At 37.5% G+C, this 142,774-nt stretch overlaps 11 protein-coding genes across 15 annotated transcripts; 6 read left to right on the forward strand and 5 right to left on the reverse strand.

The window, feature by feature from the left end:
• Positions 1–1,257: 1,257 nt before the first annotated feature.
• Positions 1,258–15,918, forward strand: LOC115629030 (cyclin-dependent kinase-like 1). 3 transcript variants are annotated; one of them, XM_030525330.1, is made up of 4 exons: positions 1,258–1,325; positions 12,739–12,925; positions 14,832–15,704; positions 15,784–15,918. In XM_030525330.1, exons 1-4 carry the CDS (start codon positions 1,258–1,260, stop codon positions 15,916–15,918), a joined length of 1,263 nt encoding a protein of 420 aa, XP_030381190.1. The 3 variants fall into 3 exon arrangements, with proteins under 3 accessions (XP_030381190.1, XP_030381192.1, XP_030381189.1); XM_030525332.1 differs by lacking the exon at positions 1,258–1,325 and adding an exon at positions 8,401–8,526; XM_030525329.1 differs by lacking the exon at positions 1,258–1,325 and adding an exon at positions 12,545–12,654.
• A 1,806-nt stretch (positions 15,919–17,724) lies between these two features.
• LOC115629059 lies at positions 17,725–18,940 on the forward strand. The gene is made up of 2 exons (XM_030525375.1): positions 17,725–17,770; positions 17,844–18,940. The coding sequence occupies exons 1-2, from the start codon at positions 17,725–17,727 to the stop codon at positions 18,176–18,178; spliced, it is 381 nt and encodes a 126-aa protein (XP_030381235.1). The 3' UTR covers positions 18,179–18,940.
• A 2,223-nt stretch (positions 18,941–21,163) lies between these two features.
• Positions 21,164–22,938, reverse strand: LOC115629060. Its single transcript, XM_030525376.1, has 5 exons — positions 22,864–22,938; positions 22,658–22,796; positions 21,922–22,007; positions 21,690–21,843; positions 21,164–21,630 (listed from the first exon to the last, which is right to left on the reverse strand). Exons 1-5 carry the CDS (start codon positions 22,936–22,938, stop codon positions 21,164–21,166), a joined length of 921 nt encoding a protein of 306 aa, XP_030381236.1.
• Positions 22,939–23,260: 322 nt separating this feature from the next.
• Positions 23,261–26,539, forward strand: LOC115629061. The gene is made up of 6 exons (XM_030525377.1): positions 23,261–23,335; positions 23,928–24,066; positions 24,126–24,211; positions 25,080–25,233; positions 25,288–25,572; positions 26,523–26,539. The coding sequence occupies exons 1-6, from the start codon at positions 23,261–23,263 to the stop codon at positions 26,537–26,539; spliced, it is 756 nt and encodes a 251-aa protein (XP_030381237.1).
• Positions 26,540–27,459: 920 nt separating this feature from the next.
• LOC115629062 (beta-1,4-glucuronyltransferase 1-like) lies at positions 27,460–28,588 on the reverse strand. Its single transcript, XM_030525378.1, has 3 exons — positions 28,317–28,588; positions 27,710–28,246; positions 27,460–27,652 (listed from the first exon to the last, which is right to left on the reverse strand). Exons 1-3 carry the CDS (start codon positions 28,586–28,588, stop codon positions 27,460–27,462), a joined length of 1,002 nt encoding a protein of 333 aa, XP_030381238.1.
• Positions 28,589–29,361: 773 nt separating this feature from the next.
• On the reverse strand, positions 29,362–34,630 carry LOC115629014 (beta-1,4-glucuronyltransferase 1-like). 2 transcript variants are annotated; one of them, XM_030525310.1, is made up of 4 exons: positions 34,584–34,630; positions 31,201–31,616; positions 29,826–30,600; positions 29,362–29,765 (listed from the first exon to the last, which is right to left on the reverse strand). In XM_030525310.1, the coding sequence occupies exons 2-4, from the start codon at positions 31,569–31,571 to the stop codon at positions 29,565–29,567; spliced, it is 1,347 nt and encodes a 448-aa protein (XP_030381170.1). In that variant the 5' UTR covers positions 31,572–31,616; positions 34,584–34,630; the 3' UTR covers positions 29,362–29,564. The 2 variants fall into 2 exon arrangements, with proteins under 2 accessions (XP_030381170.1, XP_030381169.1); XM_030525309.1 differs by lacking the exon at positions 34,584–34,630 and adding an exon at positions 32,632–32,682.
• A 4,263-nt stretch (positions 34,631–38,893) lies between these two features.
• On the forward strand, positions 38,894–42,235 carry LOC115629063 (beta-1,4-glucuronyltransferase 1-like). The gene is made up of 5 exons (XM_030525379.1): positions 38,894–39,165; positions 39,225–39,668; positions 39,726–40,017; positions 41,901–42,070; positions 42,128–42,235. The coding sequence occupies exons 1-5, from the start codon at positions 38,894–38,896 to the stop codon at positions 42,189–42,191; spliced, it is 1,242 nt and encodes a 413-aa protein (XP_030381239.1). The 3' UTR covers positions 42,192–42,235.
• Positions 42,236–43,122: 887 nt separating this feature from the next.
• On the reverse strand, positions 43,123–46,050 carry LOC115628994 (septin-interacting protein 1). The gene is made up of 4 exons (XM_030525275.1): positions 45,881–46,050; positions 43,893–45,761; positions 43,378–43,829; positions 43,123–43,320 (listed from the first exon to the last, which is right to left on the reverse strand). Exons 1-4 carry the CDS (start codon positions 45,993–45,995, stop codon positions 43,189–43,191), a joined length of 2,568 nt encoding a protein of 855 aa, XP_030381135.1. The 5' UTR covers positions 45,996–46,050; the 3' UTR covers positions 43,123–43,188.
• A 1,453-nt stretch (positions 46,051–47,503) lies between these two features.
• Positions 47,504–112,426, forward strand: LOC115628988 (neuroguidin). The gene is made up of 4 exons (XM_030525269.1): positions 47,504–47,949; positions 110,782–111,464; positions 111,602–111,789; positions 111,850–112,426. Exons 1-4 carry the CDS (start codon positions 47,941–47,943, stop codon positions 111,987–111,989), a joined length of 1,020 nt encoding a protein of 339 aa, XP_030381129.1. The 5' UTR covers positions 47,504–47,940; the 3' UTR covers positions 111,990–112,426.
• LOC115628987 (ABC transporter G family member 20) lies at positions 62,028–74,443 on the reverse strand. 2 transcript variants are annotated; one of them, XM_030525267.1, is made up of 10 exons: positions 74,269–74,443; positions 65,754–65,972; positions 65,244–65,666; positions 64,720–64,813; positions 64,315–64,664; positions 63,832–64,241; positions 63,373–63,559; positions 63,038–63,303; positions 62,886–62,972; positions 62,028–62,819 (listed from the first exon to the last, which is right to left on the reverse strand). In XM_030525267.1, the coding sequence occupies exons 2-10, from the start codon at positions 65,855–65,857 to the stop codon at positions 62,608–62,610; spliced, it is 2,133 nt and encodes a 710-aa protein (XP_030381127.1). In that variant the 5' UTR covers positions 65,858–65,972; positions 74,269–74,443; the 3' UTR covers positions 62,028–62,607. The 2 variants fall into 2 exon arrangements, with proteins under 2 accessions (XP_030381127.1, XP_030381128.1); XM_030525268.1 differs by lacking the exon at positions 74,269–74,443 and adding an exon at positions 66,301–66,381.
• On the forward strand, positions 87,049–88,520 carry LOC115629040 (phospholipase B1, membrane-associated). Its single transcript, XM_030525343.1, has one exon. The coding sequence runs from the start codon at positions 87,049–87,051 to the stop codon at positions 88,399–88,401; it is 1,353 nt and encodes a 450-aa protein (XP_030381203.1). The 3' UTR covers positions 88,402–88,520.
• Positions 112,427–142,774: the final 30,348 nt, after the last annotated feature.

The following is a 142,774-nucleotide window of genomic DNA, read 5'->3' on the forward strand; positions in this document are numbered from 1 at the left end:
CTAAAAAATATAAAATATTATATTGAATTTTATGAAAAAGAGTCTAAAAGCAATCTAAAAAAATTTCTTAAGCTACAGTCAGATATGCAAATAATTTTTAGACAAATTCATGTTATTCTACCTTCAGGTAGGCTTTAAAATGCAAGTCCCAAAGAAGTTTTTTGTGGCGGATATCTTAACTTTAGTAGAGAACGTCTTTGAAGGTCACTGTAGCAATACTTTTAGAAATAACTATTTCAGGTTAATAATTTTTTGGAGTGTAGACAAAAAAAAAAACAATAAATATAAGTCAATAGTTCACTTAAAGCATGTAACAATCGAACAGAATCATTTCGTAATAGAATATAAATACATTGCCTAACACCATCACGCTCTAAACCAGCTAACCACATCATTATTTACTCATTTCTAGCAATAATGAGCTGTGATTATATTGCGTGTGTGCTCATTAGAATGCCACCCAACCAACCTACAAGTTTATAGGCCCTTGGCTAATCATATCTCTATGACAATTCTCCCGAGCCGAGCTCATTTCTTTATTCCAAAGCAGCCATATACCAACTTCCCACAGTCTGGGGGCCAAGCAACTTTATTGTGGTCATAAAACTATTATGAATATTCCTAGCCGATTTCCCCGTATACACACACACACAAATATATATATAATATATATATATATATATATATATATATATATATAGTATATATATATATATATATATATATATATATATATATTTATAAAGGCGCAAACTTTTCCGCACATGTTCGGGAAACCAATTTGTGTTTGTTTTTAATGACAACGGATTGACAATCGTGACAACAATAACAACACTATTAATAACTAAAACACAACAAAGGCATGCTCCAAAATCCAGCCCCAATCCGAAAGTAGCCGCGTTGCCAATGTCAACCGACGTCGTCGCCATCGTCGCTGCCACCCCAACAAACCTCAAACCCCGCAGCGTCCCCCTGAATAGCAGGAGTTTCAATGCCGCTAACAAAGGGCCATACAAATTCCGGCTGCGGCATATAAACAGAATTTACTTTTGGCTCAACCGTTAAAGCTTTTTCTCATTCAACGAGCGCGCAGTTTTGCCGCGCATTTTGCGCTGCACGCGTGTATAATTAAATTACATTAAAATAAACGCAGTGCAATCCAGTAAATAATTTGTGAGAAAGTGTTAACAACTAGTTAAACTAATTAAAAGTGTTGAACAAATAACTCGATATAACTGAAAAGCTGCACACTTGTCTATGGACAAATGGTTTGGAGAGAAACGTCTATGGCTGTTTGGTAACCATCTTCCACTTCTGCCCAGAAGGTAAGTTATTCATCAAAGCTACTACATTATAGAAAAGTTACATTTACATTTAACAGCTTAAATGGCCACGCATTGCATTGCAGTACCTTGAAGCACTCTCAGTCCTTCAGACGTCTACCATTGTTTTTTGGCTTGAACTTGACGGTTCTGACAAGTTCAAGATGCGCGCGTAGATATGAATGCACCTAAATACATTTCACAGTTGACCCTGGATTTGTTTTGCCTAACCGCTTATATAACCTTGTCTGCATGTGTCTTGTCTATTTGAAAGTGCAAGTATTGTGGCGTCTGCAAAGGTCAGAACTCCAGTATATTTTTGATTGATTGCTGGTTTCTGTTGCATGTTCTTTTAATTGGTTTCTTGAGTGCGCAGCAAGAAAAATAGACTTGGAAATGTGCGAATTGAAATCACTTAGATAAATTCATCTGCGGGAAATTGACTTTCTCGTCATATAATCCTGATAAGGACATTGGAATATTGTTGTTTTTATATTAGGTTTGTGCCAAGTATGTAACAGGCTGAAGAAAGCTCCGAACCCATTCTGTATACAAATATGTATTCTAAATCAGCGTGACGAGAGAAATCCATCTAGACATTTCCGTCCGTTTGTCTGTCGAAATGAACGCCTTGATTTCGGAAACGGCTGATTGCATATTAACCAAACTTTACATGTAGCCGTTCCTCCCCTTTTCCCCGCTTCAGAATTTATTCAATACTGTGCACATAAACCGTAAACCACGCACGTAATCTATATACAATTCTTTACTTTTCCTTGAAATTTCATCTAAATCGGCCAATTCTAAGAAAAGTTATTAGCGAAACAATTTCACACCATTACTACGCCCACAACCTGCAGCATCAAGTTCGCTCTTGATATTATTTTTGATTCTGCTATGGGCGCATATAACTTAATGTCGGAAGTTTGTCTTGGTACAGGGTATTTCACTGTCGGGCTTGCTCGATTGTTATGTTCTCTGTGGTTTTTAAATTAGGGCATGTGTGTGATAGCGAGTGGAGTGGGCGATAAATAAGTCTCAATTCAATCGCATTGCAATATACTTGTATATTTAAATTCATAACTTCTTTGGCAGAAAGAAAAGCTATCTTAATTTTAAAACAAAATAACTTTAATAAATGTGTTCACATTTCATTTATTAATGATCTTCTGAGTTTGAATAAAGCTTAGGAAATAAATACTAAATTGTTTAAAAATCGTGGGCAGTTACGTATTAAATTTGTTTATTTGAGGAATCTGTAAATGATAGACATTGACAACTATTATTATAACATATTCTGAAAAAGCGTTCAGTTCTTTGCCGACACAGCCAGTACAGCATTGTGAGTTTGATTTACCCAAGAGTCTATGCTGGCGCCAGCCATTTTACCCTCTTTTAGCTCAAAATGAGCTCCACATGGACCCACCACGGAGGGGGTACACCAAAGCCACTTTCGCCGATCCGCAAAGGGAAAAAGCGCAATCAAATTGAAATTCAATCAAAGGGAATAAATGTGCAAAAAGTTTACACAGACGTCAAATTGCATTGATATGCGGCGGTCGCTTTGTTTGACTTTTTTGTTTGGTTACACCCAAGCAGACCACACCAGACCAGACACAAGATTCAGTCCCACGCCCATACCCATACCCATATCCATATCTACACCCACAGTGTAGACAGACAGATAGACGATAACGCTGCAAATCGTCTGACAGGCAGACAAACAGTTCAAAAAGAATATTGCATACTTATTGGCAGCGCAGCAGCGAATGATTTAGCGGTTTTTAATGCCCGTACCCACCCAAAACCAGATGCAGCCCAAAGCTCTTCGCACATGTCAACGCCATTTGCGCGTCTGCATGGAAAATGCATGCGAAAATATTGAAAAAAGGGCAAGGCGTGTTGTTTTTCAAAAGATTTTCTGCGGTTCGTTTGCAATTTTCTCGCAACTAAAATCATTTAATGCGCCCTGCTCAACGCCGCGATGATAACTGGGTGAGTGATGAGACTGAAGCGACAGAGCGATATTAATTTGCAGACAATTTATGGAAAACACACATTAAAGTGATTAAAATGGAATAAGTTCTGCAAATTAAGCAGATCAGACAGGCACAAGTGCTGAATTGGTTGCTATTGGATAAGGCTGCTATAAATAGAAGAAAATTAAGATTGAATATCAGTGCGGAATTAATTCTTAGTGGCAAGGGCGTAGGCAGGGGGGCCGGTCCACACCCCCCCCCCCACCCCTAGAAAAAATGTTTCCATATAAAGTCGACCACACGTTCATTATTATGACGCACTATTTCGCCTTAAAATGGATTTGCGTTGGATTTGTCGAAGTTTTTTCATCATATGCATAAATTATTTTTTAAATGCATCGTGCATTATTTAATCAAATTTTTAATTTTTTGACCACCCCCCTTTGGTAAAAGCTGGCTACGTTCTTGCTTAGTGGTAATGTATTTCTATGTAGAATCCACTGAAATGGAATTCGATTCAATTATCAATATATTACAATATATGCACATATGATGTCCTTGGAAAGCTATATTATAGATTATGGCGCAATTTAAAGTGTTATATACGCGACAAAATGAGTCATTGGACGAAGGTCGCCAACTCTTGCTTAGTTCCCAGGACAGCCCCCTTTGAAAATGGTTCGGTTTTTGCGCATGGTTTGTCAACTGCATGCACAATCCAGGTTGCTGAGCACTCCCTCAATTTACTCCAGACATTACCTCTGTCCATATATGTATGTCTCGGATGTACCTCCACGATATTCGCCATTATCGCAGCTCCCACTCCCTGCTGTCACCATCTATTGGCTGCTTGTGTTTGATGCTTCATGAGCCGCATAATTTGCATGTGCCGTTTTGTTCTAGAAGCCTTTTAGATGAGCTCAAACAGCAACTCTCACTTGTCTGCCTGATGCCGTGTGCCTTCTGCCTTGTGCCTTCTGCCTTGTGCCTTCTGCCGTTGGCTTTTCATGTTTTCAGCTTATTTTGCATGCGCCTTTTGTGTGCTAGCAGCTGTTAGCTGACCCCAAAAGTGATGCCGACACGAAACACGTCATATTCCGAACACCTGTCCTGTCCTGCTCTGCCCTGCCTTGTCCTGTCCTGTCGCGTCCCGTCCTGTTCGTGCCTTGTGTCTGTCATGGCTGGTCCCGTGCTTAGCTTGCTGCTTTGGCTTCCTTAAAGCCAAATAGCAACTCATGCATAAAATATGATGCCCGATGCACCTCCAGCATATACTCGTATGTGAGTGTGTATGCATATACTTGTATGTATCGATAAAATAAATCGACTAGCTGAGCTGAAAATACCATTTAAGTGCTCTAGTCCTGTCTAGTCTACTTTTCGCTTTAGAGTCGTGCAAACGTTGGCGCTTTAAATATTGTTTGCAGTGCCATTGTGAAATGTTTCAAAATTATTACCTGCCGCAAACATTTCAAAACTCCTTTTTCTATCGCTTGATACAAAAGATTCAGGTGTGCAATGAGCCCGCAGTAGCACCAGCGAACAGGTACGTTCCAAGAAAGTTTATGTGGCACGGCAGTCGTTGCCTAATTAGAGTCATGCACGAGCTGCGTGTGCGGCTTTTAACTTTGCCGGCTCGTAATGAAAGTGAAAAATGTTGCAAAAACTTTGTTCGATGCCTCGAAATGCCAAACCAGCAAAGCCATCAATGACATTTACTCGTGTTTCACTTTATGTGGCCTTGGCCTTTATCCTACGCATGTTGCTTGTCTTCAGCGCCAGTAAGTATGCAGCACTAAGCTCAACTATCAGTGTATATATACGACAGTGCCTGTGTTTGTGTGTGCGTGTGTGTGTGTATGTGTGCGTGCTTATGTCTGCGTCTCTAGCTATGCACATTGTCATTAATAGCCAGTTATTTATTGCACTTTACGCTTATTTTGCCCACAAGGCCATGTCAACACGTCGCTGCCTCTCCCCCCACCCACTTAACCCTTTGTGGTGCCATTTTTCATCCCGTTTGCTCGTTTAATTGCGCAACAGCTTTCGCACAACTTTTGCGCCGCATATTCTTATTTCTATTTTTGCGCAAATATTTTTGCTCAACACACCTCATTCTACTCGAGAAAAGTTTGGCTCGCCTCTGCTTATTTTTAAGCCATTCAAACTTTTTTTAGTTGCAAATGTGGAAGTTCAGTTCGAAAGGGCAACAATCAAATGCCAGAAAAATAGCTGTAGTGCGCATAAAAATCGTTTAAACCCCCAACCTGAATAACAGAAAATGCAGCTCTGTTGTTTTGCATGTAATTATTCACCATCCCGGCTAATCTTGGTAATTATTAAAAAGGAATAGACATGCAAATTGATATTTAATTGTTAAATATTAAGTCAACAAAAAAACTATCTATCTATAATGTCTATAATGTAGACATGCAAATTGATATTTATTTGTTAACTATTAAGTCAACAAAAAAAACTATCTACCAATAATGTCCTCCTAGACGTTAGGGTGATTTTATTTGCAATCCGGCTAGCTATGTCCCGAAAGCAGCAGCAGTATAATTGCTGTTTTAACCTAAAATCAATTACCTAAAATGGTTAAGAATAATCAACAACTAAATAAAGAAAAAAATTAAGGAAGTTCTCCATTCCAATTGTTGCCGTCTCTGTGTCTAAAGGCACGCATTCAACAGCTTAGGAAATGGCATTTAATTTTCTGAATAAGTCCTGAAGAGCTGGCAATAAAAACAAACGCTATTCATTAAGTTTGAGAATGTATAATACTTAGTTTTATATTTATTATATCTTTTTTAATTAAAGTATTCGTATAAAAAATATTTTTTAATTATTATTGAATACACTTTTATCATAGAGTTATTTAAAATGCACTCCGGCCTTTCAAAAACTTTTTCAATAAATGCACTCTTTGCTTGGGAATATTTTAATACAAATTTTAATATTTGTAGAACTTTAATAAATTATTTTTTCGGCTATATATATGAGTAAATTGTAGAACACCTATTTCAAGTTGACATTACAAGTAATTTTATTTGGTTAGTCAATTATAAAGCGTTTTTTTTGCGTATTGATTTTTGTTTGAATATTGATCAGAGTCATTGTAGACAGCTTAAATTATACTCATACATTCTTCAAGAAGTTTTACGTCTTCATCTGGACAGTTAGTTCGTTAAAATTGGCCTATAGTTTATTATAAGTACATACATACATATGTGGTCCTCCAAAAGGCAACTAAGAACTGAGTTGATTCCCAAGTTCCTGAGTTGACTCCCAAACGTAACCTTATTCTAATTATTGAGACAGAGTTAGACAAAAAAGGAAAAAGGGAGAACAACGAAAGAATATATAATAGTTAGACAGATCTGGCGTTTGCAGATGTCTAACACCGTTAAGGGCAGTATCGATTAATCGAGTAAACACGTTTGGTCTTTGTTTTTCAATTGACAAGGCGGGCTAAATAAGTTCAAGCGGTTAGCCTTTACTCACGACATATCAAATAATGGATGAACTCATTTGCAAGTGGGTTTTTGTGCATTTGGGCGGAATAATTTGAATCGAACCGGCAATAATGAAGTGATATTTTGTTGCATTCCTGCTTATTCAGTTCATTAAACAATATATGAATATGAAACCTATAAGACGTTAATATGAAATAGATGGGACCATTTAAGTAAATGAGTTTTTTAAGGCAAAATTCAGAAACAAAGATTGCATACTTATATATAGTCCTCCATAGTCTTATCAGTGTTTCAAGAGAAGCCTTTGTAAGGTTCAATCTATTTGAGGTACTTATTTGGTATTTCTATTTACTGCTAACAGGGCACTTTTCAAACTGCCATAATGACTAGTTGTTTTTATTTAGTATTTATCCGGATGCGTCTAATCTGCGTAATGTAACTAAATCTAGCCGTTAATCAATTATCGCCATGACAAATTAGTTGAGGCCATTCCGTTTGTGTCGTTTGATTTGTCATATCAATGCTCCGTTTGGTGCCCATTAAAACAATGGACTCGACCCAACGCAGGTCGTAACCACAAGCCCGCCTGCAATTACACAATCGATAGCAGCCACAAACCCAAACACCAACACCAAACACCAAACACCAAACCAAGTTGAACAGCCGCTGCCAAGTGTAAAGCATTGACCTCAAATAAACTAAAACAAGCAACGAAGTCATAAATAAATAAATATATATTTCATTGAAAGCGCTGAGCACTCGATGTTGAGTAACACAACAAACAAACACCTACAAAAGTAATTAATAGGTATGAAGAAAACAAAAAAAAAAAAGTAAAATAAAATAAAAGCAAACAAAGGACATGCCTGGCAGCCACAGTGCCTTTGTTTACAAGAAGAACAAAGAGTGGCGAAAATGGGTAAGACAAGGAGAAGAAACAAACTACAGTTATGCAAATCAAATTGAGCTTCAAAATAGTTACGAGTCGGCCGACACTTGAGGCCCGCAGCGCAAAGGTCAAAAGCCGTGCCTAAAATGGCAAAAGCTAAAGCAGAGCCGCAGGCCCAATTAAAGTGAATTGCAGAACTGTTTTGTGAATTTGGAAGTGAAGTGCAGGACAGCTTAGCTTTGTAAGTACACAGGCCGTATAATTGTTTGTCAGATTGTGTGTCTATTCAAATAGATAAAAACACATATACACACTTATAAGAATACTATATGTATGGCCTATGCGTGTTTGTTAGTCGTAATTCATTTCTGCTCGGCCACGTGGCTGGCGATCACTGCCGCCTGTTATTTCATTGCATTTTCTTTTAAAGCATTTTTAATGCATATTTAATGCAACACGCAACCAAAGCCGCACTCCTATACATGTATATAGTATGTATGTCTGTATATAGCATTCTAACCGACCAACCCGGGCCATATCCTTTGCGGAACACTCGCCTGTGGTACTTCTAAGGTTGTCTGCAATCAGGTAAAGCGGCCGGCCGGCCAGCCAGCCAGGCAGCCAGCCCGCTGCCATTTTGGCTTTGTGCCGTTTGCACTTTGCTGTTTATGGCCATTTCATTTCATGACGCTGTCCTGGCCAAAACTTTCAGTCGTCTGCCGGTGGTTGGCGTTGCGACATCGCCTCGCTCGTCCGTGTTAGATTATTTCTCGGCCGCCAGCTCCAAAGCTCTTTGAGTGTTACACATAATTTCTTGCAATGAAAATGTTCGAGATATCCAAACTGTTTTCGTTGCGAAGGTAAGCATTCCTATCTATAAATTTCGGATATTAAATTGGTTGATGCTATGGGCAGTTGAAGTATAAAGATCCTTTTAAATGGATTTTTTTTTTTTTTTTGCAAGTTCTTCTTTTATAAATCACCAACTTTTCAGCATCTTAATTGACATTATTTTACTGCTTTTGTATTAAGCTACGGTCTTCTCTCTATTAACTAATAGTTCGATTAATATTTGAAGTGGTATTTTCTCACATTTCTATACCCTTGGACTCCAAAGGGATGTTAGTATGTTAAACACAGAAGGCAAACCCCTCAAAGTATATATTTTCTTAATCACGATGATAACACAAGTCGATATAGCGATGTCCGTCTATCTGCCGGTCTGTGTAAAGAAAACGATCTCACTACAAGAGGTTCCCCTAACTCCCGTAACTCAAATTTGGAAATTGCTGCCAGCTAGTCCTTATGTTTTGCTGCTGTTTTGGCTCAATTCTGTACCTCACACATACACACACAATCCCGATTTCAATTGATGCTTAGCATGCATTTCATAAACATACATATGTGACATAAGCTAATTAAATAAATCCGTTTAATTTAAAAAATGTATATCATAAACATTTAATTTTATATTAAATTAAATTTAAATTTTCAATAAAATAACCAACATCTTTGGTAATTAAGTCTATTCCCTATGTGCCAGAACAGCGGATAATGTCAATTGATATTATTGCTAAGACGTTTAAACGTTTTAGGATTCTACCTAAGTCATCTCAATTATTCCCCGATGTACCATATTTCTGAGAGAAACCAAACACTCTCAATTAATTTCTATATATTCTTCATTAGCATGATAAGAGAAATCGATCTAAATATGTCCGTCCGTCTGTCTGTCTGGATGAACGCCTGGATTTCGGAAACGGCTGAGCATACTGTAATCAAGGGGCTAGGCCTAGTCCTAGCCAACACTCCTAGACCCTAGCTAACACGAAGTTATTATATTTTTTGATTTTCTCCCCCGTATTCCCGCTACTGTCCACTTTTCGAAATTTTTATAAACCAAACTTGGCACACGTAATCTATATACAATTATTTACTCATTCTCTAAATCTGAGAAAACTGTCTAAGAAAAGTTATGAGCGCAACAATTTCACTCCAGTACTACGCTCACAAACTGCAGCAAACTGCAGTGTATATAACTTTCAGGCCTGCTCGACTATAGCGTTCTCTCTTGTTTATATAGAAATTAGTCGCCTTCAGTTAAAGCATATTATTTGAAAGATCCTAGGAAAAACGTGTTACAATACAACAATTTTTGAATACTACTTAAGGAAGTGCTTAAGATGATTGCTTCCTCCCTTGAAAGATACTCAAAAAAAAAAAAAAGAAAAATTGAATTTTAAAAGGGTGGTTCCATTAAACCATCGTTAAGTCATTAATTTATCAATTCTCCATCAGCAATGTCTGTTCGCTTAACCCATAATCAGTTTACTGAAAAACTTTGCAGTGCTTAAAGCCTTCATTACACCATAATTTCAGTGAAAAACTGCCAACCATTAATAAGCCAAATTGCTAACAACCACAAAACTCTTACCACGCACAGTTACATTGCACTTTTGCACTAGTTTGAATATCTTTTGTGCTTCGTCGGCCCCAACCCTTTAGCCCAGTTAGCATCGGTATACGCCTACGACTGGGAGGAACTGAAACTTCTCCAGAAAACTGCCAGCAGGTAACCTCAAAAAGGCAGGCAAGAACTACACCTCAAATGCTTTCCGGTTGTTGCTAGAAAAATCAAACACAACAACAACAGCACTCCCTCGAAGGGGGAAGGAGAGAAAAGGGAGCTCATGAAACTTCTTGGAAAACTTCGGAGCACTGCGCATGGGTTGCTTTTGTTGTGGTTTTTGCTTTGTTAGCTTTGGTCGCATTGCTATGACATTGGGCCCTCGGGTCTGTCGTATCGCGTGTACACGTATATGGACGCACCGTGGGGGAGACGCGACAGCCAAACCAGTCAAATCGGGCAAACAGTCGCTGGTTGTCAGTCAAACAAACGGTTAGTCACGTATGTGTCCTCCAAATATTGCTCGAACGGTTATTGATCGCCTCAATTAAGTATCTTAAGCGCATGGTGTGTATAATTGGGCTCCAAATTCTTGAATAATTATCTCTCGATACTCCTTTAAATCTACACAACAAATTAATTAACTTGCTTCTTGCGCATACATTTTGCTAATCTCTCAACATATATTATGTAGCAGCAAATACGCCAAATCCTAGAAAGATGGATACCTAGGTAAGCCGCACCGCACTCTTTTTGAAGTGTTATTTGATTCTACGTTTTAGTTGTGCTTCTAATTGCTTCACACCTCAGCCTTGTTCTGTTCCTGCACATGAATATTTGAACACATTCTTTACGTTTACGACCTCTTCACATGTTAGCCACCGTCAACTTTTCGGCCACATCAAAGTTCAGTTACCTCATACACTCGTCCTTTTATGTACTTGTACATAACATATACATACAGTTCAACCGCTGGGAAATGCTAATAATGTTTTCTGTTTATCAGGCATAAAAAATCAGCTAAACTGCTTCAGGGTTAATGCATAAAACGCTCTTTGTTTTCTATTCAAAAGAGCATTGGGTTCGGGTGCAGTCAAAAAATCGATTTCACGCACTTTTACATCAAAGGACTGTTGAAGCTAATAAACCCCAATAGAGCTTTTATGCGACACTCATTAGAAGCCCTATACATAGATAATAAATTGGTGTCAGTTATTGATTTTTGTTAGAAATGTGTAGTGTGTTGGGAAGTATAGAAATTTCATTAATGCCAAGACTGTTTGACATTAGAAAAGTCATTCCATTGCCCAATACATCAAATTGGAATAAAAAATGATGTTGGTTTGTAAAAAAAACTTCATTATTTAACTCATTATTGTCTTAATTATCAATTATCCGTAAAATCGATGGTGCTTCTCAGTGGGAGGTTGTCCTTTGCTAAAAGTACTTTTATTACAATCACATATTGTTTTACATATATTATGTGTATTACTATACTATATATGTATTCCTGCTCAGGATTGCGGGTACAATAGAAATTATTAAACTCACAGCTAAGCTGCAGCCTTTGACAAGCAATTCCTTTAATTTTTAATTCAATGTTCAAATATTAGGAAAATGAGTTTTATTTCGAATTGTGCAGCAGTAAGTAGAAAAAACTCCAACTTTATATATAGTCTTTCGGTTTTATTTATTTGCTGTATTGGAGATGAACTAAAACTCTTATCATCTCATATTTGTAGAAACCAGTTAATGTCTTTGAGTAATTTTGGCTTTATAGATAATGAAGTTTCAACAAGCATCTGCTGTGTTACTAAAATTTGGCCCATTTGACTCTATTAAAATTATTTCTTCTATTTTTATTAATACTTTTAAATTAATTTTATAAATTAACATTTAACGTCACCACGTCGTCCTCCTTATCCTTTATTCAAAATAATACATTACTTAGGGTTACTTGGGGGTTCCCTAAAGACGCTTATAAATTTGAAAAAGATTTAGAAAATGATTAGATGCGGTCCTAAAATGCATGCTTCAAAAATGTTTTGTAGAATTAGTTGTGCTTGGAAAGGTTATTATAGTTGCAATAAAGCTAAGTTGAAGTTGTTTTAAGTTCTGCACGCCAATTGCCAGATATTACTAATATTACTAACTATTTTTATTAATACAAAACCATTTCATTATTTGATATAATACCTCAAATATATATATAATTTTTCATTCTGCTACCTAATCATTAACGAGTTCTTCACTCTCATTTGCTTTCTTATTTTGAACCCATTGAATTCAGCTCCCATCTATTCACTTTTCGTTCAACCAACGATCAATCAACAGCTTCAAATACTGAATAGATGATGCATCAAAAACCCATTTCATCGTCGGATCATTTGCTCTAAACTATCATATCTTATTGTACATAGTTTCGATCTCATGCCTGACTTTAATTGTTACCGTATTGGTGTTACTCTCTAATGTGTTCGTGCTTAAGTTATCAATCGAATAAGCTGGTAACCATTTTATGTGCTCAATGCAAAGCAATGCGTCGCGCAAACATCAAACGTGGTCAATGTTTGAGCTTAAGGTAAACCAATGTCCAGTGTACTTAGTCCAATATTTCAGGCTTATTTTGGCAATAGCAATAAAACAATTATATATTTCCTTACAGACCACAAGGTAGCAGCAAAATGGATCGTTATGAGAAGCTCAGCCGCTTGGGTGAGGGATCCTATGGTGTGGTCTACAAGTGCCGCGATCGTGAAACGGGCGCCCTGGTAGCCGTCAAGAGATTTGTCGAATCTGAAGATGATCCGGCCATACGTAAAATAGCACTCAGAGAAATAAGGCTACTGAAGGTAAGTGTACTTTTGAAATTAGTGCTTCAATAAAGACTTTTTCAAATAATTTATACGAATAATTTGATTGTTTTTTGTTTTTGTGAATAAATATCAAATCACAGCTTGAACTTTTGGTTGCGGAACAGGCAGAAGGCATTCGTCTATTATTCCTATAATATGGGGAAGAGGAACTGTAGATCCTCTTCCTCTTTTGTACAAACCCAGTGATACATAATCAAGCATGCAACAGTAGAATACAATTATATTACGTTGGTCATATTGGCCAATTTTTAAAATATATATTTGACTAACAATCCTTATCATTATATTCATCGTTCAAGTCGTCCAATTTCTTGTATGCTTCATATATTGCTTTTGCACATTCAATGAGTGCTTTGTATTTATACAACTTCCTTAAAATAGATAATATTCGAGGTACATTAACTTTTCCTACCAATAATGCACCAAGCTTAACGACTTCCCGCACCAGAAGCCTTGCAGGCACTGGTAACATTATCTTTTTTTTAGTTCTTAGTCCTAAAACTTTCACACATTTCTTTAATATTTCGTAATTGCCTATAATTTCTGTTGCTATAACCCACGCCATTTTAGCCTGTATCCATCTACATTTGATGAATTTAAATAAAATTTTTTTTTTTCTATGTAATTTGATTGTTAAACTTTTAGTTGTCCGAGTCGATACTGTTGTTCTACTCCGAATTATGGCTCCAGCAGCTGAACTTCCATGTCTCCTGTTCCATTTAGTTAAATCCTGATTTGTTATATTTGTATTTCTTCTTGAAAACTTTGTTCTAATTCCTCTTACGTTTTTTGGGCCTCTATAGGTTTTATCGAGATTCTCATTATCTGCATTTAAATGGTGGGTTTTTATAGAACCATTCTTGACACGAGTTCCAACATTCGATCTCATAATTAAGTCGTCACCCATTTCTTTATGATAAACTTCATCGGAAGAAGTCTTAGAATTATGTTTTCCAAGCATACCAGTGGACTTGAAGTCTCTAACTTCAACTATCTTCTTCTGAGTGTTACCTTTAATAGATGCTTTTTCTGCATGATTACTATCTCCATTTATTTTTTTCGGCATTAAAGTTGACTTTATAAAGGGGAAAAAACGATTCTACTATCTGAAACCCATAAGTTAAACTATAACTCACCACCGCACAAGTCAGAAGCAACGATAAAAAAATACATTCTATCTTCCACATTTCAAAACAGGTGGAAAACTAAACATTTTTAGTTCTTGGAAGATATATCCAATAAGACCTAACGCAAATATTTATGTAACTGATCTGAAAAATATAAACGAAAGTCTGTGTTTCTAATTGCTTGAACCGAATTCATTATACCCTTGCAAAGTGTTCATTTGTTATGTGAGACGAATGGTTTTAGCTATTGCGTATTTCGATTTGGACTTTTTCCTCGCCCTTCCAAATAGTAGACACCATTGAACTAAGCGGACGTTCCACAACATCCACATGCGCATCCAGTGTATGTGCATTTGTATACAGAGTGCCCAACTGTGTGCTCATACACCATCATACCCATTTCTTGGACTGTATTAAAACTCAAACGAAAAATTTGTACACCAAAGATATTTCGCCCGCTTTCCCCTTCCCCTTGTAAGATGTCGAAATGCATTTTTTAATTTAAATGAAATTCTTTTTGTTTCATTTAATACCTTCGATGATATCACTACTACTGTATTAGCCTTCATAAATAGATTGTTGTAAAACTATTGAAACATCTATCTAAAACTAAAAAATTTGTTTAAAAATTACGCAAACATGCCCCAATTTCCCCAATAAGGGGTCAAATATCACGTCACCTCAAAATTTATATTGAAACTAAATTTATATTTTGTATTACAATTTTCTTAATTTCTCAAACTATGTATTTATAGAACCTCAAGCATCCAAATCTGGTGTCACTACTGGAGGTCTTTCGACGTAAGCGTCGCCTGCATCTGGTCTTTGAGTTTTGTGAGCTCACAGTTTTGCACGAACTGGAGCGCCACCCACAGGGCTGTCCGGAGCATTTGACCAAACAGATCTGTCATCAAACATTGCTCGGCGTTTATTATTGTCATAAACAAGGTTGCTTGCATCGAGACATCAAGCCCGAGAACATTCTGCTCACCGCTCAGGGCCAGGTCAAGTTATGTGACTTTGGTTTTGCACGGATGCTCAGTCCCGGCGAGAATTATACGGACTATGTGGCCACACGCTGGTATCGGGCGCCGGAGCTACTGGTCGGCGACACTCAGTATGGCACGCCTGTGGATGTTTGGGCCATCGGCTGCCTCTTTGCTGAGCTGGTGCGTGGGGAGGCGCTCTGGCCAGGGCGCAGCGATGTCGATCAACTGTATCTGATACGCAAGACGCTGGGAGATCTGCTGCCGCGACACATACAAATCTTTGGACAGAATGAGTACTTCAAGGGCATTACGCTGCCGGTGCCGCCCACGCTCGAGCCACTGGAGGATAAAATGCCAGCCAAAGCGCTACAGAATCCGCTCACCATTGACTTTCTAAAGAAGTGCCTCGACAAAGATCCAGCCAAGCGTTGGCCCTGCGATAAGCTGATCAAGCACTCATACTTCGATGACTATCTGGCCAAACAGCGCGAGCTCGAGCACATCAATAGCCTCGAGGCAGCCACACTGCGGCAACAACAGCTCGCCTCCCAGCAGTTCATGTTGCAACAACAACAACTGCAACTTCAGACCGGCGCAGCACAGGCGGCAGCCGTGGCAGCGGCGCGTGATAAATCAAAGGTACAAGCTCTTCATATACACAGACGTATATACCTACATACATATATTGTGCTTTACTCATAACTCTTTCTGTCGGCAGACTTCAAACACCTCATTGCCACTGCTGCCCAGCACGCAGCACCATCATCCGCATCAGGAATATGCGAAGCTTCAGCCTCTGAACAAAAATGCTGCGATGTTGCATCGCACCGAGCACCATTTGCCAACCATATGAGTTCTCAAATGTTTTTTAATTAACTACAAAAATCGTAAATAACTTTAAGCTTGTGTGTGTGAAAATTACTATAATTTCTTTGTTTAACTTTTAAAATAAACATAAAGTGTAAAATCAAAATAAAATAACTACGAATTATGCAATTAAATTCCAACAAGCAGCAATCAGACACTAGAGAGGAATGCAAGAGTCGAGTGGACCGAAGTTTTGAACACAAAGTCAATAAAAAAAAAATAGAACGCTACAGTCGAGCAAGCCCGACAGTAAGCAGTCAACCAAAGCACCAGCATCAACAACAGTCGCGGGCAGCGCTTGAGCAGCGCTGCAGCAGCAAATATATTTATGGCTATAACTTCTTGTTAAATCGGTCTATCATAGTGAAACTTGGCATACGAGAAGATCTAGGTGATCATACGGACGGACGGACGGACAAACGGACAGACAGACAGACAGACAGAATCAAGAATATATATACTTTGTGGGGTCTACCACGCCTCCTTCTGCGTGTTACATTTTTCAGCTCGCGCAAACTAATATACTCTTGTATATTTCATGTACAGAGTATAATAACATTTAATAAAACTAATTAAACCAAAAATATGCTACATGTTGTGGGACATAGAGTCGGACTGTTTCAACATTATGTACTTACCCTTCGGGTACTATGTCTTACTACGAAGAATATTCATCAAAATAGCCATTACATAACCTCTCTTACATAAAATCTCATCCCATTTTCCGAAGATAAATACAGATTTTTTTCCAGAAAAGCGGACACACATCATATTACATAAAAATGCGTTTTCTAAATTCTAAGAGCACTGATTCTAAAATAGGAAAGAATTTTTTAATTAAATATAAATATTTCTTGAACTTTTTGTTTTGTTTTTACATTCTACCTGACCATATAACCTGACCTATCAGTTTATCTGTATGAACACAAATATCTCAAACAGTAGATGAGTAAAAGGTACAAAAATTGAGAGATTTGGGGAGTATGATTTTTTAGACAAAACCTTCCTCTAAATAAAAACTTCAACTGAAAATAAGTGGAAAAGCTAGTGTCGGGTGCCCCGACTTTGATATACCTACCATTAAAAGTTGGAAAAAAAAACACTGATAAAACTTGACGTACCCATATGTTAAACACTAAAAGGAAGTAATTGCAAATTTTGAGTGAGAATTCCAAGAATTACCGGAATGATAAAATCACTAATATCAGCGGAGTGGGAGGACGGAAGAAAATTTCATGTCCTTGCTTCTTATAGTCCCTGAGATTTTGTATTGTGTAGTACATTTATCATTTTCCACAAACCTACAATTCCCTTGGCGTTCATGAACATTAAAATGTTGAGCCCGAAAATTAAAAAAATTATTATGGAAATTGAAGAAAATTTAAACAGATATGTACGCAAAATAAATCAATGTTCTAAAATTCCCATCATTTTTTTAAAAACACAGATCATATAAAATTCTAGAATTCAATATTTAAGCAAGATGGTATTTTGATTTAATATTGGAACTACGGCTTATCACACGTTTGCTATATAAATTTCAGCTTTTTGTACAGAGGCTTACAAAGTATAAATAAATAGAGTAAATGAGTATGAAGCCAGCCAACATTCTTTTTAACTTTAAGGCCAAAATAGCAGCTCCAGGCATTGCTAACGTTTTTAGTTCCAGTCAACTCAATTTAGTGGTTTCGAATTGGCAATGGGTATACTTATCATACATCAATACTGCCACCAGATTGCTTTAGACATTTACATAGTTTGGTATTGGCTTGTTTAAATAAATGAGCTGAATATGTTGTTATTGCTTTTGGTGGTACTCTTGCTGAGTTTCGAGTCGAGTAAGTAGACATATAGTTACAATATTATATAGATAATATAGATTGTGAATGAAAAAGCCTCCTATATTCCCAGTTGACTCTAAAAATGCACAGCAGATCGTGATCGATTATATGGAAGAGTTTAAGCGACTGGACAGAAATATCACTAAACGCTTGAGGCGCATTGTGAAAAAATATATAGATATACCTCCCGAGCTTGAGAAAGATGTCGAGTTCGTACGCATGCTGAACAACGTGATCAAATCTATTGATTTGGGTGCCAACGAGCTGGATCAGAAGATCGATGTGCTAACTGATTTTGAGATATATGATAGCTTACGCCTTGAATTGGATCGAGGTCTTGACGTCATAACCAAACTGTTAAAAGGGCAAAAGATGCGTAAGCAAAGAGCAAGGACCATTAGCTAATATCACATCCTTAAGGCTGTGACGCTAGTTAGGTAATTAAAATATTGATCAGCTTAGGCCAATAACAATAATACACAGTTTATTTAACAATAGAAATATATTTTCAGTAAAATCTTACTTACGAAAAGAAAGAAACGTAAAACAATGTTTATATAGATGTTTCTAAGCTGCAAAAGGTACTGAAAATTAAGACTGTCGCGCTGTTTATTAAAAGAGCAAATCTTGTCTCCCAATCATTATATTATCAATTATCTTTCATTTCAGTCGCCTATTAACCCGTTTATAATTTATGAATCCCCAGAATTGTTCGAAATCACTTTTTTACTGACAAGAATACCTCATATTTTCATATTTTCTTTGCCTTTCCTTTTCCTTTTATATCATGTCTGCGAATTGTCAAGCATCTGGATTATACTTAGATACATGAGTAGCTTTAAGAACTGGGCTTGTCGAATTGACGAAAACGAAGTTGTGGCTCCAAATCATAAAAGCAGGCTCTTTAAAGAATCGTCGATAAAACACTGTACATTTACTAACATTAAACTTGAACTGAGAATGTTTCATACATGACCAATCATTTTATAAAAGATGATGATGAACATAACGACATTATTTTAAAGAACGTTCGGAGCCATCGAATACCTGGCCTTATATATTATTTTTGGAATTTTAATAGAATAAAAGAAACTGGAAAAGAAACTTGATTGGAATATAATAAAAGCAAATGTAATTTCATGAATTAAATAATTTATGAATCAAATATTTGCAAAGTCTCTCATTTTTGGCACGCAAAATAGCCAATTTAGTCCGTAAGCATAACGAACTCCCCCCATAATATGTACGAGTATTTAGGCCATACTTTATACAATCTTTAGCACAAAGTCAAGAACATTTCACTATTTCGCCTCCACACCACGTACATTGAATTAAAATCTTACAGCGGCTTAGCTGCCAAATCCAGCTACATTTCAACTTTCAAGTGACGTCGCTTAGCCCCTTCAGATATATACTCCAGCTACCCCGGATACGTGTCGCCCAGAAAGTTTGCTGGTTGGCTGGCCTAAGAAAGTGTCAGATGATGCCACGTGCTCTCGGAGCTGTTCTGCGTTGCTCCTTTTTCGGGCAAGCTAATCCGCTGCTAAGCACACGGAAGATAATCAGCGACACGTAGCGCCTTCTAAATGTCATCCAGACTGACTCACTCCATGTGTGTGTAGGTGTGTGTGTGTGTGTATATATGTATTTGTAAAACTGGGCGGAAAGAGGGGGGGTGTGCAAAATTGTTATATAGAACAATTATGGCTTGGTGCTTGGTTGAGGTCTCTGCTGACCAACTGAGTGAAATGGCAGACGGGTGAGCAAAGCAACTGATTGACTTTTGTTGTTTGGCCAAAAGTTTTAATTAAATTAGTGCCAAAGTTGCAACCACAGTCGATGCAACTGTCAACACTACATAAGAGATCTCTAGGGTGGACGGAGAGACAGGGACAGAGACAGAGAGAGAGAATTGGCCTAGAAATGTGCAACGTTTTATAGGCAAGTCCTTACCAGTTTGTCTGCGGGTGGCTCTTGATGGGTTTTTGTGCGTGGAAGAGACAGACTGCAAAAAATTGACAGTATCGTCTGCGTCGTCTGAAACACCATCAACACTTCTCAGCTCTCTTCAGCTACTCCTAGCACGCTCCATTGCGTCCGTCGCCAAGACTTTGCACAATTGTTAGACACTTTGATTTTTCGTTTGCCTGCACAATAGTCCAGCAACGTTTTTTTTGCTCTCCCTTTTATATGCGGTACCCAAAGGATGAAAGGGTATTAAAGGAAGTTCATAGTGTATGTAACAGAGCGAAGGCAGTCCACATGTCACGGGTATACATACATGCGATCAGGAGAGATATATATAAGTAGCACCATGATCGACTGTCCTTTCGTGTGCGATGGTCTTATCCATACATACGCAGATCAGGATTTTTTTAATGCATATATAAGATAATTGTTTTATATATACAAGTAGTAGCTCACGTAGCAACGATCCACGCCGACATCTGTCTTACTGCAAACATTTGCTTAAATTTTTTGATTTTTGAATTTTCACTTTAAAAAATAAGAAAGCCTCAATATATATTTATAATGATGTTAATCTCTCGCCATACTAAGAAGTTTCATGAAAATCGCTGCAATTTATCAAATAGCTGCCATAAGAGTATCGTAGCAAGAAGCAGTCTTTGCACCAGTTTTGTTATTTTGTTTCATTCAATAGAACTTACGCAGTACCTTTTTATCGTTACAATATTTCATAAAGCTGTCATGGAATCTCTCTTAGTAGAAAACTTATTTGTTTAATATCATATCTTACAATGATTTTGCAAGTATAAATATAAAGCTGCCAGAAATATTACCAATACGTGCTCTTTAAAGCGCCCAGACAAAATTAAGAATGCAATCAAAATCAGTTAACTCCATCATATAAGTAGAAGAGATCAAAGATTAATTTATTTTTCAAGATATTTTTAATTTTAACTTTTATTTTAGTTTAATGAGTAGATTTATAGGGTATGCAAAAGTCGGGCTTGCGAAATTCTAGCGTTCGGATATTCTTATCATCGTCGCACTCCCTTTCTGCTTTTATCTTGACGTTGTGCATTTTAGCTCTCGAATGCAAAAAGCATTTGTAAGTAGTTGTGAGGCCCGTCCCCCGTCCCCTGGCCCCGCCTCCCAACCATTTCCTGCAGGATATGCAAAGTGTGCTGCGCGTGTTGTCTGTGCTGTTCGTTCAGCCTGACAACCCAAGACAGTTGCATAATCTGTAGTGTCGTTTATGCAAAGTAGCCCGAAAAATAAAATGCTGCGCGGTAAGGGTGCTAGAAACATGTAAATAGTTGTCTAAGGTTTTTGGGGTACGCTTGAGCGCAAAGTGGAATCGAAGTTTTATTGAATTAGTTGTTAGAGGAAAGTAAGTCAAGTCACTTTTACTTCAGCTCGATTCCTTCAATATCGACGCCAATGTTCGCCGTATTGCTTATTCAGGGCATTCTTACGCTCCACCTCGCCCCCCACGCCGCGCAGGAGCTCGTCTCGCTGCCAGTTGCGATAAATGGCGGAATCGAGCATCTTGTCGTCCACATCGAGTGCTTGTTGTTGCCACCACTTCAGCTGGGGAGCTGCCATGTGTCTGGACTCGGTTCCCACAGGTATGACCGATATTACCTGCGTGGGGGGCGGCTGACGACGAGGCCACTGACCCAGTCTGGCCAATCGCTTCTGCTCATCGATGTCGGTGTCATCTGGTGTCGAATAAAACTGCAACTGCTGTACGGAGCTGGCTTTGGAGTTAGTGCTCAGGCTCAACGGATGGAAAGGATCATTGCCGTAGAGCTCACGATAGCGTGTGCTCTTAACCAGCGTTATTATCTGAAACATGGCCAGACAGGTGATGCAGTTATAGCCAAAGAACACTGAAATATAGAGAGAGTGATAGCTTTACAATTATTTGATAACCAGGCCCATTACTCACGCAAAACGAAACTGCCCACCAGCGTCAAGACTATGAGAAGTCCCAAATTAATAACCTTCTTCAGCATAATCATGAACACAATATGCCCGCTAGTCATGGACAGGAAGAAGACAAACTCGTAGAGAGCCAAGGGTAAAATAATCCATTTCTGAAGCTGCAAATTCAACACATATATGTACTCAGGTATATAGTATATACAATATATGTGATGACGACTAATCATAAAACATACCTTGATAGCACCTAGTATACCCAGAAGAGCGGCCACGATGTTCACATAGCATATAACCTGCATAAAAATCAGCACATTCTCAGGCGCTGCAAAAGAGAGCAAAATCTTGTTAGGGCTCGAATTTTGAAACCACAATAGAGCCCGTCCTTTTCACAACCACATTTCACATTTTGAGGACTGGCTGCTCCGATGCAATTGCAAACCAAATCAAGTCTCAATATTTATCGATTTGTATTAAGAACTCCAGATTTGATACAAGTATACCTATAGTCTGACACGGCCTCTTTTTGGCTCAATTATTCTTGCTATATGGTATTGCTTCTATCGGGACTACTATCAATTATTTCTTATGAGCAGATATTTAATAAGTTCTAAGCCAGCTACCAAGTTATGACCTTGATGTCTTAGTGTTCATTCAAACTTAATCGCGAGCTTGAAATGCAGCCAACTAATAGCCTGAGATTAATACTAAAAAACTTGTCATACATCTACAAAGAAAACACAAACATTCTCTTCTATAAATGAATTTAAAATATATATCGATTGTAGATCGATTAACTCGACTCTCCTTAGAGCTTATTTTTTCTTCGTTACCCAATTAAAAATTTCATTTTTTTAAGTGTGTTATGTAGATGAACTTACTGAACTATAATTGAAAAAAATGTCTATAGTTCAACTATTTGAAGCAATCTCAGTTTTCAATTTGAAGAGTGGGTTTTATTTCGTTGCTACTTACTTCGTTCCACCCAACCGATACCCTTTCGCACCCATTTGTTGTTTTTATATTGCCCATCATGTTCCAGTAAATCGATAATGGGCTCAAATATTTGCACACCCTGTACGAACAGGACGATGCTGAGTACCAGGCTTCTGACCTTATGAAAAATAAATTACACTCCACATTATTTGGAATCGAAAACCATCATAGTTGTTTAGACTCACAATGCTGAGCAAACCCACGATGATAACACCTAATCGCACGGAGCAATAGCAAACATAGGACTCCATAAACAACATATTGGTATTCCATTATTTTTAAGTATTACTCATTACTCGAAACGGCAACTAACCAAAATCATCGACTCTGCACGACTACTGAGTATAAACGCTTGGAAAATTGTTGGGGCCGAACACAAAAGGTGAACAATTAAGGCGCAGGCAAAAGCACAAAAAGCATAACAATGTACAAGATGCTTATCTGAATAATATACGTATACTGCTACTATATAATATAGCATTTGATTTGAATGCAACTTGGATGACAAACATTTGTCATTCTTCAGTCGGCAGCCATGGAGTTCACAACGACACGATTTTTGAGGCGCATTGCCTCTTCGAAATGCTTCTCATGAAGACGTATATGTATTGCTGCTCAGTGCGATTGGGAGTGCTATTTATTGCTGGAATGTCAATGGTGAGTTAATACTAAATTTACTTTCTTATAAAAAACCACACAGAGGTCTTTGTATGCCCTGTATGTACATATAAAAGTATCATCTGTCCGACCTCCGTCTGTTCTTTTATTCATCCTTAAGAACATCGATAACTTTTGAACTATAGCTTTGGACACCAAACGTGGCTTGTAGAGTTATGTTATTTCCTTAATATTTTACATACTCAGATGTATTTTATGAGTTAACCAAATGCCAAGTTATTTTTCAAAGTTTGAAAAGCATTTTCTATTTGTTTTGGCGCTATGTTTACATTAAAAACTAACAATTTCTTTGATAAAAATTCAAATTATATGAAACTTTGGTAATGAAAGTCAAGTGTTTTTTTTTTTAATAGGCCATAGGGGAACCCTAAAAACATCACCACTAGTACGAAAAACAATTTGGCTTATCGGAATAATTTAACTGAAATTATTATTGAATATTTGCATTGCCATCATTTCATTGAAATCCCTGCAGTAAGAACGATGGGTCCAATAAAGTTTATTTCATTTGCTGGACGATGGAATGGGATGGAAGGAGATATGGTTTGAAAACATTTTTGATCATTTTCAGCTCCTGTCAATAACGTTTATGGCTGTCGTCTTCACTGCTGGGACTAGTATTATGTTTGAAGTTGTTGTAGCGCTACAAAACAATAAATATTATATGGACAACGAAGTAATACGCCGTAGCACATGCTATGCGAAGGAAAGTATGCGCTCATGAGATACGATTCTGTTGCTCCTAATTAAACGTAAAATGTACTTTCAGACCCCGATATGGTCTTGTGGGTAACCCAGCTGCTTAACATTGCATATAATTTGAGTTGCATATCGGCAGCTTATGGTGCTTATAAGGTAAGCATTTTAAACGTTATACCCTGCCCCCAACCCATACGTTATCCTGATATGTGCTATATACCTAATTCTGTTTTTACGCAGTTTTGATTTAACACGGTTTGAAAATTGTTACATTTAGCACGATTCAAGATAACACAACACAAATAAATAGAAGCACAAACAGCTAGAAACCACTCTTGTATGGTTCGTTACAAAGAATTATAGAAAGAGGTAGCAACAATTGGCCAACAACGGCTCAAAACAGAATTCACGGTTCAAAATGTAGATGCCGATCGAGCATCGAGAAAGTCGAGTTCAAAATTATTTCAGCAATGTTAGTGATAGTTTATACGCATACGAAGCAAGCGAATTCGAATGACAGCAATTAAATTTCTATTTCCTTTGTTAACAACATAGCTGTTTTACGTACATAAATAAAATTCTCACTAATTTTAGTAGGTTTTAGAGATATTTTTGTTTACGCGGTTTTTTCAAGAACCAATCTACCGTGTACAAACAGAATTAGGTGTATAGTTGTCAAATGTAAATGACACTTCGGTAAAGTATTGAAGGCATTATCGATAATATAGAAAGTATGTGATCAGCATGGCAAGTCGAGCCGATATAGCCATGTCCGCCTGTATCGGACCTGTATCCCTAGTTGCGTCCGTCTAGCTCTTATATGGGTACAAGGTATACAAATAGATCAAAGCCATTCTGGAAAAAAGAATAAATTACGTGCATATTGACCTTTTTTACCTACTTTTTTTGATCGATAACTATTAAAAAATGAAAGCCTCGATATTGACAAAGTTTGCAGCTCTACTATATAGTTGTCATTTCTGTATTATTTGTATTATAATTTCTAGGTCTTTTGCACTTTCAGCTAAAAATGTGGCATGTGGTACCTTTCATCATTTCCGAGATTAGTGCTTTTGTTTACTGCACAATTGCGCTCGCTATATTTTTAAATATTAACCAGCATTTTGTAGGTTTGGGCACACTGATATTACTCTCTCTGATCGGCAGCAGTTACTTGGGTAAATAATACTATTATTATTAGTAATCTTTTAATATGGAATTTCTGCATACAGTATTTATTATTTATAACATCTTGACTTTAATGGCCTTCGTGCAAATACTAGTGCTGGTTCACAGCGATCGCTACAAGCAATACTATGGGTCGGATCCATTGAAACCCAACCTAAATAATGCCCGCCTATTTGATAAAACATCGCCGAAGTGGTGGCACATTTCAGAAACCAAAAGCTGCCAAGACGATTCCGATATGAAAGGTGGTGAGGAGGATTTATCCGAATACTTTCAGCGCCAGGAGCTCATAAATAAGCAATTATGGTACATTGCCTCAACAAAGGATTGTACATTTAAATAAAATTCAAATATATTTAGTGCTTATGTCAATTTAAATGTATATAGTATTTTTAAAATTTATTCAGCTTAAATGAAATACACTTAAAGCTTTTATAGAAAAAAACAAGTAAAGAATCTAAAATCGGTTGAAATACTCTGCACATATGTTTAGAATAATAAGATAATTAAAAAAAAAAATGTTAATCGATTTTACCTCTCTCGGTATTCGAACTCACGTAAAGGGTGTATAATTGCTCATTTATATGTAGGTCGACTCGTCTTGTCATGCTCTTGATCAGCATATATATATACTTTGAGGGGTCTGCCACGTTACATTTACACCTCCCGCAAACCTTATATACTATTGTACTTACATTTCATGTACAGAGTATAACTACATATGTACCTTTGAGCATTTTAAAAACAAATACGAAAAGCGTTCGCTTAATAATTGTACAGGCGCCATCTAGCGTTGGATTTTGGGTTCAAAGCTTAAAGCTCTAAATGCTACACATTTTTAGGAAAGTGTAAAACTTAACATAGCATGGCGTAACATTATAGCAAGAGAAAATGTTTTAATCAAACTAGGCGACTGTCAAATACCCTAACCATACAAGAAGCCAATGAGGAAAGAAAATATGTGGTGCTGCCATAAAAATGTTTTGGTAAATAAGTAGCTGTTCCTGAACTTCTCAGGAACCGAACTAATTCTATATTTTAACGAACGATATAAGATATACGATACATTTCTAATAGTGAGATTTCTATCATACCTCTGTTTTTGGCGCTAAATTCCAGATTACAATTAATTACTCTTAATATGCGATCTAGCTCTAAATTATCCAACTTTTAATTCAGTTTTGGCCACTCTACTACTATTGCTTCTTTTAATAATTTCAAGCAGCATTCAATGTTGTTGGAATGGATACTCCAATGATTCTTTCTGGATTTCTGGCAGGTCACTTCACAACCTGAATATTCCTCTCTTCAAAGAATTATTTTCTTCGACGGCAGCAATATCCTGCATTTCTTCTCCAAAATTAGTAAGAGTTTCGTTAAATAGTCCATTTTGTTTTCCTGAGTTCATTTTATGTAATCTGGCTCTTGTTTGGTAGTCTAGACATCATTTAGAGAGCAGACTACAATAATAAAACAAATTAGTTTTACGCTTGAATCGAATTGTTTACCAAAAGCAGATGTTCATCCAGACAAACAAATCAACTGGAAATGTTTCTTCTCGCCATGACAAACCATTCCCAAACCCTATAGAAGTGTTTACTTTTCAGATGCAAAGTATAAAATAGAATATAGAGAGGAAAACAGTTGGTGTTTTGTATGTTTATAAAACGAGGTTACTAAATTTTTAACAGCCACTTTATCCGCACATTTATTCATTTAAGTTATTTTCCTTCCTAATGAAATATCAAAACAAATTTGTCATTTCCTTATTTTCTTGAACTTATTATTGATCACAAATGGCAAATATATTCTTTGATTTTTGATTCGTCGGCATATATTTAGCCTTCTATTCATCTTCACTTTTGAGTGTGGCATAACTTAATACTTCCATTGATAAAGAACAATATTTATTTCGTTAGTTTAGTTTCAATATTTATTAGTGACAACTTAAACTAATCATTATTAATAAATATCAGATTGCACATTTTTCATTTCTTCCATAAAATTTCAAATATTCAGGTATAATTTTTTGGTTGATGTACTTATTCATTCGCCGTGTATGTTGGAATTGAGAAGAATTTCGCCATAGCTGCTCGTTAAAGCCCGGAGTGTGGACAAGAAAAGCCGGGTGCAGTACATGGTACTCGTAGCCCAGCAGACACATAGCATAACCCTACGGATCTCAAAATAATTACTTTGTTAGAGGTACGGTTGAATCATTTCACCTGGACACGCTTGCTAGACTGACCCTCCCAGGATACCTTCTCGTCGAACAGTGGCTCCGCATTGTCGCTTACATAGAATGGTTCCCAGGATCGAAACTTACCCGTCCGCGTGCTTACGCTGAATACCTGCAGCTCGTCCGTTAGGTTTGGATTTCGTCTCAGCCAACGCTTTTGATCGGGCACCCTATGGCAAATTTCGCATAGGTTTAATTTGAAAATTTGTGCCCCTTTCCGTTTATACTGCTCCAAGAGCTCGGTTTTATTGTTGGGCAGGCTTTCGTTATTGCGCAGCTCAAAAACAGGCACAGGATAAACGCGTGGTTGCTGCGTTTTGGGATCCAGTAACAATATACTATGATTTCGATCCACCATGTCCAGGAATTGATCAACAAACCCCAGGCTGGGAAAGAGCTGCAGGTCGCAAGCGAAAATGAAATGAGTGTTGGCCGCCGTGCGGGCAATGTTTCGACCAACATTTATGGGGTAGGATAGATTTTGTTGCAATCTGTACATCTCCTCGCGGGGGCGATTCATGTTGGAAGGCTTTCCAAAGATTATATCGGTCGCTGCACACGAATACGGATATTCTAGTGCTTCGGTCTCATTTAAGGGAACATACTCAGGCATATGCCTATAGGGGAAGTAAATGTGGAAGGTAACGAAGTCCGAGACGAGATCGGACTTCGGCACACAGTTCCGCACATACTGAATGGCCTCCAACGTGGCAATTATATCGTGTCCTGGCGCAAATATGGCCAAGCTGATGGGCGCCAGCCAGCTAAACGAATTGAGAGTAATTTTTAAAAATAGGCTGGATATCTAAGCTACCAAAATTGCAAAGATATTACCGTCCAACCAGCGTTTCCAGACTGTCGACGAAGCTGTAGTCCCCATGGGTTGTGAAGGTAATGGAATCGGCGCAGCCCATATGTCGACTTTTTCTTCCAACTACCACATTTTCCATTATCCAGTACTTTCCCCGGCGAAAACGTTTCATCAAAAGAGGTCGGTCATTGCACTTAAGTAACTGCCTCAGCGTGAGGGATTGGAAGCTATCATTTGATATAATATCTCTGAACAGCGAATACTGCGAAGGCACGTCCAGATAGCTTTCTCTCATGATACGAATAATAGTGAGCGGCAGAAGACATACTATCACCAAAAACACAACCAGCCTCCGCGTATTGCACATTATATGGGCGGTGCGGTGTTTAAATTGTTGGAATATTATATTTTGTAGAGTAGTTTGAATTATTTACGTAAATTACAACTCACTCGACACTGACACTGACAGTTAAGTATTCATTACATTTGCTTCCGATCCTTATAGAACCTGACTAATGTCGCTTCATTTATTGACTCTTCTAACGGTTGTGAGAACATCCATGGCTAAATCGATAGGTTTAGGTAGATGGATGAGTTAGTGTAAGAGGGCAATCGCTCTTTGTGGCTGTAAGTGACATGGGTAGCTGATTGTCCTTTGAGTAAAGGAAATAATGAGCTTGCTAAATTGCTGGCTAGGAAGGGCCAGAGAAGAGTCTTTTGTGTGCTCTGTGCTGGTGCCTCTCTACGAGGCCTTTGTAGGGGTTTGAGTGAAGGAAAGCTTGGAGTTTATATTGGCATAAAGGGGCGCGTAGGTGTTAAAGCTTTGTTTTTTCTAAATCAAGGAACGACCTAGGTGGGTTCCTGATAGAAATATACGCTCAATTGTTTGTTTGCTCCCTTCCAGATGGCATTGCAGATGCCTTCTTTGTCTAAGAATTGTTGTACTTGTATGTCCAAGATATATTTAGTTTATTTGGTGGACAACTTCAAAAACCAAGACCTAATTTTGAGCAGATCTATTACCACCTTAGCTTTTTACATACAAGTAATACGTGGAAGCTGTAGACGTTGGGCACAATATGTATATACTTTATTTATTTATTTAACTAAAATATATATCTCTGTTTTGAGTGAACCCTGAGAATGACGAGTATTTTCAGGAACCCATTAGTGAGGTCCATAAAAAGGAAACCTTTAGATTCAAATTGGACTTAAATAAAGAGCACAACAATAACTAAATTAACAATACTAGTTAAAATCATAAAGAAGTGTCACGTCGTACAATTTTTCCTGTTTCCAAAGAGTACTCTGTACTCGGGCTCGATCTTCGACTTTATAAATCGTGTCATCTCTCGCGCATACTTGAGTCGAGGAGATTTGCTGGTGGGAGGTTTTTTAATGCCCGGACTGTGGGCCAGAAAAGCGGGATGCAGCACATGATATTCGTACCCCAGCAGACACATAGCATAGCCCTATGCGGATAGTAAAATGGGAAATGTTTGGGTTATAGTACATATAGTCAGAGCACTCACCTGTATACGCTTATTCGATTGTCCTTCCCAGGTGACACGCTCGTCGAACAGCGGCTCTGTATTGTCACTCACATAAAATGGTTCCCATGTGCGAAACGGACCCATGCGAAGTCCCACACTTATAACCTGTAACTCATTGGTAATGTTTGGATTGTTCTGCAACCATTTTTGTTGCCCTGGCACTCTGTGGCAACGGGCACACACTAAGGAATGGAATATTTGTGCCCCCTTGCGCTTAAGAAGCGTTAACAGCTCAGCCTTTTCAGCTGGAACGCTTTCATTTTGTTGCAACTCGTAAACTGGAAATGGAAATACTCGTCTGGGTTGTTTCGGGTCCAATGCTAAGACGCTATGATTCCGATCCACCATGTCCAGGAATTGATCAACGATTCCCGTGCTGGGAATGAGTTCAATATCGTTGGCAAATATGAAATGCGTATTGGCGGCCTTCCGAGCAATATTTCGCCCTACATTGATGGGATATGTGAGATTCTTCTGCACTCTGTACGTCTCCCCGCCCTCCCGGTTCAAATACGGCGGCGATGCGACACTCCCATTGGCCCAAAAACACTTGTAGGGCCAAGTCAGCGCTTCAGCTTCATCATAGGGTACGTAGGTGGGCATATGGCCATTTGGAAAGTATATGTGGAAGGTAACATAGTCTCTGATCAGGTCGCTACTGGGCAGACAGTTGCGTACATATTGAATGGCATCTAGAGTGTCGTTGACATCACGACCGGGCGCAAAGATAGCAAAACTGATGGGTCCCAACCAACTAGAAGAAGATAAGACACACATTTTTATTCACTTTCTACATATCAGGAATATAGTGCATAACATTTCCAAAATCAAAAGCTTTTATGACAAGTGAATTGAACTGTCTCTCTCTTTCGAACTGGATAAATAAACATTTGAATAATACACGTATATACTTGTATATATTTTCTTTGAAGGCGTTATCACAAAGTGAAGACAAAATCAATGTGAAATTAAAATCAAATGATAAATATTGTTATCTAAAGAGGTTTGTTTATTGTTGTCGCTTTTGCTGATTCAGATTTTCAAAACGCCACCCATTTTAAATTATACTCTGAATAGAACACTTAAATTGGGTGTTTCAAAGTTCCCCAAAACTAAATGTAGCATATATACATATAGTATAGGAACAGGACTTTCAGAGCACGAAAATGGAAAGCTCTCGAAATGTCGAATCAGACAAAATTCAATCTTCCATTTATGAACGAGGAGAGCAGTGTATTTAATTTATTTTCATTTCAATAATATGATCGACATTATATTTTTTCCACACCATTCACATCGAATTGTAGTGACCCCGAACTGTCAGCTTCCACGCTGTTTTATCAACGCCACTTACCGCTGTACCAGCATTTCCAAGTTGTCGAAAAATGTGTAATCTGCATTGGTTGTGAGGGTTATGGACTCGGCGCAGCCCATGTGGCGACTTATTTGGCCAACCACCAAGTTCTGAAGCAGCCAGTAGTCTCCATGCTGGAGGCGCTGGAGGCGCAGAGGACGATTCGTACAGTTAAGGAACTCGAACAAGCGAATTGTGCGCGGAGAAACTGTCGGCGGGGCCATCTCCGCTTCTTGCATCCAATAGGTGTTCTGATTCAAAAGAAGCGCCTGTTTCAGGTTGTGGAGGACGAGCACCAAGGTCAGCAACAGGAGCACCGCAAGAGGCCACACACGCAAGTACCGTTTGTTGCACATGGCGTATAATGCCATTTCGAGGATTAGTTACATACGCGTATAGTATATGGAACACAAGAACTGCAAAGTGCAAATTGTAGAGTTACTTTTGTAATAGCTTCAGCGCGACTGCACTTATTCCACAAAACTATTACATACTTGTATGTACAAGTATAACCACGTTGAAGAGTTGTGTTACCCGCAATAAATGCAAATGCGGTCACAAATGGTTTCCCATTTCTAACTTCGATAGCCAAGCACGTGTATTTCCACCCAAAATTATGTGGAGCTCCGTGCTGATAAGTCTGCTGCGTCAGTCAGTCAATTCAACAATGCCAAATTACTATATTTTTCCCAAATAGTCTGAACGTCTGCCAAGGTGTATTAGTCTTTATTGGGTCATAAAATGGGTTTTTTGATAAGACATACTAATTGAAATTGCTTGCCTTTATGCTCAGCAGGCTCTTTATTCTTAACGTCAGAGACTGTTGGTGGAAGTTAGCCAAAAGAACGTGAATTTTTTAAAATACCTGTACTACAAGTATAACTGAATTGATGCAAAAAATGCAAATCATTCATCAATTTTAAAGGCAGCTGCAAAAGCCCTACATTTTTATATAGAAATGGATCACTGTTTCTATTTAATGTTCATGACATTTTCAAATAATTTGTCTCTACCAATTTTTTAAAGGCCAGAATAACTGAGGATTTAACCACAATGCTTTTGTTCTCAGCGTGTCAAGCAACGAATTTTAATCGTTCATGACAAGTTCAATGCCATATCAGCAGCGTTCTTAATATATAATTATAACAGTTGATCTTTGGTTTTCAGTATTTCCTATCACCATAATTGCGGAATTCTTATTATAGATTTTTGGAAAATTTAAGTGAACTGTTATCTACTTTATTTTATATTTACTGAATCAAACAATGATAGACTTTTTTTTATGAAACAATACAAACTAAACACTTGTATATAATAAGTAAAAAAGCTAAAGTCGGGGGTCCCGACTTTGAAATACTCTGTACATATGTACAATAATTATAGAAAAAAAAAAGAAAATTAAAAAAAAAAAACAAATTTGATCGATTTTACCTTTCTCGGTATTCGAACTCACGTAAAGGGTGTATAATTGCACATTTACATAGCAATAGCGTCTGTGTGAGTGTATGTATGCCTATGCGCATCAATTTTTGTCTGTGTAAACATGTGTGCAGTCAACCAAAGCACCAGCATCAACAGCCGCGGGCAGCGCTTGAGCAGCGCTGCAGCAGCAAATATATTTATGGCTATAACTTCTTGTTAAATCGGTCTATCATAGTGAAACTTGGCACACGGACACATAATAACCAACTGGGGGTATTTCCAATTTCAGTTCGAAATTGTAAGAATTACGGGAGTTACGATTTGAGGAGGAGAGGGGGGAGGGAGGGAAATTCCAAAATATACATTTTCTGCGTATTCACATAAGGGATCTGGGACTAAAATTTAGTGTTCCTAGGTCTTATAGTCTCCGAGATATAGGCGATTATACGAATGGAAAATCGGGAAAACCCCCATAGGGGGGAAGTGGGGGGGGGGGGGGGGGGGAGGGTAATAAAAAAAAAAAAACTAACTCGTATAGAATACACACATAAGGCATCTTTGTGAAAAATTTGGTGTCTCTATCTCTTATAGTCTCTGAGATCCAGGTGTTCATACGGACGGACAGACGGACAGACAGGGCTAGATCGACTCGTCTCGTCAAACTGATCAAGAATATATATACTTTGTGGGGTCTGCCACGCCTCCTTCTGCCTGTTACATTTTTCAGCTCCCGCAAACCTAATATACTTCTGTACATTTAATGTGCAGAGTAGAAAAAGTATTGTTACTATCAGGCCCGTCATTATCAGGCTAAGTATTTATTACATAAAAATGACTAAATTGGTAATTTCGATTTGTAAATTATAATTGCCGATGATGATTAGTCTCTGTTAAATGGCTATGATTACTGAAGGGTAAAAATATTGTCATTTCATTTATTTTTATAGCCTGTACCCAAAGGGTGAAAGGCTATACTTGTTTTGTGCGAATGTATGTAACACAGAGAAGGAGGCGTGTCAGACCCCACAAAGTATATATATGTATTCTTGATCAGGATGACAAGGCGAGTCGATATAGCCATGTCCGTCTGTCTGTCCGTCCGTCCGTCTGTATGAACGCAAGGATCTCAGGAAGTACAAGAGCAAGAATAACCAAGCTCGGTATCCAGATTGTCCTAAGTCCGATTTTGTGTTTTTTTCTGATACAAACCCCCACTCCCCCGCAATTCGTGTTTTTGCCATAATTCCCGTAACTCCCGTATTTCTTGAAATTTACTCAAATTTGGCAAATACATCCGTATAGTGATTATGTGTCTGTGTGCCAAGTTTCATCACGATAGGTTAATTATGAAGAAAGTTATAGCCATAAACATAATATCTGCCCAAGCTCTGCCGGCAGGGGTTGCTGCTTTGACTAATTTTTTTTACTGCATACAAGCAGGCATAGACACGATTCTGATGTAAATCTATGCTGTTGAAATTGTACCTGAACACTTATGACTGTATGCATGTGTTAAATATTTTATATTTAATTGAATTAACGAATTAACATTTACTAATCACAATCACAAATTACAGCTTTCACCAGGTAAAGCCAGCAATTATTAATCACATACAAGTATCACGATTCGAAATCACCTGGTAAATGCGCCCATTGAATTCATTTAATAATATTAAGCGTATTCTTAATATACCGTATACCGAAGCGTCCGCCTTTTCAAATGATATATTTTTTGTTTCAGCTTTCTTTGCTACTTTGAAATTTAAAATTTCTTTTACACGACACTCTATTTATTTCTTTTTCAATCACTTAATAAAAGTTAATTGATAGACCAAGCACCTACAATGTAATATTTTTAGGGCACAATACAATCTTGAGGCTCGACATCGACCGCGATAACTTTTCAATGTTTTTTCTTTAATAAGAATAGTTCTCGCACCATCAAGACGTTAAAGCCGTACCTCAAATATTTGTTCAAAAATTGCAAGATTTTAAATTTTAAATTTTTAAAACAGCAGGGTTGCGAAATTTTTAGCGCAAAAAAACCCCACTATAAAATTTCAATCGGAAATTTAAATGTTTAATAGTTTATGTGAATATAAGCTTCAGTGACAACCGTTAAATGGGAACTGAAAGCCCTACCAAGTTTGGACTAGCACAGGTCGAGTAATGGTAAAGCTAATCTACAAGTATTACGAGTACAAGCACCAGATAACAATACTCGTATATGCCACTTACGAGTTTATCAAATAATTTCAACATCTGTTATTACTATTGTAAATTGATTCAATGTCATGTAAGCAATATAGTTTGTTTGATTTGTTTTGCAATATATATTGAATGCGACTTTCAGAAAATACGTTTCTACTTTCTAGAAAATAAACATATACGTGTATATACTATATATATATACAGAAAACTCTATTGATTTAACAAATAATGTAGTTGTGATACATGTATATGTATAGTTATAGGTCTTATCAAGCTGTAGCGCTTCAACTACTCGATGGAACTATAAAGATGACATTCAAAGATTGAGGTAAACACAGCTATATCAATAAATTTCAACTACTTCAGCAGTTCAAAGGAACTTGTTTATACTTGTTTATTCACCGTTTATTGTATTTAATGAAATTTTAAATGTCGAAATTCCTGCTAAAGCATTAAGTTATCTTTATGATGCTTAATTGTTCATTTCCATTACCTATAGCCGATAGTTTCCGGAACTAATAGGCTGATAAGTTAAGAAATTTCAACGGGCTATTATGAAAGATTAGATTATGAATTTCCATCAAATTTATTCACTGAATGGGCAAAAAGTTTATACATATATTTTCAAATGACCAAAAGATTTAGATTAGCTGACAGGTGCTGACAGGTGTAGTTTCACTACTAAAACTATATACTTGGTGGGCTTATCTTTTATACAAAATTTTTATGATTCTTAGTCTGAAATTCCATATATTAAGAGGGGATAGATACGAAAATTGTTCTCTATATTATAATTTGTGGAGCTCTTTAGGGCCACAGGGCGGAAAATTTACAAAAATATGATGACGGAATTATTTGTTGTTTATTGTTGATTAGATTTTTTACTAAAATAAGAAGGGAATTATATCCAGATAGTGACGTACGATATAGCTGTACATACATATATACCCATTCCCACCAAAACAAAAATAAAATTATTTTTATAATTTATTATTCTTTTTTATACCCTGTACCCGTAGGGTAAAAAGGGCATATTAGGTTTGTGCAAAGTATGTAACATACAAAAGGAAGCATCTCCGACCCCATAAAGTATATATATTCTTGATTCTTGAGAGAAATCGATCTAGACATGTCCGTCCGTCCGTCCGTTCGTCTGTCCGTCCGTCTGTCCGTCCGTATGGATGAACGTGAGGATCTCAGAAACTATAAAAGCTAGAATAACCAAAGTTGGCATCCAGATTCTCCTAGGTCCGAGTAAGGACGAGTTTATTTTATTTTTTGGCAGACCCCACAATATATATATATTATACATAACTACGCAGTTTAAGTATATTTTAATATTCCCTACTCCCCGGCAATTAGTGATTCCCCATAACTCCCGTAATTCCCGAAAATATTGGATCAAATTTGGTAATTCACTTAGTGATTATGTGTCCGTGTACAAAACTTCATATCGATAGGTTAATTTTAAAAGATGTTATAGCTAAAACATACTCACACACAGAAACACTCAGCTACGCATACACTCACATACATAGACACAATTCCTAAGCAAATGAGAAGTTATACACCTTTTACGAGAGTTCAAATACCCAAAAATATTATCGATCAAAAAATTAGTTTGTAATAATACAATTCGTTAGTTTTTCTATTTTAATTTTCTTTATTTTCTTTTAAATTTCTATGATTATTTTACACATATGTACAGAGTATTTTAAAGTCGGGACACCCCCATTTTAGTTTCTCCCCTTGTTTTATTTTTGGATTCAAAAAAATCTAACGAATGAAAGTGCCTGAAGTGGCTAAGGCCGTAGCTGTCACGTATGGAGTGGCAGCCAAGATGTTAAATGATAAGATAGGTGTTAGAAGAGTGTCGGCCCGATCAGTCCCGCAATTGCTAACGATGGCCGGACTAACAAAGTCAGAGCAGTGTTACTGCTTTAAGCGAAATTCGCAGGACTTTTTACGTCGAGTCGTCACCGTTGACGAAACCTTAACATACTTGTATTTTTAGATGCTAGGGACTAAGAGATAGTCGAAATCATTTATTTTCCGTCAGCCGTAACGGCAATGATGAGGATTTTTCGGGATTTCAAAGAATTTTCATCTTGGACTTTCTGCTAAAAGAAGAAATAAAATGGTGAAATAGTCAAATAACTTTAAAAAATGGCTTTAAAAAATGGCTCAAATATTCGCTCACAAGCGTCGATCGATTCTGAGCAATTTTTAGACGTCAGTCAATTTGTGCGGAACAAACCGTGCACACACCTTTCGTAAGCCCAAATGTTCGGTCAAAATGCGATAAATCGATGTTTCGGAGATGTTCAATTCCATTTCCATCAATTTCAATGATGATTTCGGCTGATTTTTGATGAATTCACGCACAGTTTCGATGGAATTTTCGGTGATCACGAATTTTGATTGGCCCACATGTTGATCGTCATTTATGTCCTCACGACCACTTTGAAAACGTTGAAACCACTCGTGCACTCTGCGAGATAGGCAATCATCGCCATAAACTTGTTCCATCAATTGAAACGTTTCGGTAAAAGTTTTACCAATTTAAAAAAAATTTTAAAACCAATTTTGACCCTTAAAACGCAATAACTTAACTTCCAATCGATGAAACGTCATAAAATTCTCACTGGACAATCGATAAAGATAGCAGACTTTAACGCATCAGTCGACATATAGATTGCGCCACTAGGGGGCGCTAGTTTCAGAAAGTCCGGTTTACTTTTGAACGCACCTTGTATAAGCATACAAAAAGTCGACATTGAAAAATGGTGGAAAATTTCGTCCCTATTATTTATTTACTTATTGATCAGCCTTCGCATTTTTAAAAGCAACACAAACACATTTGCTTAGATCAGTTTATATTGAGTATTCCAGCAAGGAAAAATGAACTCAAAACAAGGAAAATTACTCGTTCTATACTTATTTCTTGCAAACACAAATCTCTACGAATTTAGAAAAACAAAAAGAACGTCAATATTTGGTCTCACCCGCTCGCCGCGCCCTTAGATGGCCTTTGCTGTCGATACGATGCTTTAAATGGCTAGTAATAGATGATATTACGGTTTTTCTATCAATTTTACTATATGTTTTTCCCGACCACATACATACAAATGTGAACCGATTTTTCACTTTTTGATCTTGCTGATAATTTCGTATACGAGTATTTGTGCATTCGCTATGCCTACTAAATCGACCCTCAAACAGAGTACTTACTGATGGTATTTCGTATCTAATTTACAGCATAAAACCGCCATAATTGGTGGGGACAGATTGAGTTTGCTTTTTAAAGTGGTTTCCTTGCCCCCATTAATACAGAATAAGCTACAGCCCTTCTATAATTGTACCCTGTACCCAAAAGTCCGCCCTTAACCAATCGGTATCTTTAATGAGATTTGCTATTTTCTGATCTACATTTTTGATAGCTTCGATGGGATCGTTTTTTGGGTTATCAATAGGTTTCTATATTGACTTTGCTTTATTTATGTATTCTTTTAATAATGATATTATAAATTATGAAATCTGTGTACTTCACAAGTACTAGTCAATATCTCTTTCTTACTAAATTGACAAAAACTTAATTGTCAAAAATATTTAAAAGTACTGAGCAAGTATTCGTTCCCTCTTAAGAAGATAAGAGTCCCTCAAGAATATTTGAAACTCTTAGCTACAAACTTTCTTTCACCAGGGAAGTGAAATAAATTGTAAAAACTTGATTATAAAATTATGTTTTAATTTCCCTTTTAAAACGCTTGAAAATTTCGATATATGTTGAGACCAAGTTTTCGAAACTTGTAATCGTAGACAATAAACTTGCTCAAAAATTTGTTTAATTTTCCGAGTATGTCATGAATATAAAATATGAGTTCTAAAATATAGTTGTTAATTCAATATTCTTTGGAACTTACTTTTCAAATACTTCCAAAAAAAAAACCATTATAGGTGGTTGGCTGATTTTTTCAAAAGATCAATAAAACTACATCTGACCACATAGCAGCCCATGAAACTGACTTCGCAGAAATTCTAGAGACCTGAAACTATGAAAATGTCACCATATGTGGGCAAAATCGGTCTAATATTTTTCGTGGTAGTTATTAGCGGTGCACTACTCATAATTCTTAGGGACTTATATGCCATTAAAGATAAATTCTTTAACACGAAGCTTAACTTTGGTGGTCATATACGCCAGCATGGCGAGTATTGGGTGTGGCACGACTTTATAAGGGATAGTGAGGAGCTGAGTGGAAATGAGAGCATTACGCTCACCACCCATGGCACCTACATGGATCTGGCTCTATTGCCGAACTTACTGACCAGGTTCGTCTTCAATTTCAATCTGAGTGCAGAGCTCTCGATAAGTTAAGGGTTCTTTGCAGATGGCGCGCGCCCATTAGTATGTCCATTTATGCCAACGGGGAGGACTATCAACGCACAATGGAATCGATAGCATATCTGGATGTTTGCATGGGTCTGTCACTTCCTATACGCCGTTACCTGAGCATTCATATCATCATGCACAGCGATCATATGCCTGCTGTCCTGCGATATAGAGGAAAACGGCCCACTATCTCTTCTGTTTCCTGCAATGTGATCGAACCCTTTTCCCGATGTTGCCAGCACCTAACCTATTGGTATAATAAGCAGTTGCCCTATCCAGCGAATCTTATGCGGAACGTGGCGCGTATGAACGCCCGCACCTACTATGTACTGGCCATGGATATCCAGCTACTGCCGACGCCGAAGTTCGTCAAGAAATTTCTCAGATTTATGTGGGATCATGATTGGTGGCGCTTCGCGGACATACCTATGCCCTACACTACGTAAGTAAATGGACTAAGCCCACATCTCTGACTAATTTCCGGACCTTTCAAGAGCAGTGTTTTCTGTCTGCCTACCTTTGCGCACAGACCTGAGGCTCCCCTGCCCCTCACCAAGCGACAATTAGTGGAAGTTCTAGGCGAATTTAACATCACTAGTCCCATATATGATAGTCCCCAGCAACAAAAACTCTGGTTAGTGGCCCCCAATCCCAGAGAGGAACTCTTCATATTCAGGCGCTCCACAACAATGGATATGTGCGTCGCCTATGTGAGCATCAATGAGTTAGAGCCACTATATGACGAACGTCTCCAATCGGAGTCCATTTATGAGCACGGCGCCAACTTGAAGGTAAATTTTAAATTATTAAACTAATTTTTTTCTGTTAGGCTTCGTTTTCTAGTTAGCCAACTATTTCTTGCGATATCCGTTTGATGATTTTGCTTATGAAATTACCTGTCTTTATAATTTCCAAGTTTGTCTATAGTTTATGAGAAAAGAATGATTTATCAAAGTATGAGGCTAAACATAAACACTAATTTAATATTTAAAAATAATTAAAATTCATTGATATCTGATAAAAATATATTTAACACAACTAGTTGGTATAGATGTATAGCTGCTCGTTCAAAGTTTCGAGTTCCCGATTCTTGTGTTACACTAGCGTTTCCGAAATGCTTTTTAATCCTTCCGAAGTCACATCTTTCCCAATACGTCCTTCGCTTTTTACGGGTTCCATTACGTCCTTCGATCTAGACATGTCCGTCCGTCTGTCTGGATGAACGCAAGGATCTCAGAAACTATAAAAGCTGGAATAACCAAAGTTGGTATCCAGATTCTCCTAAGTCCGAGAAAGCACGAGTTTATTTTTTTTTTTTTGAATTTCCTTATTTATTCTGTCAACAATCAGTTCATTCTTTTCGTAACTCCCATCCATGGTACTTTAGCAGGCCCTCGCTAATATATCTTTTTTTCGTCTTCGATAGAACTGCACTTTGTATTGTCTTTCCCGTTAAATGGATTCTTAAGTAGTATGGTGATGCACTTATAGATTGCCTCAACGTTCTTAACCCTTCTAGCCCATTTGTACAGCTCTAATATCGTCTAAATACGACTAAATAGAATCGTCTTCGGATAATGAACTTTTCTCAACTACATTCAACGGAGAACTCTCGTCGACGCTCTTACAAATCTTCGCCTAATTTGTAGATTTTCGAATAACAGCTTTTTTATAATACTTATCAGTAAAAAAACACATTAAACACAATGTTATTCTATTCACATCGAATTGAATCATATGTATGTGGTGTATTGTTTTGATGCAAGAGAGCATTATGTTTGGCTTAGATTTCTTTATTATCACGATGTGATATTACCAATTTGTGATGCATAGTACTCTTCATTTATCGGTTGACAAATTTCCCACTAATCATCACTGTGCGTTGACTTTTACGTCTATTGCCACTATTTATCATTGTCCTTACCTTGTGGACTATAGTACTGAATTCATATTCCAACGGCAGAAATTAATAGACACAGACGGTTAATCACCAAAGAATATTCCTGAAATTTGAATAATGTAGACCTATTCAAATAAAAATAAAATATTTCATCACAAGATTTATATTTTTTCGCTATTCAGAAATCATTATAGTTTATTCAATCGGGAAATCGAAACCACACTACTTATCTGTGAATATTCCATTCCACATAGTGTAGTTGGTAATAAGAGAAGATAAGTTAAGTGAATTAAATTTTAGGTCTAACATACATAGTTTTAAAAGTTGAATGGGAATTGCACTGTTGCAATATCTTATAATGCCAGATCTGTTATGATTACACTTGAGATGTGCGGAATTGCTTTTCTCTGCCAAATAACGGATCTTGCGTGAAAAGACACAGAACTTTCTTATAACTTATATAGTATTGTTAATCATTTCGGTTTGCCTTACCGGCAATTGTGGCTTCAAATATAAAATATCAATGTTCTAGATCCTGTTAAGGGGGGCTATTAAGTATAGGCTTACGTTAAAGATCATTAATGTTGCAGTTAAAGCGCTCAGATCAAAATTTCGGCCAATTAACTCTAGAAATACACTTGTATCTAATAAAGCAAATATTAACACAACCCTTAGACATTGATTCGATTAAAACAATAGAGAGTGCATCTCTCAACAGTTACTATCGCAATTATACGTATTTCTACAATTGTCTCTTTATTTTTGAAATACTAGGGTCAGGTGCTAATGAGCTTGAATTACACCTTCATTACATTGGATGGCGCCTTTTTGGTGCGTCGCACTCTGGACAGCTGGGAGCACTCGGAATTGCGACAAGCCACTTTCCAGTCAGAAATATTAGATATGCTCGAGACTTGGAAGATCTTCTACCAGCAGCTCCTCAAGTAAGTCAGAATTTACGTTACATTACATCCTCGATCTAATTAATTGTTTTAATTAAGACTTGTGCCCGAAGGATTCCGAGAAAGATTGTACCGGCGATCATATAACTTTAAACGTTTGTAAATAATTTTCAATATAATAATAAACTAATGTGGTTGTTATAACTATTTAACTGTTAAATGGGAAAATTACAATACTCTTGAAATTGTGACAATATTCCACAATTTTGGATCAATTATCACAATACCAACACTACTTACAAATAAAATAAAAAGTGTGTTCTATGTTGCAGATAGGTTTTTAAAAAAAAAACAAGAGAGAACAGTCGAGCAAGCCCGAAAGTGTAATACCCTGTACCCAGGTAAACTTCCGACACTGAGGTATATGCGCCCAAAGCAGCAGCAAAAAGAGGAAGAAGAAGAGCGAACTTGTTGCTGCAGTTTGTGGGCGTTGTACTGGCGAGAATTTGTTTCGCTAATAACTTTTCTTAGAATTGACTGAATTGAATTAAATTGGTATGCAAAGTTTGGTTTAGGTAGCATTTGAAATGTGGACGCTATTGACGAAATTCTGTAGCGGGGGAAGGGGGGGAAAATTCCAAAAAATAAAATAAACTCGTCCTTTCGCGGACCTAGGAGAATCTGGATACCAACTTTCGTTATTCTAGCTTTTATAGTTTCTGAGATCCTTGCGTTCATCCAGACGGACGGACGGACGGACATGTCTAGATCGATTTCTCTCGTCATGCTGATTCAGAATATACATACTTTATGGGGTCGGAGATGCTTGCTTCTGCATGTTACATACTTTGCACAAACCTTTTTACCCCACGGGTACAGGGTATAACAAGTAATTTTAAAGTTTTTTTCGATTTTTTTTTCCAATTAAAATACCTTTCTTCAGTTCTATGCTCATTTAAGTTTAAATGCGCTTGTATATAAAGGATTTACGAACATTTTAATAAAAGCAAGCCACCTAAATAAAGAACGCGTTTTGTGTTCCAGGTCATTAATTTTGTTGTACAGACGCTAAAGAAAGCTAAACTTGAATATACGACTTTGCAAACGTGCCAGCCTGGCATGCCATATATTTAGAGGGGACTAGTATCAAACAATATTTTCTAAATCAGGCCAGTCTGTGCTCGATCCAGCAGCTGATTCAGAGCCACTGGCTGCCAATTTGTGAAGCTTCCATCGCTCAGCATGCAGACATTTCGATCGATATAGCAGAACAGTTTTCCCACGCGATATATCTAAAAAGAAAACAACAGCATTAGCTTGGAATTGTGTGAAAATTAAGCCACACCCACCTGCTTGCCCAATTCGCGTCGACCCGGTAGTGGTGCGAAGATGATGCCCAGTTCGGCGCATTTTTGCGACACCAACTCCTTGAATTCCAGCTGAGCGGGTTGCACATCCACCAGCATGACGGGCGTGAGCAGCACAGGAGTCGCTGCAGGCATGTTGGTCATGAGGGGCGTAGCTGGTATCGGTACCGGATTCAGCAAAGCATCGGAGGCGCGATGCAGCATTTCCAGTGCTCGGCGGAAGTGCTCTTTGACGGGGGGCTCTCGCAGCAGCGCTTCGCTAAACATGTTCTTCCAGCCGGTATACCAGCGTGAAATTTCTGTATAGTCAGGCGATTGATTCAACCACATGACCAGCACCTGCATCCATCGCGGGAAGAAGCACTTGTCCAGCAGCTGAGCCATATGCATCGGCGGTATGAGCTCATGCCATTCCCAGACCTGATGCCACAGCTCTGCAGATTAGAAAATATGGAACATTAGTCAAAAGGGAAGAGTAAGGGGAGTGGTGAACTCACCCAAATTCTGCTGCAGTGGATTGATGACAAACTCGCTGAGCACTGCCTGCAGTTTTGGAATGATGTGCTGGAGCAGGAAGTGAAGCAACTCCTCCTCGGCGAACGCGCCCTGCCAGGGCGTGAGCATCGCACGCGCTGAGCGATCCTGCGGCGACCAAGCCTGAAGTGCCACGCCCAGCTTGCTGCGTATTTGGGCATAGATGGACTCCTCTAGCTTGGGGCCCAGTATCGCATGCCAAGGCAGAACCCAGCTGTGTATGGGCACTGTGTCGGTGAGTGGGTCCCAATCGCGTACTCCAGCCGCTAGACGCGGCAATATCAGCTGCTCGAGAACCGAGTCCAGCACCCAGGTAGGGAGGAGCGGTGCCCAAGCATCCAAGAGAGCAGCCATTGGCTGATGTTGCTTGGGCGCCCAATTTTCGGCGCAGGCACGAAATGAAGGAATAACGCCGGCCCAAATGAGCGAGGAGTACGGATCGAAGACATTGCGTGGTTGTTCTGTCTCCGCATTTTGTTGCAATATACCCCGCCATTTCTTGATCAGCTCCAAATGCTGTGTGGGTTGTACGAGCGGCTGCCATGTGGATAGCTCTTGTTTCACCAACGGCGCTATGACACCGGCTGCCAAGTCGGCCAGACCGAACTCTTTGTATTCGGCGGCGTAGTCGTGTTGGAGCTCCAAAAACAGATGCTCGGCACGTGCCAATGTCAAAGTTGCCTCATCGCTGCTCAGCTCCTCGACGCGCGCCAACGCCGCTTCTAGCGTTGTCATGTGATTGCGTTCGAGCTGCACAATCTCTTGGAGCTTCTTGTACTCATGCTCCAGAGCCTCCTGCCGATCTGTGCACTCCCGCTCTGACTTGTCAATGGCGATGATCTCCTGCTCGCACTGGCTGACCAGCAACTGCAGATTGTGTGTCAGCTCGGGCATGCTGAAGACGGTGGTGGGGCCGGCCTGTTCCGGTTTGTTAGCATCGACATCGTATAGCGTTTCATCGACAGTCACCTTTGTCTGTGCCAATGCATGGTAGCCGCTGAGTACTCGACGCTCTGGCCCCGTCATGTCGATGACGGGCACATTTCCTAGCTTCTTACTTAGCTTTTCTGACAGCAAGTGATCCGATTTCTTGCCCTTGGCTATCACTTCCTCCACAGATTTGTAATAGTAGCGCTTCGCATTCTTATCACGCGTCTCGGTTCCACTCTTGCGCCACTTATTCATCTGCTCCTTGAACTCCTTCGCTTCGCGCACATCCTCGTCGATTTTGAGCGCCGGTTTCGCCTTGCCGCCCACACTGGCTGCTGTTTCGGGTCCGTAGGCGCCTATAGCGCCCCGTCCCTTACGCACATGCGCCTGCACTGGCTGAGATATACCCTGCAGATCCTTACCCAAACCTTTACCCGGCTCGTAGCCCATTTGCAAGAGCAGCTTGGCACCAATACCACGCGTGTGTTGTTCCCAAGCGCCCACATTTCTATTACCAGCTATATGTGAGTTGTGTTTAAAACTTGAGGTGGGTCGAGCGGCATTTGCAGCCGATTTTGAGCGCGCCTCGTCCGCCGAACTGTCCGAGGAGTTGGCGCTATCCCCCAAGTCCATGAGCTGCGGCTGCTTACGCCCAAAGGAGGGTCGTGCGTCGTTGCTGTCGCTCCCACTGCCCGCATCATCACTGCCCGACGCCGTCCGCTCCGTACCCTGCTTGTCCTTATCCTTCTTCTTCCCGGCCTGTTGTATGCCACCGGCCACAAAACTAACCGGCGCCGTATAATCTTTGGACTTCTTAGTGCCAGCGCCCAGACCACGACGTCCGCGACGACTGCTGCTCGCTTCCTCGCCGCTCTCATTGTCACTGTCGTCCGCCCAAATCCCTGCAATACAATTTCAAATTTTAATGATTACTATTTTATATAGAGTCCACAGCCACATTAAATAATATGGGGATTAAGTATTAATTGTCAGGAACTGTAAAATAATAGTGCACAAGTACCATAAATTTGTTGTTGCTTTGTTTGCCGCCGCCTTGGCCTATTTATGTTGAACTCGTTGTCCAAATCATAGTCTGTTATCTCAAAGCGCTCGTACTCATTGTCCGACATTTTCATAAATTGGACAAGAGTTCGCTTAACTTAATTAAGTACTTATTTTTCAAACTTCAAATTGTTCAAATTCTTTGCTTTATTTATTTTACGAAAAAGTGCTACCAATTCTCGAACAACAGCTGTGTCAGCTGGCGCGTTTGCCGTATAGCATAAGGTGAGGACACACTGCCAAGGAACTGGTGATGCCAAAAGGTCCCGAATATTCATATTTTATATTATTTAATTTAATTTAATTGTAAGTCGCAAATCATATAAATAAATTAAAATCTATGTATATCGAAACAAAGACTTAAAAGACTTAGAAGATACTAATACTAATGTTGCCCGAATTAATTCATAATTTTTTTATTGTTGATTTTCATAATTGAAAACACATTATTTCTATCATTATAAAGTGTTTGTACTGCGTTGTTTTTTAACGAGGGTATTTTATAGAAGTAATATCCAAAAGACAATAACAAAAGATTTAATTTCATGGGCAATAATATTTGTGCTTTGTTCAGTTATTGGGTGTAAATCCTTCTAAAATCTTTCTTCGACGAATTAAATCAAACCACATAATAACAAAAAAAACACACCATTTGAAATAAAAACTTAGGTTAATGTTGTGGTTAAAAAAAATGTAAGCATTTCAATACACTCGAGTATATTTTGGTTGTTAAATGAACAACAGTCAATAACTAATCGTCTTTAAATATATAATACAAACAGATTTCCCGATTTTATGTTTGATATTATTTTAACATTGTTATATATAAATATATATATTGATTTAAATATATTTTTCTAAAACTGTACGATTCTATGCACATAATTTTATATATTTTTTAAAATTAATTTAATTAATTAATATTTGAAAAAAATTTAATTTTTGATTTGTGAGGGTATTTATTCATTCCATTCTTGTTTTTATTTTAATTAATAATTTTAAATATAAAAAATATTAATATGCAAAATATTCATCATTTAGTCATTTTATCAAGTACGTACGATTCTATGCACATAATTTTATATATTTTTTAAAATTAATTTAATTAATTAAAATTTTAAAAAAAATTTAATTTTTGATTTGTGAGAGTATTTATTCATTCCATTCTTGTTTTTATTTTAATTATTAATTTTAAATATAAAAAATATTAACATGCAAAATACTCATATTTTAGTTTACTTTATCAAGTTAATGTGTATAAGAATTGGGCCCTCTCATCATTAGCAATATAAGTAATAGGTGAATGAAAATATGAATTCTTATATGAATGTTAAAATAAAAAGGAAAGTAAAATGTATTTCAAATTGAATATATAATTTATTTTTTTAAATTGCTGTCGGTATTGACTAACTGCTGTGGTAAGGGTCACTAGTAGAGCTGCCAGATCGACGAAAATGAGTGCCTTTGGTATTTTGGAAGTACATTTTCTCCACGCAGAGTGTGCACACACTAAGTAGACGTCACGGTCGCACATTGTTCTCGGTGTTCTTGTTGTGTGCGGTGCGGCTTTGCGGAACATACAAAGCATTTTGTATTAACTAAGCCAACGTGTAAACATTAAAGCGCACAACATAATTACTATAAGCAACTATAACAATTGTAAATATTAGAACGCCCCGTGTATAAAAAACGATCAGTTTGCTTTCTATCTTTCGCACTCGTTTCGCCGCCGCCAATTTGCGCGCTGCCGCCTGCCTCTGCTCGTGTATGTGTGAGTGCCTTGAGCCCGCCTTCGCTCGTGCATGTGTGTTCGCGTGTGCGTATTAATGAATTAAGAAAAAAGTAAAAGAAAATATTCAAAACAAAAGTGAAATTGACACGTGCAGCCCAGTTGCCGGCGACGTCTGCGTCAGCGTCTCTCCTCAGTTCGGCAGCGATTTGAACAGTTTTCTTTGATTTCTTGGATATTTGGCATTTTATTTATTGCCCGCAAACAAAACCAACAACAAAAAACACAAAATGGTGCAGGTCAGTAAAGTGAACAATATTAATAGAAGTTATCTTATAAGTACAGATATACTAGTGTTGAGTATACTTATCTGAACATTTTCGACTTGAATATATTTTCCAAGTAAATGCCAGTCCGAAAGTTCAATGAAACTTTGAGTTAGGTTGATTTATTCCTTTAACAAAATAAATCTTCGGAAAAAAGCATATAATTGTAAATCACAAAATACATTTAATAATAAATAAATATATAATAAATTTGATTCCCAATTTTCATTTAAACATGATAAAAACATATATATATTTTGATTAATTTATTTCCAATTTTTCGTTAGAGATAATAATATATAAAATAAAATTTGAAACGTGTTTCAATAAATAATTAATTCAATTTTTATATAAATCATTTAAAGTAAGATAAGATACGAAATATATTTTTTAAAAACAGTTAAGAAACTTGTTTCCATAAAATACAGCTTCACATAAAGAACTTAATTCAAACACTTCTAGCTGGCTTACTATATTTCTTCAGAACCCTATCTATATTTTTTCTGTTATTAATAAATCGGCGTCTTCTCTTAGTATATATATGTATAAAAATACCTAAATTAACCATTCTATATAAATAAGAGTTTAATTAACAATTCTAGTAAATTGTTACCCAAAATATCAATGCTGCGTCACTCAACATAATATATTTTAAGCAAATCTATCTGAATCTATCTTGGGTTTTACAATTTTTCTGTTTTGTGTGAGAAGTGCATTAAAGTTTATCAAGTCAGCTATTGGTACTAGACAGACTTTAATTAGGCGCTTCATCAGAGAAGCACGAATGATTAAATCAGTTGATGCTGCTTGAATTGTGGTGGGAGGAGCACCTAGGAGGGCTTTTTTAATGCATAAGTTATGCTTTGGTGCCTAGAGCGTTTCGATTTCATATAATTTTAATTTTTATACTTTGTACAACCTTGTTTGATTCGTAAACTTTGTTATAGCAAATACTTTGATATTTAACGAAGGCTGTTGTAATTTTCAGTACATTGTTGTTTTCAATCCATAAATCAAGGAAACTCTTATTGTTACCATGAGTAACAGTATCTCAAAACTCAATTTAGGCTAAATAGTTAAAGCCCTATCTCCATCTATAGTTCTGCACTCAGTTCTGATGCCATTTCTTAGTGTTTCATTTCTCATTTATAATAGCTTACAATATTATGTCTTAAAGTCTTTTCAATACCATATCAGCCCCCTGCTAATTTAAAACATATGTATAATTACCTTTTTAGGCACTATTATTTAAGTCCTCAAATTTTGCGTCTTTTATGCAACTTTGTGTAAGCCCCACAAAAGTCAAGTTCTAAACTGTGAAAATCCCCTTTGTTGATGAACAACTTTTTTACTTTACTTCCCGTCCCACCCCTTAACAATGCCCGCCACCGTCGCAACGACCTTTGACGCAACTTTTCACAACTTATAGCAACCCCAGCTATGGAAATTCTTGCCCAACTACGATAACAAGTCGAGGATGCACTTTCCAACCCCCAGCACGGTCCCAAATGGGAACAACCACTAAATATAAATTTGTCCATTCCACATATAGCGACGAAAAAAATTTGAAACCAATTAGACTCGCATAGGCATTTGGGCCCAGCCAAAATTGGCCCATTTGGTTCTTGCCGTAATGAACTCGAACCGTTGCATTTAGTCAATTTTCCCAAACTACCACCGGGAGTATAAAAAAAAAGTAAAAACGAAAATCACAGGGAAGAAAACTGAACTCAGGCAATCGCTACCTGCCCGCCAAATGCTTGAAGTTCCACTTTTCGTTATCAAATGCGTTGGACTTGGACCGAGCTATACTTCGGCCTATTGGCAGGAGGGCGGGACGTAGAAGCGCATTTTCCACATTTGCACTTGCTGGACCTTTATCGGCTGTAGATTGGCGAGGGGGTTGTCCGAATGGACGATGTTTGTTCAATAGAAACGCAACTTTCATGCTGTTGACGTTCGATCGAACGTTGTTGTTGTTTTTGCATTTGTTGTTGTTCCTGCTTCTGCTTTTCCTGCTGCTGCTTCTGCTGCTAATGGCATGCTTGTACCCACCATATATCGGGGGCAGGAGTAATAGGCTTCTATGATGATGCTCTAGCCATGCTCCTCCAACCTTCTACGGCCCAACGCTGAAGTCTCTTATTTGTTACTCATTGCTGGCTGGGCCTGCTTTTCCACATACTATACACACACATACACACACAAACACTCAGCCATGCATTTTGCTTGCCAGTCAGTCAGCCTTCCTGCCCGACTGCCTTCCTGCTGGCTTGTCTTTTGCTGGCCAACGTTGCGTGTACGCAATGTCGAGATGAGCACACCTGCGGCCGTCATAATAGTGCAGTTGTCTTGTATTTCAACGAAAAAACATGCCTGTGACGAATCGATATAGCCAGCTAGCTATATCAAGTTTTGTAATTACATATTGGTTTTTAGTAATGTCCCACCATATTTTGAAGGTGTACCATAATCGGTGTACTATTTCATATAGCTGGAATAGGAACTATTAGTGAAAAATTCCCACTTAGTACCAAAAATTGATTTATTTCTTACGATATCGTAATTAGTTACTACTCTTAAGTTTTATCAAATTCGAACCACTATAAATAATATTAAAATGAGGCGTATTTGAAAAGCCTATTTCTTATATTTTTCATTATTCTAGGCATACTTAAAAAAAAAAAACGATGTTTTTTGTATTTGCTTGCGGGTTAAATTTTTCGAACCTTCGCTGTGGTGCTTAATAATAATATAACTTTATTAATGTGATTCCTTCATTTTAAAATATTTATCAAAAAATTTCACTTTAAATTTAAAAATATTAATTAATTTTTATGAATTGGAAAATGTTATAATTGTTCATAATTATTAAATACATTGATTTAAATGATCAAAAATGTTAGCCACATTTTTTGATAGCTCAGGTAAACGAATTTATTTCACAAAACTAAAATGATAGTTTCAACATTTTTTTGTCAAATTTTTTGAATCGGTCTCCCACAACTAGTCCACTTTCCCGGATGTATCGAGCGGCTCACTTTAGAACTCTTCATGTCCTACATATCCTAAAAGTATCGAAGAATAAATTTTTAAAAACGTTTTAAATAAAGCTTTAAACTGAATATTTCTAACATTTACTCTCGAATTTGGATCAATTTTCAAACTTGCTTCCAGAAACATCAAGTTCTGTTCTTGCAGATTAAGGCCCTTTGGTAATGTTGCACCGTTTGTTAATTCCCTGTGATGTAGAACATCGTTGCTTCTGGCTTCTGCAAACTATATGTTTGTTCAGTTAAAAGAGAGACAAACCTAATCGCCGCCATTATCATTTTTAAATAGTGACTAAATCTTTGGAAACTTTTCCTTTTTGACTTTTGCCACGTAAATCACGTTCTAAAAGATCGTCAATTAATCCGAAAGTTATACTTTATAGCTGCTTTTCGAACACTATTTTGTATAGCTACCTCTACCCGTGAGTCTCGTGACTTATGTGAGCTCACGACCATTTTTGCATGTCTTCACGATATTTCGGCATGTATCTAATTTTAACTGGCCCTATTCTTATGTGCCTTATTGTGTCAAACTATTTTCTGCAAAACACACTCACACACACTCAAATATACACACGTACGAACTTAGCTCAAGAAATAGTCGTTGTTGTGCTTCTGTTGCGTCAGTTCGAATTCTGTTTTGTTGGCTTCAGGCAATTTCCCTTTTTCAATTCTACGATGCGCACAATGCTCGGTACCGAAGCTTGCGCTGAGCAAGGCAAGGCGAAGGAAAATGGCAAATGGAAAAGGCAACGACCACGTTGTCCATGGCAACGGCAGAAGCGACCTACAACATCCCACATCCTGCATGCAACATTCAGCAGCAGAGCAGTGTGTAGTATCCAACCATTGGCATGTCATTGAGCGGACCAGCAAACCATCGACTAACTCTCACATCTCAGGCTCATCATGTGTTTTATTTTTCAATTATCAAATGCATTTAGTTTTGAGGTTAGACGGGGTAGCGATTGGGGATAGGGAGGGGAATTGTTGCTACTTATGGTCACGTTGCCCGGTAAGATTGCGTGTGGGATTGGGTGCCAAGAAGCGTGTATTTTGATACAATGTCCTGATGTTGCTGGAAGGTGGAGTTACCCCATTTGTGCCCAAAGCGGTGGTCGCGTTATATTGCCAATCGCTGCGGTCGTGTGTTCCCGCAGGATCTTGACCCGTGAAGGGTGTGTTGCGTGCTACTTGCGAAGATTGTGGCATTGTTTGAACTGCTGTTGTTGCTTGCTCAATGCCTTCCTGGCGACCTCCCATGGCGGCATTATTAGAATTGGAATGGGTGCTGGAAATGAACGTGTTGCTGTATCGTTGCGTCAAGTTGCTAGGCTCCAACAAATCGGATTCCCCATCGATAAACCGAGCAAATTGAAGTGGTTCCTGCAACAACGCCGCCTGCTGCCAAGTGGGTCTCTCCAGCCTTGCCCGTTCTCTCAGATCGTTCAGTGCACACTGCGTCTCATATAGAGTTTGCGCATTGAACTCCTCGCGACTCAGCAAACGTCGCGGCATCGGCGGATACATGCAACGCACATGCATAACCAATTTTAACTTCAACCAACACAACAGCCACCAAAGCTCTGGCCAAGGTACCAAAGCGCAAACACAGAGACATCCAAAACGGGCATTATCCGAAGCAAAGTATAGAAAATAGTAGGCCAGCAGTCGCAAAACGCAACGATGGGCGTAACGCACTCTCGGGTAAAGCCAAAGGCGGCTGAAACGTTGACAACAGTCTCGCATTATCAATGCCCCAAACATTAGAGAGATTGTTACGAACGAAGGCTGCTGTGCAATCATTAGCTTGAAATTATCCTGCAACGGCATGAGCTTCATCAAATCCTTCAGTTGCGCATCCTTGGTGAAGAGCAAAGCAAAACAAACCACACCCAGTCTAGCCAAGAAAACACCCAAAGCGGCACCCGTGCCATAGAAAACCCAACGGGTGTGTTCCAAAATAGGCGCAGCTCCATACAAAGCCAGCCCCAGGCCGAGCATGAGCAGACGCTCCTCATCGTAGCGCACCTCCAGTAGTGTCAGATTGAAGGCATCCGCTGTATAAATCCCATAACAAAAGCCCATATGCGCTGGCATCGAAATCAGATGCGATTCTCCTGCCCCTGCCAGCAGCTTAGCGTCGTAGACCTCGAGACGCAATCGATGTGATTGATAGACGCCACGGGCCGTTCGATCCTTGTACTGCTTGTAGTCGGCATCCTGTGCAATCTCCAGCAGGATATACTTGGACTGAAAGAGGTTCGAGATACCCCTAGGTTGCGCCCGCTGGCAAAAGATATGCACACGATTCTGGGTGTAGATGGTCTGGATTAGCGTTGGCGCCTCCTGCATGTACAGCTCGTTCGGCCTCAAGTAGGTCACCAGTTGCTCGTGGAAGTCGTCCTGTGGCAGGGTTGAAGCGAAGCTGATTACCAGCGGTAGTAGCAGAAATAATAACATATTTTAGTTTAGAAAGATACTATACATATATAAATACTTTTTGATATTTTTGTAAATACATACTGCCAGCTCGAAATCTTTAGAGATGTAATAGTGGGAATAGATTAGGGCTTAAATTATTTTAAAACGAATTCATTTTGATTTTTCGTACATTAAGAAATTTATAGACAATAATCAGCAAGCAATCGATCTAATAGAGCGAGATATCTTAGCGTTTTGTTGGATAACTGGTGAAAACTTACTGAAATATATGTATATATATTATATATCCAGAAATATAATGCATAACTGCCTAATAACGCGGATTACAGATCAATATTCTTGTAAAGACTCTTATAAATACTATATTTATTTAAATATTACTCTCCGTATTTTGTTTGAGTTTTGTTTAAATCGGTACGTGTGCCTACTTTTCTTTATTCAAGGGAAATTTTAATCTTTAATCTTTGTTAATGCAAATCTATAACTAAATTTTGAAAACTAGATTTTGACGTCCTGAACTGTACTTTACAGATGGATCACTCTGATCTTAAAGTCGATAAAGTTTGAATCATTGATAAGGAATTGATCTCGTATTCTACATGCTAAGACGGTTCGATTTGCATCTGTATCTATAAAAACATTTTGTAATGACTTATTCGTATATGCATTCAAATTAAAGCAAAGTTAAAACCATGATTTGAACAATTTGGGTAATTTAACTCCAAAGTGGGGGAAAATAAAATAGCAAACATTAAACTGAGCTTAAATGCTCTAAATAGACTCGATTTTAGGCGTCAAAATGCGTTTAAAAGGGTTACACTAATAGTTTGACTGTTCTTCTTCGGGTTGGGTAACAAACTTACCCAAGAAACTGCTGGGTTTGTGGATATTCCCCATTTATAATCCAGCTGGTGCCAAAAGAAACCCTTGTCTTGATGTCTACGTCCTTCTGTGCTGTTTGTGCTTATACTAGTAGTCTTCGTAGTGTGTAGTCGACTTTTAGGCGCGCACATTGTGCCACATTTTGTACTATACCTATAGACCTACCTAAACTTCTACTACGACTTTTTGCAACTGCATACTACGCAGAAGGTATATAAAACAATCCATGTACTATACTCCTCGTACTCGTCGTACTACGCTAGGCACAAGGCCCAGTCGGCTATCAAAGTCGAAGGCAGCAGCGATAAAAAAACAGGAAACAAAAATCGCCACTCGCAGAGCGAGAAAAAAAGAGAAAATTGAACGAATAATAAAGCGAAAAAAATGCACGCACAGAGGACGATGCACAAAGTGCCAAACAAGCAAATGAGAGCAACAAAAGCAACAAGCGCTAAAGGAAATGTGAAAAAACTGTGAAAAGACTATGGGTGAGATGGAACTATTGTGAGAGTGGGATGGAGCAACGGCTGATGGTGAAGCCTTTTTGCGTTATGACCAAAAATCGAACTGAAATTTTTGCATTTCTCTGCTTGGCTTGTTGTTGTTGCACTTGTGTGTGTGTGTGTGTGTGTGTGCCATCATTGCGTACAGCTTTCATTTTTTCCTCTTCATCTTCATCTTCTTTTTCATTTTTGGACCTCATGCATTTTCCGTGTTTCGTTTTGTGCGCAAAATAAATTGGCAAACAAGCGGCGCGGCAGAAGAGTGGAGGGAAGCGAAGCAGAGAGTTCTGAGCTATGGGGGGCCACCGAAACGGGCCGGTCGCGTGGTTTGGTCAATGGCAATACATGGATGTTGTAGTTGTTGTGTCCAGTCGTACATGGACGGTTATTGCAATTGTGTGTAGGTATGTATGGATGTGCTTGTGTGTGCATTTCATTTCAACTGCATTTTGTACGGTATTGTTCCGCCTGCTCCCTCTTTCCCTACCTCTTTCACTCTCTCGCCTCTACGCGTTACAGCTCCCACTCTCGCTTCGTCATCATGTGCGGCTGCTGTCGTATGTTTGTTGTTTTTGGCAGGCACATATATACACACACATGTATCATGCAACTGTTGTTTGCCTGTATATGTGTGTGTGTGTCTGTGTCTGTGGATGTGCGGTGGAGCTGGAGAGCTCAGCCCGGTCGGCTATTTTTTTCTCGCAGCGAAATAGGCTGCGTTATTGTCGCGACTCTTCTAACGCGGCGCTTTTTGCTATGTCGCTCTCTTCCATATCCCCTCTCTCCCTGTCTCTCCGCACTCTGCATATGACCCCCGCATTTGTTGTTGTTGCTGCTGTTGGCTTGGTCGCAATTTGTGAACTCTTCATTATGCACAGTGTCGCTAATGTCTAGATTTAATTAATTGATGGCTATCACGTCCTATATGAAGAGAGAGCTTTCAAAAGTGCAATAGACTCGTTTTCTTTTTTTGTAGATCGTGTTATTATACATATTTATTAATTTGTTTACATAATATGTGTATCATTGTTAATAATTAAAAAATGATCACTGACCTGTTTAAAGAAATATATGTAGGTTTGATAAAAAATCACCGTGATCTAAATGTTAAATAACAAGTACACTTTTCATATATTAAGCAAGATATAACGCAGTCGAGCAAGCCCGATAGATAGATAAAATTTAAAACAAAAGTAGATTATTATGTATAAATTATGTGTGCAAAGTTTGGTTAAGGTAGCTTTTGAAATGTGGACAGTATTGACGAAATTCTGTAGCAGGGGAAGTGGGCGAAATTCAAAAAAATAAAATAAACTCGTCCTTTCCCGGACCTAGGAGAATTCGGGTACAAACTTTGGTTATCCCAGCTTTTATAGTTTCTGAGATCCTTGCGTTCATCCAGACGGACGGATGCTCATTCAGAATATATATACTTTATGGGGTCGGAGATGCTTCCTTCTGCATGTTTTCAAAACAGCAATGTCAACAACAGCTGCGGGCCGAGATTACATTTATAGCCATAACTTTCTTAAAAATGACCTATCTTTATAAATCTTAGCATGAGGGCAGATAAGCACTAAGTAAAAAATTCCAATAATTACGGGAGTTATGAAAAATCATTAATAATTGAAGAGTGCATCGTCATCAAATTTATACTTTTTCGGTCTTAGGGGAATTTGGATACTAAATTTTGTAATTTTAGCCTTTTTAGTTTCCGAGTATACGCACAGACGCTATATATTGAGTCGTCTTGCCATGCTCATCATGTACATACATATATACTCTATCAAAAAGTGCTTTGAAACATAATTTTAATGGAAAATCTTATAATTAAGATTATAAATAAAACTGGGAGCGCAATTTAAGAAAACGTATGAGCAGTTGTGCATTATTACATACTTATCTAATATATTGTAATAACAAAACTATTTTATGGTTTTTCCAGCTACTTTTTTCGCTTTAGTAAAAGCAGCAAGCCCTTTTTAACGATAAGGAATTTCGGTACTTTTTGGAGTGTGAAAAAGTAAAAGCGCACAATATAATGCTAAATTGTTGATACTTTCTGGTAATTCATGGTAGATATAATTTATAACCTCAATAATCGCCTTGGTCCCACTGTGCCAACTCAATCAGCAGCAGTCGCCGTTGCCGCCTCAGCTGCAGAGCGCCACACGAAATGTCCGAAAACGCAACGCGTTCGTTATGTGTGCCAGGCAAAAGGCCAAATGACGACAGCGCAGCGCCTGGCAATGCATTTGTGGGTAGAACCCCAGTCCCAGTCCCGGTCTATATCCAGCTACCATGTATTGCAAGCGGACAGTACATGGCCGAAGAGAGCACAACAAACGGGCGAGTGAGTGAGTGAGAGACTGAGAGCGAGCGAGCAAACGCTGAGCCTATACATAAAACGCCATTGCGTATGCAAGGCTGCATGTGTGCGACTCTGCATATGTGTGTGTGCGCCCGTGCGTGTGTGTGTGTGTGTGTACAGCCTACGCACATTGCATTGAAATTGTCCTGCTGGCACTGGTCCTGGCACTGCGGTATCTGCCGCCTCAGAGCAACGACCATTGAACGCACATCGAACAAATCCAATGTTGATTGTATTATATTGGGAAGCAGAGCAGAAGCCGAGCACAGAAGCTTTGCTCGACCTGTCCATCAGACATCAGTTGAACGACGTGCAGCTAAATGGCTGCGTCCCCCATCCCCCAAAACGTCCCCAACTCACACACACACACATACTCCTCTATATGAACCAAATTGAATAAAATCTCAAATCGAAATGTTCTCCGTTTTGTTACCGGCGGCCAAAAACTTGCCCAGTACGCTCATACCCATAAGTGTGTATGTGTCGGCTCGTGTTGGTGTAGCCTTTTGCCATTTAAAGGGTCAATGAAATGCAAGCGCCCCCGCTATTCGTCAGCATGGCGCTCCTTACGTCCTTGTACAGCTGGAATGTTTGTAGTTTTTCTTTATATTTTTAAAACGAGTATTTGCTGTGCTTCTTTCAAATTGATTTTTGCCAAAGTTTCTCACTTGCTCCTCTCCTACCCCTTTTGATGGTTGATATCATATACCATGTATATTGTTGGTAGCATTCGTTTTTGAGTTTTGATTTACTTGGAAATGTACGTACAGATTACAAGCCAGTTATGAATATATTTGTCGTTCGTTATTGTAGATTGAATTATTCTTTAAAAAAGGTTATATTTGATGCAGAAGAAAAATATTTACCTGATGTGGATAAATATGTAAGTGAAAAAAAACCTATAAATGGCCAGATATGACAATGCTTGAATCTATGGATATTTAGATGGATAGATAAATATAATTTAGAACAATTCTGAATTCTGAACTAATAAGAACAACCAATATTAAAATTTTCTTTTAAAAAAATATCAGCGAATGGTCGAAGAGTGGACAGAACTGATTTAAGCCGATATCGATTTCCAATATATTGTAGTGGAAAAATATATACTTAGTTAAATGAATAGATGGATACTCTGACGGGTAGATATATACATTATAGAACTATGACGGACAATATTTTTGAATATATGTACGAGTATACACGTAAATGTATATTTAATGAAGAAATGAAGATTGATTTAATTTAAATCTTACTTACTGCAAATATTATATTTTGAAATAATTAGAACCTTTTACGAGAGTTGAATCGTCGATACAAGTTCTATCAAACCAAATCTTATTCAGGGCAGATTATTCACTTGTGTTGAAGCTAATTTATAAATCAAATGAATATTTACCTCATAAAAACCTTTTTTTAAGAATTTTGTAAAGACAATGTTTTAATGCCTATTATAAGTGTTTCATAAACTATTAGTCCCAGTTCCTTGAAGTCCTAAAACGCCATTATTTATTTTTGTCCATGGTCTCCCTTATATGAAACTGCCTGGTTCTTTGGTAATTGTCCTTAAGTTCTCATTATACTAAACCACTTGCTTCAATCTTATTAAGTAACAATATAACATAATATCGGCCAACGTTTTTTTAATTGCTTAAAGTAACACGCTATGTTCGGCTAAATCTACTATTTTTAAACTCCACTTTAAGGTAAGACACAAAAACTTGAAATTTTCTTAAACATATGTTGCCTAGAATTTAAGCCAAATATATTGCTGTCTTATCCAAATTCCAATCCATAAACCTTAATAAAGTGGTTTTAAACTGTTGCTACTGCAAAGGATGCGAGCAAACAAAAGGCAGCAGGACGATAGAACTAGCAATGCTTTAAAAAGACACATATACTATATATGTATATGTGTATATAGACAAAAGAGCAGCCGAAAAGTAAAGACAAAAACGTAAACAAAGCACTTTTACCTTCATTAAAATTACGTTTAAATATTAGACTTGCCCGATGTATGTCTACATACACACAAGTATATGTGTGTGTATGTGCGCTTTTGTGTTTGTTTATCCAACTTGTCTGAAGGTCACATTAAGGCAGACAGCGGCACCCACAAAACAGGCTGTCCATCCAGCCTCCCTCTACACACAACTTGCTTGCAATTTTATATGCACGAAATGGACCAAACCAAAAGTTGTAACAAAAATGTTTAGCTAAAGGTTTAAATGATTTTAAATGTATTTGTGTGTAGTGGGTGTGTTTGGGCACCCCTTTTGGGTGCACAGCGGGGTGTTTTGCCCGACGCTTTCGAAGGTCAATGTGTGGGTGTGTGTGTGAAGCGGCCGGCATTTCATTTGCTTACAAAATTGTGCAAATTTGTATTTTTTAGTTGCCACTCAAACTTTTGTTGCATACACCCAGGCGACTTGACCTACTGGCTACTTCTGATATTATTTGCACCAAACTGAAGCACAACTTTTTCTGGCTTCCAAAATGGAACTACACAAAACCCTGACACGCATATATGAGTTTAAGCAAAAATCAGACTCAGGCGATGTTGTCTGCCTGCAGTCTGGCCAGCTGGCAAGCATAAACTTTGACCTGGGGACGAACAGCAGGGCGTATGCGCAATGTCTGCAATTCTGGGTGGGTGTGTGATTCTGTGTCTGTTGCCATTGTTGGATTTTATTTAGTTGTATTCTGAAGCATTCTCAACTGTTTCATGGAACATAATTTTTTTGGCTTTTCCATTACGCATAATTGAATTTAAATGCAGTTTGTAGGCCATGAAAAACTATAAGCAGTCGTCTGTGTGGCTTATGTGCTAAAAATTTGCATAACAATGGAAGAGTGTTGCAGTATTAAAGCGTTTATATATTTAAAAAATAAAACATACGCATAGACAGCCGTTTTAGTTCGTAGTAAAGTCCGATCAATTTTTCATAAGAATACGTAACGAATGTGATTATTGCTAACAGGTGCCATTCTTTTTTTTCATTAGATTACAAAACAAAATTCTACTACTTAAAGCTAAAAGAAATCAATAGCTAGGGTAATGTTTTAATAACAACATGCCTCTTATGCATACATTTCTATTGCTTGGCAACAATATGGTAGATTTTAAATTGATAGTTCGCTCTTACATTATTTCAAGTGACTTATTGTATACTTTTCAATGTTTCCCAATGTAGGTCAAAATTTCCAAAACACCGACTCTCCGGTTAATCCCAAAACCTGAAGCCATATCTCGCAGTTTAAACCTTCGAAACGTTCCTTACCAGCATTTTGGCAGTTGAATATAAAATAGACAACCCGAAACAATTTATTCCCTATTTTCACCTGGATTTGTTGAATTGTCGCCAACATAGCCCCTGAATGGTATTGAAATATATTAATTAATTATATATATAATATTCTTGAAAATCAAATAGCAGAGTGTACCCACACCTTATATACTTGTACAATATTCTTAAACGTCTACTTTGAAATCCCTTAGGCTTTTATTTCGCAAACTTAGCTATATCCGTTTATTATTACCTTTTTGTGATTATAACAACTGCTCGAAATAATTTGGATAACATACTAAGATTTTACTTTCGCTAAATTTTTCAAATACATTAATTCAGAAGAGAAATGCAATGAAACTGGACCTTTCAGATACAAAGTATAAAAAGAACATAAAATTTCATAGATCTATGTAAAAACACATTTAAACTCTTTTAAATCGATTTCATATTATTTTAATATGAAACCCCATTTCGCATTTTACTGCTTACTTATAATTTCAAATATGGAATAATAATAATAATAATCCATTTGAATGCCTTTATTATATTTGTAAATCCAAGAACAACCATAGTTAATAACGTTTAGTTTTTGGGTACTTTTTATTGCTCTCTTTTCTGAATTATATAGCCATATATAAATGGTTTAGTTCCCCATCCCACACCAGAGCTCGATAAGTTTAGCAACAAGTTGCTCACACTTCTCACACCAGCACACAAAACTTTTTGCACATTTTATGCAACTTTGTATATATACTATATATACATATAAATGTATATATACGTGACGCAACGACACTTGAGTCTGCAGACACCCACAGTTGTCTGCCTGCTGGCTGGCTGACTACTTCCTTTTTGAATTTCTCTCATCGTCGTCGTTGTATTTGGCAAAGATAAAGTTTTGTAATAAAAATGTCTGTTGGCAGAGACCGACTGGCGCAGGCAGCCAGCCAGCCAACCATTTTGTCTAGCACTTTGAGCCCGAAGTGTGTCAGCAACTTTGCGATGTGGCCTTGTCCTTGGCACTCACACACACACACACACTCAGATAAGGGGGCGACTTTCATTTATTTTTGCTCTTGTCTGAATTTCATATTTGGAATTAAAACAAGTTTATTCAATTTAAAGACGAATCGATAATTTAAAAGCCAGATATTTATGTTTCGATTCTAAGAATGAGAGCCGTTTGAAAAACTGGAAAATAATTTTCCTGTTAAAGGTTACATGTCTAATTCGGGTGAATAGGGTGAAAGAGTTACCGTTGCGTACCTTAGTACTCCCTAACGACCTGATTCGAGAGAGAGATTTCGTATCCACATCTAACAATCTGATTGGAGGTAAATTATGTATTAATTATGTCTTACATAGAGAGTCTACTTAATAGTCTATCTTTACGGCAAGGGGATTAAAAGTAATATAAATTAATATTTTCATTCATGATATTTATTTAAATTTGTATTTTTGGTTGTTTGAAATTTCGTTTTTAAGAATATACATTAAAGTAAAATGCTTTTTTAACTTTTTACAACATTTGTAATAACAATGCTCATCACGTAATTATTGGGATTTATTTTTTGGGCTATTTACATGTGTTAAATAAAGAAATTGTGGAGTTCTAAATTTATTACATTTGTTTTTGTTTTTATATACGACTGATTGAAGACTTAACATGCATGCGGAGTTTATTTTTGACACTTTCATGAGGGAGAATTTCTTATGATGCCTTTATAAATATATTTGAGATACCCTTTAGACCCTATAGTGATTTAGTACAGTCTAGCACTGGGTTACGCTTTCAGTACATAATTGAATTTTTAAAATAATAAATCTTCAATTGAAGGCAAATCCGCTCGAAATGTGCACTAACATTTTAGTACAACCAACCCTACATACTTGCTAATAACCCAATGCCAACTGTATACCTATGCGTTTTGTGTGTGTGTGTGGGTGTGTGTGGGTGTATGTTTGTATGCATATGAGAGTCTGGAACATGCGAGTGATATGCTTCATATTAAATTATATGGATACTATAACAATATATATATAAAATCGCCTAAATGAAAATGCTACTAAACTAGAAGGGTCCCCAACTACGCCTTACGTCTGATACCAATTAGACACAGCACAAAGAAAATGATTGTCCACGCGGCCATCACTAGGAAACCATTGTAGACCTTATCGTTGGTTATACCCCAACCCTTTTCTATGACATTTCGCGCTGATATAGATGGTATGGTAAAAGGTAGCACCATAACCAAGTCCTGCAGGAAACGTGGCATGCTCTCCAAGGGCCAGAGTAGACCTAAAAACATAAATTGAATGAAATGTAAAGACTTCACTTAGAGTTCAAGTTATGATGGCAACCTACCGCAAAGTATAATCATGGGATAGAAAGCTCCAGTTGCCACAAAATTCGCCTCGGTGTGTGATTTACAGAAAACGGATATGAAAAGTCCTGTAAAAATGCAAATAACACGCAATTGACAAACCTCTTTAGAGGAATATTTTCTTGGAACTTACCAAACAACATGCCACAGAAAGCGGTGAGCGTTAGCAGTCCGATCAAAGTGGTCGTATCACCCTTATTATACGTATCGAAAACGATGCCAATGTACATGATAACCTCAAAGGATTGCAGGGCCATGATAATCAACTGCGTCAATAGATGAGCCCAAAGCATTTCCGTTGCCGACACGCCGGCCAACAATGTACGATCCCAGATGCCATCCATGCGTTCCGAAATAAAAACAGCAGCCGTCATGAGTGTGGCCAAAAAGAAGACCATTCTGGCAAAGGAATTCGATATACAAATGAAGCTCTAGATAGGTTCTAGCTCAGTAACACTGATTACTCACGTCATCACCACGCCCGGTGCACAGTACTGCTGGAACTCAATGTCCGGACTGCCATAGATGGGCTCCTGAAATTGAACGGGCAGTTCCACAACAGCCGAGGATACATTGCAGTCCTTGACCACACTATGCATAAAGCTGCTGAACTTATCGCGCAACTTTCGCTGCATGAAGTACGCCACTTGTTGATCTATTGTGCAAATTATATAGATTATATACTTTTCCCATGCGCAATAGTTTAGAAAACATTTTGAAAAATAGAACTTTATATGATAGCTACAAAATGGGCCATCAAGCATTTCATTTATCGTTCATTTTTACTCACTACACAGAAGCCAAATTATATCATTGCTAGCAGGATATCACTGAACTAGGTCATTAATAGTAAGTGAATTAAAAGAGAACTGGTTCACCGAAATATTTGATCCAAGTCAAACTCAAATTAACCCCGTTCCCACTTACCCGTCATATCGATGTGCACACTGAGCTCGGCATGATCCACCGCTCCATCACTGGCATGAATGCCATCCTCCATGACCGTGAAAATGGAGGAACTAAAGTTATGCGCGAAATGGATGTATCCAACGGTCACGGCCCGCTTCGCATCCTTCAGAGCATCTTCTTCACTGCTGTAATACTTTCTGGTGGCCACTTCATCTCCTAGTTCGCGTATATATCGACAAGAGAGTTTGTTGAAGTGACAGCTATCATTGGCTTGATAAACGGTTATCAGTTTGTCGTCAAAGCATTCGCTATAGCTGCTCACTTCTCCGCTATAGACGCCCAGCTCCAAGTTTGTAGGTGTTTTTCCAATGGCCAAATAGAAGCAAGAAAGTTGTATTATGGGGAACAGCAGCATGAAAATAATTCCACTGAGAGAGCAAAGGACAAAGTTAAAGGCATGCTCGATTGAATAAAGCGAATCCCGCAATTAAAGCAACTTACGATGGCTGTCTAAACAATTGCACAAAATTCTTGGTCATGAGCGCCTTGATGCGTCCCTTAGTTGTAAAGAAAATGCGTTTGCGATTCTCATTGAGCGGCTCCTCATAGGGGAGAGGCGGCTTCTCAGGCGCCGCCTGTGGCTCATGTGTGTCTATCACTTCAGCTGGCAACGCGGAGGTTGGCAGCGCTTGCTGGTTGCTGTTATTCAACATCTCCTGCAGATCATCCTCATTGCCCTGCCGTTGGCTAAGTATGAGGAAAGCATCCTCAATGGATTGAGTTCCGAATTTGATCATAATATTGGTGGGGGTATCTTCCGCTAACAGCACGCCATTCCGCATTAGTCCAATCTGTGGAAGATTTGTGGCTTAAACGCAAATTTAATGCAACTTATTTGGGGCTTACGCAATTGGCCTGCTTGGCTTCCTCGATATAATGTGTGGTAATGATCACAGCCAGTTTGCTATTTCTAGTGGTCTCGACCAGAAACTCCCAGATTCTGTCAAATAAATAGAAATTCAATGAAAATCAATAAACATTGCATAGTAAAAATCTCCGACTTAAATACTTTCAACCTCTGCCGAAAAACTACCCCAATACTGTCAACTTTGAACTGAAGTAGCTTTTAATAACTATATGCATGCCTTATATCCAGCTCAATTCTAAAATCAGTCGATCAAAATCTATCATAGAGGGTTTAGATGTATGCTATTGGAATGGGAAATGAAAACGAAACTATTCTACAGATCAACAACTAGAGTCGTAATCCCATCCATGAATTGTATTTCTATGTAGCTTGAAGGAATGGTTATGGGTATTCTTCTCATGTCCAGCAAAAGTCCAGACTCTAATGGCGAAATATCCTAAATATATCTATTTTCTCTTTTGCTAATTACAAATGGTCCTCCTTAGAGAGTCCATCTACTCACTTCTCACGCAACATGGGATCCAGACCCACTGTTGGCTCATCCAAGATCAACAGTTCTGGATCGTGTATCATGGCGGCTGCAAAAGAGAGGCGTCGTTGCTGTCCTCCGCTACACTCCTTTATCATTTGACGTGCCGGGGGCAGTTGCAAAAGGTCTTTGAGCTGTTTGAACTTTTCTCGGATGCGCTCATCTGTCAGACCGTAAATGCGTCCAAAGTAGAAAATTGTCTCCTTCACCGTCATCTCTTCGACCAAAGCAATCTCTTGCGGCATGAAGCCGACACGTGAGCCTGGAACGCCGCTGCCGGGCTGTCCGGGCTTGAACCCGAGCACAGAGACCTCGCCGCCATTTAAACAACGCTGACCCACAATGCAGGAGAGCAGGGTGGTCTTTCCGCAACCCGAGGCCCCTAACAGGCCATAGCTAAAGGTAGAAAGAAATACAAAGAGAGAGAAAAGAAAGAAAGAGTATTAGAGAGAGCTTAGCTTGCCTATTTGTCATGCAACTCACATAGAGCCACGCATCACATTCATGTTGAGGTGGTTGAGCACAATCTTGGGATTCGACTTGGAGCCATAATACTTATAACCGTTGCGCACTTCAACGGCGGCCATGTTGACGTCTCGAACACACTTATGATCAATCACTTGAGTTGTCCCTTGTCCCGTCTTCGGTTCGCCTCGCACTCAACACCTTATTCAGCCACCTTGTCGACGTGCTCTGTGTTCTCTGTAAATAGACAAGGGGTTCTTGTCAATTATTTGCCATTATTTGCTTGCGTCAATTCTCCATCTTCATTTGGTTATGTATTTTATTGATTCACAATATTTTTTGTAGTTTATGGCCCGCACGTGCCAAGGCACACAAAGCGGCGTCTTCGCTTATTTGTTGGCGATTCCAGCCTGACTTGGCATTCTAAGTTACTGCTAATTGGACAGTCCAAAAAGGATCGAGCATTCACTGAAAGTGAAATGCAGTGCACTAGCCAGTTAACCACAACTACAACAACTATAAACTAGTAAATTCTGTGCGGTTCAATGAACTACTTTGCGCTCACCAAATGCCTACAAATGGCACCGGCCGTTGCATATAAAAAAGTCTGACGACTTTAAAGCAACCTCACATACTCGTACTTGCACTACGTCTACAATCTCATCTGGCTCCACTCGTGGCATGACTAAACGCATTTCGTTTTGCTGGCTAACCCCTTTAAATTAATACTACACTCTCTGAATTGTGTGGCGAATTGAAAAACAAAAAAAACCATTTGGTCCATGTACGGTAGTACGACTATTTGAAGGCATTAAGCAATTTACTCAGCAATTTTCGAGCGAATTGCCACAGCTAAGGGAAAAAGCAAAAACTGCGCGTTAAACTTATTCTAGGGTTCATACTATATATACCTAACATTAACCTTTGGTTCTCATTAAAAATTTATCACTTTAACATGTCATTAAGACTGTTTGCCAAAATGTCACATGACTTCTTAAATTTGAGTTATACTATAACCCAGGAATTGTAGAGCTACTGTTCTGCACTTCAATTTGTCTAGAATTTTTGTGTCGTTAGTCAAAGCAAATTCAAGAAGTTTTTAAAACGAATATGCAAACTTATTAATAGCCATGGCTCAGTCTTGAAATACATCGGAAAATCGATGGATAGACTTAAATACTGGGCTTTGCTTTTTTCGAATAAACATCTTCATTATATTAAACAACTTATAATAAACAACTTCATTCATGTACCACAAACGTCCTACAACATGCACCCAGAACTACGAATAACTTGTGACGGGACATCGGCCCTCACATAATAAGCTATTTAAATTTTTATAGCCTGTACCCAAAGGGTGAAAGGCTATACTAGTTTTGTGCGCATGTATGTAACACACAGGCGTGGCAGACCCCACAAAGTATATATATTATTGATCAGGATGACAAGACGAGTCGATAGGCTTCAAAGGCTTTCATAATATACGCTATTCGCAAACAATTATTCAAAGTAGATCTCTCTTTGTTGCGTTTTCCAACATGGACATTGACAATTGACAGTTTACTTTTTGGAGGTCGATTATACATACAACTATACCCCAATCTCTCAGAAGAATTAACCCCAAAGACCTGTTCGCGACTTATTTTGGTCAAGTCGTTTAATCTATTCCTGAAAAAAGAAATGGCATTTACCGCTGCCGTCATAAAAATGCAACTTAACGTTTCTTGAGCCCACAACTGATTATTATTTGTTCCCTAGAAATATCAATGCCAAAGCTCAGTTTCTTGCCTGCACAAATATTTTTCTGATCTCCATAAACAAATAGACGAGTTGTTGAGAAACCTTCAAGCTCCACCAATATTGCGGCCCCACTATAGGTTAAATAAATCTGTTGCACTTTAACGAAAATATTAAGTATAATAAATTAACAAATATTGACGGCACAGATGCATACATAGGCGTCAACAAAAACAACCTTTCAGCTGAATTTCGCTTCAGACATGTAAATTACAAAAGCGCCGAGAATTGTGCATACAGCGACAAAGACAACAAAGCCAAGAACTTGCGATAAAATGGCGGGCGAGGGCGGCACATGAAAAAGCGTGAAATAAGGCGACGTGTTGTGGAGAATAAAGTCAAATTCAAATATTTCAACGTCAAGAAAATGCATTTAGAATAAATAAACAGCCAGTGGAAGTGGAGTGTGTGTGAGCGGAGAAAAAAACATTTAGTAGAAAGGTGTCATCGAGTCATGTGACATGTGACTTTTATTAATGCGAGAAATGGAAAATTAACCGCAACGAAAAGTAAAATCAACTTTGGTCATGCACGATGATAAATACAACTTTTTTGTTAGAATACTTAATGCAGTGAACAGGTAGCTGCTGCTCTGCTGGGAACAGAGCTGGAATTTTTAAGTAGGCATTGTGTCTACTGTATATTAGAGAAGAAGCAACGGAAAAGTTGTTGCTAAAAAATAGAACCGATGATGTCCAGAATACATAAGTGTTATACACAATTTCAAAACATTAGCTTGTGGTGCCTCCAATTGAAAATATCATAACAATGTACAAACAATTGTTAAATATCTTAATTATAATTGGTTCATATTTAAAAAACCAAGTTTATTCAATTAATTGGCCTTAATTTATGTTAATATAATGTCGATTTTGATCGACCTTTTTTCTTTTTCTGGAAATCTACGAGTGTATAAAATGTTGGAGCTATTAAAAACAGCAAACGAGTCAATTTAATAAGTATTTTATTATTCGTAAATTATTCGTCACAGTGATTCCTTTTTAGGCTTATTTGCAATGTGGAATTCCCTTCCAAAAAAAATCTCAAGATAAAATATTTGATATTTGGTAGAAACAATAAATATGTTATTGTTAAGAATATTTCTGAAATAAAAATATAAAACAAATGCTATTTAAAAAAAAGACTTTTTAAATTTTTTTTTTTTTTAAATAATTGTCCCAAAAATTTACTTTTATTTTAAAAGTTGTACATTTTGAACACTTCTTAATATGGAAAATATCTTAAATTTGTATTAATTCGTTGAATTTATACAACGTTGAAAAATTGAAGTATTTTTATCCTTAAGCAAATGTTTTGATCAATTTAAATATTAGGTTTGTTCAAAATAAAAAATGTTACAAAGTAGAATGTGTGCCACAATCCCGATGAAAATGTGCAGTCATACCCCCATACGTGATTTCGAAACCCGAAGGAGGTATAATCTATCAATGGTCTCTTTCAATTTTGTTATTTATTTTAAATTTATATAAATATTCTATACGCAGGTTCAGAGTATTTTAGAGTCGGTGCACCGCCTTAAGCTCCTTGTATTAACAAATTCTGGAGAAATTTGCATGCAAAAGAACTTCAAATTATGCTACATATGAAAACCATATTCTTACTGTTTGACTATTTTCGCTATTTGACATTTGTCATAAATTTCCAAAATTTTCACAACGCTTTACAAAAATGCAGTTCTTTTATTTTCAAATAACTGATAATCATGTGAGCTTAAAAATGAAGTTAACAAATGATGACCTTTTCATGAGATTTATGCTTTTATTGTTCACGTGATTCCAACTTCATGTTTGACGCATGCTGCAATATCATGAACTACTTATTTGTGCATAACAATTTGCAGATCAGTTCATATCTGTGCAGCTCCCAAAAACACAAGCAAATGCTGCGTTGCCACAATGTATAGCAACAAACACAAATGCCCATAAAATGTTCGAAAGTAAACCCAAAGAGCCAAGCACACAACAACAAAAAACACACACAACAGGCCAGGTTAGTCCAAAAGAAGAAAAAAATTGAGTAAGGTTAGTAACAAAACAATATCGTGGCCATAAATCGGCTTTATTGTTGTAGCTCCAGCTTGTTAGCTTGTTGTTGTTGTTGTTGTAGTTGTTGAACACACTCGTATACGATTGTTGTTTGCTTAACATTGTGGCAGATGACGCAAAGGACAACAATTTTGACTTGAGTTTTGTTTCAGTTTTTTGCAAAGTCGAAAAAAAGTTGTGTGTACATTTTGCACAACAACTTGCACTTGGCAAGCTGGAGATATACATACATACTATATGCTACGATCCCCAAAATTATAATAAAAAAAGAAATAGCTGCCATTAAACAAAATGTTGTTGCCATGGCCCGAACGTCATTACAAAAAGCGGCATGCAAGTGCGTCAAAAACAAAATAACATTTTAAGTAATATATGTACGAATGAAAATTAAAAAAAAAAAACCCGAACAGCCAAAATACCTAAAAAAAAAAAAACAAAGCGCAACGCCAAAAACAACACGAGGCGCCAAGGTTGCCAACTGGTTCGCCGGCGCAGCGATGCCGTCGTCGCTGCCGGCGTCGTCGTAACGACGTTGTTCCAAAAATGTTATATGCGCTATAGGTTATCAATACATGTGTACACACTTACACACTTGCTGCTGCATACTTGTGTGTGTGTGGTTGTTGTTTTTCCTATGCTGCGATTTTGTATTTTGCAAATGTATTTATATTTTGCAATGCTGGTGCTGACTAACAGCAGACCCTGAGACCACTCCCAATACTCTATATATACTCTAATGTGTATAGCTATACTTGGGCGAACACGATTATCATACACTTTTCAAGTGCATCTCAGGGACTGAGGCCTTTTAAAATATTTACTCTGCTGTATGTTTAATTTCAATTTTTCAACAAATTTTCTTTCAAGTAAAACTTTGAGAAACAAGATAATTCATCGAAATTTGTTCTGTGGTTATTTAATTGATTTCTTTATTTAATTGATTTTTTTATTTTTACAAATATTGTTTTTCTTTCAGGCTTTTACCTATAATTTATCTTTAAGAATTTAGGAAGACAGGCTAAAGATAAATGTCTACCGAAACTGGTTGTGTAGCCATTGGTTTCCAGCAAAACAGCTTAGATTAATTCTTATTCAAGTTATGTTAAATAATTCAAAATACAAATTAATGAAAAATTTGCGAATTTGAAGGCACAGAAAAAGTTAATGATTGGACAATTTCTTTCTAGCAAAACATCTATTTGAGCAGAACTTAATTGTAAACATGCTTAAATTAAGCAAAGGTTCGTGTCATATGTCCAATAAAACCATAAATTTTTCTACATTATGTGCCTTGGTATAATTATTATTCAAGTTATCTGGAATAAATTATTTAAAAATATGGAAAACTGTTGAAATTCAACTTTTATCCCATTTGTAATATTCTCCAAAGCCGCAGAAATATTAGTCATTCACTAAAAATTACATGTCTTTTATTTTGACAATATTTTTAAATATTAAGAAAATGAGATTTCATCGTTTGGTTAGCTTTGTGACATTTTCTAAATTGGAGTAAAAAATATTTTTTATTTTATTTAATTAAATTAATTATTTGATCGATAGCTTGAGAGAACTGGTAGATAATAAAAATTAATAATTATTATTTTAACCACAGCTTTTTATTAATTGCTTGATTCCTCAGGATATTGATTCTAGGATATCGGTTCGCAATTTTCCATAGCGTAATTTATTTTTTGTATTTTTTAATTGAATTTAATTTAAAATATTAATATGAATTTTTTAAATTTGCAAAAATTTCGTAAACATTAATTTTAATTTTTTCATTTTCGTGGAAATTAAACATGCACTTAAAATTTCGACGACTCACAGGCTAACTGAAAAAGCTGTGGGACTTTCGTGAATAGTGTATAGAAAATTGTAGCACTCCACTTGTGTTTTGTTTCATGCCTCGGCAAGAACAACAAGCTGTACCGTTATGAAACATGCATAATTGCCGCAACGCCCCGGTCCGCCCCACCACCGATGTTACCTTGATGCAGTTTAACGGCTTATTTAACAGGCCCCCAACAACAACAACAGAAACAACAGCAACAACAAAAAACAGTGAAAATGCTGTGCCATCGATTGGTTCGCAGTGTTAGTGGGTATTTAGTTCGTGCAACGTGCAGCACCAACGATCGAGCGGCCAAGCGACTCTATTTACTGATCATCGCCGCCTCGCCTCTGCTGATCACTATTTGGCGAGTCCGAGCCGCTGACTGCTTCCTTCTCATATGGCGTCTGCTACTGACAGTGCGATTTGGTGGCTGCTGCTGTTGGTACTTTTTCTCTCTCTCTCGTCCGCTGTCTTTATATTTTGTGGCATGGCCACTTCTTATATAACCCAACAACAATCATTTCGACCGATGCAGCAGCAACAGCAGCAGCTAAAGCTACCAACAGCTGTCCGTTTGGTCTGCAGTTGCTGTCTGTGTATTGCTTATATCATTTACCTTTCGGAATTAAATGGCATGAATAAGTTTTTTAAACCGAGTTACGTTGAGTACATATTTCATTGTTTTTCGTTTCAGCACACACTTTTCTGTCCATCTAACGACCATCTAACGATCATAAAATCTTGCAGCATTACGTATAATGCTCTAGTAATCATTTGCCAATTTGTACACAAAAAAGCATAGCTATCTAGCATAGCTATCTAGCATATACTGTTGTTCCATTTACTTATTTAGTCCATCAAGCATGATAAATCTTATTATAATCACAACAATTAAGTTTTTACTTTCGAATTTCACTTCAGACAAAATAAACACCAACTTAACCATTTGGTTACCCAATATCATACCAAGATAGCCACTAAACTATTCTCTAAAGATCCAATACCTATAACTAAAGTTCATAAAACCAAGCCAAACTGCAAAGTGCTTAAGTTGTTCAATTTTAATCAATTCTAGGAGTTTATTTTTCAATGCTAACTAACAGCTTCTGTTCATTTTTCTTATACATTAGCACATTCAGGAAAATGTCTTTTACTAACGTCTTTGGTTCCATTAGTTATTACCATAAACTGGACTACTCCATTATTCTGTAAGATTCCATAGATCCGATCGCAGCAGATGCCCGAAACCCCATTAAATTACCCCTAGAATATTGTAATTTTACGACTACAAAAATGTACTTCTATCTAAGAGAACTTTCAACACATCCTCACTAGAAACTTTAATAACTTGTAATTCTTAGGATTTTGTTGATACTCGCAATCGTCCAATTGACAAAGAAACCCACTTATCATTAGGTATACTCGTATTTCAGAATTTATAAGCATGCTAACCCAAATTTATTTATTTTTGATCTAATGAACAATCCTGCTATAACAAGGCATTAATGATCTACCAAGCTACTGAATTTCTAGATTGGTTTTGTAGACGAATAGCTAATCACAAGAATCAAAATAAGTAGGAGATCTAATTGAAGACTCATTGAATGTAAATGATTTTAAGAAGTTGGTTCGTCCAATCCCTTACTATGCATGAAATTTTCTTTCTTTCATTTGAATTTCTTCGTTTTATTATGCATTTTGTTTTAATTTTGCTTCGCAATATTTCCTTCAGTTGTCCATTATTTTTTAATTTGCGTTTTTCTGTGTTAGTTTTATTATGTTGTTTTTCTGTGTCATTTCGCAGTGCGGCATTATAAACATGTAACAATTGTTATTATGCTTCACAGTATCCACTTAATGATACATAGTCTGTGCAAATTGTTGCGCGATTTGGCTGGGATTATGTGGTATTAGAAATGGCAGAGAGAAGAGTGTGATAAGAAAGAAAAGCACATTTCATTGTGTTCTTTAAAAACGAACACCCCTGTGGGTTAAAATATATAGCTTCCAAGTCAGTCAGCTTTATCTCACTTAGCTGACTGACACCTTCCTCTCATATTCGCGCGGCACGCTGCAAGCCGAACCAAACCAACCGACATCATCAAAATATATGGCCGTCATTGGCTGTTGCAATATTTTGCATTGCTCAATGCTGCTCAGACTCAGACTCGCCAGACCCGACCCATATGCCATTTACTATAACTATGTGCATACGTATATATGCGTATTTTTTGGGGGGAAAAACAAACAGAAAAGCAGAAAACAGTAGCAACGAAGCGCGACCCTCGATGTGTAGCCTCGGCCGAGTAAGTTGCTTTCTTTGTAGGTCTTCGCCTTGTTGCCATTTATGTTTACTTGGCATTATGTTTTATTGCACTATTTTTCGTGTAAGGTGGAAAATTAACACATTTTCATTTAGCCACGCTTTTAGTTTTGGCCTCCGCGTGCCACAAAAATATCAAAAAACGCAGAAAAGCACATTGCGAAACATTGAAAACTTCTTTTTTTATTGCTTGCTTTCTTCATTTCATGTTATTTCGTCTGATTTTCTTCAATTCACACACAACATACACATTCATACTTATTTCTGTTTCATACCGCTTGAGCACGCGCGACGCTCGAAACGCGCCAGTTTGTGTCCTAAGTCTTTCGCCAAAGAAAATGTTTGACTGCGCACGAAATCAAAAATTGTTTAAAATGCGTACAGCTGAGATGCGGAAATACTTAGTTTATATTCACATATTCAAATATTTTTATCAAAAGTTGTGTATTGAAGAATTTTTCAATCATTTATAATGTTATTTTAATTATTTATTTATTTGTATTCACACCCTACCCTTTAAGAGCCGCTCTATTATTTTATAAACTCCTTCTATGCACCCGCTGGTGTTGCAATTTTCTTGAAGCCAACGATTTTCCACCGACTATCGACTATCACCTAAAATTGGCGGCTTCGCGCACCGTTGCCGTTTCTCGGTTTCTCCGTTTGACGCTTCCGCTTACTCCAAGTGTCGCGACCAAGCTCCGTTTACAGACTGAGCGCACAAAGTCGCGACTCTGGCGCTCGCAAGCTCAGCTTTGCCAACTTAAGCAGCGCAGCTTTTTGTGGCGCTTTTTGAACGCGCGGGCTTCATGTTGGAAAAAATATACACTTAATTATAAAATTGAAATGCCAAGTTTTTTTTCTTTCTTTTTTTTATTGCAAAAAGATAGATCGCACATATGAAAAAATAAAATTATTAATGCCGCACAACACAGCAATTTTTTGCTTAAGTAGATAAACATACTTGTACTTTGTTGCTATTGTTGAATTTGGCCGTCTCAGCAGCTTTGCCTTTTTTTCATTTTGCCATTCAGTTTAATTACGTAGTGGTTGTGGGTTCAGTACTTACTCGTCGTTCGTAGGGAGCTTGAAAAGTCAACTCAGCTCTTTCTCCAAAGCGGCCAGCATTGCAAATGGTTCTTTGGCAGTACTTAGAAAACGAAACCTTTCAATTTATCTGGTTTAAGGGCGTATTTATTTGAATGAAATTAAGCAACAATTTGTACATAGAGAAACCTTCGTTTCACTATTCAGAGAATATGGTATGTGCTTTTTGATTTGCAGTGCATATGAATAATATAATGAGCTACGATTTTCAAATCAATTTCTAACGATTGCGTCTGATGTCAATTTAGACGTCAACGGATTTTAGTAAGTCATGACATGTAAAATATCTTAAGAGGCAATTCAATCACATCTTATACAAGTAGTCTGAATAAAACTCGAATTTCTCAAGAATATATCAGTTGTTGTTTAATAGTTAAAGCAACTAATCCCTAAAGACACTATATAAAAAAAGAAATACTTTTACGATACCTAAATACTTTCTTAGAACTTAACTAGTTATAAATTCCTGGATCTTTAGATATTTTCGATTATAAAATTAGGTCCGATATTTTACGTTGTCGAGATGACTGCAGCAATGGTGCTCGCCCCCACCTTTAACCCCGAAGAGGGCCATTGTCGTGACCTAAATCTTCAGAGCTAACTAGGTACTCCTTGCTCGAACACACAGATCTCCCAGTGTCCTTCTGTATTCGTGGTTGCGCGTCAGAAGCGGAGTACAGCGGCATACCGATTTCGTCCTTGCCAGCTCGTCTTCGTTGCAGTTACCCTAAATGTGTGTTTATTAGGATCAAGTGCCGCTTGGCTGTCCGACAGCATATATCGCTAAGGTCTAAAGCTAATATCGAAATTAGATCCAAAAAATTGTGTTATAAAACAATTAAACTCTTCATTATTGTTTTATAAAGCTTAAACGATCGTGTTTTTCTTATGAAGACAATCGTTTATTGTTTAATGTATCTATACTTTCATTTATCATTTTAAACGATTTTAACAATCGTTAACACTTTATTAAGGTAGTTGGAAATCTTGTTTAATACTTTGTATTTTCGAATCGCATATTATTACCATACAATTAAAAGCAACTTTTTTTTATTATTCTTTGCAGGTATGTGAATTATAAATCTAACAAGTACATGCGCGACAACTAACAATCATTATTCCATGGTGAGTGTCATCTAGATAAAAGCCCATTACATGCGGTTAAGCAGCGTTTTGGGATTTCTAAAAGACTATATAATGACAGGGATATCGAATCAAATTATATTCGTATAAATAAGTACTATATATGATGTTATGTGCTAATAACTCAATTAACTTAAATAGCTTAATAATGGAGCCCAGAGCACACATTCAAAAGTGTCATTTAATTATCTAGCAATGGCTAAAGATTTTTACGAAAGTAGCAACTCATGGGCGTAATTTCCCTCAACACTTCAATCTGTCTAAAGTTAATATTTGATGAGCAACAAATTGCTTATTCGTGGCTGATGATATATCGACATTTCTTTATTAATACCCGCCTTGTGTTGCAAACAATCAAAGTAACGCCAACCCGTGATCGCTACTCACAATTTATTTCAAATACTATTTCTATTATCATGCAAATCATTTTCGTCTCTAAGTTTATTCTGCTTACAATTTGTCGTATAATTCTACATTGCCAACTAAAGCGATGCCCCAGCTGTGGCGGGCCACTTCATAATTATATTCCATCTAATTATCATACTTACCGGCATGCAAATGTATAAGCGATTCAGCTTCGTTTCAATTAGGCTCAATGGCTGGCACACGCATTCGATGATGTAATATCAAAATATTTTGAGTTCTCGCTCTCATACAATTGCTTAATCTTTGGCACTGGGCTCAAAGATTTGAGGAAATGGCTGAACACACGAGTTACGTTTACAGAACTTTGCCTTTATTAAATAAATTATCATTTTACTTGGCCCAGCGCAACTAAAAGTTTAATGGAGCACAAAGTTAAGTCTACAGAGTGCTAATGGGATAGAGTTCATTAAACCGAAAACAAATTTGATGGATGTTCTCTGCCAATAATGTGGCTATTTATAGAGAAATAGCTGGTATTTACGTTCATTGTGAAAAGCGTTTCTTCTATAGAATACTAAGAAAGTAGATTATTGAGTGAGTGTCCCAAACACACGAGATGGCGCGGCAGCGGTACAGCGACTGTAGCTTTAAAATGGGGCCTATATCCAGCAACACCATTCATAAACACACCAGTTCAGTGTGTCCGGCTCTGTTTCAGCCTCGCTGAACATCACTGTTGCCGGCTCTCTGTCCGCTCCACTTTGCGAGTCCGCTGCATATGGTTGGCCAACTGAATGAGCAAATTGCACATCTTCCAAAACATAAAATAAACTCATCCTTTCTCGGACCTAGGAGAATCTGGATGCCAACTTTGGTTATTCCAGCTTTTATAGTTTTTGAGATCCTTGCGTTCATCCAGACGGACAGACGGACGGACGGACATGTCTACATCGATTTCTCTCGTAATGCCGATTCAGAATATATATACTTTATGGGGTCGGAGATGCTTCCTTCTGCATGTTACATACATTGCACAAACCTAATATACCCTTTTTACCCTACGGGTACAGGGTATAATAAAAACTAATTAGTACAGAGTAAACTTATTTAAAGCACATTTAAGCTAAGGTTCTTTAAACTAAATGTTAAATATTTTATAAGTATTAACGTCAAATTTTAAAAATGTGGAAAAGTGTTTATTACACACTTTTATTTGCTCGAAAGGTAAATGATGTTGACCAGTTCGAATTATGTTCATTACTGTTTATTCATATAAACATTAATACATGTAAATATGTATGAATCCACAAGTGCTCAACACTGCACTACTACTTAGTAACATCTATATATTTTAAATAGATTTTTATAATCATTTTAACATAAGTACATATGTACAAGTATATATTTAGAAATAACATCTTAGCTAGTTTCTCCACATTACTGGCAAGTATGCGAGTTTTCAGAAACGTTCAAGTGACGAACTCTTTCCGTGGAATTTCTTTGTACATATTGTGGCTTCCACCTTATCGTCAGTGTTTTATTTGCTTGCCAGCTGACCTATTTGCAGATAAATATTATTTTAAACCTTTTTCACAACCTGTTGCTGTTTTTTCTTCCCTCACACTGATGCTGCGCTGGAAACGTTTCACAAGTTTCGCAAAATAAATTGGTCCGAAACTTATTTTGCTTGCCAGCTAAGAGTCAGCTCGTGTGTTTCTCAAGCAGTCAAAGTTTATGAGCAGCGCAACTATTGCGCACGCTTTGTTTCTTTGTGTGTGCGTGCGTGTGTGTGTGTGCATTAATTTCTATGCAAAACAAAACAAGCATACATTAAAATAAAACTACAAAAAGAGAGCAGCCACTTAAACTTTTAGTTAATGTGGCAAAGACAGAGGCAGCGTTTTCTGCATTCATTTCTGATGCGCATGCGCAGCATCTTTCCTACTCAGCTTCTACTGCTCGCATGTTGTATTTGTTGTTGTTGTTGTCTTTGTTGTTGTTGTTGTTGTTTAACACATTTTCGTGTTCAAGGCCAGCGCATAGCGCTTTCTTTTACAATAGCCGCGGCGGCAGCAAAGACGACCTTGAAGAAGTCGTCGAAGCCGACTGCGCAAGCGCTTGGCTCGGTGGCTCGGTGTATGAATATCGGAGAGACAGACAAAAGAGCGGGCATGAGAGAGAGACAAATTAACCCACTTAGGGTGTGTTGAACGCTGCTGTCGCTGTCGCTGGCGCTGCTGCTGGTGCTGGTGCTGCGAACTAACCCACCTGTCAATATTTATGTATAATGCGTGTGTTCGTTTATTGATCGGCCGATTGGCCAGTCCCATCCCAAATGGCAACGTTTAACCCGTCGTCGTCGTTTAATTTAAACTTAAACGCCGACCAAAATGTCGCAAAGTTTGTCTGTCTGTCCATGGGACCGTCCTACTGCCCGTTTGTTGGCTGCCTTGTCTGTTGTGCAATGCGCTGCTCGCACTCGCCACCTGCTCCGTCCCCCCTCTTTCCCACAACCAGCACAGAGCAACGCGCTCTTCAGCAGCAATTTCATTTAGGGCCCTTTTTTAATTGTTGAAAATTACGCATAAAAATTATGAACAAATGAAAAATGCAAGCCCTCTACACCTCTCTGGCAATTGCAAGCAAGCAAGCCGACCGACCGACGGACGACTGACTGCTGGAGGTTAAGAGATTTTGTAATAATTTATGGGTTTCATTCGTTCAATTGGCTGCAGTTTCAGTGGCTGCCTTTGAAAAAGAAAAATATATAAATAAATGCCGACGCATTGTTATTGTTAATGTTATTTGTGCGTCGCATTGCCTTTATTGTTTGTCAAATTAGTTATACTGAGCAATTTTTATGCTTATCTGACACATCGACTCTATATACTATAGTAGTTGTGTGCACGTTCTTTTTACAAGCCCGACAATTTACATTTCTGTTTTTTGTCATTACACGCTGCATTTGATAAATCGCGCTTAGCTGCAATTAAAATATATATACTTGTATGTAGGCAATTAAAGCGTTGGCAAATAAGCAAAGAGACAACAATTTGCGTGCCTTAACTTTAACAGTTATCTACGAATATTGTTAAACATTTGAACAGTCATTCGCGCTGCATAGTTTGGCGTTTTTATGTCGATTTTTTTTTTCTTCTTTCCAAATTTATTTGGTGGCTTTTATGGTTCAAGGTTACGAGGGCATTTAAGTCGCCAATTAGTTGTGCTTACTATGTATTAACTTTTCCATCATGATTGGTATGATTTTCGAAAGTCGTAATGTCATCAGCTGAAGAAAACCAAAACTGGCAACAACTGGGATCGTTGTTTGAAAAAAGCGTAGAACAAATTGTAACGTTAGATTTTTATGAATTTAAAGCGTATTAAAGTAAAGTGCTTTGTTAAAAATCACAAAGAAAAAAATAAACATTTTCTGGTTTTTGCAATTTGTATTTAAACATTCGTAAGCATTCTAAGGTTGCTCGAAATTATCGGTTATTAAAAAATTTTATCTTAGTCGGTGTCTACTTTCTTAAACTTTGCTGGCGAGTCTCCTAAGTTGCCAAAGTTTTATCCAAAATAATAGGTTGATCAAAAATTTGATTTTAAAGTGGAATATTTATTCATTTCTTAATAATCTAAATCCTCACGATTTTTGCTTAAGCTTTCTTCATCTTTTTAAAAGCGTTTTTAATTCTCATTCAGATACTATTAATAGTCGAAAGAAATATATATTTTCTTTACTCTTTAAACCAAGTATTAGCATAGCATTTTTGTTTTCCTAATTTATACACTTGTGGCATAATCTTATAAATCATTTAGTCACATTTTTCTGATATGGCAACACTCCAACAGAGCTTTATAAACAAACACATTTCTTAAGCTTTTTGAGTCGCGCTTTGCTGATCCACTTCTCTTAAAAGCTACACAAATCTAACTCTTAACTCTCGAAATATGTAGCAACAATTGATAGTCAAAAAAGACTTAGACGATTTACTTTACATGCTTTAGACGGTATTTCAAACACTCGTTAGCTAACAACGTATATCAGCTGTGAAGTCTAAAATACGTTATTTGCCTTTCTTTAAGTTGGCATAGCAACACTCTCTTGCTAATTGCGCTAATTAGCACCCGAAACCTGTGTAAGCCATAAGTGAGCGTAGCATGTAGCATAAACATTTGCAAAAGCTTTTTGGCAAAAGCTCTCAGTAACGATCACATGTTGGCGCAACAATGTTGCTATTAACAAACTCGTATGCTGTCGCAACAATGTTGCTGCGAATGTTCCTATTAAATTTGAAACTCTCCTACTGATTGATAAACATTGCAAAGAAGACAACGCCACAGCTTTAGTGCGTTTATTTAATTGAGCCTAATTTGGAGTGCAATTCTGTTGCCGGAATGTGACTAGCATTGGTTGGGGCTACCATAGATATGCACAGCCTTGAACTAAAACACAATTGCGCTCGACTTCACTACCAATGAAATTTTAGATAACAATTCCTGTTATAAATGGAAATAAAGATACATTATATTAGCTTGCAAGTCAGTCGCCGTATTTGAACGATAAATGTTTTTGAATCGAATTCTAACGCTCAACAACAATTTTTAGTCTCTAACAGCAATTTTTTACAGCTGGCTTCTGGAGTGAATTGGCTGCAATTTATTTGATAGCTTTTATAATTGCCTAAATTTCTGAAAAATAAAAAAAAATAAACTCAGCAAATGGCAAAACAAGTATTTGAAAAAAGAGTTTGAAAGAGTGCCAAAAGAAACGCCTTTTTCCATTATTTAAGAATCACATAATGTCAATAATAACTATTTTTCCCCAATTTAAGAACTGCCAACTAGGTCTAGCTTTGTGAGAAGCAAAAATTGCCAATATGTTGCTAAAGATAAAAGCCACAAAAACCTGCAGGAAGGTATAGAATTATTGTATTGCTTAACTTTCCAAAGAAAAGTCACGATAATGGTGGAACTATTATTGAAATTGTTGATAGACCTCACCTTAATAAATTCTCTATTTCAGCTATGTTTAAAGACTAAGAAGTAAAGTAATTGACAGGTTTAAATTATTTTAATAGTATTATGTCTATAAGCAAAGTTAGTCTATTGGGTTACGTCGAAATGACGATTATGAAGATTATAATAAAAAATGAATAAAAGTGTTTTAAAGCACAACAAAATATGCAGGTTCTTTTCGGTAGAGTCCTTTATTTATTTATTCAATCTACAGAGATAATATTGAATTAAATTCAGAATTGGTTAGCATTGAGCAAATAACTAAACGCATTTATAAATTTACAGCTCAATTTAGATTATTAACAAAACTAAAAAATTATGAAAGCCCTATTTGTTTCTTCAAGTTATTATTGATTTCTAAAATATCAATTATGCCAATGCCAATTAGTAGTTCAGAGTTGAAATGTGACCACAATTTCTTGGAGTTTCTTTGCAAAAAATATGGAGTGTCGAAAAGTGCACTCAGCCTTGAACTGCAAAAATGTTGTGGGTAGAATTCTAGTTTCGAATGCAAATAAAACTACATTCTATTTTTTATATAAAAGATCACATATCAGTCAATCAACCTGCTGAAACGAGAAATGAATATTAATCGCAATTAATAGGGCAAGTGTAACTTAGCCAAACCAGCCGAGTGCTAGAATATAAAGATAATTAAAATATGCATGGCTTACATTGTAAAGGGTAACGACTTCATGTGATAGTTAGTGATTAATATATTTAGTGATTTAATATTAAAGGGCAACACGAGCCAAGTTGTCATAAAACTTTAAGCTGCATTCGGTTAATCGTATATACTTGAAGCGATAATAAGAGACTATTTTTAACTTTGTATTAAAAGCACATTATTCTTAGTACAACTATTTGAGATTTAAAAATAATATGTTTTCTACCTAACAATTACCGAAACAGTTGCTTGCTCTGCCGCAAGTGAATAGAATGTTGCAGGCCACTTTAAAAGTTGTGCTTGAAAACATCCGTGATTCATTTACAGTGACCCATATTACCCTTATATTATTGTGTAGTCTATATTTAAAATCAAAAATGTTTACTGACGTTTAATTAGCTTAAGACTAACATAAAGTTTGCGAACAATGAAGAACCTCGGTTGAATGACTGCATATTCCCAAAAGCAGAAACTGTTTATTTGTTTAACTAAGCTGTACCTTATTGCGTATATATTACAATAAGAAGTTATTTAATACCTTATTTAATAGCTTTTGTGCTGTGGGTGTATGTACGTGAATACGTCACTATATAGTCCTCAATATATTGTACAGCTGTCACAGCAGCGATCGGTACACAACCTCCTGTAAGCATAACAACTTTCTTACGTGCATAAATATCCTTGACAAATTTTGTTTCATTTATGCATTCTGTATAATGCCTCATTATAATCAAAAGTTTCATCAAAATCGGGAACAGGAATGTCTCTTAGTGAGGAACAAAATAAACATTTTATATGCATAGAGTATACAATAATTGCAATTCATAAAAGCTTATTAAAATTTGATATTTTAATTTTATTTGCTTTCCATGATAATTAACACATTTCCTAAGCAATGTTTCTGCAATTTAATTGCAAACATCTGCTGTCAATTAAGAGTCACGCTCTACCCATTTGGAAGTCATTAAACCTGCAGAGATTCCGTGAAAGCCTAAAAAACCCCATCTGATCCCATTTATATTGGGGTTGCTGGATAAGTTTTTAAAAGCGAAGCGAAAATACGAGAGCGGAGCATAATTAAACAAACAGTCGCCGCGTTTAAGACCAAGCATGAGAAAACTCAGTATACGCAGCCTTTACGCGATTGTCCTGCTCTGCCTTGTCTCTGCCAGTCCACAGCTCTGGCTGCCAAATCGCACGCCGAAGCTGCTGGAACGTGAAGGCTATCAACGCACCCAATTCAGTGCCTCCGCCAGTCGCAATGGACTCATGTACTACACCAATTTGGACAGTATGCGCAATTTAATGCTTTATGTGCGCAAAGCGGCGCTGCTCTGGATAATGACTCGGATGGGCTGGCTGAAAGCGAGCAATGCCTGGCAGGGAAAAATACAGCGTTCGGTGCCGCGACACGCGCCATTTCCCTGCAATTTGAATCACACTCGCTCCGCCCAACCGCCGACAGACATTAGCCAGCTGCGTCCGGGCGACATAGATGTGATTGCAGCTTTCGGGGACTCCATATCGGCAGGAAACGGCATCTTGTCCACCACTCCATTGTCCACAATTTATGAATTTCGTGGTCTGACCTTCTCGGGCGGTGGCATCGAAACTTGGCGCACATCCCTCACTCTGCCCAACATACTGAAACTGTACAATCCAAAGCTCTATGGCTACACCGTGTCCCACAGTCTGGTGGCCGAGGAGCAATTAGCGCGTCTTAATATCGCCGAACCCATGCTGATTGTCAGGGATCTGCCCTTTCAGGCGCAGGTGCTGATCGACCGAATGCAGCGAGATGTGAACGTGGATATGGCCAGGCACTGGAAATTATTGACGATCTATGTGGGCCTCAATGACGTTTTGATGCATCAGTGTCTCTGGGATGATATGGAGCTGTTTTTGCGCGAACAAGCAAAGCATTTGCATCGCACGTTCGCGCTGCTTCGCGATAATGTGCCCCGACTGCTAATCAATCTCATCCTGATGCCCGATATTACCGAATTGGAGCAACGGATGCGTGGTTCCCCTCAGATGTGCCAACGCATGTATCACACCTCCTGCATTGGCCTCAACTACCGGCCACAGTATCTGGAGGGGATCAAACGTTGGCACCACATGCAAATCGAAATGGCTAATGCTCCAGAATTTCGAGGCGACGACTTCGCCATAATGCCGCACAATATATTTCAAAATTTCAACTCGCTCTTCAGAAGGGAATCGGATGGCAAGACAGACTTGCGTTACTTCTCCAATGACTGCGCACATTTTAGCCAACTCGGCCATGCCGTGCTCGCCAATCTGCTGTGGAACAGCATGCTCGGCGCGCCCGATCTGAGCAGAACCAAGGACTTGAAAAAACCACTCAAGTACTTCAGCTGCCCCAGCGAGCAGCAGCCGTTTCTGAGAATCCGCAATGATGAACTGCAAGCGGAAGTACCTAAACCTGTTAAGCACGCCCCAATCGCATAGCCTTCGGCGCACTTAGAGCCCATCTACAAAAGAAAAAAAAAAAACCAAAAAGATTAAAAACATTGACAACACGCCTTAAAAACTCGTCACGTCTCGCAACGGCAAGGCACTTACGAGGCAGCCACACAACACATCACATGAGTCAGCAACTGCAACATTTATTTATAGTTAGACTTCATTTCATTTAAATATTTTGCATTTAAATATTTTTAATTTTCGTTTCATTTGCTCTTTTCGGTCAATAACCAACCTCAAGATCAAAACAACAAGAATGCAAGACCCTCTTAACTGTATCAAAACAAGAAATTGTTATGAAAAAATTCCATGAGAAGGCATAAGTTGTTTGGATTTCAAGTGACCGGCTAATAACGAAAAATTGCTCACTGTCGCTATTCAATAAAGTAACTGTTAAAAACGTCTAAGCGTCTTATTTTGAAGTTCTACCGCATAATCTAATCAAGTTATAAATAAATAACAACCATCCATGATTCAAAATTGGCTTACGAGCAATTACGAGCAAAGGTTGTTGTTATATGTTGTTTCGATTCAATCTCGTGCGTGACAACTGTCTTTAAGCCACAATGAGCAGCTGGAACAGGTAGCTTAACATTTGTGCAGATATGCCCCGGCATGGGGCAGAGGCAGAGGCGTGCTGAGGTCTGATTTACGAGAAGGTCGTTCCTACCGATTGAAATCTCTGGCAACTGAATTATTTTTCTCAATAAACTGTCTACATTGGCTTTAAATGTCTTGTATTTTCATAAAAGTAGTTCATCTATAAGTATGTCCCTCAAGTATGTCCATTTACTAAGTAATGGAATCTTTACAATTTTGTGAAATAAACAGAATCAAATTTGAATTAAATTACATCAGAATGAATTGAATGTGGTTCGCCAATAAATTGTGTAGAAACAATAGAAACTTTATAGAGAGTTTATTCAAAGATGAATCTACACTACTTGTGCTCCATTACATTAGATTAAGGCTTACAATTTTACCCCTGGGAAATAAAATTCAATTTAGAAATCTTGTCAGGTATGGAATTTATTTATTTATTTATGAAATGTTCCTATGCGATGTGAATTCGACATACGAACAGTAAGAACAAGCTATAGCTCCGAGGCCTTAAGCTACAAGTATGGAATTATTAAGAACACTTGGAAAGAAAATATATATATTTATTATACATGGAAAGGCCTTACTTTTTCAACTATAAGAACTTCATTATAACTATGTATCTATAGGGTTCTTATCATACCAATTTACACATCTGTGAAATTTGGAAACCAACATGCACATCTCTTGACCTACTCAGAGACATTCCCTAGAGAATTCCCTAACAATTGAGACTGAACGGTTCGATTTCGATCCAACATATGTATGTAAATATATTTCCAGTCAAAACATAGTGTAAGCTATTAACTTTTCAAGTTTGGTCACAAAACTGACGGCGACAATGTCACTTGGATGGACACTAACTATTGATAATATCAGAAATTCACTACTAAAACTGAAGACGACAAGAACTAACTATCCCTAAGTATCTTTGTATAGTAGTACTACAAATATCAATTTATTCATGCTTCACAAAATAATTAGTATTAACTAAAACCTATGTTGTTTAAATTACTTTGACGAAAAAAGAAAACGACTAATCAAAGATTGTGTAGTCTGTCAAGTCTGGGATTTACATTTTCTACCTAAATGACAATATACTATAGATCGAAAAATAGAAAAAATTTACTGACGAATTGATAAGCCCCTCTTTTTTAAGGCGATTACAAAATAAGAGAACCTGAAATCACTTCCTCCAGCTAGTGTTCTACGTCCCTGTCCCAGAGATTGTTACCCAGTTAGCTTAGTGTTATGTCACAGCAGCTCTATATTATTAATAGTGTTTTTTACTCAAATATTTCGTTTTATTATACTACGAATATACGAATATACGAGTAATGTAGCATCAAAGCTTGTGCTGTTGAGGTGGCCACAAGGTAATTATTTTTTGTTTATAAAATCTTGTTTTACTCGCACATACTATACTATTTATGTATGTGTGTATGTATGCGAGTATGCCAATATCTTTGAACCCAACGCACTTTGAATTTGGGGTACCGACGCATTCTGTGGTTGCCGTTGTTGTTGTTGTTGTTGCTGCTGTTTGTCTGGCGCTTTGTCATTATGATATTTAATGTCTCGGTCAACACTTTTAAGTCAAGTTCTGTATTTCGGCTGTGAGCTTTAAATGTGTTTTTATTTTGTTTTGTTTTGTATTTAATGATGGAAGAAATGAGTGCGAACGAGTGTTGTTCATGTCGTCTCTAGAGGCTATGCTACTACCATACTATACGAGTACATTATACTCGTACGTACTATAAGCTGATGCTGTCTGTACTTGTAGTTGAGGAATAAGGTTTGCTTATAGCGGCATTTAAGACAACATCGCATTTGCGTGCCGAACGAGAAGGCGTTAAGAAGTCAGTGTGTGTGGAGCGAAGCTCGTGAAAATAATTTAAATTATGTTCAAATCATGTTACTATATAGTTTTGCTATCGTTGCTACTCTGGAGCGTTGAGCCACCAGCTGAGGCTGCCCATCGTCGTGTGCGGCGCCAGAATCGTTCTCATCAGCTGCTGGCGAGCATTGGCGTCCAGCTGCAACGTTATGATCCGCGTCGGGCGATTAATGGGGGCCTGCAATACACCGATTTCGATCGGGAGTTACGTCAGCTGTTTCTCGGCACACGACGCCTCACACTAGGCCTGGCTCAGCAAAATATAAATTCGCTGAGTACGCGCAACAATCGGGAGGGTAAAATGCAGGCACGGATCTCCAGAGAAGTGCCCTTTCCCTGCCCGCTCAACAATTCGCGCTCGTCCAAGCCACCCATATCGGTACATCGACTGCGGCCGGGTGATATAGACATTATAGCCGCGTTCGGCGACTCGCTGTCCGCTGGCAATGGCATTATGTCCAACACTGCGCTCGACATGATCAACGAATTCCGCGGCATGACCTTCTCGGGTGGGGGTCTAGGAAACTGGCGCCAATTTCTAACGCTGCCCAACATACTGAAGGTCTACAACCCAAACCTCTATGGCTATGCCGTGGACAATAGTCTGGTGGTGAATCACAATATGGCGCGTTTGAATATAGCCGAGCCCATGATCATGTCTCACGATCTGCCCTTTCAAGCACGCGTGTTCATCGACTTGCTGCGTCGCGATCCTCACGTAGATATGGACCGGCATTGGAAACTACTCACCGTTTTTGTCGGTAACAATGATTTGTGCTCGGATCTTTGCCACTGGGATGATGTGAATGTGATGCTAGATCGACATGCTAGGGATCTTCACCGCGCCTTTACACTCCTGCGCGATAATGTGCCGCGTTTGCTGATCAATCTGGTGGTGGTGCCCAATCTAATAAAACCCATTCAGACCATGTCTCCATTGCCTCTCCAATGCTTTGTGGTGCATCGCATAGCCTGCGCCTGTCTGGCCAGTGATCGTCTGAGCGAAGCAAAGCGCCAACAGCTCTCGAAGCTCATACAGCGTTGGCAACAAATCGAGCTGGACGTGGCAGCTTTGCCTGAATTTCAGCGAGAGGATTTCGCCATCATTGCCCATCCGATGATTGCAAACATCACACTTCCCAGAACGCTAGATGGTCAGACAGATTTCCGTTACTTTGGCCACGACTGTTTCCACTTCAGCCAGCGTGGACACGCGGTGTTGGCCAACATGCTCTGGAACAGCATGCTCTCGCCAGATGACCAGAAGCCTCGCAAGTTCCGAAAACCCTTTCAAAAATTCTTCTGTCCCAGTGAGGAGCAACCCTACTTTTTAATACCAAGCAGTGCTAAAAGGTGATAACACATCGGGGGGTCATGAGTTACTATAATACAATTAAAAGCTTACATTCGTTTGGAACTTTTGAACAAAGTCCATATCGAAATTATCTCCGAAAGCGACTTTTGGAACACACAGAACAGTCCGAGTCCTTAAATGTATAATGCATTCGGCCGATCTCTCTGACAAGTGAATCGTGCGCGAAATGCTGACTAAAAACTATAAAAATTGTTCAGGTGCTATTAGGTGATGCAAAAACTTTGTAAAACAATAGCTTATATTTCAATTGCATAAATAATTTTTTAAATTATTAATTGTTAATTATTTGTATGTACTTTTATTTAAATTTGTTAAATAAAACATCGTTTAATTAAAAATACAACTCGCGAATATATATATATACTTTGTCTATTATTTAAACTCTTTTTATTTTCTTGCTTTATATTAATAATTTTAAAAAATACGCTATTCAAAAAGATTCATTTACATTTTAAATATTTAAAATACAATTGGTTTACAAATAATAAAAAATTGACTTAAAGAATATTTAAAATCATTAAATCATATTTCTTTAGAATAAATTAATAATAATTTTTTTTAAATAGATTCCAAAAAATGAAATGAGCAAAAATTCAAAATTTTTGTACATATTTAATTTTAGGGTATAGAGTACCCGCAAGGTAAAAAGAGTATATTAGTTTTGTGCAAATTTTGTAAGCATCTCCGACCCCATAAAGTATATAGTATTTATTTATTCTTGATCAGCATGACGAGAAAAATCGATCTAGACATGTCCGTCTGTCTGGCTGAACGCCTGGAAACGGCTGCGCGCACTTGGTATGCAGACGCTCCTAGTCCCTAAGTCTATACGAGTTTATTTAATGTTTTCTATTATCCCTTCCTCTCTCCCCGCTACAGAATACTGTCAATACTGTCCACATTTCAAAAGCTACATCAACTAAACTTTGGACATGTAATCTATATACGACGTTTTGTTTCAAATTTCATCCAAATCGGTTAATTCTGGGAAAAGTTATTAGTATTTCCCTGTCAGTATTGCTCGACTGTAGCGTTCCCTCTTGTTAAGATCTGTCCTAGGTTGGAGAAATATTAAATTTTATGATAACTTTGACATTTTTAAATGATGCTTCTGTCATGATGGTCGAACTGAGTGCCTTTTGAACGAACGAACTCACATTGTGGGACTCCTATTAGAAAAACTTTTATGTTTTAATAATTGTAATATGTTTGATCTTTTCGAATATTGTAGGCATGGTCTAGAAATTTCATAAATGTTCGTCGATTAGTTCGTGACCAAGTGATTAAGTGGAGCGGTGGCGTGGCTTTCCATTTATTCATATACATACTAGTAGTACTCGTTTAGTAAATAGTCGTATTCGCACAAAAAGAGCAGCCAAGTAGCTATGATGCATATTCAAGCAGGCACATATTATGTAAGCTATTTATGACTAAAGTAGCTCGTGTGTTTATTTAATTTTTTGCATAGAAATGAATTTATATGATTAACTGCTTAAAGTGGCATTGTGATTGGGATTTCTTCTGCTTATTATTAAATACAGCTAATGTTAATCGTTTAATGTAACTTACTTATTGAATACATAACTAAGTATAACATGCAGATGTTGTTAATACAATTTTAATCGGAACTCATAAGTTGAAATGTTTGTTTGAACGCCATAAGCTGGTTAGTTGAATGATTTATCTGCGACCGCCCCACTTTTAATTAAAATATTATGCAATTTTTAATATATTTTTAATTAATTAAAAAAACACTGGCCCGCAAACACAGACGCACAAATAAAAATTCATTAAAATTATTATTTTTTGCTTATAAGGCAAAAATATTTACTGCAAGCCATCCGTCCATTCGACCCAACCCACACCCACCCAACCAACACATGTGTCGCCTGACAACGCTGGCTGCTTATTACGTTGCCCCTTCCCCGCACCCCCACCACAATATTCCGCAAAAGAAATTAAAAAATAAAAACAAAGCGCGCCGCGAACATTTCGCATATGATGCGAACCACCTGCAAACCGGACAGTTGCCAATGGGCGGCAGAGGCAGCGGCAACCAACCCCCAGAGTCGACCGTCGAGCCAGGCACGCCCCCTGCAAACATAGTTGCAAATGGTGGGTGGGGGGGTGTTTGGTTGGCATCAGAAAAAACTGGAAGCGTAAAACATTCAAAAACGAAAAAATAAAATTAAAATGGAAAATGTGAAAAAATTTCACTGGGTTGGTGGTCTGTGTAAGTGCAAGAGAGGGCTGAGCCGCGCCGGCTGTAAAAATTATATTAAAAATGCACTGTCCGAAAAAAGGGCGTAACACACACACACTCTCACACACACACACAGTCAGTCACACACATGCTCTTAAACCATAGCCCATAAAAAAATAAAAAAAAAGACAACAACAGAACGTTATAATAAAGTTGAAGCTTTTTGCGCCATCGTTCGCGACACTGCTGGGTTGAGCATTGGGCTGATATAGCGCTGATATATATAAGTATATGTATATACACACATATGTGTGTATATATTTATATGTATGTGTGTACATATTTAAGCATTAAAAAAGCAAAAAAGCTGTCCCGTTGCAAAACATGCAAATAAAAACTGAATAATTGAGGTGTGGGCGTAAAGTAAATAAACCAAATGAAATCACAAACACACAGCCGCAGCGACATTTTCGTCAAAAAAGGAGGAAAACAAATGAAAAACGCAGCATGATAAATAAAATTAAAAACCTCGAGCCTTGATTAACCCAAACTACGCACATTGAGTCGCATTAGCTGCCGACTGAAATCCAGACAAGTGAGTGATACACGAAACCCACACACACGTACGTACATATGTACACACATGTACACGCTGCCGTGCACTCAACGCTTTGTTTGCGCATTTCGAAAAAAGTGTAGCATACATAAGGGGGCCCACCATATTGAAAACTGCCCCTTGGGCAGCGCAGATGAGTGGAAGCCGAGAGCTAAAAAAAAATAAATAACAGCGCTTGTTGCATAAATATAATATGATTGCAAACAAAAACATTTCAGGCATTTGAGCGTGTCATTTGTACTGATTTTTTTCTCTCGCACATTTGTTTATACAAAATTGTGCTCGCGGCTCTGCTCGCGTACCCTTCCCTAATGCTACGAATGTTTGTACGCGTGTCTCTGTGTGAGTGTGTGTTTATCAATATCGCCTGGGGATGCTAGACATAAAACAATAGACGGTAGAAGCTTTGTACATCCATCTAGCAAATAATGCAATTGCTGGCAAATTTGCCAAACAAATTCATTTTAGAATGAAGAATAGTTTATTTGAAAAATAGCGTAGACTCAAACTAAAAAATAAAACTATATACATAATGAAATATTTATAAATGCAATTCAAACTTGAATTCAGAAATTTTCTTTGATAAAGTTTCGTGGAAAACTCGAGTAAAAAGTTGCACACATTAAATAGATGTGCTTCTTTAGGGTTGTAAACATTTTGGAAACAAGCGAAATCGGCAAATATATAACCTGTTTGAAATGCGTAGGGTTTGTGCCTAGGTAGTTTTTAAAAAGGTAATTCGAGGTAGTATTCTATTTCCTTTCTTAACATAAGTAAGCCCTTCTGTTATAAATTCGAATTCATCTCAGAAAATCATTTCAATTGAAATTGATGGTACATTTAGGTTTTAACTCGTCTCAGTTTCTCTAATATGTCCAGTTTAAACCAATTGTCCGCGCTCTCAGCAATGCAATTAAAGTGCCGGCCGTTTAAACTCTTTATCATCATCCATCACTGGGGGCTAACCATCCACTCATCTATCCACTCAGCTAGACAAATTCGTCAAGACAGCGCAAACAGCGCGACGCACATTCAATACGGCGGACAAACGCATCGGGCAGAAAAATGTCTGCAACTGTTCAGCAAACACGCAGAGTTTAGAGTCCGCAGAGCCAACTTGAAAACAATGGCTGCTGGACCAACACTTGGTTTACGCAGGAGAAAAAAGAGGGAAAAAACAATGCCAACGTTTGACATTAAACAGCGACAACATTTTCGCTTTGCATGCAAAATGCTGGCACAAAGGCGCAGGAAGTAGAAGGACGAACAACTGCACACATAGTCCGATGCGCGTCTCATAAAGCAACTGACAGCCGCCACCATCGTCGCCGCCGGCACAGTGCGCCAAACAAATGCCGCGAGACACACTCCTACGCTGCCCTTTGCCCTTCCACTCAACCCAAACGTCCCCTCGCGCATTGCCCGCTAAAATGTCAGCCAGACAGCGGCGGAAATAGAGCAAAGTTCCCCAAACGACCAACGAAAAGGGGGTAAAAAAAAGAATAATGGCCCACAAGCTACTTGAGCCGACCACCTTGCTAACAACTTCACCATGACCGCCAGTTTTTTCGCGCAGTTATTTTTTGTGCAGCTTGTGGGCTGCTCCTGGCATGTGGCTGACGGGTTAAGGCTTGTAGTTGACCAGAGACCAGCACCGACCGTTGCTCTTATGTCTTTCATTGTTTTTGCTTAATGGCAATGATTTTGACGGCTGTTTAGTGGCCCTTGGGCTCCACGTTTGGTCATAGGGCTCAGAACGGCTCAGAGGCTAATGGCTAGTTATTGTTGTTCTTCTGATTGTCGTTGGAGTGACTCGCCGCCGTATCTCCTTCTGCTGCTACTGTGAGAGCAGAGCCTATGATGGCAATAAAAGCTGACAGTGCGCAGCAAAGGGATTTCTATTTGCGGGTAACCAGAAGTTGCATAATAGGTTTGATTTCGTATGAATCGCGTCGATGCAAACTTTTAACTGGAAAGTTCTTAATATTTAAAAATTTTTTTAAACTAAAATTCAAAAATGGCAGCTTGACTTATCAGCTGATAATACAAAGAACTTTTTATATATCTTTAAAAATTGATTAACGCCAAAAGCAATATGTATTCATCAAAGATTTGGATTAGATTTAGATTAGTTTTAGATACCAACAGTTAAAAAAAAATGTATACAGACTATATAGAACACATAGCCAAATGTCGTGAATTACTTACTAGCTACAAATAGTTTGAAATATTTTATATAAAATAAGTACAGAGCAAGACGCGTTTTAATTTCCATTAAAACTTTTATCATACCGATAAAATAATAAAGTATCCATAGGTGTACTGACATAAAATGTTTTTAAATAATTGCAGCTACTATTATTTTTGAATTTCCGACTTTAGACGCATACTCATCTGACGTGTAAAAAGTCTGACGGTTTTACCTCATGTGTGAGAAATAGCTTGCTTCTTCAAATTCCACTGTTCCATTTCAAGGTCTATTTGTCTCATTAGTATTTCAGAAATCTGAGGCGTAGACATCAAACGTTTAAGAAATATAATATTTTATTTAAGCAATTGCTTTCAAAAAATCTTTTTAATACACAATTTTATTTAACCATTTTCCCAATTTCCCCAAAAAATCCCAGACCCATTGCCCAAATCATTACTCAGCAATTCGCTCACGCATTCCTCGTAAGTCCCGTTTATGAACTGCCATAATGCATGTCCACCGTTCTCCAACTTTTTACCCCTTTCTCTCAGTCTTATCCATTAAAAAAGGGAAAAAATCTAACCGAAAACGGGGCAGTAAACAAAAGCCAACTTAAGTTTGAGTGATGAAAGTATGAATGCATTTCCACTTTGGCAACCACAAATGGCAAGAAAATGGAAGCAGTCAGTCGTCCGTCATGCGATGCGAGTTACAGATAAATTTCATAAATTAAATAGACGGGACCCGGTCCGAGCATATTAGCGTAAAATTGCAGCCGACAACCCTGCTCGGCGCTGAAATCTCATTACAATTTCAACGCGATCAGACAAAACGGAAGGAAGAAGAAGACAACAGCGGAAACCCCGCTGATGAAATGGATTTTTATCCCAGAACTGGACACAAAGCGCGAGACAGAGAGGGAGAAAAAGGTAGTCGAGAATTATGGCTGGCAAGAAGAGACAGGAAAACCCGTAGCAAAAACGTCAACAGCTAAAAAAAACAAAAATTGTGTAAAAAACGAAATCACGACATCAGCAAAAGTGTTCCATACGAGAGAAGCCCAACCAAATGGACGACCCACGGGGGCGACCGTTCAGGGCGCGTAAAAAATGCAAATCCCAAGTCAAAGCTTAGCGTTGCTTCTGCACGTGGCATCCAACCTGGCAACATACGTACCCCCTCTCCCCCTATCTCTTAGGACAGAGACACCCACGCACTCTTTGAGCGACACGCCAGGAAAAAATATGAGTAATGGTAAAAAAATCTACGTACGAATGAAATTTGAAAACGTATGTCCCGGGCATAATGCAACAGCGGGCAACAGTGGGCCCAGACCCAGTCAGCTTTTTATTTTTTAGTTGTTATTGCTGGGCGCATAGATGGGACATGTGGGAGGGTGAATTCAATAAAAAAGGGGAATGACGCATAAAAACCCGCAAGCCCCCTCAAGTGGCAGTGGATGGGCACAGGGATTGGCCGGTATGTGTTTGTTAGAGTTGCATGCCTGACTGGCCACCATATCAATGACGAGAGTGCGTTGAAGTGTTGCGCAAACAATGGTTCAGACATAAGCAAATGGCATATGAAACCTAGAAATTCCGCAATATGCATAGAGATTTTATCTAAATGGTATGAGAAAGCCAGTGGGTTGTTGAGAGAAGTGAGCATGCAGAGCAGCGAAGTAAACAATGTAGAATAGTTTAGTTTAAAAGTTTATTGGATATTGTTAAAATATAACTCTACTTCTGATGCTTGAGGAATACAGAGCAAAGGAATTGGGAAGCTAAGGAGATAATGGTGCAATATTTTTAAATGCAGTTGTTATGAATTCTAATGAATTAGGTAGCTTTTACATTTACAGTATTTAATAAAAACTAACAGTTCTGAAGAGAGACGAACTGGGAAAATTTGGATGAATCATTTTTGGGAAGGTGTTTCGATTCGAATAAAAAATCTGCCATATTTTAAAGAGAAGGTAGGAAAAATGTTTTAGACAATCAACGTTCTGTAAAATGTATATTGCTAACCAAACCCGCTGAGTGTGAGTCAATGATTGTTTAAGACATAATTATTTTATTGTTTTGTTTCGTTAATTAATTATTCTTGGAAACCCCAGTTTTGTATAGGCCCTTGTTGTTGCCCCTTTTCCCCCATTGCAAATTAAAATGTCCATAATCGCTATAAAGTTCGCAGCTATACTTTAAAAGCAAACTTGAGTCCAAATTTCGGCTTACTCGAAAACAAGTAACAACTAAGGGGGAATAACCATTTGTGTTGCAATCGCAATGAATTGTTAAAACACACACACAACTCAACTCTTCTGGATACGAATAGTTCAAACTAATGCCCGCGACAGAACTTCCAAATCATATCAATAATATAAAAGCAAAATAATCTGCTGCCTCACAATGTGTTCTATTTCAAGTCCAGCACTGCATACTCCTTTCCCCATCACAGTCACAAGTCACAGGCCCTTCAACATACATACTGTACGTAGTGTATTAAGCTCTAACCCCGCTATTTAAATGTCATTCGATATCGCGCACATATAGTACGTACACTATGTATAAACTCCAAATTCACAAATTTCGTAACAAAACGGAGAAAAAACCCCGTTCTTTTGGGTGTGCCCATTGGCACGTTTAAAAATTATTTATAAAATACATACGATATACAACTCTTTATCTATATGTGTATGTGTGTTTGGGAACCTGCGCTATATATGTATGTGTGCGTGTGAGTGTGTGTGTGTGCATATAAAACCAACAATAACGCAAAATGAAATGCCAAATAAAAAATTGCCAACAATAACAACAGAAACAAATGAGAATTTCACATAAATTTACGTGCCAATAAAATAAACAAGCGCCGAGTTTGTTGCAAATACATATGCATATATATGTATGGAATATATGTATATACATATGTATATTCGTATATGCAGAACAGGGGGACACGGAAGTTGTTGTAAGGAGGCAGAGGCTTTTTGCCACATATACTATATGTATGTGTATGCGGGTATGTGTGTTATACACACATGCTGGACACACTCCATCACAAACCCCCTGCATGCGCATAAATCGCGCGAATTTTTACGTTGTCCGCGTTGATTGTGCAGCAAAAATAACCATGGGCTGGCTGGATGACTGGCTGGCTGGCTGGCTGGTTGGCTGCCTGAAAGCTAGATACTAGATGGGACTGGAACTGGCACTGGTGGCGGACTATACAGACAATAATAACAACAACAACAGCACCAACACCAGCATGTACAGCAATCGGGCACAGACGTTGTCACAACAAAATGCGTCGCGTATTTGATATAAAATTTTAAATACAATTTGCAATCGAGCGCCCCGTGAAAACAACATCGCGACAACAACGATGGTAACGATACCAACCAACGATGACTCCACTCATTCAGGGGGCTGGGCATGGGGAACGGCGGACGGGATGGAGCGGAGTTATAGAGAGTTCGACTTTGGGGAGTAACTGTCGCGTAATTGGAAACGAACGCTGCATAGAATGGGGAGATGCTGTTCTAAATTAGGCTAGCCTTCATATTCTTTATCATGCACAATCGAAAGATCACAAAGACAGAACTTTATTGCAGCACCCATTATTGGGCTTTTAAACTTTAAGCCAATTTTTTTACTGTAGTTGTAGAAAACATAAAACTAAAATAGCTGTCCATGTTCTCGACTTTACAAAACACCTAAACTACTTCGTTGTTTCAGCCAGTGTGATTCGTTCCGTTCTTTCTATTGCTAGAGCTGTATGTCTAAAGTATATCTTTTTAATGACAGCTATCCATTTGCAACTTATACAAAACAAATAAGAAATATTTAAATAATTGTTTGCTTGAATTGAAATAAAACTGTTTTATTCATATGTTTTAAGCAAATTCTTAACCTCGACAACCGAACATATATGTATGTATTTAAGAAAGAATACATTCTGCCAAAAAAAAAAAAAAACACTATCATTTTTATAAGCATCTTCGACCCCATAAAGTATATACATACATAAATATATTCTTAATCAGCATAATAAGCGAAGGCAGCACGAGTTTTTTTTTATTTTTATAAACTTCAATTATGGAGCACTATAAAACCCAGGAGCTTTAGAGTCAAATCAGTTAGCTGTGAGAATGTCGTGTTTATTTAAATGTATTACTTTTTATTTAAATTATTTCCTAGGGGTCGTTTAGTTACGTATTCGCTTTTTTGATCTCCCTGCTGTTGTTTACCTATGGAACTACTCGATCTAATGTAAGTGGAGATTTCATAATAAAGTTTTACATTTGTTTCTTTTATGTCTTTCTAGACAAACTATTCAGACTTTTTTTTTTAAAAGAATATATGTATTGGAAAATAAATTCAATAAAGAGTTAATCATGTCATTGTCTTCCACTTGGAACTATTCTTAATATCATAATATACCATAAATATCTTTCAACTATTGAAGTGCACTGAAGAAATTAATTAGCAAAACATGCTTCACCAAAAACTATAAGAGTATGAGTCTGTTTTAAAACAAGATGAATTGCTTCAATCCTGATCCCGGCTTGTCCTCGTACTAGTAGTAACGACTTCATTTTTGTGCATCAAATTAAATGCCACTCAGATGCTATCAACCTCTGTAACTAAGCATGTGTGTGTCCCAGTTCTAGGCGCTTGGTTAAAGTAAACCAACCGCAGGATTCCTTTTTACACCTTGGCAGGCAAATGGATGCCAAATAAAAAGCCTAGCAACTGACCAAAGCAAACGACTGACAGAGACAAAGGGGCAGAGAGCGAGAAAGATAGGCATGAATGTTAAAAGAGAGAAGGCAGTGCAAAGCATCGATATGCAGAAACGGTGAAGGAGAAGAAGAGGGAGAAGAGACGGGGGAAAAAGTATTGTAGCTGCCATTCAATGCGACTGCCAGGCACAGAGAGACACGCACTCACACACCCATACATATTCGCATTCACGCTGTCCAATTATGCCCCAACAAACGCACACGCACACACACACACACACACACACACACACACACTTAGACACGGACGCACGCAGGCACATGGAAAGGCCTAGCATTGCGTTTCAGCCTCTGCTCCAATCCTCTTACTCTTGCCCCCGCTGGTATTCACTCAACGCGCTTGTCGGACCCGCGGGCAACGCTGCCAGCAGCAAAGCGACACAAGCAAGCCGCCACTGCCGTCGCTTGGCTGCACTCAAGGCAGGGGCTATGTGAGCTTCGTCCTTTCCACCGCTCCGCCCTACCCCAACCCATCCCATCCCACCCCACCCCACTCCCCGACCATGACACCACTATGTGCCGCCGCCAACTCTCAACTCTGTTTCAATTTGCACCCACATTCGACGTATGAGTATGTATGTGCATGTGTCTGTGTCTGTGTATGTGCGTGCACGTACATGCAGCAATCACTCAGTCAGCATTCAGTGCACCACCTCTGCCCCGCCTCCCCCACACCCCAGCTGCGCTCAACCTTCACCATCCATTCAGGGGCATAGCACACTGGCTCGCCTTTTTTCGCGTAACGCGAAATTGACGCGGCAGGCGAATTGGGCAGCAGACGTCGCTGCCAGCGCCGCTGTTCGCTCGCTCTTTCACTCCACAACGCGGCCATAGTTGTTGTTGCTTGTTGCATTGTTGTTGTTATTTTGACTCCAACTCTGGGCTCGTGTTTTGCTGTGTGCGTTTGTTGAAACAATCGATTTATTTTCGGTTTCATTTCTGATTGGCAATATTTCATAGTCCAGTGTTGCTTGGCTCGTCGCTTCCTCTTCTTGTTTTTTTTTTGGCAATACATGTACGGGTCTGTGTGTGTGTGAGAATGTGTGCGTGGGTGTGTTTGAATATTTTTTTGACTGTATTTGTTTTTGAGAGCGCGCTGTACATTTGCATTTAAAATAATAACGAATACCAGCATAACGACAATAACAAGCAATGGCAAGGGGGGAGGAAAACTTGCCATCTAGATGTTTGCCTGACTGGTGGCTATATTTGTTAGCACCAGGGGTCCCAATTCTTCCTGGTATGAATATAATTTCAGGCATAAGTTAACAATATTAGTATTTCTTTAAAATAAGAAAATATATATGTATGTAAGTATGTACGTATGTATGTACGTAAGTATACTTAAGTTAAACGTTATGGGTAATTTTTTAAATAGTCCCAAAACTAGCCGAACTAACAACTAAAACATTGAAAATTTGAGACATTTACACTTATTTTGAGCCGACTCTCTCATTTCAGTAGAGCTGGAGAAACATCGATGTTTACCCATGTCGATGTTTTAAGGGGAAGAACATCGATTTAACTAACTCCTATCAATGAATTTTTAAAAAGGTTTTATTGATGTTTAAACATTTTGATTTGTCATATTATTCAAAAAGCTGGGGTTTTTATTAAATACAAAAGGTTTCACAACAAACGATATTTTCACAAATACAAAAATAATATAAGAAAATCCAAAGAAAGTACTACAAACATAAAAATTCAGTGGTGGATATGTTACGTCGATGTTTCGTCCAGCACTACATTTCAGTCCATTTATTTGCGTGACCCTTCGTTTCAAATATCACTGCACATTTATATACTCATAATTTATCCACGCTAATAAATCGACGGGCTTTCCAGTAAGATTTTGTTGATATTCTTGACCATTTCTGGCGTTGTCGTGTTATTTGGTCGACCACTGCGATGATGGTATTGGGAGGCCAGACTTCTAGTTTGGATGCTGCCATCCAATACTTAACGGTTCTAGACGAAGTAGGCGAATCCCACCAGACTAAAATCTAGGCTGTCTTTTGAACTGAGACTGAAAGTATTTTCTCTCATAACACTAATTAAATTTATAAGAAATGATGCTAAAAAAAATTTAAAACAACGTAGAGTCTGCATTTTCAACATTTAAGTTTTATAATTTGGGTGCATTATACCATTTTTTGTTTCCTTTAAACTACATTCGCCATCAGAATGTCATATATCTTGTAGTTCTGGGACTACTCCTGTCCTACATTTGTACTTTATAATTACTTCTAATACAAAAGTGAAAATATTTTGAGTTCAAAAACGGTTGCAAAGCTCCAAAAGTGAAATCAAATCAATTAAATTCTTGTTAATTAAATTTGATTTATGCAATTTGTGCTAAAAGAAAAAAAATCTCGAAAAAAAGCCATTAAATATATATATTCAATATATTTTCACGCCGGCTGCCCTTTTTCTCCTCATTTATGTCGGAACACGCCCACTTAACCCTCTTAAGCGCGCCCCTTTGTTAATGAAAATTGCTTTTGCATCAGAGTGGCAAACAGAAATAAAAAATTGTACACAGGCAGTTGACGCCTACAAATATGTGGCATGCCGGTAGTCGCTTTGACACTTTGTAGCTGCTTTGTTGCAGACTGCGCTACAAAAAAACAAACAACAAAAAAAAAACACAGGCGACAGGCATGATGTGAGACTCTTAATGCGCGGAGTACGACGCGGCGTATACGCAACCACTGACCAGTCCCCTATGCACATATAAACATATTCCAAAGGATGAGCGGATACGTGTGCGATGGCTGTTGGATAGCCTCTTTGTCTGTGTGTCTCTCTGTCTGCCTGTCTGTATGACGCCTTGCCATTTTTTTTCTACGCTGCCCCGTCAGAAGGTATTCAATTTTTTCGCTGCCTGTCTTGTTTGCATTGTTAGCTGTATACTTATGTATGTATATGTTTGCTCAACTTGTCTGTCTGTTTGTTTATTTAGTTAATTTTATTTTTTGTGTCCTTATCCTGCAGCTCAGTGTGGCATTATTATTAGGATAATTTTGATATATGTGTGTAGTTTCTATTGATCTTATTGCAATATTTATAGACATATAATATTATATTTATTAGCATGCATATTTTTCCATTCTAAATGAAACACTGAAAAGTTAATATCTAAATATTCTTCCTTTTTACACCTATTAGCTTGCGCCTTGTTGCCAGATTTGTCTGCATTTTTATAACTTCATTGCATTATTATCAAGCATTTTATATCGTCATCTGTCATATAGTCGAGCTACAGAGCTGACTCTTCCTCACCCCTATTTAAATGATATCAGGGATTGTTAAAGCAGCTCTGTCTTCACAACCGGTTTAATCTTCAAGTGGCGCCCGTACCCCACACACTTCCCCATCCACAGTAAGTTATTTCGATGGAAAAAATGGTTCACATAACATATGTTTCCTATGACAGCTATATGAAAAGGGGGCTTGAACTGTTCGATCTCTATATGTTATCTACATATGTACAAGAAAAGAAAGTCGCTGTGCAAAGATTGCGTTCGATAATTTTGAAGCTATCATACAGAGAGGCAGTCAAACCGAAAGACAGCATTATGGATTTATTTCGATAATGTTGGATTATGCTGCCGTATAGCTTTTCCTATTGTATTGCCAATTCTTTCTTATTCGGATAAAGTCTATTCAACGCCTGTTCATTGGGAAGTATTATTTACAGTGCTACGCTTATGATAATACTAATCGATTTCTAGAAATGACTTTCACTCTGTAACATGTTATATAGAATATGATTTATTTATTACTTTTTTCAAATAATAAAACAGTAGTATAATAATATAATTATATACTCGCGTCTTTGGTTGACTAGTTTCGCGATTTAATTTCATTTAGTTTCTAATCTAGTTTATTTTTCTACCAACATGAAACTGCATTTGAAACCTCCACACGAACACAAACAAAATAAACGAACAACAGCATAAAAAAACAGTGGCTATGTCCTGGATATTTATTTATTTTTATTTTCTGCGCACGCCATTTTTCCATTTACTTAATTTTTATTTGGTTTTATTATGCGTTTTATTATTCTGCGCAGAAATGTATGCAATGGTGAGTGGAAAATGTTGTTTTGGGTGCTGTTGCGAAACACATCCTGTCTATTCGCCATGTTGGATATATACGAGTATGTACAAATATACTATATATATAAAGCGAATGAAATGCAAAAAAATAAATAAGCAGTAAGATTTGGAATGCAAACGAGCCAAATAATAAATGGGAAATATCTAAATTCGATTTGAAATTATATGGCATCGATTTGTATATGCTTTAATTATAGGATGTCTAGAATAGTTGAGCAATCATATTCTAAATTCATTTTCATTATTAAACTATTCAATTTTTGGTTGGAGTCTGTTGAAGTATTAAACGAATTTCTGCAAACTCTGCAGAAAAACTTTATTATTTGGTTGTTTTTTTTTTTGAAGCCTGCTACAAAGAACTACAAACTTTTTTATACCGGGAGCTCTCTCGTTCTGATATGCAATCAGAACTATGTATGCTATATTTGAATAAAATTCCCCGGCACACACAATAACTTGATTCCTTTTGCCACCACATTTCTAACTGCCTCCTGTTGGGGGCCTATGTGTGCATGAAGGATACGATAGAGGATCGACCACGCATCCTACCCACCAATAAATTCGTTGCAGGCGTTTATTGTGATATTTAGAGTTGGAGTTGAAGTGGATGGGAAAACTGTGCGCCGTCTGTCTATTCATTTATTAAAAGGATTTGCGTCACACTCACCTTTCTCCTACTCCGTCAGCGCGCGCCGCCATTTTGTGGTGCATTCCGTGTTCGCTTTTCCGCACCGTGTTGGCAATTTTTGTGCATTTTATAATTAATTTGCTTGTTGGTTAGCCAATTATTCAAACAAATAATGAGCGTATGTGCGGTTGGTTCTATGGTTGAGCAGCCCATGTATTTGGTTTCTTCATTGGAAACTGCATATTTGGTGGGTGCCTGCATTTATTTATATACACTTTTGCATGTTGCTGTACAACCCCTTATATACTTGCTTTATATACAGTTTGATTTGATACAGTACAATTGGAAAGAATTATTTGTGAGGAGCTTGTATTGATAGGAAACGCCAGAAATTATTAGTAATCTTCTGAAACTTTTTTCTTAGCGACAGGATCTGATTAAGAATTAAATTTGAAATATACATAATATCTATTACGTATAATAGGAAATCTATTATCTTCATTATTCAAAGGATATAACAGGTTTTATAAGCTCTATCTAAATTTAAAGAAATGCTTAATAACCCATTAAGGAGAGAGCAAGTCTAAAATATAGATAGGCTGATGGAAAAATGAAATATTCTTTCCAAATACACAATTGATACAAAATAAACTCTCTTGCTTAGTATTAGAAGCAACTTAAAGTTCCCTATGAAGAATACCATATAAGAAATAACTTTTCAATACAATATATACTTCTAAAATACTTCAATAATTAATATTTTACATATGTATATTTTAACTTTGTCATAATTTTAACAAAATACATTCAAGCATTGTTTTTTATATAAGTTAAATATTTCCAAGTCATTGTTTTTATTTATATATTATTTTATTAATTAATCTGTTGCGAATCGGCGTGCAGCTTTGGCTTAAATAAAAATGGTGCCTAAATCGGAGTATTTATCAGATTTATTTTTAGATTGTTGAATTAAGCACATTTTTGAGAATCTGTAGATACTTGAACATTATAACAATAAAACAAATGTTTTATATAAATCGGTATATTCATGTCCGTCCATTCGTTTGAGACGCATCCAAATTTTAATCTTTCAACATTCGGGACAGTAATATTGAAATGTATACTTGTCTTATCCATACACTATTTATGTTTATTACATATCATAGATTGCTTAACTATTTTGTATTAAGGATCGATTTTGTTCTTACCAAATGTAGTATTTAATCGTTTTTTAAAATACCGAAATCGGAGCACCAAATTTGAAACGATCGGTGCTAAAACCAGTCTTAGTAGAACAACTTTTTATTCATTATCAGTTTTATTTAAGAGTTTTATTTATTTTATTATATTATACTATATACATTTCCACCTTTATATACATTTTGGCATACATTCATAGGAACCGAATTTTAGGGAAGTTTTTAGCCACAAATTATGTGAGCATCAAACAGATTTTAGAAAATTGGGAAAAAGAGCAAAAATTAACTTCGAAGCTAAATGCCAATAAGAGCTGTCAAACAATTTTGTTATCATGTGCTGCCCTCAATTTTGTTCATTGGTGTAGCGAACATTTTTGGCACTCGCCTGTCCTTTGCCGTGGTTTCATTTTATTAGCGCGACTCCTCTAAGTACAAAATGTCGCGCCATTTTGCATAGTTGCGAGGCCCTCACTGTACCGGGACACATGGCTATGCATGAGTATGTGTTGCTGGCTGGCTGGCTGGCATATAAACTCTAATCAATATTTCGGTTATTGGCAATGCAGCTGCAACAACAACATCAACTGCCACTACTACTACTACAAACATAGCGACAGCGACAACACGTCGAACAGAGCGCTGCATAAATTTGAAGCATGAAGCGATGGGGTCGGCCAAATGGGCACAGAATGGGCTGACTTGTGGGGTAGGCCTGCGGTTTTGGTTTTGTGTGGCTGGGCCAGGCCGGGCCGTGCGTATTTCATCAGCGGGGCGGCCGCCAAACATTGTCAGCACGGCAACACGCACACACACACACGCACATCCTTGTGTAGAGCTTTGTACTCGCTCGTTGCGTTTTGCGGTGCGTTTTGGCCAAGGCTCGACTTGGTCATATTTTCGACTGCCTCGTTATTCACGTTGCTACAGCAGCGGCGGCCACATGTAAGGGTTCCCCACCATCTCTCATCCCCCTAGTTGTTCCTCCATGTAGTTGTAGCTCCGCTGGTTTAACGTTAATTTGCACAATTTTTGAGTTATGTCAATCGATTTTTAATGGCCATCGTGCATACATACCGCCCTCCTGCCACCATACCGTCAACCAAATACCCGCCGAGTCATGTCTGCGAATAAGCGCAAACAGCGCACAATTTGTAGTTTTATAATTGAAACACGTTGCGGGCATGACAGTTTGAATTGCGGGCAAATTGTTGGCAACACGCCCCAACCCAACAGTTATGGCTGGGCTAACGTCTAACTAATACCATTTCTACTTCCAATCAGTATTTGGCTAACACTATTTGGTTACATTTTTCCCTACTTTTTCCATCAACAAAAATTCAGTGAAAGAAAAAAATCCCTCTGCAGATAAAGCTATATATTTTTTGAATACCTAACTATGATTTTAACTAATATTTAGTTCTGTTTATTAATCGATTATAAAAATGCTTCAACATTTTTAGGAAACGTATATCTAAAGTATATAGTATAGCATTTTGAGAAGCACTCATGTCATTATTAACAATATGTAACAATGATAAATGAATAATACAAATGCTGATCTACAACAATCCCGCTCCGGGCGAACACGCAGACAATTGTATGCGTTAACCAATTGTTCGCCAATTGTCTGCAGCAGACAACTAGAAAGTCAGCACACCATTCTGCAATCTGCTTTGGACAAGCGACATGCCGTGCTTGATTTTCCAATGCCAAAAAAATATGAATTTAAATTTATACCTCGAATTAAAAATTTAAATAAAAATTGCAAGGATTTTATTTCAAGGGTTTCTAAATCTTCGATCAAACCAATTATCTGCAGTAGTGTGGACATCCAACTCCATGTCTGTGGTATTTGGCAAAAGCTAGAACTTGTAAAATTTCACTAATATTTACAGATATATTTTAGAATATATTTAGGATGTGGAGTGTTAGTTTGTTCCTATAAAAATTGATTGTTGGCAGTGTCGAATATTTTTCCCTTTTAGATCTTAAATTCTTAGTTCCCTGTCGAGCAACAAGAAATTATGTTCCTTTTATCCTAAATAGATGTCGATATAATTATGCATTAAATTATACTGAACATTTCCCCCTGCTCTCAACCTTTCTAAAAACATCTCTTTCCAACCATCTTAGGAATCTCGGATATTCTCACTGTGATTCGGGTCAAAGCTAGCTGAATGGCAATTTAAATTCCCCATTGTAATTTATTTAAATATTCCTTTATAGACTTTGCTAGCCCTTACGGCTTTTTTATAAATTTTATATTGTTCTTCATAAATAAAATAAAATGGTTTCATTTTGAACCGTAAACCCATTTGACGAAAAAAGTATAATAATATCAAGCTTCAGATTTGAGAAATTACGTTCCAATAACTATTAAGTTTATAATAGCTGCCTTGCAAGCAGTTTGTAGTTAGTATTGACATCCAAAACCAAATAAAATGCACCCCCACTTCCCGCTTCCAACAGTGTATCTAGCACTTAATGCGAGTCTACGTCTTGTTGTAAAATATGCATTAACAATGCCATAAATACTTAATTTCGCTTAAATCAACGCCAAAAATTGTCAGCTAGTAATGCTAAAAGCCCATTGGTCAACAATTCACCGACCAATGCTGCAGATGGTCCGCAAATATGTACAAGTATATACATATGTACGAGTTGGTATATAGTCTAAATATATATGTACCTGCATGTAAAAACAGATTGTATATGTATAGTATAAATAGGCAATGCATTTATGCAATTATCTTTGTTGGTCACTCACACACACACACACAGACAAAGGGACAACGAGACAGACATACAAACAAACAGACAGACAGACAGACGCGATATTAATATTTAAATTTATGCGCGAAACCGAAAAGCCCCAAAAAGACAAAAATTGCAACGATAATTGCTGCTGGACAAATTTTGAAATACAAGTATATTTACAAGAACAACAAACATAGAGAGGGGGCAGGACGACATCAAATGTGGCCGCGCAAAGGATTTTGGGCGGAAGGGCAGGGTAGGTTGGTGGGGGGCAATGCATTTTCATAACCTGCCCGGGCAGACAAACATAAATTGCATTTATATTTTATTCATGCGCGCAAAAACGGAAATAAAAACTGAATGACTGGCTGTGGTAAGCAGGGGGGCGTTGTTGGGTTAACTGCGCGACAAGGATGGCTTTTGAATGTGTGTGCGATGTGTTTGTTTGCGTGTGTGTGTGTGTGTGTGTGTGTGTATGTTATGGCTCGTTATGGGAGGCTGCAGCCAAATACAATTCCCTGTAATAACGCCAACAAAAAAATAACACTGCGTTATTCAATTGCATTTGTTGTTGCATATTTTCGGGCGCCGCCGCTGCTTGTTAATGTTGTTGTTATTGTCGGTGTAAATGATGATGGCCGCCATGATGGCAATGGTAATGGTGTCGGTCTACATATATAGCATCGGCACATAAAACGCATTGCTAAATAACCGTTAATGCAAACAAGACTGCCACTCGCATTTGCAATTTCCTTTACCAATGATGTGGTTGTTGCTGCTGCTGTTGTTGTTGTTGTTGTTTCTGTTGTTGTTACTGCTGCAGTTTGCTGCATTTGAAAAGTTTACAAAACGCGCAACGAATTTTAAATCACATTACCATTTCGCTGGGCTTTGGAGAGTGCGAGTCCGGTGAATACACTGTCGGCATGGAATGGGTTTTTGCATTCAGAGGTACATATTGCACTTTTTGTGTGTGGGTGTGTGTGTAATTGGCTTTTCAATTGTTGTTGGCGTCATTCATTACAGGCGTCTGTTTAGCAAACACAGAATAGCGTTGCATTATAACCAAAACTCTTATCACGAATACCGCATATCTACTCGTACGTATTAAGATGAAGCTTGCCTTTCATTGTTCTTGTCGACCAACGAGTCGACAATGTTGTCGAACTCATCATCTTCGTCGGAATTATTTTAGACCAAGTCGACTCATAGCCAAGAGCCCTTAACCCCTACAGCTTTCCCGTTCCTTGCCTCTGCTTATTTCAAGCAATGGGTGGCTGTTAACGAACATCGATTGAATAGGTTTCTCGGTTGAAACTTGTGAGTTTTACCAAACCGAAAATGTTCATAAATTAAGCGAATTAATTCAATCAAAGCACCATATAATGATACTGAAATCAGTTGAAGAAAATATCTTGACCTATCTCGACGAAACTGGCAGGAGGACATATAATTACTAACTGAATGCCATCAAATTTAGTAAAAAACAAAAAATATCAAGGACGATTTGGAAAACAGAACAATAAACACAAACTTAATCTAGCTAAGGTGTAGGGAAACCTGGAAACATTTTTGGGTATTCTAGCTCTTTACATGGCTATATAAACTCGTCTCCTCTAACTCTACTTATCGAGAATATATATTTCATTAAATTCTTGCTAGTAAATGAATTAATTACGAAATTTATAACCCGTACTTAGAGACATATGTTCATGTACAGTTTTATTGTCACACACATGTACATCGAGGCTTTGTCTGTCTATGCGCAGTTGTTGGTGTGTGCCTGACTAAACATAAATAATAACCCACTCTTATATGCTCTTTATTTGCCAACTACGCTGAGCTCATTCAAAATATATTTCCAAAATATTTCTAATTAATTTTGTAATAAACCGAAAGGAAACTCCTATCTATATTTTCCATTCCACTTGAAGCTACTTTGTTGTGTTATTGCCACCCTCGAAAATTCAATTAAAATAATTTTCCAATAATGCAATACTAATATTATGCAAATACGCGGAAGGTGCACGAAACAAAAAACCAAAAGCGCACTCAAAAATTATTATCAAAATAATTATTTGCTAAATTGCTTTGTAAACTGCAAAATTGCAGCTGATCCCCTCGGGGCTGGCAAAAACAAGCCGCGCAAGCCCACAAAAAATGCGCGCATTTTGAAATTAATATCTAAATATATATTTGCGAAATTATCCGGTCGGCCGCTTTATTAATATTAATTGAAAATAAATGCAGCATAAGCCGCGGCGGTCAAAAAAGCAGCCAACAAAAATGGAAAACCAACAGATGGGCCGTCCGCTGGCTGGTTGGTAATGGTTGGTAATGGGATCGGGTGGTGGATGGTAATGGGCTGTGGGTTGTTTGTTGCTGTTGTTGGCCAAAGCTGTGGCCGCAGCCAACAGTTTTGCAAAATGCAAATAATTAAATGCCAGCCAATAAAATATGTAAATGAGTTATGCGGTGTGGCGCACAAAGGCAGGACAACAGGACACGAAGGGACACCAACACATACATATGCTATATACATAGAAAAGAGCTCGTTATAATGTGTATGTTTTAGAGGCTGTCGCGCTACGAGTAAATACTAATCAAATTATTTGTGTATATGCGTAGGGAATTTAATTTCCTGTGCACTACAGTTTTTAAATATGAAATGCATTACAACTACCGAGAAACGGGGAGAGAGACAGAGAGAGAGGGAGAGAGCAGGCTGACATAACAGGATCTGATTGGCTGATGACTTTGTTCGTTCAATACACGCTGATATATATTTAAAACATCTGCAGCAAGTAAAACTTTTCTTGAACCATATATATACAAATAGTACAAAATATACAAATTCGATCCTAAATTATGAAAACGCTCATCAATTATTGAAAAATTGGATTAAATTACTCTTTTAAAAACTGTTCCAAATGCAGAAATTAATACCCATTGCTGAGTCAAAGCTAATCGATAGTCCCCTCAAAGATATAAGAATTCTAGAAAGGATTGGAATGGATTCTGATCAGTAAAATTACTCATTTAAACATAATACCAGAATACCGATACCAAAATTAACACCCATTGCTAAGTCTAAGCTAATTGATAATCGCAGCTTCCATAAGAATAAGGATAAAATAAACAATATTGGTTTAATCGCAAATCACTGATCAAATGACTATCATAAAGATTTATTATTTCTTAATAGACTGACCTGTTTCTTGGCCGTAAGAAGGTTTAAATTGAAAAATTATGTGGGAAATATGAATAATTTGTATATTTACCTACATGTGTTTTGAGTTATTTTTATCGATGGCTTGACATCAATTACCAACCCTAGAGATCATAAATACCTGGCACATAATAAAAATAACAAAACAAAACTCTGAGTAGTGCTTATAAAATGATGGACCATCTGGGCTGGCGTAATTGATGAATGATTGCTATATTGAAATGCAGGAAGGCATTGATTGCCGTTGAAGCGATCGGAAAGGTGCACATATTTCTAAAAAATGTGGCTCAAATTTCTTAGCTTAAGAGAAGAATTTGGCTCATAAAAAAAACTTCAAGCATAACTAATTGCCCTGGTATAAGCTAACTATGGTCAAACAATCAAAACAAAAAAGTAACACTTTCTAATAATTCGTTGCATATCATATGGAGCTTAATATCTTAGAAACATAAATATGTATCTACACCTACCATGGATATGAAGAAATATGATAACAAATATAAACAATCAGAACAAATTGACGCCAACACACACATATCATCACACATCATCAATCAACAATCTTTTCTGCTCACAACTAGCATTAACATGGTCACAATTCACAATTCTTTTTCAAGGCTCTGGACTATGACTGCGAGGTGCAGGGACAACAGGACATTCCACAGGCCATCCAGCTGCTCGGCGAGATGAACAGCAATGTGAAGCAGGTAACAGATCTGGTCGAAGGAATGCTGCAGCGCGTCAAGCGTGGGGAGCTGACCACAGAGTACGGTCTGAGCTTTCTAGAGGTCAAATATCACATGCTGCTGGACTATTTGATTAATCTGACGTATGTAGTGTTGCGAAAATGCTCTGGCGAGACCATCGAGGGTGATCCCTCCATCGAACGCTTGATAGAGATACGCACCGTGCTCGAGAAGATACGACCGATAGACTACAAGTTGCGCTATCAGATTGACAAGCTGGTGAAAACAGCCACCACCGGTGTGTCCAGCAGCACAGATCCCATCCTCTACAAGCCCAATCCGGATGAGATGTTGAGTGGGGCAGCCACTGGCGAGGATGGCGACGAATTGGAGCACTCACAAAGCGACAGCGACGAGGACGACGACGATGAGGAGGACGAGGATGAGGACGATGAGGCAGCTGGTGCCATAAAGAAACCCAAAAAGGCAGCAACGGCCGGCAAAACGGGTGTCTATGTGCCACCGCGCATCAAGCCCGTCTTTTACGATGGGGATGAGCGTGAGGCGGACAAGGAGAAGAAGGCTATGGAGCGCGCTAAGAAGCGTGCAATCACGTAAGTACCGCAAAGAAATGTAAACAGGACTGCATATTTATGAAGAGTGAGCGATGGGGATAGTCGAATATGCTGTTCTATTCACTTACTTTGGAACTGGATTAGATTACGGAACTATTTATCTACTCACTGTTTAGCTCGTCCATGCTGCAAGACTTGAAGGAAGAGTTTTTGGATGCACCCGCCGAGATATCTTCGGGATCGCGGGCACAACAGATGCTGTCGCAGGAACAGAAAGAGAAGCAGGAGTATGAGGAGACCTATTTGACGCGTCTTCCAGTAACCAAGGCGGAGAAACATCGTCAGCGTCGCCTCACCACATTGGGTAGATTTTAAACCACATATATACATTCGATTCCAGATATATAATGCGTCTTCCTTGCAGGCACCCTGGGCGATGAGATACTGGGCGAGATTAGCCGGGAGACGGCGCTGCGTGGCGATGGTGGCAGCAAAAAACGCAAGTTGGGGAAATCGCGTGGCAAGGGGAAGAAGCGGGGTGGCAAAAAGCGAAAGTTCAATTAATGGACAGCAGGCAGGACGGATGTGTAGTGGCAGTGGATGCTTCTACGATCACGTCATTAGAGTGGCCAAAACCTATAGTTACAGTTTTTCTATTATGCTCTATTTTGATATTAAACCATTACTGTTTTTGAAAATTATTATGGAACTTAAGCTTATATTTGATTTGATTTGATTGCAGATTTATAGATCTTACTGATTATATTTTTAGTGTTATGGCTTTGTTTTTGAATTAACTGATCATTAAAGTTTATTTTTGAGAAAGAAAAAACAACAAATACTTTCTTTTAACACTCATCGTTACAAACAACTTTCATTTTATTTAGGTTTTATTTCCATAATTTACATAGTAGCAGGCAATCCATGAACAACATGCCTGCAAATACCAATTATTAAAGAATATATATATAAACCCAATAAATACAAATATGCGCATTGTAAACTGCATTCAAGTTTAGGCAAGAAAATTTCAAACTTTACTTCAATTGCTTTTGAGTTTACAAAAATATACGCAAAATATAAAACTTAAGACGAGAAATTCAAAATTTAATTATGAATAAATACTTTGAAAATTCTGAGAAATTTTAGATTTAATCGAACAAAAATTACAAATAAGACGCAGCAAAATTTTGCAACAAAAAAGAAAGAAAATGAAAAAATTTCGTTGTTTTTAGGAGTTGGCAGAAAAATTGTGCAATTTTGAAACAATTTCGGGCAACAAAGTTCAACACTCAGTTCCTGTTTATTTCAAAATAGTTTGATACCAAAACAAATTCACATACAAATGCAGCAAAGACGAACAGAAACTACAAACTACATACAAGAATCAGTAAGAAAAACAAAGCAGTTGCCTTATAAACTAACGAACATAGTTGAAAGAAACCGATTTAGACATACAAATTGTTTGGTTCTGACACAAAATGAAATAAATAAGTATAAATATATATATTTGTATAAATCTTGTAAAGAGAAAATTGAACGTTTCAGCCCCACCCAGAAATCGAAAAGCAATTACAAAAACACAAAAATAGATCAGAGTCCAGACTCATATATATTTAAATTAAATATAGTTGAACTATTCTTGTGTTATATTTAAGTTCTCTTCACTAAACCGAAGCTCCTAAAAACAACCGATTTAGACACAAAATTTTATATATTTATTATAGAAACGTATAACTACAAATAATTAAATTTAAGCATACATTTCGATTAAAAACAAAAACAGCAACGCAAAGCAACTTGAAGAGAGTTATAAAAAAAGAACAATTAAGCGTACGTCCACTCGAAAAGTTTTTATTAATTATTACGAAAGGCATCAAGTATAGGCAGTTTATAATAACAAAGAGCAACAGAGCGCATATAAACAAAACAAAAAAAATACCAATATTATAATAACTATTAAATGTAAATGGAAAACCCAAATATGTAGCTTTAAGTTAAATACTTTTAAACAAGCAACCAAACTTTTGGCTTATACAACCAACTTTGACTAAGGATACAAAAACAAAGAACAAGAAAGGTAGAGGGAATGAAGGGAAATTTTTCAAAATTTTTATTCGATTACGAAAAAGATGAGAGGATTTTTCGCGATTGAAACGAAACATGAACTTTTTGGCTATAAACTTTTAAGAGCAAACTCAAAGGCAGACAACAGAAATTACCACATAAATGCAATAGAACACGAAATTATTTACAGGCAGGCAGAACTTATAACTTAAATGCAATTGAATAAATTAATTTAATTAATTTATTTGTGTTAAAAGCTGAAAGACTGAATATGTTAAAAGAAACAAAAACGATAAAAACACGAAACGACAAAAAGAACAAAAACAAAGAGCAAACGGTATAACTTTTCTCAAGCAAAAAGTAGAATTGGGGGCGTGGCATGAACTTAAATAATTTTAATAGCCGAATTTCTAGCACAAATTTTAATGCCTAAAAGTTGTTTATTATTTCAAGTGAATTGTGTTTTGTGTTCTTTTCCATTACAAACTCCCTTGTTTTACGTTCTATAGTATCTCTATTTTCAATTCCAAATACAAATTGTTCCTTTTTGTGTAAATGAAGATGCGAAGAAAAACAACTGACAAAAATTAAAGAAAGAAACTAAAAAATATTGCAAAAATGTAAAGCACAAAAACAACAAACAACAAAGTGAAACAACCAAACAAAAGTCGCCTTAGCAAAACACAAAACAAAGTACATAAAATTAAACAAAACAAAGAGAGGAAACGGAGGGAGCGGAGAAAATTAAACAAAAGCAACAAAAAGCAGCAGCAAAATTTGTAAAATCATAAGGAATACATAACTAATAACAAAACATTAATATTTATTTGTTGTAATTTAAATCTTACACACAAAAATAGTGCAAAGAATATTTAAAAACGAAACATAATAACTTCACAAGAACTTAATTTTTATAGCCAAAAACAAAAACATTAAACGCTGAAAGAAGTAAATGGAACGAACGGAACGGCACGTGGTGGCACGTGGAATCAATTAGTTTATTAACTCGAACACCTATTGGCTAATTAGTGATAACTGAAAACTGTTTTTAAAAATTATTGAAATACAAATTCGAGCTTAAATTAATTTCTAAACACATACAATTACGTACACATACAGCCATTATTTTAAACTACAATTTGTTCGAAACATGACGACAAAAAAGTTGTATAGAAAAAAAAATGAAAAATTGTACGTTCAGCGGATGAATTAAATTATCTGTGAAGGGGCAGTCGGATGTAAAATTTAAATAAGTTTAACTAATCTACCAATAAAGAGTACGTCTCGAAACCATAATACATACATTACATTTTTGAAAACGGAATCGAAACGAAAATGCAACAACATGATACGAACAAAATAAAATTTCTAACTAAAAAACAACAAACAACAATCAAGTGGATTATTCTTTGGATTGAAATTCTGGATTTAAAAACATCAACTCTTTTCATCTTTAATCTTATCTTACAAGTATACCATTCATATAGACCTACACACACCACAAAAAAATAGATAGTAGAGGAGAAAACGTAATTCTACTTAAGAGCTATCTAGGTGAAGTAAGGCAGAAAGAGGAAAAGAAAAATCTCCAACCCGGTGGAGGGAAATTTAATTGCCATTCTGGCAATCACAGCCAAAGTGGTCAGAGATTTCCCCGGAGATAAGTATAGAGGGCAGTTTTCATAGAATTTAGGGAGAGTTCTGTCGAGAGTAAAAAAGAAAGATCATTATAATTACTGCAAATGACCCGAAAACGATTGTGCACAGCGTAATCGGTTGGGCATCTAGACAATATGAACGGCAAATAATACCTTGTTGGACTACAAGGAACTGAAAAATTAAGGCAACCACCTCACCAATAACCAACTTTTGAAGAAAAATGACTCCAGGAACAGTCCTACGATTTACCAAAGAAGGAAGGTTTATAGCATTAGCCTGCTAGAGTACGATGGCGAGCAGAGGTTGAGATCCCAGCTTAGACCAAGTAGAGCAAAAAGTAGGAATTGCTTCTGAACAGACTCAATACGTTCCCGATGATTTCTATACTGCGGACACCAAACTCATGAGCAGTATTCAAGCACAGGGCGTACTAGAGCAGTGTAAAGAAGCTTAGTGGTATAAGGGTCATTGAATTCCTCGAACCAATGTTTAATGATTCCAAGTAATCGCTTGGTATTATTGACAATACTAGAGATATGGAGAAACCCAAGGTCTTCAACAGTCGATATACGTTGCAATGGCACATTGTCAATCGTATACATGACTAAATGAGGCGAAATTCGGTGAAATGTCATAAACGTACATTTAGAGCAATTGAGGTGCAAGTGGTTAGCTAAGCACCAAGATTGGATGCAGTTCAGATCATCCAGCAGGCGATGAAAACGAGAAGGGTTTTTGTAAGATAGAATAAGTTTCACATCATTAGCATACAGAAGAATATGAGAGTGTGCCAAGGTAGAGGGGAGGTCATTAGTAAATAATGTTAAAAGTAAGGGGCAAAGGTGGCTACCTTAAGGCACACCCGATGATGCAAAAACGGACTCAGACCTAAGCAAGATCCGTTGGGTCCTGTTTTTTAAATAAGACGAAATCCAACACAAAAAAGCGGAGGGAAATCCTATACGACTGAGCTTAAAGAGCAGAAGATCATGGTTCACAGAGTCAAATGCTTTACTAAAGTCAGTGTAAGTGACGTCAGTCTGCTTTTTTTGAATGAATGATTCATTTACCAAGGAAGTAAATTCCAGCAAATTTTTCCTAGTAGACCGTCTCTTTATGAATCCAAATTTTCTTATAATTTTGGTATGGCGGACAACTTTACAATACCGCTGTTATTCGGAATATCAGACTTACCACCCTTTACGTAAAGGAATTACAAAAGATTCTCTCCATATAGCTGGAAAGATTGAAGAATCAAACAATGGTTGTAAAAGGGAACAGAACACTCCTTGAGTACACAACTAGGATATTGGCTACCCCAGGAGAGCAAGGACGTTTGAAAGTCTTGGTGAAAACCAAAGAGGTTTAGATAACGCAAACGATATGACACTATTTCGTTTAACAAACGAAAACTTCCTTTGCGAAAGCACAAACTAGTACTGTTTGGGATAAGTGTAGGAGTAAAGATAGAGCTTGAATTGAGAGGGAAATTTGCAGAGTAGGGTGCTAAGAATCTTCTGGCAATGTCAGGGGAGAAGACTTAGAGATAACTGCACTAGCAGGGTCAGTGACAAAGACGAGATCAAGCATTCTGCTTAAGTGATTAGGTATAGAATTAATTTGGAACAATAAAAGGTCCTGCAGGCAATCTAAAGAGACATGCTCTGCCGAGTTAGAATGATTGCTTAGTTAGAATGATTGAAGAATGTTGGTCAAATTAAAATCACCTACCACAGCGAACGCGTCACTGTCACGTAGGAGATTAGTGATTCATTTGATACAGGTTGTATGTTCTATATAAACCTGAATATCGGGAGAGGGAGGTATATAAGAACAACAGATGTATAGTGCAAAGAACGGAAAAGATACTCTAACAGCAACAAATTCAGCATCATTAGGCACATTTACATCAATTATTTCTACTTACTACAGAACTGTAAAGTAGCTTGGTGGTGTGGGGTCGTTAAATTCTCTGGACCAACGTTTATTAACACCAAGAACACCCTTAGCTTTGTAAACGATAGTGGAGATGTGAAGATAAAAATTCAATTTGGGATCAAAAAGAACTCCAAGATCTTTCACTGAAGATATACGTTGCAATGTATAAGTATAAGTACCTAGATGTGTTCTAGACCAACTTCCATACAAGTTAGCTTCAAGAGGAGGAATTCAATTTAACAAATATGTAAATTCAAGCAGATAAGTCGTTGTTGACCGATTTTTCAAAAAATCCATGCTGAGCAAGGGAGATTGCAGACTTACAATGATGCTCTAAAGAGAAGTTAATTATTTTTTCAAATAATTTAGCAATGGCAGACAGTTTAGGAATGCCTCTATAGTTAGCATTGTTTGACTTACAACCTTTTTTGTGGAGTGGTATAATTAACAAAAAGCAGGAAAGATTCCGTTCTCATGACAGAATAAAAAGCTTATGCAACGCTTTGCAGAGGGAAGTACTACCTTCTTTAAGCACACAACTAGGAATGTTGTCAGGCCCAGGAGAGACTGAAGCTTTTACAGATTGTATATTAGATAAAATACAAGAATCTGTAATTATTGGAGCAAATACATTAATATTAATTAATTAATCTATTTTCACCCAAAAAAAAGCCCAACTAATACGTGTATAGAGAATGCTGCACCAGCAACAGCCACTATGCCAGTGCATTGCTTACCTCCAGATGAATTAGTTCGTAAATTACCTTTATTAAACGATCCGAGTAGTATTGCCAATAAACCAACTGTAAAATAAAGTGATAATATACCATAAAATTGAAAATAAGGAATCAGTTTTGTGGACGTGGACTTCCGTTCTGCGGACCACGTTGGCTTCTAAGAACAAGTCCATTCGGTAAGCTAAATCTCTTTAGTTCTCGAACTATTTACCTGTGAAATGGGAGAGAAAGCTGCAGAGTGATTGTATAGTATTGTTATGGAATTGTGAAACTTGTTTGGAAAAAGTAAACAAAGCAATGATCCGATCCAATTTTGCAATATACAGGCTTTTATAGTATTGTCAAGCTATATATAGTATGTGTAAGTCTTGGAATGTGTGCATTTATTTTCCATATGAACTCTGTCATTGACATATCTTAGCTTAAGATTGAAGTTGATTGCTTGTTGTGCAAACCATTAGTCAAGAGTGTGAGCTGACTTTGTAAAATTAATAAGTAGTTTCCCAAGCAGATAGAAGAGCCATACCGACTCTTCCGCCCCTAGCTTATTAACGGTCCAAAAAGTTATTAAGGGAGTTGCACACTTACAAAGATAAAACTTAAAAAAAAAAACCCCCACTTGAACTATTGGCTGCTCCTGGTCGGAGTCTCTTCCGTTTTACAATATTACCAGCCAATGAAAATGACCTCTCAACCGCTGCAAGCTGGAATTGACTCGGGAATTACCCGAACTCTAGCGAACATTTTGGTCATGCGGGTATGATTGTAAATACAGCGTTCGATCATTGCTTGCATGAAGGCAAAAACTTTCGGTCATTTCCGATCAGTAATTTTGATTCACTCTGAATGTTCGTTGAGGGCTCGTTAACATCCGAACATTGCTTGTCACTGTACCCAAATGAAATAATCATAACGATAGGATTAAACACTCGAGTGTGATCAAAAATGTAGTACCCGTTGCAGTTCTCAGGGCTAGATCGGTTTTTCTCGTCATGCTGATTTAGAATACATACACGTATATTTTATGTGGTCGGAGATGCTTCCTTCTGCCTGTTTCTTTGCACAAACCTAATATATCCTTTTTACCCTACGGGTACAGGGCATAAAAAGTAAGAAATAATGCTAAAATCTGTGCAACAAATATGTGTTATATATATTTTATTTTATTGTATTCATTTTATTATTTCTTAGAAAGACATGTTAAACCGGTATGTATAGTTCCGGAAACATTTTAATTAATGGACTTGAGACTTCTGCTTTAGAATTAGCTTTAGATAGTCCAAGATGACTGGACGGATATGAACCAATCTGAGACAATAAAGATATGTTGTTTCGACTACGACACATCTAAATAAGTTATTTTTATTTTCTACAAAGTCGAGACGGATATTGAAGCAACTGTAACAAAGTAGGTAACAAAAAATTATGTGTCTAAAGGCTTTGTTTGACATACATTATCATTGTACCCTGTACCGAAAGAGAACAAGTCTATATGCACTAATTATTTTAGTGTGAATGTAAGAGGCATGACAGACACCATAAAGTATATATACACGTATTCTTGATCACCATGATATTTTAGCCATGTTTTAGTGTCTTTCCGTCTGTCCGTATAAGAACATAAATCTCAGAGACAGTAGAAGCATATTTCAAAACTTCCGGGGGAGTGTTTTCCATAAATCCTGTAATTCTTGACATTTGTTACTCAAATTTGACAATATCATCCGGTTACTGCTTATGTGTCCGTATATCAAGTTCCGATCGAGATAGGTCATTCTCAACCTCTGCCCGAACTGTTGTTCTTGTTGCTGATGCTTTGGCTCAACTTAGGCAATGTGCATTCAGCATCCTTTACCTACCTTCGAATACCAAAGGAGGTATAATCGATAAAAAATGCTTTTTAAAAATAGTTTATGCATATGATCAATGAAAAAACTTCAACAAATCCAACTCAGTTCCATTCTAAGTCGAAATAGAGCGTTATAATAATGAACGTGTGGTCGACTTTGTATGGAAACATTTTTTGTAGGGGGGGCAAAGGCCCCTCCCCCCATGCCAACGCCCTTGGGCACACCCCTAGAAGTATATATGTACATATATTATTGATTAGTATGACAAGACAAGTCGATATAGCCATGTCCGTCTGTCCGTCCGTCTGTATAAACGAAAGGAAACTTGGTATCCAGATGCTCATAACCTCTAGACAGGTCAAGTTTTTTTTTTTATTCTGATACACCCCCAGTCCCCCGCTATTTGTCTTTTTTTATAACTTCCGTAATTCGAATTTCGAAATTAATTTTGGTAGTTACACCCAGTAAGTGCTAATGTGTCCGTATGCCAAGTTTCATCATGATAGGTCAATTCTGAAGAAAGTTATTGTCATAAATAAAATCGCTGCCCATGCTCTGCTTGCAGCTGTTGTTGATGCTGGTGCTTTGGTTGACTGTAAACATGCTCACACAGACACGCATAGACATACATACATTCACATAGACGCAATTGCTATGTAAATGTGCAATTGCACAAGCTTTACGTGAGTTCGAATACCGAGGGAGGTAAAATCGATCAAATTTTTATTAAATGTTCTTAATTTAATGTCGTGACACCCGACATTAGCTGCTCTACTTGTTTTTATTTAATTTAATTAATTATTTTATTTTTTTAAATAATTCTTCTAAAATAATTAATTAATTTAATAGCCAAACTAATCATAACAAAAACAAAGGCTCGTGTACAGTTACCGGGACGGATCTTGAGCGGTGGCCGTTAGATGCGCAGAAGTCGATTTTGTAGGTCTGCTTGGAGGTGCGATGGGCGGGGCTAGCACCTGTACGTTGATACAAGTTTGAACTTGTCGCAAAATGTACTTACATACAATCTTTACGCCTCTTACTCTATGCAACTTTTAATTGTCGATTGTTGGACGCCGATGAGTTCGAATTAACGTGTCGTTTTTTTTGTTATATGTATAGCAATGATTTTTAGTTCGAATTACCAAGTGCACAAAAATGTATTGATTTAGTTTGAATTTAAAGAGATTTTGTAGGGAACTCTTGATAACATTAAATTATAGAGAGGTTCGAATTATATCAGGTTTGAATTAACGAGAGTCGACTGTACTTGTATATAGATAACATTTAGAAAATATATTGATCAAAGAAAAAATAGAAATTTGTTGTACCAGATAAACGAAAATCACATAGATTCAAATAATGCCCAAATTATATATAATTATATTGCCATTTTTACGGTATTTTATTGCAAGTGCTTAACTCAAATGCAAAAGAATTAGATAACTTCTTGATATCGTTTAGTAAAAACCATCATTTTTATTGACCAAAAGCAAATTTTTCATGAGCTATTATTTATTTTATCTCTGAAAGTCAAAAAAAAAAATCGTTCTGTTATGTAAAATCACCAGTTATGTTACTCCACTCTTCTTATTGACGTACTCCAAGGCCGTCTCCACTTTGTAGAAAACTAAAAATACCAGATATACTCGTATATCGTTTATTCATTTTATTCACTTTACATGGATAGAAGCCTTTTGACAATTAATGCATCGATTTTTGCTATCAATGTCTAATTCTTTATGTAAATAATCCAAAATAAGTTGATTAGTTTGTTAAACTAGCTAGCTTTTGTAACGTTTGCATCAAGCGCTGCGGCTATTGTAAAGAATTTTAATACCTTGTATTTTACCAAAGGCTCTGATAATTTCATCTTCCGTTTTCTTACAAAACAACTACTGAAACAGAACGCGGACTATTTGTTTCGCAGACAAAGTAATTAAGGTGTTTGCAATTGTTATCGTTCAGAAGGTGGCTGTACGTCGCCAAGTGAACACAATTCTCGTTGCCACCTTTATTATTAGGTTCATCTGGTATACCGTCTATTTCATGGACTTGCGTTCTGGGAACCACTTTGGCAGCTAAGAACAAGTTCACTCGGTAAGCTAAATCTCTTTAATTCTTGAAACATTCAAGTAAATGTACCTGTCAGGTGGGAGAGAGCGCTGCAGAGTACCAGTATTGTTATTAAATAATACATTTTCTGCACCTTGTCTTGAGAAAGTTAAGAAAACTATGAGGAGAATTTGCAGTATTTGGGCTTTTATACTCCAGCTAATGTCAAGTTTATTTCGGTAAATTTATTGTTTTTATATTGTTCATTTCCTTTTTTCGTTTTTATAGCCTGTACCCAAAGGGTGAAAGGCTATACTAGTTTTGTGCGCATGTATGTAACACACAGAAGGAGGCGTGGCAGACCCCACAAAGTATATATATTCTTGATCAGGATGAGAAGCCGAGTCGATATAGCCTTGTCCGTCCGTCCGTCTGTCTGTCCGTCTGTCCGTATGAACGCAAGGATCTCAGAAAGTATAAGAGCTAGAATAACCAAACTTGGTTTCCATATTCTCCTAAGACCGAGAAAGTACGAGTTTGAGTTTTTTTTCGATGCACCCCCCCACTCCCCCGCAATTCGTGTTTTTTTTATAACTTCCGTAATTCTCGGAATTTTGAAATCAATTTTGGTAGGTACATCCAGTTAGTACTAATGTGTCCGTGTGCCAAATTTCATCATGATAGGTCAATTCTGAAGAAAGTTATAGCCATAAGTAAAATCGCTGCTCATGCACTGCCTCTGTCGGCAGTGCTGCCCGCAGCTGTTGTTGTTGTTGCTGCTTTGGTTCAACTTTGTGCTGCATACATACACGCATATAAACACGCATAGGCACGTGATGTAAATGTATGCTGTTAAAACTAAACATAAACATATATTCTAATTTAATTTAATTAATTAATTCATTAATTTTTTTAATAATTTAATTTTTTTTTTAAATTTTTTTTTTTTAATTTTTCTTTTTTTGTGGAGAGTACAGGCTATTTTACTGTCGGGCTTGCTCGACTGTAGCGTTCTATCTTGTTTTATTTTTTGTATTTGCTTTGGCGCTCGGCAGCTGTTTTGAAATTTGTGCGTTTGTTCGCTGTCCATAGTTTTTATGGTGCATCGCTGCTTTCACGCAATTTGTGTTATCTTCTGCTCTGGCTCTCTTCGCTCTTGTTAATATAATTGTTCATTTAGCGTATTTTCATTTCTGTGCGCTATTCCATTTACTTACATATTTTAACCCTGTACTTGCCCTTCTCATGTCGTGCTGGAATAGGTCATGCACAATTAAAGATGCGATTGATTCCGAGCAACGATTTGTAAGTTGTTGGTTGTGCGAGAATTTTATGCATATTAAGTGTGGCGGACCGAGTGGTCGTGACCTTGATCAAATTACTCGCCTTAAAGGTTGTGGTGGTTTAAAATGGTCATTTATACTTGTACAATTTAATTTCTCTCGTATGTATGACAACGTGGGAATACAACTATATAAAAACGTATTGGAACGTATTGGGTCTGTTCAGAAGCAATTCCTTCTTTTTGCTCTACTTGGTCTGAGCTCAGATCCCAACCTCTGCTCACCATCGTACTCTAGCAGGCTAATGCTTATAAACCTTCCTTCTTTGATAAATCATAGGACTGTTCTTGGAGTAGTTTTTCTGCGCAAAGTGATTATTGGTGAGGTGTACTCCTCTGCCCACTTAGGTCGCCTTAATTTTGCACAACCGATTACGGGTCATTTGCAGTAATTTTAATGATCTTTCACATTTGCTTGCGACAGAGATCTCTCTCTATTCTATAAAAGTTATTCTTTATAATTATCTTCGGGATAATCTCTGACCATTTACTGCTGTGAGTCGGGGCATAGCTTTTGGACTTGCATTCAAATTTTCCCCCAACGTTTCGGTGGCATTAATAGTTTTTATAGTACAGTTTTTTTTGTGGAGTCAGCCACGCTTCCTTCTGAGATGTCTCTTCGTCCGTCTGTCTGGATCAAACCAAACTTGCTATGTAGACGCTCAAGTCCTTGGGCTGCACGAATTAATTTTCTTTTATTTCTCCCCTTTCCCCGCTACAGAATTTGTCAATACTGTCCACATTTTCAAAGCTACTTAAACCAAACTGCATTCGAGATTTATATATTTACAATTATCTAGTGTTGTTTTAAATTTAATTTAAATTAGTCAATTCTAAGAAAAGTAATTAGCGAAACTATTTCACTCCAGTACTACACTTACAAGCTGCAGCATCAAGCTTGCTCTTATTTTTGCTTCTATGGGCGCATAACTCAGTGCTGGACGTTTGGCGGGGAACAGGGTATTTCACTGTAGGGATAACTCGACTGTAGCGTTCTCTCTTGTTTTTATAGCGAATTGTCTTTTCTACGGTATTTTATTGCAAGTGCTTAACTTTTCCAAAAGAAGTGGATAACTACTATTTGCTATCATTTAGTAAAAACAATCGTTTTATTGGCTAAAAGTAATTTTTTCATGAGCTAGCATTTATTTTTGTTTCAAACAAAATCGTTTCAAAACAACATTATTAGTTCTTTAACAATTTTACCAAGGGCCCTAATAAATTTGAGTTTTATTTTCATTACCAAACAACTACTGAAACAGTACGCGGGCTATTTGTTTCGCAGACAAAACGTAAAGCATAACTGCAATCTAAATCATTCATTAAAAAGTTGATATCCCACAAGTGGACACAATGTTCTTTGCCACCTTGATTATCAGGTTGATTTGGATGCCAATTTAAAAATGTGGCGTTTAGGCCTGTGGTAGTCGAAACATAATTGCCGCTCTGTGCCAGGTCAGTTATATCCGTCCAGTAATGAAGCGATCCGTTCAAATATTGATTAATGGCATTAAATTCTTCATCGGACTCCAAATGCAACAGATGACCACCTAGTTGGCGACATTTATGGTCTGCGTTGAACCAATTCAACTCAACGCTTTCTTCAATAAAGTAGTACTTGGACCCGATTTTCTTAAATGGTGTAATATCCACTGGAATTTCCTTCGGTATGCCGTCAATTTCGTGGACTTGCGTTCTGGGGACCACATTGGCAGCTAAGAAAAAGTTTACTCGGTAAGCTCTTTAATTCTCGAAACATTCAAGTAAATGTTACCTTTCAGATGAGAGAGTACGCTGCAGAGTACCAGTATTGTTATTGAATAATACATTTTGTGAAGCTTGTCTGGAGAAAGTTAACAAAACAATGAGGAAATTTCAGCATATTCGGGCTTTTATACTCCAGCCAATGTCAAGCTATCAATAAAAAAATGTTCTCCGAAATTCAATCAACTTTATTTATGACAGCTATATCATGCAATAAATTGGACTAATATTAAGATTATGGTGCGCCACTATAACAACTCGTAAATAACGAAATTGACAAAATTTAAATTTTTTGATCGAACATACATACCTCCTTTGGTATTCGAACATACTTAAAGGGTGTATGACCCCACATCCGCAATTCATAGCAAGGCTACAACAACAAAAACAACTCCTCCGGCAGAACCTGGGATCGACATTTAACATACAGGCACAAAGCACTAACCGGATGTAATTTTCAAATTTGAGACAAACATATCAAGAATTAGAGGAGTTTTTAAAAATAACTACTTAGGTGGAAGAAAATTCTTCAAATTATCTTTTCTGTCCCAGATCAGTTCATATCCGTCCAGTAATCTTGGACAATCTAAAGCTAATGTCAAGCTACCAACCAAATATGTACAAAAGTCTGAAGTCCATTAATTAAATTGTTTCCGGAACTATTTTATCGACAAATGTGGATTATATAAACATACCGGCACACAAGACCCAATTAGCGTAATCTTATCTTGTTGTCCATATATGTAGTTAATAAAAAAGCGACATAAAATGTCTCTAAGAAATTATTAACTAAAACTATACTCTAGCATAAGCGGAGTGTTAATCCACCAATCTAAAACTATATCAAGTTACAGGGACGTACGTAACTTATTCCGAAGGGGGCCAACAAAATTATAATTTTGATTAAAAAATAAAATATTTCAAGAAATCCAATTCAGTTCCATTTTAAGGCGAAATAGTTCGCTATAATTCAAGTAATTCATGTGTGGCCGGCTTCAAGGATCGCCTCAAGCCCCCCTCCACCCCTCTGCGGACGCCCGTGTCAAATTACTCGCATGATATAGCTGTCATAAACAAAGTTGATTGACTTCCCGAGAATAAATTTGTGTTGATATCTTGACATTACCTGCCGTATAAAAGCCCGAATATGCCCAAATTTCCTCATTGTTTTGTTAACTTTCTCCAGACAAGGTGCAGAAAATGTATTATTCAATAACAATACTGGTACTTTGCAGCGCTCTCTCCCATCTGAGTGGTAACATTTACTTGAATGTTTCGAGAATTAAATAGCTTACCGATAAACTTTTTCGTAGCTGCCAAAGTGGTCCCCAGAACGCAAGTCCACGAAATAGACGGCAGCATCCTCTCCAATTCGACAGGTAAGTATTGCCTGAATATTTCCAGAATTAAAGAGATTTAGTTTACCAAGTGAAGTTGCTTTCAGAAGCCAATGTGGTCCCCAGAACGCAAGTCCACGAAATAGACGGTATACCGAATGGGATTCCAGTGGATATTACCCCATTTAAGAAAATCGGCTCCAAGTACTACTTTATTGAAGAAAGCGTTAGGCTGAATTGGTTCGAAGCAGAGCATAAATGTCGCCAACTCGGTAGTCATCTGTTGCAATTGGAGTCCGAAGCAGAGTTTAATGCCGTGCATGAACATTTGATCGAGCCGCATCATTACTGGACGGATGTAACTGATTTAGGGCAGAGCGCCAATTATGTTTCGACTACCACAGGCCTTAACGCCACATTTTTGAAATGGTTTGACAATGAACCTAATAATCAAGGTGGCAACGAGCATTGTGTTCTATTGTCAAAGAACCGCCGTATGAATGATATAGATTGCAGAATGAGTTGGAACTTTGTCTGCGAATCAAATAGCCCACGTACTGTTTCAATAATTGTTTGGTAAAAATATCAGGATTTGAATAAAATATTATATTATATTATAATTAAAATAATTAAGTTTGTAATTATTGTCGATGTGAAACCGTTATTTGTTTTTTAACGATAAAATAATTCGATATGTGATATTAAGAACATGATAGGTCCGTCTGTCCGTCTGTCCGTCTGTCCGTCTGTGTGTATGAGCGCAAGGATCTCAGAAGGTTCAAGAGCTAGAGTTAAAAAACTTGGTATCGAGGTTCCCCTATGTCCTAGGCAGGTCAAGCTTATTTTTTTATTCTGATACCCCCCCCACTCCCCCACAATTCGTGTTTTTGTTTATAAATTCCGTAATTCTTGGTAGTTAATTTTGGTAGTTACATTAGTGCTTATGTGTCTGTATGCCAAGTTTCATCATGATAGGTCAATTCTGAAGAAAGTTATAGCCATAAATAGAATCGCTGCCCATGCTCGGCTTGCAGCTCTGCCCGCAGCTGTTCTTGTTGTTGTTGTTGCTTTGGTTCAACTTTGTGATGCATACATACACGCATATAAGCACGCATAGACACGATGATGTAAATGTATGCTGTTAAAACTGTACATAAACATGCCTTCTATGTACAAGTATGTACTAAATAAATTTTCTTTGTTAATTTAATTAATTAATCCAATTTTTTTTAAATATTTAATTTTTTTTTTAATTTTCCTTTTTTGTGGAGAGTACAGGTTTTTTTATTGTCGGGCTTCCTCGACAGTAGTGTTCTCTCTGGTTTTTTTTTTTAAATAATTCTTTTGTTTTGAATTTGATTGTACAATTTTATTTGTTTACGAATGAAACACTGACAAACGGACTAAAAAGTGACTGTCAAACAAAAGAACAGGAGCAGAAATAAACTAGAAAACGATGGTTGATTGCGTTGACGAATCGCCCCGAAACTTCTCAGGACTTTTTTGAATATTGCCACAAAATTTGATAAAGTATATGTTTCCTACATACGCGCTACTGAATTTCGTCAATACTGTCCACATTTCGAAAGTTACGTAAACTTGTCAGATTCAATCTCCATATAATTATCTACTTTAGTTCTAAATATCATCCAAATCGGTCAACTGTAAAAAAATGTATTAGCGAAAAAAGTTCACTCCCGCAAACTGCAGCATCCGAATTTCTTTAATACTGTGTATATTTTTAAAGCGGTTTTTTAACGAGTATAAGCAAAACTTTGCACACGTAATCGATATACAATTATCTACGCCTATTTTTATTTAAATCGGTCTATTCTAAGAAAAGTTATCAGCGAAACAATTGAAAAATATTAAAGTTAACTATGGAATGTAGTAAATTCAACTAATTGTTTTTTGAAGTGGGTGCATATTAATATTAAATATGGTTCAACATTCAATTGAGTATGGCACACTTTAATAACGAAATTTGACACTTTGTTTTGAATATTATTCATATTAAAATTTTTGAATTTTAGAATGTTTTTTATTTAAATTTTCGATGTTCATATTGGAATTGAATATAAAACAGTAGAACATTAAATTTAACATGAAAATATTCATTTGTATTAAGCATTTTATTAGCCTTTTAATATACAAAGCGAATACATTACATAAGTATGTACCCTAGAAATAGTTGAAAAGGATGAATTTTTTGTTGAAAAATGATTACTTCAATAAAGGCCATCAGAAATAATTATATTATTCTATCTTAAACGTCCTTATATGAACTGGTATGGCACGGGTCTTAGTTCTTCTATTTTGTAATTTACTCGTATATTAATTTTGGTTCAATGATTTCTTAAAAAGTTATCAGTATCATCTTAAACCTCTCTGAGATAAGACGTGTTACTCTTGAGTTACCGTAGTGCAAACTGCCAACAGCAGCTCCCACCAGCTTATCAAAAAAACAAATAAGTGCATAAAACAGAATCCAAAAAAAAGACATAAACAACAAACACACAAAGAACAACAATATTAAACTCACGTGTTGCGGGCCTGCGCCCAACGGCACTGCAATGAATCGACCACCCGACCGACCCTAGCCAACGATCAACATGAACACAAATGAACCAAAATACGTTATAATTAGTAGAACAGACAACAAAACATTTGAAAACGTATCACCATTTCTAATTAAAAAAGTTGTAGATTTTGCTTGCAATGGAACAATTGAAACTTGCAAAAAAACGAGATCGGGAACCCTTCTCATCAAAACAAAAAACCATCTACAAGCCCAAAAGCTGCTTAAATTGCAAACGTTTCACGATTTCCCAGTGCGCGCCGAAGAACACAAATATCTTAACACATCTAAAGGCGTCATCTACTGCAACGACTTACGGAATATAAATGAAGATGAAATTCTGGAAGAAGTCAAAGTGCAAAACGTTGTTGAGGTCCGAAAAATTCTAAAAAAAGACAACAATGATAACAACAAAAAGACAGAGACAGGCTTACCTTCGCATCAATCACCCTACCTGACAAAGTGTGGATAGGATATAAAATAATTAAAGTACGTGCATACCTCCCATCCCCAATGAGATGCTTTAACTGCCTTAGGTTTGGACACCCTTCCGCCTATTGCAAAAGCCCAAAAACATGCGCCAACTGCTCCGAAAAAGACCATACAAAAGAAAATGAGCCATGCACCAACACACAAACCTGCATCAACTGCAAATACGAGGCTGATGAAATTAAGCACCACAACGCAATGGACAAATCCTGCCCTGCCTTCACGAAACAAAAGGAACTGATTGCCATCAAGACACTGCAAAAAGTGGACCATAAGACAGCCCGCTATATTTACAACACACGTCACATTCACCCACCAACGTCTTACGCCCTGAAAGCAGCACTGCCAGCACTTATACCACCAGCTACAGAAACAACAACGCACACAACTAATACATCGAAAACAACCTCATCAACACCGAATCCTACTACTAGACAAATTATCACCTATGAAGACTCCCCGGAAGAACCCATGGACATCACTGCATCATCCTCAAAATACTCAGCACGCCCTGAAATCTCCGACGATCTAAAACTTAAAATATTTACAGCTAAATCAAATAAATTAGGAACTCATCTGAAATCAAAAGGAAAAAACAACCAAACAACTAAAACAGAAAAGAAAAACAAGAACAATATATTCGATCACAAGAGTGCAATGAGTACAGGTGAAGAATCCGACTTATAAAATCAAATATATATATATATATATTAATCTAATTCTAAGTAAGCTTTACCTTATATTATTATTCTTAACATGCTTAAAATATTACAACATAATATAAATGGCTACCTCAATAATTATAATCACCTTCAAATACTCATAAAAACCAAAATCCCTAAAATAATTCCCATTCAAGACACCCACCTCCACTCTACTAATAATATTCCCATCCCAATAAACTTTACTCTTTACCACATAAACAACTCGAGAAACCCTTATGGCGGAGTAGCTCTTCTACTTCATAACTCCTTGCAACAACAACAAATTCAAATACGCAATACAAGCTTCGATTCAATCGCCGTTACTATACAATCAAAAATAAAATTTACTATAATTTCTAGTTATATACCCCCCAAAAAACCATTTACCTTACAAGAATTAAAAGATACTTACAACTATATTGATACCCCTCTTCTTATAACTGGTGATTTCAACAGCTGGCACAAAAGCTGGGGATCACAGAGTAATAACCCACGAGGTAACCTACTGTTTAAATTCATCAACCAATCCTTGCTAACAACACTAAACAATGGCTCACCCACCCACTTCACTACACACCACACCTTCACACACATTGACCTATCCCTTGCCTCACCTGAATTAGCCTTACACTCGAAATGGACAATTGACAATCAACTCTCAGTAAGCGATCACTTCCCGATTTCAATCGAACTTTTTAAAAGCGAAACAACTGACTCCCCCGTCGCCAAACCAAAGTTTAATATAGATAAAGCCAACTGGCCTCTGTACCAAAAAATTAGTAACCAATCTTCCGACGAGAGACCACCCAGCACACATATAAACCAAGAAACAGCACACGTCTGCTCTATAATTAGGCATAGCGCACATTTATCCATACCACAATACCACATACATGTATCCAAACAGGTCCCCTGGTGGGACAACGATCTGAAAGTACTAAAAACCAATACAAAACAAGTAAAAAAGCTAAAGTCGGGTGTCCCGACTTTGAAATACTCTGTACATATTTATTTATTTATTTATAAAAATCAACAAATTTACTGTCAATAAATAATTGGTAATATTAGAAAGTAAAATAAAAATATTTATAGTATTACATTATAAGTTAAACTTAAAAGATAAGAAAGCCTAAGGGAGAGCTATACAATGACGTCTATTAATGCCTCCGACACGTTGGGGGAATTTTATTTGCCAGTTGGCCAGCTATGCCCCGATTCACAGCCAAATGTGGTCAGAGACATTATAGACCTAACAAACTAAACAAATAGCAAGTAGAAGAGAAGAATTAATTCTACTTAAGAACTAATTAGAAAAAGTAAGGTGTAGAAAGAGGAAGAGGAAAAAGAAAAAATAAGAGGGAAAGAGAGATACAAAGACAGAGAAAGAGAAAGAGGTAAAGAGGTAAATCTCCAACCCGGTGGGGGAAAATTTAAATTCCAGTCCGGCTAGCTATGCCCCGACTCACAGCAGAAGTGGTCAGAGATTTTCCCGAAGATAATTATAAAGAATAATCTTTACCGAACAGAGAGAGAGTTCTGTCGAAAGTAAGTGTGAAAGATCATTATAATTACTGCAAATGACCCGAAAACGATTGTGCAAAGCGTAATCGGTTGTGCATCTAGCCAATATGAACGGCAAATAATTCCTTGTTGGTCTACAAGGAACTGAAAAATTAAGGCGACCTAAGAGGGCAGAGGAGTCAACCTCACCGATAACTAACTTGTGGAGAAAAACTATTCCAAGAACAGTCCTACGATTTTCTAAAGATGGAAGGTTTATAAGTAATAGTCTACTTGAATACGATGGCATCAAAACATTAGGATCCCAGTTAAGTCCGCGTAAAGCAAAAAGCAAGAATTGCTTCTGAACAGATTCAATACGCTCCTGATACTTTCTATACTGTGGACACCAGACACAAGAGCAGTATTCAAGCACAGGGCGTACTAGAGACGTGTACAGAAGTTTGGTAGTATAAGGATCAGTAAATTCCTTGGACCATCGTTTAATGAATCCAAGTACACCCTTAGCTTTATTTACAATGCTAGAAATGTGAAGATTGAAGTTCAATTTGGAATCAAAAAGAACCCCAAGGTCTTCAACAGTCGATATACGCTGCAATGGCACATTGTCAATCGTATATGTGACTAAGAGGGGCAAAGTTCGATGAAAGGTCATGAACTTACATTTAGAGCAATTGAGGTACAAGCGGTTTACTATGCACCAAGATTGCATGCAGTTCAGATCATCCTGCAGGCGTTGAAAATGAAGAGGGTTTTTGTAAGATAGAATAAGTTTCACATCATCAGCATACATAAGTATATAAGAGTGTGACAAGATAGAGGGGAGATCATTAATAAATAATGTAAAAAGTAAAGGGCCAAGATGACTACCTTGAGGCACACCTGATGATGCATAAACGGGCTTAGAGATATGCGACCTGAGCAAAATTCGTTGGGTCCTGTTTTTTAAATAGGACGAAATCCAACGCAACAAATCGGAAGGAAATCCTATGCGGCTAAGCTTAAAGAGCAGAAGGTCATGGTTAACAGAGTCAAATGCTTTACTGAAGTCAGTGTAAACGACATCAGTCTGCATTTTTAGAATAAATGCCTCATTTACCAAAGAAGTAAATTCCAGCAAATTGGTCGTAGTAGACCGTCTCTTAATAAAACCATGTTGAGCAGGAGATATGACAGATTTGCAGAGATGCTGCAAAGTGCCGCAAACTATTTTTTCAAATAATTTTGGTATAGCGGACAACTTTGCAATACCTCTGTAATTCGAAATATCAGACTTACCACCCTTTTTATACCCTGTACCCGTAGGGTAAAAAGGGTATATTAGGTTTGTGCAAAGTATGTAACATGCAGAAGGAAGCATCTCCGACCCCATAAAGTATATATATTCTGAATCAGCATGACGAGAGAAATCGATCTAGACATGTCCGTCCGTCCGTCCGTCTGTCCGTCTGTCCGTCCGTCTGGATGAACGCGAGGATCTCAGAAACTATAAAAGCTAGAATAACCAAAGTTGGCATCCAGATTCTCCTAGGTCCGAGAAAGGACGAGTTTATTTTTTTTTTGGAATTTTCCCCCCCTTCCCCCGCTACAGAATTTCGTCAATAGCGTCCACATTTCAAATGCTACCTAAACCAAACTTTGCACACATAATTTATATGTAATTGTCTACTGTTGTTCAAAATTTTATTCAATTCGGTCAATTCTAAGAAAAGTTATTAGCAAAACAAATTCTCCCCAGTACAACCCCCCCAAACTGCAGCAACAAGTTCGCTCTTCTTCTTCCTCTTTTTGCTGCTGCTATGGGCGCATATAACTCAGTGACGGAAGTTTACCTGGGTACAGGGTATTACACTGTCGGGCTTGCTCGACTGTAGCGTTCTCTCTTGTTATATAAAGGAATTATAAAAGATTCTCTCCAAATAGCTGGAAAGATTGAAGAACTAAGCGACAGATTAAAAAGTTTAAGCAATGGTTGTAAAAGAGAACTAGAACATTCCTTGAGTACACAACTAGGAATGTTGTCTGCTCCAGGAGAGTACGAAGACTTCAAGGATTTGATAGCAGAAAGTAGACAACTATCAGTAATTATGGGAGCGTAAATAGTGTGGGAAGATGAAATGCTATAAGGATAAGAGGTATTACTAATAGGTATTACTAATGTTTAGAATAATTATAGAAAATAAAAAAATTAAGAAAATAAAAAAAAAAATTTGATCGATTTTACCTCTCTCTGTATTCGAACTCACGTAAAGGGTGTATAATTGCACATTTACATAGCAATTGCGTCTGTGTGAGTGTATGTATGCCTATGCGCATCAATTCGTGTTTGTGTAAGCATTTTCGCAGTCAACCAAACAGCAACATCAACAACAGCCGCGGGCAGCGCTTGAGCAGCGCTGCAGCAGCGCTGCATCAGCAAATATATTTATGGCTATAACTTCTTGTTAAATCGGTCTATCATAATGAAATTTGGCATACGGACACATAATAACTAACTGGGGGTATTTCCAAAATTTTAGTTCGAAATTCCAAGAATTACGGGAGTTACGATTTGCGGGGTAGAGGGGGGAGGGAGGGGAATTCCAAAATATACATTTTCTGCGTATTCACATAAGGCATCTGGGACTAAAATTTGGTGTTCCTAGGTCTTATAGTCTCCGAGATATAGGCGATTATACGAATGGAAAATCGGGAAAACCCCCATAGGGGGGAAGTGGGGGGGAAAATCAAAAAAATAAAACAAACTCGTATAGAATACACACATAACGCATCTTTGTGCAAAATTTGGTGTCTCTATCTCTTATAGTCTCTGAGATCCAGGTGTTCATACGGACGGACAGACGGACAGACAGACAGACAGGGCTAGATCGACTCGTCTCGTCATGCTGATCAAGAATATATATACTTTGTGGGGTCTGCCACGCCTCCTTCTGCCTGTTACATTTTTCAGCTCCCGCAAACCTAATATACTCTTGTACATTTCATGTACAGAGTATAATTAGCCTGGAGACACATGTGCGAAAATATAAACACAACTAACATAATCGCTTATAAAAAAGCTAACGCAATACTAAAACGAGAAATAAAATCAAAAAAACGCAAAGCCCTATACGAATTCACCTCAGACATAAACTCACAAACCCCAATTCCAATAATATGGAAAAAAATCAACAGATTCTGTAGCCTCAAAACCCACAGCCAAATTCATTGTCTTGTTAACCCCAGGAACCCATCTGACACTTATACAAACAAACATGATATATCAAAAGCCCTGTGCGAGTTCTGGTCAGACGCATCACTTAATTATAACTTCCATTCCACCTTCAGGTCACACAAAGAAAACTTAAACTACAATTTCACTCACAACACATCCACCCTTACCCAACCCTTAGAATGCGACATTTCTTTTATAGAACTAAAAAGCGCCATTAACCAACTTAAAGGCAAAACCCCAGGTAGGGACCGCATCAGCTACCCAATGATAAAAAACCTGCCAGATTCAGTAATGCAAAGGCTCCTCAACCTCTACAACAGTATCCTTAACGCATATATTCCACAACAATTTAAAATAAGTAACATAATACCAATATTAAAACCTGACTCAAACAAAACAGCAATATCATCTTATAGACCCATTTCATTAAATAGCTGCCTATCCAAAGTCATGGATAAAGATTAGAGAGAGTTGTTGTCAGTGAAAGACGTGTTTACTTGCGCTCTGTGTTTTTTTTTATTATTTTTGCCTTCTAAATCAGCTTTTAATTTGTGCATTATTGTTTTACTTTGTGAATTTTTATCTATTAGACTATTATTGTGCTCAGTTTTTTGGTTGTGCATTTAACAGGTATTTATTTAATACTTTTATTGTTTCGGCGTCAGTGCACTGCACTTTGTTTTTGCAATTATTTTGCATTTTGCTTTTAAGCAGCTATCTTTGCTTGCAAAAAGTTTGTGTGTGTGTACGCGGTAGCCCTCTCTTTGTGCGTCTTCGCTCCCACTCAGCCTTGTTGTTGTTGCTTGTTTGCTGCAGTACCTAAAAGCTTTATCTCAGTGCCGCTTAGTTTTTTTTTCTCTGTTTGTGCTTATACCGTTTTTCTTACGCTTTGCGCTAACTCACATATTGAAATCATTTACACTCGTATTTATTCCGCCCATAATGTCGTGCTGCAACAAGTCTTGCACTTTTAAAGATGCAATTGATTCCGATCAACTTCGGTTTGTTAGCTGTTGGTTGTGTGAGAATTTTATGCATATTAAATGTGCTGGATTAAATGGTCGTGACCTCGACAGAATCTACTCACCTAAAAAAGGCTGTGGTGGTTTGAAGTGGTCATGCCCTGTATGCATTGGCACACAATTTAATTTCTCACGTATGTATAATAACGTGAGAGATAAATTTCTTAAAATGCAAAAAATAACTAAGCAACTCTCAACTGAGTTTGACTCTGGTGAAGAGTTGCTTAGTCAATATTGGTTTGTGTCTCCGCCCAAGCGTAGGTTAGAGCCTCAATTTTTAGAGGTACCGCCTTGCTCGGCCCCGTCAACCTCATCACGCCTATGTTCACCAGGGCATCTCGATTTATCGCCGGTAATCTCGTTGTCTGCTTCCCCTGGAAATTTGTTTGAAATTTCCCCTATGCCTTCTCCTGCTGAAGTTGCAGTAGCCCCATTAATGGAACCTCCTGCAGTAAGCAAGTCAGCAGTTGCCTCGAAAGCTTCTAAAAAATCTTCTAAAAAAGCTTGCACTGCCAAATCCCCTGCCAAATCCCCTGCACTATCCCCTGTAGTTTCATCAGTTACTGCTGAAAGTGCGTCAATTCCAGCTCTTCCTCAGCCACCGTCTCTTACTGTGATAGCTCCCTGAAAACAAGTTTTTGTATCTAGATTATCTTCTGATACCACTTGTGAATCCTTAGCAGCCTATATTGCTAGTAAATCGACAGCTAGTGTGTCTATTTCGAAGTTTAGTTTTGCTGAGCCTCGTGAAATAGCCTCGTTTAAAATAAGTGTTCCGCCGGAAGCTTTTACAATTATATGTGATCCAAAATTTTGGCCTCCACATATGATTGTTCATGAGTTCAGGCAGAAAAAACGAGTTTCGTCACTGCCTGTTGATTTACAGTCCAATCTTTCTTCGAAACCAACGTCAAGTTTGGCTTCAAAAAACTAGGCTCGCGATCCTTTTCGCTTAATATTCTGTATCAGAATGTTAGGGGACTTTTGTCCAAGCTTGGCAATTTATTTTTGAGCAGTTTTTCTTTCGATTCGAATATTATTGCGTTTTCAGAAACGTGGTTAAACCCCACGATTTTTGATAACGAAATTTTATCAGATGACTTTTGTATCTTTCGTCGTGATCGTCCGAGTCGTCGAGGTGGAGGCGTACTGATTGCAGTCAAATCCAACCTTCGGTCGGAAATCATTGATGTAGATGTGCCAAATGATGTTGAATTTGTTGCTGTTAAAGTAACTTTTCCGTCTTTTGTTCTATACATCACTTGCTCGTACATACCTCCCTCTTCTGATGTTCAGGTTTATAGGCAACATATAACTTGTATTAAAGAAATTTTTACTCATCTTCGTGACAGCGACGCGTTTGTTGTGGTAGGTGATTTTAATTTGCCCAACATAGAATGGTCATACCTCAATGAATCAAATTATTTGGTGCCCTCTGCAGACCATGAATTTTTGGATTGCCTGTTGGACCTTTCTTTGTTTCAAATTAATCATATACCTAATCACCTTAGTAGAATGCTTGATCTCGTCTATGTCACTGACCCTAGTAGCGCAGTTGTCTCTAGGTCTTCACCCCTGTCAGTGCCTGAAGATACTTACCACCCTACTTTAGAAATCTCTCTGTCATTTTCAAATCACACCTTAATTCCTACACTTAATTCTAATAAAACAAGTCGTTGCTTTCACAAAGGAAATTTTTCTTTGCTTAATGAACTTATTTTAGCAACTAATTGGTCTTTTCTGTATAGTGCGGTTGATATCAACATAGCCGTTAAGTTTTTCTATGACACTATTAATGCTCTTTTTGATGTCTGTATCCCAAATTGTGTCATATCGTCTGCGTCATCAAAACCTCCGTGGTTTTCGCCAAGACTTTCAAACTTAAAAAATGTTAAATCTAGATGCTTTAAAAAGTATAAGCGGTCGGGCCTATCTATTGACTTCTATAAATACTCTATAGCGAAATCCAATTTTGTCCTTCTTAACTCACGGTGTTATAATAATTACCTTGCCCGATGTAAGATACAATTTGCACAGGACCCTAAAAAGTTCTATAAGTTCGTTAACTCTAAACGTAAAACTGCTTCGCTACCTTCATCATTTTTCCTTGGTGACAAGAAAGCCAGCAATGATTCTGAAGCTGCTGACTTGTTCGCCAACTTCTTCCAGTCAACTTATTCCTCTGTCTCTATTAGTAATACCTCTTATCCTTATAGCATTTCATCTTCCCACACTATTTACGCTCCCATAATTACTGATAGTTGTCTACTTTCTGCTATCAAATCCTTGAAGTCTTCGTACTCTCCTGGAGCAGACAACATTCCTAGTTGTGTACTCAAGGAATGTTCTAGTTCTCTTTTACAACCATTGCTTAAACTTTTTAATCTGTCGCTTAGTTCTTCAATCTTTCCAGCTATTTGGAGAGAATCTTTTATAATTCCTTTATATAACAAGAGAGAACGCTACAGTCGAGCAAGCCCGACAGTGTAATACCCTGTACCCAGGTAAACTTCCGTCACTGAGTTATATGCGCCCATAGCAGCAGCAAAAAGAGGAAGAAGAAGAGCGAACTTGTTGCTGCAGTTTGGGGGGGTTGTACTGGGGAGAATTTGTTTTGCTAATAACTTTTCTTAGAATTGACCGAATTGAATAAAATTTTGAACAACAGTAGACAATTACATATAAATTATGTGTGCAAAGTTTGGTTTAGGTAGCATTTGAAATGTGGACGCTATTGACGAAATTCTGTAGCGGGGGAAGGGGGGGAAAATTCCAAAAAAAAATAAACTCGTCCTTTCTCGGACCTAGGAGAATCTGGATGCCAACATTGGTTATTCTAGCTTTTATAGTTTCTGAGATCCTCGCGTTCATCCAGACGGACGGACAGACGGACGGACAGACGGACGGACATGTCTAGATCGATTTCTCTCGTCATGCTGATTCAGAATATATATACTTTATGGGGTCGGAGATGCTTCCTTCTGCATGTTACATACTTTGCACAAACCTAATATACCCTTTTTACCCTACGGGTACAGGGTATAAAAAGGGTGGTAAGTCTGATATTTCGAATTACAGAGGTATTGCAAAGTTGTCCGCTATACCAAAATTATTTGAAAAAATAGTTTGCGGCACTTTGCAGCATCTCTGCAAATCTGTCATATCTCCTGCTCAACATGGTTTTATTAAGAGACGGTCTACTACGACCAATTTGCTGGAATTTACTTCTTTGGTAAATGAGGCATTTATTCTAAAAATGCAGACTGATGTCGTTTACACTGACTTCAGTAAAGCATTTGACTCTGTTAACCATGACCTTCTGCTCTTTAAGCTTAGCCGCATAGGATTTCCTTCCGATTTGTTGCGTTGGATTTCGTCCTATTTAAAAAACAGGACCCAACGAATTTTGCTCAGGTCGCATATCTCTAAGCCCGTTTATGCATCATCAGGTGTGCCTCAAGGTAGTCATCTTGGCCCTTTACTTTTTACATTATTTATTAATGATCTCCCCTCTATCTTGTCACACTCTTATATACTTATGTATGCTGATGATGTGAAACTTATTCTATCTTACAAAAACCCTCTTCATTTTCAACGCCTGCAGGATGATCTGAACTGCATGCAATCTTGGTGCATAGTAAACCGCTTGTACCTCAATTGCTCTAAATGTAAGTTCATGACCTTTCATCGAACTTTGCCCCTCTTAGTCACATATACGATTGACAATGTGCCATTGCAGCGTATATCGACTGTTGAAGACCTTGGGGTTCTTTTTGATTCCAAATTGAACTTCAATCTTCACATTTCTAGCATTGTAAATAAAGCTAAGGGTGTACTTGGATTCATTAAACGATGGTCCAAGGAATTTACTGATCCTTATACTACCAAACTTCTGTACACGTCTCTAGTACGCCCTGTGCTTGAATACTGTTCTTGTGTCTGGTGTCCACAGTATAGAAAGTATCAGGAGCGTATTGAATCTGTTCAGAAGCAATTCTTGCTTTTTGCTTTACGCGGACTTAACTGGGATCCTAATGTTTTGATGCCATCGTATTCAAGTAGACTATTACTTATAAACCTTCCATCTTTAGAAAATCGTAGGACTGTTCTTGGAATAGTTTTTCTCCACAAGTTAGTTATCGGTGAGGTTGACTCCTCTGCCCTCTTAGGTCGCCTTAATTTTTCAGTTCCTTGTAGACCAACAAGGAATTATTTGCCGTTCATATTGGCTAGATGCACAACCGATTACGCTTTGCACAATCGTTTTCGGGTCATTTGCAGTAATTATAATGATCTTTCACACTTACTTTCGACAGAACTCTCTCTCTGTTCGGTAAAGATTATTCTTTATAATTATCTTCGGGAAAATCTCTGACCACTTCTGCTGTGAGTCGGGGCATAGCTAGCCGGACTGGAATTTAAATTTTCCCCCACCGGGTTGGAGATTTACCTCTTTACCTCTTTCTCTTTCTCTGTCTTTGTATCTCTCTTTCCCTCTTATTTTTTCTTTTTCCTCTTCCTCTTTCTACACCTTACTTTTTCTAATTAGTTCTTAAGTAGAATTAATTCTTCTCTTCTACTTGCTATTTGTTTAGTTTGTTAGGTCCATAATGTCTCTGACCACATTTGGCTGTGAATCGGGGCATAGCTGGCCAACTGGCAAATAAAATTCCCCCAACGTGTCGGAGGCATTAATAGACGTCATTGTATAGCTCTCCCTTAGGCTTTCTTATCTTTTAAGTTTAACTTATATTGTAATACTATAAATATCTTTATTTTACTTTCTAATATTACCAAGTACTTATTGACAGTAAATTTGTTGATTTTTTATAAATAAATAAATGTCTAAATAAAATCATATCCAAACGACTATGGTGGCTAGTTAATAACAGCCAGCTACTCGATAGTCGTCAAATGGGATTTAGAAAGGGAAAATCGGTATCAGATTCTCTAGCAATGCTAGACTACCTGACTACCACTACCCTATCCAGAAAGAGCCACCTTTCTATCATTTCACTAGACTTCTCAAAGGCATTTGACAAAATCGGAATACATACAATAATCGACGAGCTCGTTGACTGGAAATTAGGACCAAAAATGATAAATTACATAATAAACTTTTTAACCAACCGAAAAATTTGTGTCCAGACTCAAAACATACAATCCCAACCCTTGCCACTAGAAAATGGAATCCCACAAGGATCACCACTATCGGTAATCCTTTTTGCAATCGCCTATAATAAACTTAATAAAACCATAGGTCTACATAAATTATTCGAATTTACTGCATACGCAGAGGATTATACAATAATAAAAAGACACAAAAAGATAGATACAACCTTAAACATAAACCCACTAATCTCAGACATCCAAAAATGGTGCAATTACTCTGGAGCCAGTCTCTCCATGCCAAAATCAAAACATCTGTCGAAAAAAAAAATTCAACTTTAGAATACTTAGCGATCTCAACTTAAAAAATGAAAAATCATTAAAAATACTAGGCATTACTATAACTAATAAATATAAATGGGATGCACACATAGAAGAATTAGTAATACAATTAGCTAAAAGGGTAAACATTATTAAATGCCTCTGCAGTACTAGTTTTAACTGCCACATGAAAACCATTCTTTATGTAATAAACTCAATAATCATGTCAAAAATTGACTATGGGTTATTCCTATACGGAAGAGCTCCCAAATCAAAAATTAACAAATTAAAAACCATATACCACTCAGCTGTTAGAATGACCCTCGGTGCCTTTCGCTCCTCACCAATAAACAATCTAATATACGAATTTAACATTAGGCCAATAGAACACAGAACCCAACACGCTATATTAAAAAACTTTAAAATTATATCCTCAGCAAAAAATACTCCACTAGAACACATTTGTAAAAAAATTTCGAAAGCGAAGCGGGTCCCAAAATTGTCATCAACAATAAAGAATACCATTGAAAACTGTAAAATGATACTGCTACAGCCTGTACCCATAATAAATAAAAAAGAAACCACCCCACCGTGGTCATTTAACTTTTCTAGGATAAATAAATCCCTTCACACCTCATCAAAACCCAACACACCACCGATTGTTTACTCCCAACTCTTCCTATAAATTAAAGATACCCTCAAACAACACACGTTCCTATATACAGACGGCTCAAAGTCCGATACCGGAGTAGCCTACAGTGTAACCTCCACAGAACACATCATAACCCAGCAGATACTCCCATCTTATTCCTCCATTTTCACTGCTGAAATAGCAGCAATTCTCTACGCATGCAGATATGCGGAAAAACAAAAAGGAAAATTTGCCGTATGCACCGACTCACTCTCAGCCCTTACAGCCCTAGAAAACTTAAACAACTATAACTACTACACATTAGAAATTAGGAAAATCATTTTAAAATACAAACACAAATTCACTCTGATATGGGTCCCAGGACACTGCGGCATTATTGGAAACGAACTTGCAGACCAAGCAGCTAAGCAAGCACTCACATTACCATTAATATTAGAAAGAAACCTCAACATATCAGATACACTTAAATACATCAGTAAACACATGAAAACCCAATACGATAGTATCTGGAACAACACATCTCCACATTACAAACTTATTAACTCAAAAAAGCAGAACCATATTGTATCGCTAAACACAACAATCTCTCGAATGGACACCATTAAATTTATGAGACTTCGAATCGGGCACACTAAACTAACACACAGCCACCTATTTGACAAAACACCCCATCCTACATGCCAACAATGCAATCATAACCTAACACTATCCCACATATTCCTAGAATGTCCTCTTTATGTTGAGCACAGACAGAAATTCCTCCAAAAAACCCTAGAAGAAATAGTAGATCCCAAAAACATAGTCACAACAATCCAATGTCTTAAATCCATAAACCTTTACAACAGCATATAAGTAGAATCTTAATTAGTAACTAGAATCTGTAGACCTATATATTTGTATACTCGTTGCCTTGCATATACAATAGCTAATAAATATCACCTATTTAAGTCATAATATCAAATGTTAAATCAATATTGTTACTTACTATAT

Source organism: Scaptodrosophila lebanonensis, unplaced genomic scaffold (genome assembly GCF_003285725.1).
Source record: "Scaptodrosophila lebanonensis strain 11010-0011.00,11010-0021.00 unplaced genomic scaffold, SlebRS2 tig00000131-arrow-arrow-pilon, whole genome shotgun sequence".
Classification (NCBI taxonomy): Eukaryota; Metazoa; Arthropoda; class Insecta; order Diptera; family Drosophilidae; genus Scaptodrosophila; species Scaptodrosophila lebanonensis.

Bases quoted from the DNA above. Each gene is read 5' to 3' on its own strand.
- LOC115629040 (XM_030525343.1), top strand. From the start codon at position 87,049: ATGTTCAAATCATGTTACTATATAGTTTTGCTATCGTTGCTACTCTGG.
- LOC115628987 (XM_030525267.1), bottom strand. From the start codon at position 65,857: ATGGCCGCCGTTGAAGTGCGCAACGGTTATAAGTATTATGGCTCCAAG. The intron at 65,667-65,753 runs GTGAGTTGCATG...TTCTACCTTTAG, and splicing joins AATGTGATGCGTGGCTCTAT to CTATGGCCTGTTAGGGGCCT. The intron at 63,304-63,372 runs GTGAGTAATCAG...TTCCTTTGCCAG, and splicing joins GCACCGGGCGTGGTGATGAC to AATGGTCTTCTTTTTGGCCA.
- LOC115629063 (XM_030525379.1), top strand. From the start codon at position 38,894: ATGTCACCATATGTGGGCAAAATCGGTCTAATATTTTTCGTGGTAGTT. The intron at 40,018-41,900 runs GTAAATTTTAAA...TTGAAATACTAG, and splicing joins AGCACGGCGCCAACTTGAAG to GGTCAGGTGCTAATGAGCTT. The intron at 42,071-42,127 runs GTAAGTCAGAAT...GTTTTAATTAAG, and splicing joins TTCTACCAGCAGCTCCTCAA to ACTTGTGCCCGAAGGATTCC.
- LOC115629062 (XM_030525378.1), bottom strand. From the start codon at position 28,588: ATGAGAGAAAGCTATCTGGACGTGCCTTCGCAGTATTCGCTGTTCAGA. The intron at 28,247-28,316 runs GTAATATCTTTG...CAATTCGTTTAG, and splicing joins CTGGAAACGCTGGTTGGACG to CTGGCTGGCGCCCATCAGCT. The intron at 27,653-27,709 runs GTATAAACGGAA...AATTTGCCATAG, and splicing joins AAAACCGAGCTCTTGGAGCA to GGTGCCCGATCAAAAGCGTT.
- LOC115629060 (XM_030525376.1), bottom strand. From the start codon at position 22,938: ATGTTGTTTATGGAGTCCTATGTTTGCTATTGCTCCGTGCGATTAGGT. The intron at 21,844-21,921 runs GTATGTTTTATG...TTGAATTTGCAG, and splicing joins GTATACTAGGTGCTATCAAG to CTTCAGAAATGGATTATTTT. The intron at 21,631-21,689 runs GTGAGTAATGGG...TCTATATTTCAG, and splicing joins GGTGGGCAGTTTCGTTTTGC to TGTTCTTTGGCTATAACTGC.
- LOC115629030 (XM_030525329.1), top strand. From the start codon at position 12,545: ATGTGTTCGTGCTTAAGTTATCAATCGAATAAGCTGGTAACCATTTTA. The intron at 12,655-12,738 runs GTAAACCAATGT...ATTTCCTTACAG, and splicing joins GGTCAATGTTTGAGCTTAAG to ACCACAAGGTAGCAGCAAAA. The intron at 15,705-15,783 runs GTACAAGCTCTT...TTCTGTCGGCAG, and splicing joins CGGCGCGTGATAAATCAAAG to ACTTCAAACACCTCATTGCC.
- LOC115628994 (XM_030525275.1), bottom strand. From the start codon at position 45,995: ATGAAAATGTCGGACAATGAGTACGAGCGCTTTGAGATAACAGACTAT. The intron at 45,762-45,880 runs GTACTTGTGCAC...ATTGTATTGCAG, and splicing joins AAAGCAACAACAAATTTATG to GGATTTGGGCGGACGACAGT. The intron at 43,321-43,377 runs GTGGGTGTGGCT...TTTTCTTTTTAG, and splicing joins GACGCGAATTGGGCAAGCAG to ATATATCGCGTGGGAAAACT.
- LOC115628988 (XM_030525269.1), top strand. The intron at 111,465-111,601 runs GTAAGTACCGCA...CTCACTGTTTAG, and splicing joins GCTAAGAAGCGTGCAATCAC to CTCGTCCATGCTGCAAGACT. The intron at 111,790-111,849 runs GTAGATTTTAAA...TCTTCCTTGCAG, and splicing joins GCGTCGCCTCACCACATTGG to GCACCCTGGGCGATGAGATA.
- LOC115629061 (XM_030525377.1), top strand. From the start codon at position 23,261: ATGCTTCTCATGAAGACGTATATGTATTGCTGCTCAGTGCGATTGGGA. The intron at 24,212-25,079 runs GTAAGCATTTTA...TTGCACTTTCAG, and splicing joins CAGCTTATGGTGCTTATAAG to CTAAAAATGTGGCATGTGGT. The intron at 25,234-25,287 runs GTAAATAATACT...TTCTGCATACAG, and splicing joins GATCGGCAGCAGTTACTTGG to TATTTATTATTTATAACATC.
- LOC115629014 (XM_030525310.1), bottom strand. From the start codon at position 31,571: ATGGCATTATACGCCATGTGCAACAAACGGTACTTGCGTGTGTGGCCT. The intron at 30,601-31,200 runs GTAAGTGGCGTT...ATCTTCTTCTAG, and splicing joins TTGGAAATGCTGGTACAGCG to TTGGTTGGGACCCATCAGTT. The intron at 29,766-29,825 runs GTGAGTGCTCTG...CTATCCGCATAG, and splicing joins AATCGAATAAGCGTATACAG to GGCTATGCTATGTGTCTGCT.
- LOC115629059 (XM_030525375.1), top strand. From the start codon at position 17,725: ATGTTGTTATTGCTTTTGGTGGTACTCTTGCTGAGTTTCGAGTCGA. The intron at 17,771-17,843 runs GTAAGTAGACAT...CTATATTCCCAG, and splicing joins CTTGCTGAGTTTCGAGTCGA to TTGACTCTAAAAATGCACAG.